The sequence below is a fragment of the Ictidomys tridecemlineatus genome, chromosome 15 (assembly GCF_052094955.1).
Source record: "Ictidomys tridecemlineatus isolate mIctTri1 chromosome 15, mIctTri1.hap1, whole genome shotgun sequence".
Lineage (NCBI taxonomy): Eukaryota > Metazoa > Chordata > Mammalia > Rodentia > Sciuridae > Ictidomys > Ictidomys tridecemlineatus.
This window is the reverse complement of record NC_135491.1, coordinates 31,547,093-31,690,187: the sequence shown is the minus strand read 5'-3', so window position 1 is coordinate 31,690,187 and position 143,095 is coordinate 31,547,093. Positions and strand designations below refer to the sequence as shown.

The window sequence follows — 143,095 nt, the reverse complement described above, 5'->3', positions numbered from 1 at the left end:
CTTGTCCCGCAATGGAAACTAGGTGTGACATTCTATTTAATAATCCCAGGCCAGAGATGTTGGATGTAGGCAAGGGGACCTTGTGCCCAGGTGACTTTTGTTGAATTTTCATAACTCTGTAAATATTTGTTTCTGTGTTTGTTTTGGGAGGAAAAACACCTGTGAGTGGTTGGAAATGACTCTGTTTGTTTTGGAAGAGCTGAGAGAGGGGAGTCTGAATGTTCTTTGTCTCCCACTAACCTGTCCAGGCCCTGAATTTGTCGCAAAAATCTAATTTCTTTAAAGAAAAGCCTGTTCTTTCTTCTCTGAGCTGTTTTGGAGGGTTGGGCACCCATACTGTGGTCTGCTGCTATATTTTCAAACTACCCTGTCAGCACAGAAGAAAAATGCCCCCTCAACCATCATGTTCCTTTAGGGTGACAATGTTTTGGAGAAGGCAGATTTGTCTCTATAACGTGTTCACTTTCTCTAGTTAACACTTGAGTGTCATAGCTGGGCCTGTGTCTTGTCTGCCCCCCCCCCGCCCCGCCCTTCTTTTCTTTCTACATTTCTATTTTTTTTTCATAAAAACATGACTTATTACCCAGTTGAGAAGTAGCACTTTTAAGTGTTACTTTTTCTCTTCATTTGGCGACAGTGCGTTTTAGCCTCCCTCCTGATCATGAGATGGACTTCTCTCAGCTGGATCTACTGTTCTAATTATCATTATTTCTTTCATAGATAAAGGGCCCAGAGAGTTAAGTGATTTTTACATTGTATCTCCCATGAAAAAAGAAAACTCTCAAGGCGCTGGGGATATAGCTCAGTTGGTAGAGTGCTTGCCTTGCGTGCATAAGGCCCTGGGTTCAATGCCCAGCACCACACACACACACACAAAAAAAAAAAAAAAAAAAGAAAGAAAACTCTTATTCGCCTGGATAGAGTGTGCTTCCTCTTGCTCATAGATGTTGTATCTAAATTGAGAGGCCCACAGTTGGCATGTGGTCACAGCCTAGAGACACAGTTCCAGCTTCTTGCATCAGCCCAGCCAACGGCTTACTATCTCCAGGGACAGTGCCAGAGAAACCTGCTCCCAAACAAGGACTCGGGGGTAGGTTAATGGAGCCCAGATATCAGGTACACAGGCCTACAGCAGTTTCCCACCAAGGGAAACCAGGACAAAGGGCCTCTCTCTTCCTCCTGACCATGGATTCCTGGCACTTGCAGTCTAACCAAATACCACTGCCCTTGGGCTATTCACCTTGGCACTGCAGTGTGTATAGGGCTTCCCCTGTAGCCAACCCAATGACAACGAGTTAAGGGCAAGCATCTCCTTGAAGATGTTCCTCATCAACACCAGGAGGAGACTGAGGATGGGGACAAGGCAGGAAAACAGCTGGTAAATGACATGCCATCAAGCCAGTGGGCAACTGGGGCTCAAACCTGCTGGGGAGCCTCAGGAGCCACTAAAGAGCTTATACCCTAGAGCTAGCTTCTTGAGGTCTGAGGAGCTGGGACATTCACGCAGCACCTCCCATCAATTGCTGATTGAGAGATGCTCCTGAGAAAGTGCGAATTCACTGGAATTTCCACTCTGCTGAACACTGAGCAGGTTCGGAGAGTGAGATGCAGAGTCACCAGCAACTGGAAGTTGGGTCACATCACCACCAATGTTAGTGGCCTAATTGGGTCACTACTTAGCAGGCTGATGTCTGAGACAATCTGAGAGGGCACTGGTGACATCTGTTTGTTATGAAAAATCTCACATGCAACTATTCTTTCTTTTTAGACTATCAGCTCCATAAGGAAAGGGCTGAGCTGCCTATCAGCCTGAGTTCCATAATTCCTACCTGTATAATAATATTTAACAACCAAGAAGCACTGGTCATGGCAAATTATAAGAGTTATCTCTGTCAATGATTACAACAGTTCCACAAAAGTACATACTATTATAATCTCCATCCTACATCCTAAGTTACCTGCTGAAATGGTGACTAAACCTAGGTATTCTGTCACCAGAGCCTGGACCATCTTTTATATATTCTGACTTGAATCTGAGTCTGAAGCTCTAGAGACACCTCTCTCTCCCCCCCCTCCCCCTCTGTCTCTTTGGTATCAAGGATTGAACTCAAGGGCACTTACCACTGAGCCACATCCCCAGCCCTATTTTGTATTTTATTTAGTGACAGGGTCTCACTGAGTTGCTTAGTGCCTCGCTTTTGCTGAGGCTGGCTTTGAACTCGCGATCCTCCTGTCTTAGCCTCCCGAGCTGCTGGGATTGCAGGCATGAGCCACTGCATCCAGCTTAGAGCCATCTCTTGGTGACTACTTCTCGTGTGACATGTGCTGGGGTAAGTACTTCACATTCATTATTTGGTCTTAGTTTTCATTTTCTCATTAAGGCTGAGCAGTATGTGTTATTATCTCCATTTTGAAGACAAGCAAGGTTCAGAGAGATTAAACCTCACAGCTCATGAGTGGCTCTCTCCAAACCCTGGCTCCTGCTAACATCAGCCACCAAAGCCAGGACTTCAAGTTGCTCCGTTTTCTACCTGGTCCTCTGCACCAGGGAATGGGCAAGTAATGAAGAAAATGAAGAAAGTTGTGTCCCTGACTCATTCCAGAGAAAGCGGTTGGACCAAGTATGGGTCAACACATGGGGGTCATTAGGGACATCACAGATCCAACCCCCCACTTCCTTTCACAAACCTGACACAATCAGGTAAGATGTTTGCTATTTTTTTTCCCCAACAGTGCTTTTGATAATATCCAAAGAGCTTTACAATCTACTTCCCCTTTACCTGGAGCGGTAGCAGGATGAAGCCAGTCCCGTCAGCCTATAGGAAGCCACTCCCCCAACTCTCTTTGGAAACCCTGACCCCTGTGTCCCCAAGACTAACAATAGAGCACCACAACATCCTGAAAGTTGGGGTTTTGGAGATGAGGGGCTGCATGCATGCTGCTCCATGCATGGGGGCAGCAGTCAAATCCAGGGTGCACTACCATCACTGGGGACGCTGGAGCAGGCAGAGAAAGGGGCACCTACCTGTGTCCCTCAGGAAGGCGGCTGGGCACTCACTCGGTGGAGCCCACTGGGGATCTTTCTCTCTCTTCTCCTTTTCCCTTCTTCTTCCTTTCCTTTTGTCTCTTGCTTCTTCCATTCCTTTGTAGAGAAGGAAGCCCCGGGAGGTAGAACAGGCCCTGCTTAGGAAACTAGAAGACCTCACTGTAGCCAGCAAAGGATGATGAATGCGGCCCTGGAGCTAGATGGCACCAGCTCTGGGCTTCAGTGGCTGGCCAGCCAGACAGGCAGCCTTCCTCCGCTCTCTGGATTTCAGCACCAGATCTGCAACACGGGGCAAATGATCAGGATTAGAACTTGTCCTAAACAGTATTTATAATTATTTTTGAACCTATATTTTTAAAACAGTAGATTTTATAGTTTAAGAAACCCAAGATCAATGACATTCCTTGAAAAGTCAGATCTGGCTGCCCTGGACTCAGACTGGTGAGTGCCAATTTCTTGCAGCTCCTTCCAGGAGAGGCCCACAGTCTCCATTCAAGGCCCACCCTTGCTTTGTTCTGCACTCTTCTTGTTTTGGTATTGGTAAGAGGTTGGAGAGAGGTACAACTCCAAGGGGACCTCAGAAGCTCCTAAAAAATGCATATGGTTAGAGAATTTACATGTCTATGCTTTTCCTGCATAAGAAAGACCAACAACAAAAGGTTGGGAGGCTGAGATAGGAGGATCGAAAGTTCAAAGCCAGCCTCAGCAACTAAGTGAGGCCTTAAGCAACTTAGCAAGACCCTTTCTCAAAATAAAAAATACAAAGGGTGGGGGATGTGGCTCAGTGGTTTAAGTACCCCTGGGTTCATTTCTGGTACTAAAAAAATAAAAATGAAAGGTCAGTAATAATGTGGGATTGGGACTGACTTTATAGAATGGCACTAATGATCGCCCTGCATGTGTGCACGTGTGAGATGCCTTCACAGGAAGGATCTCACTGGAACCTCCAACCCCAAGAGATATGGCGGCTGAGACCTACTTTTCTCATTGCAAAGTAAGAAGCCTGCATGCTGAGAGGTGACGTGACCTACCCAAAGTCACAGAGCTACTGACTGTGGAAACCCAAATTCAAACTCAGATTTGCTTCCTCCTGGCCCAGTGACCCTTCTCCTCTAGCAGGAAATCTCTCCACCTCAAAGTGAATTCTGCCTCATGCTTTCCCACTGTCTTTTCCACCTGGTCAAGTTCACAGGGCAGCTGTCACTCAACACACTTAAATAGCTGGGAAAACTGAGGCATCGAGGTCACCGATATCAAAATTATGTTTGTGGCATAATTTGAGTAAAAATGGGAGCACGTTCTCTCTCTTGACTGGACTGGGGGACGGATGGGGACTCAACACCCTCCTTCCTTCTGTTTTAAGGGAGAGAAAGGGACATCAAAGAACACCGGACACTAATCTCGTTCACTTTGCAAATTTGGAAACATCTACTCTAAATTTTTTCTCTCTTCCTTTTCTTTCTTCTTTTCTTTTTACTATGAAAACAAAGAATCAACTAATAGTTTTTCAGATTTTCAAAATCCTATATCAACTTTACCAAAACAGGTAAAAGATAGTGAACCATGAGTTGTATCTCCTACAGCAGGAACTTGGAATCAGTGATGGAACTCATAAGCCCACTTTCAGTGGCTTAGAATCAGGTCATGTGAGGTTTCAGTGTGAGCTAAGCTAAGTCTCTAAGGAGAAGAACTCTTTGGTTTGGGGAGCTCCTATAAAGCGCCATGTACCTGGTGAGTATTTTATATAGAAATTCTCAGAAGCACACAAAATACTCTGGCCACGCCTGCCCAAAATGCTGCCCAAGGTCATTCCACAAACTAGGGGATGACCCTGCCCACCTTCTCTCTACCACACTGATTCTACAATAGAAAATAAAAGACCCCCAATTCCCCCACCCCACTGTAAAAAAAATCCTGTGAATTGGGGAATTTCCTTAATCCATTTTTCCTCAGTGACCCTTCTTGGGGATTTAGGGGTTTCCTATTGAACCCCTGGGATGGCCTGAAGGTTAGATCTTGTTTGGGTGATGTTGCCATCAAAGAAGCTCCAACAATAGGAAAGGAAAGACAGACTGCTACATATTGGCAGATGGCACAGTAGAATCAGCTCTTGGTTCTTCATGAGCTAAGGACTGTCACTTTTAATGTTCCCCTGGAAGAGAGTAAAGCTGGTGTGAACTCTGTTAAGGAACATTCAGGAAACGAAACACTCAGGCCACACCCTTGACATGGTGTGCTAGGGAGGAGGAGTAAATATTAACCAGAAGGCAAATACGGAAACATCACAGAGGTGGTGCACGGAACAAAAAGCAGGTGAAGCTGGATATCAGGAGCTAACCATGGACTTGGGAGACTGCCAAGGCTTGGGTTCAAATCCCCTCTGACACTTACTAGCTGCATGGGATTAGGTATATTGCTTAATTTCTTAGCTTTAATGTTCTCTGTAAATCTGGGATGATCACACATTCCTTTGAGGCTTGTTATACAGATTAAACGATATAATGTACAGAACATGTTCTGCAGAGGGACTGGCATTGTTTATGGGCTCAATCAATGATGGCTCTTACATACCCAATTCATCTCCAGTTAACTGATTTTCAGTTTCTTTTCTCAAATTTCCCTGCTGTGCTCATATTTCAAGAGGAAAAATTAAAAAAAAAAAGTCACACCTGGGTTTTTATTATATTATTCTTTTAAAATTTCTAGAGCATGTTCTGTGGCCATTACAGATTCAGGTTAAAGCCCATTCAGTGTAAATCTACCAGCCCCAGCAATAAGAATGGCTTCTTTATGATGAGCAGGTGAGACCACGCAGTCCTGGAAGAAAAATAGTGATGGGTTCACTGGACTCCACGGATTGAAAAGAAGGTGGGCAGGGAGCCAATGGGTATTCAGACATTTTTGCAGAACAGGCTTAACCTCCTTCAGTGCGAGTGGCAGTCCTGAGCAGGGGCGTCCTGGTCAACTGATGTCCTGCAGACATGGGAAATGGTCGAGGTGGAAAAACGGCAGCCACAAGAACGGAGAGAAAAATAAGATCCTGGTTCATAAGAGGCAGAGTGAAAACTGACACCCGTCTTTCCTGAAAAGAGAAAACGAGGGTATCCAGTAGACAGTGTGTGGTATCAGCAATGAATGCGGTGATTCTGGCTGGGTACAAAAGTCTACTGTGCCATTTTGGGTACCTTATTATGAAAAGGATATTGTGTCATTAGTGAGACCCAGTGCAACACGGCCAAAGTGAAGGCAAAAAGATACGTGGATATTTTAAAAGGGAAATGAAACAAGGCTGGTATTTTCCAGGAGATGACGAGGAGGGGATTCACAGGGGTGACACAGCATTCTCAAGTGAAAGCAGAGAATAAAAGCTTGAGAAAGGCCATTTGAGTTCATCAGTCTTTCATTCTCTCTCCTCCCTCTTCTGTTTCCCCAGAGCAAGAGTGTCCAAAAAAAAAAAAAAATTATATAAAGAAAAGGATTTTTTTTTTTTTTTAAAATGTAAGGGCTTTTGAAAAAAGACTTAAAAATTGACCTGGAGACTGAACAGGGGAAAGTAAGAAAAAAAGAATGAGACTTTACATAATTAAGATAAGGAGTGCCTTCAGGAAACATTTCATGGATTTTGGAACAACATCAAATAACTGCAGAAAAGGACAGAAGAAATCAAGAAGCATTGAGCAATTGCTAATGTTCCAGAAAGGTCTTTGAAGCCAAACACACGAGTTCAAAAGCCCACCTATGGGCTATGTGACTTGGGCAAGTCCCTTTACTGCCCTGAATCTCAGGATTCACTGCAATTTTTCATGAAGATTAAAAATACTAAAAAAGCATGGGGGCTGAGGTTGTGGCTCAGAAGTAGAGCGCTCACCTAGCATGTGTGAGACACTGGGTTCAATCCTCAGCACCACATACAAATAAAATATTGTTTCTACCTAGAACTAAAAGATAACTATATTTTTTTAAAAAGTACTAAAAAGCATATAAAATGCCTAGAATTGGGCTTGCCACAGAATGGGCATCCACAAAGTGGCAACTACGGTTATAGTAGTATTATTAGTGTCGGTGCACATAGCATCCACGCAAAAGTGTTCAGGCTTTACACATGAGGAAACAGAGGCACCAAGACTCGGAGAAGTTACATTATTTTCAGAAGATCACATGGGCACTGAAATGTTGGAACTGGAATTTGACCCTAGATGTCTCACACATTCATACCCCGTCCTATTTCAAGGCAGGTGATTAAATGGAAAACAAAATCCTACATAATTGCTGTGCTTAATCCAGGCTCCTTCTTAGCTATACGTTTTTCTTGGAACCTAAATCGTAAGAGTCTATTTAGATGAATTTTATACCTATGAGGACTCTTCACTCTTCAGAAAAACTTCACTTATATTTAGAGATCATAGGGAAATGAATACACTCAGAAGACCAAATCAGAAGGACACAGTAACTGCATGTGTTACCACTGAATAAAAACAGCATCCCATGGTTCCCCATATGACCCAGCTATCCCACTCATTGGTATTTATCCAGAAGAACTAAAATCAGCACACTACAGATAACACGTACCAATTGTTTGTAGCAGCACAATTCTCATGACACAAGTTAGGGGACCATCCTAGGTGCCCCTTAATAGATGAATGGATAAAGAAAAATGTGATATTCAGTGAATTTCACCATCATGTACATCCACAAGACTAGAATTCTAATTAGAATAAGATATACTCCATGTTTGTACAAATATGTCAAAATGGACTCTACTGGTGATATATAACTAAAAATAATAAATATATTTTTAAAAAGAAAATGTGGTATATATAACATAATGGAGTTTTACTCAACCATAAAGAAGAATAAAATTTGTCATTTGCTGGTAAATAGATGGAACTGGTGACTATCATGCTAAGGGAAATAAGCCAGACTCTGTAAGTCAGGGGTCAAATATTTTCTCTCATAAGCAAAAGCTACAGTGAAATAAGGATTTTTTTTTTTAAAGGGATCTCATGAAAATAGAAAGGAGTAGAAAGTATGGAGTAGATGGAAGGAGATTAACCAGGAGGAATGAAAGTGACCAAATTATGCTATGTGCGTGTATGACTGTATCACAATGAATTCCACTTTTACGTATAACAATAATAATGCATCAATCAAAACATTAATAAACAGAAGAAAGATCAATAGAGTAGAGGAAGGGAATCCGGGGGAGGGTGGAAGGGAGGGAAGGAAGAAGTACTAGAGGTCGAAATGGAGCCAATTATTTATATGCATATATGAACGTGTCAAAATGAACACCACAATTATATATAATGATAATGCCCTAAAAAAATTGAACAACAACAACAACAACAACCCCAGCATTCCACACAACATTATGAAGAGGAAGTCTTCAGTGACTCATCAAAGATCATGGAGGATTGCTGAAAATTCACAAAGCTTCTATTTGTACAGACATGTCCCTACCCTCAGCAGGTTTATTGTCCCAGAGAGGCATCTGTGTTCATACGCCGGTCTTCCTCCTGTTGACGGTGTTAGGAAAGGTGTGGCTATTCCTTCTTCTTCCTTGCTCATAGTTCAGAGCCTGAATTTTGTTCATGACACTCTAGTCCCAACAGTGGCTCATGCTTGGCCTAAAGCACTCTTGCCAACCCATTCTCCTTTGCCAGGGATAGGTCAGGGATGGCCATGTGACCTAGTTCTAATGAGTCAAGCGCAAGGAAATAGCTGCAGGAAGCTTTTGAGTTCTCTTTCTCTGGCAAGAAGGATATATCACAAGAATATGTCTCCCATGCCTGTTTTGTTCCTGCTTATGGAAGGATGTGTGACTTGGAGCCATGGCAGCCGTCTTTCAACCATGAGGAGGAATATTGCTAATACACTGAGAATGGCCAGATCAGGAAGACAGAGCCTAGATTCTCAGTAACATCATTGAACGGCGGTGCTAATCCTGGAACCACTTACTTCCGTATACCTTGCTGTGTGAGTTAACCAATTATGTTTACCACTTTAACTACAGTTACTTGGAGTTTTTGTTACCAGATCAAAGAGACTATCTTGGAATAGGACCTTGGTATGAATGTCTAAAATACTCCCAAAACATCCTTTCTACATCATGAAAACCCTGAGAACTACGAGAAGTGTTAGAACTATTCAGAAGAGAAAGAAAGACTACTTTCTAGGTGGGATATCAGTAAAAAAAAAACAAAAAACAAAAAACATCTTGGAGAAGGTGGCATTTGGTTTGCACTGAGTGGGATGGGTAGATTCTGGACCTGTGCAGGTCAAGAGAATGGTATAGCAATGAAGACAGCCCTGAAAAGAAGAGAATGTATGTAGAGAAGAAGAGCAAGTAGCTCAACTTCACTGGAAAACAGAATGGAAAATGTAGGTCGAAAAAGAAAAACTAATTTGGGGGTAGATCGGGTGTTGGGTGATGGTTTGATACTATGCTAAGGACTTGATGCCTGGGCCAGAGGCTATAGGTGATGCAAGAGAAGTTTAAGACTCAGCCTGTACTACTGAGATGCTTCCAAAGTAATTAAGAAGACAATAAGTATTCATGGAAACTCTCAGGGACATAAATAAGCCAAAATACGTACTTAGGGTATAGGTATGGCACCTAAACAAACAGCCTCCCAGAGTCAGGAGAGAAGAGTGTTGGATAGGATCATGGAATTGTGGGATGTTAAAAGTGAAAGACACCTGCCCAGTCCAGTATCTAACTGTCCAAATGAGAGGGGAATTCCATCTCTGGTGCTCTTGGGAAATGAGCCACTGAAATCCAACCTCTTCTGGGACAAGATTTCATCAGTTTACATCCATCCTTGAACAGTTCCAATGATCATTCAGTTTTTGATTACACTATACCCAAACCTATCTTCCTTCAGCTTTAGACCACTGACTCTAGTTTTATCCTATTAGCCTGGGGTAGGATAAATTTAATTATTGATTCCACAACTTTGTCATAAGAATATATACAATTCCCTTTCCCTGGCCTCGTGGTGGGCAAAGTCTACTTCCCAGCCTCCTGACTTGGAGATGGCTTGGGTTGGGCAACGCAGTGGTGGCGGATGTGAGACCAGCAGAGACTTTTCATGTATGTGCCCTATTGTGTTTCTCACATTACTATCAGAAAATATTCCCAGGGAGCACCTTCTGGTTCCCAAAGAAAAAAAGAAACACATGGAGCAAACCTGAACACAAACCGTCCACTGGAGTGAAGTGCAGCCCAGCCTCCACTAGATCACACAACCACCAGCTCACCTACAGATGCATGGGAGATAAACAGATGCTGCTATAGGCCGACACAGTATTAATGTGTGATAGCTGACTAAAACACAGAGCAAAAGGACATGTTTACTCCCTTTTACACCTGAATGCTTGACAAATAGACAGAGGCCACTATTATTCCTGTAAAATATTATCATTTTGTTCTCATTTGTCCCCAGTGCTGATAACCATTCCTTGTGTGACATGCATCTGAAATGCCTCCTGCATCTAATTGCTCACTCTTTCACCCAGAACTGAACACATAGTGCTCCCGGTATAGTATGCCTCTCACCGAATCTATTAGGATTATTGCTGCTCTTCATCTGAAAATAAGACTTTTATTACTACAGCCTAAAATTGCTTTAAAAAAATAAGCAGTTTTGTGGTTGGATCCTATTGAGCTTGGGTTAATTAAAACTCCCATGTTTTCTGACTCAATTTCTGTCAACCCAGCTTCCAAATCCTGTTCTGACACAATTGACTTTTTTGATGTTAAATACAGATTCTGTTACTCTTAAGGATGATATTGAATTGGTTTTACCTGACATGCAGGCTTATCAATACAAGTTGAATCCTAATTCTCCCAATCTACCTTTCTTTCCTTCCTCCCTCCCTCCCTCCCTCCCTCCCTCCCTCCCTCCCTCTCTCTCTGTCTGTCTGTCTGTCTCTCTCTCTCTCTCTCTCTCTCTCTCTCTCTCTCTCTCTCTCTCTTTCTTTCTTTCTTTTTTCTTCCTGCCAACCATTCTTTCTCCATTTATGTCATCCGTAAATTTGGTGAGTTTGGCTGCAACGTCTTCTCCAAAATCATCAAAGTATTTGAGGGGCAGAAACCAGAACTCCGTGCCATATCTCTGTAGATGTGAGTGTGATTGTTTGAAAACAACAACAAAACTCTTTTTTTTTACTGGGTAGTCATCCTACCCAAGTTTTTGGCCTGTTGTCCACAAGAACATCATCAGTGACATGGCCAGAAGCCTTGCTTGGATCAGCGATCACCAGGGCAGTGACTTGATTGAAATGGAAACTGATTGGTATAACCTGATCTACTTCCAAAGACCTTCCAAAGAATCTCTTCTTTTTTTTTTTTTTTAATGAAACTGCCAGGTGTGGTGGCGCATACACAGGGGCTCAGGAGGCTGAAGCAGATGGATCTCCTTCAAAGCTAGTCTCAGCAACTTAGTGAGGCCCTAAGTAACTCAGCAAGACCCTGTTTCTAAAGACAAAAGAAGGGCTGGAGATGTGGCTCAGTGTTTGAGCATCTCTGGGTTCAATCTCCAATATGAATTTTTTTAAAAATGAAACTTATCATTAATGAAGTACCATAATGTGGTACTGTACTCTGGGATGATGGACATTATCAGGACACTCCACTTGGTCTTGGGTCAGACTCTCTGAATGCCTTCTGGACCAGTTTAATGAGTGCATCAGCCCAGATCCACCCTTCCTTCCAGGAAGCCTGGTTACTACAGCTTCTGCCAGTGTGGTGATGGGAGGGCTCAGGGGGGCAGCCGTTTCCTCACTCCTGGGCAACTGGGCCCCTCTTCTCCTCTCTCCCCCACTAGGCACTTCTCACCTCCTGCCCAAGGACTTTCCTGTTGCCACTGGGGTATAAGAAACCTTGTCACCCACGAGGCACCTTCACCTTTGCAACCCAGAAGAGCACAGGAGCTGAATTCCCTGGTGTGGGCATGAGCTGGTTTCCCGTGGCCTCTCCCAGAAGACACCCAGTAAGACTAAGCAGTCAACTTGTCATCAAGCAGTGCACTGCCCTGTCTGGCTGGCTCTCCTTCCCTGCTCATAAGCTCACAAGCTCCCTCGGCTCTCGCTTCCTCCACACACTGAAAATCGAGCTCTTAAGCCATGTAAAGAACGAGGTGTCATAAGAGGGGAAGGTGCATGCTGATATCTAGGTTGTTCAACTTGAAAGCAAGGTCAGGATGGATTTGGGGTAATGCATAAATCCAACCTGGCCCACAGGGCTGTGAGGGAACCCAGATCAAGACCAGGTGGAGTGTCCTGATAATTCACAGCATCCTGGGGTCCACTATACCGCTCACGAAGGTCCCATTGAGTCTGCGCTCCAGTGGTAACTCATGAACACACCTTTTCCTTTCCTTCTTATCTCTCTCTTTCCCACTCCGGTTTGGGTGCTTTCTGGGACCACCTCGCAAATAAATTACTTCCACTATTTTTTGTTTAACTCTAGAACTGCTTCTTTGAGACCCCAACCTTTGGCCGTAGGGAACGTGAGACTTTTTTCCACCTCCTCATGGACATCTTCCCTTTGCCAACATGTTTTTTTTTTTCCTACAATTTGAATAAGTAATACCTGCAAACATTGTAAGAATATATGCAAAAGGAAAAAAATTGAAAATCGAGTCTTTCCCCACTACCCTAAGTCTGCCAATCTGTCACTCGCTTCTTAAGTCCCTTTCCAGAAATATTCTCCATTTGCAATCACACATACGTGTGCATGAACACACATACCAATCTTTCCTTTTTATTGAACAGTAGAACCAGGCTCTACAGACTGACCTGGATGTTGTGTTCTTACTGAGAGATAATCTTGGTGATCTTTTTATGTCAATAAACAGATTCGTCTTATTCTTTTAACGCACAGTTCTCCATTGTACAGACTGATTTTGTATTGAGGACTATTTAGGTAATTTCACTTCGTTAACATAATATAAGCCTTAACATAATCTAAACTGGAAAACAACAATTGTTTTATTAAGCTCACAGTTCTTCAATATGAATTTGGCACAGTTGGGCAATTTTCCTGATTATTATTATTATTATTATTATTATTATTATTATTTTGAACTAGAGATTGAACCCAGAGATGCTTAACCTCAAAGCTACATCTCCAGCTCTTTTTTAATTTTTTATTTTTGAGACAGGGTCTCACTAAGTTGCTTAGGGCCTCACTAAGTTGCAGAGGCTGGTTTTAAACTTGGATCCTCCTGCCTTAGCCTTCTAAGCCTCTGGGATTGCAGGCATGAGGCACCACACACCCAGCAATTCTGATCTTGAGAGGGGTTACTCTGATGGATGTTTTCCACCAGCAGGTAGGGACCGTGCTCAGCTGGGACACGGGGTGTCTGGGACTCCGACTCCATGTAGTCTGGGGGTCTTGGTCTTTCCCCAGGGCTTCTCTATGTGGCCTCTCTAGAAAAGGCTGAACTTCTTGTGCAATAGCTCAGGGCTCTGGAATTCCTGTCTGCTGCATTCTGTTACTGAATCAGACTACAGGTCCAGCCCAGATTCTAGAAGGAACTTCACAGGTGTGTGAACACAAGGAAATATCGGAGGCACTGACCTCATAGACTAGTACAGGGGCTTCAGGCAAGGCAGTGTCAGGGCTCCCACCAGAAGTACATCCCTTATCAGTTTTATTTGTGATGGTTTGTTTGAAAAAGATAATGACACTTTTTAACTAATGGTTGGAGATCACTGATTTACATCATGAGGTTAGAAAAAGACTTATAAAGGCCATATAACCTTTCCCTTCCATGTATTCCATGTGGGACCTATAAATCTATAAAAAGGTCATTGGTCAAAAGAATCACCGCAGTCCCTGAGCTTCTAGTCTCAGGGTCAACACTGCCAATCCTTCTCTCTTCTCCTCCCCTCTCCTGCTTCTCACTGACTTCCCATCTGTGGGCTTCAACCCATTCCGTTCTTGGTTAAACAAACACTTACTGAGCACCTGCTAGGCTTCAGGCATGGTTCCAGGAGGCCATAATTCCAGTAATTTAGTCATTCTAGCCTCAGAGACAGCAGTGGTGTGCTAGATCTGGCTTGGACCGTCTCGAGAGACCTGATGATATGCACCTCTCTCCAACTCCAAGCTCAGCAACAGCATGTTGGGAGCTTGAAATCAGTTATGGCGGGAATATTCACATCAAAAAAAAATTGGCAAACACTGCAAATCAGGACTCTTACTTCTGCACAAAGATGTGGTTGTTAAACATTTACCAGCGCACTCTGGACCTAGACTTGAACCACATTCTCTGTCCGGCTGAGATGGCCCCTTTACCTCGGTCCCTGCCCACTCCTGGGCCCTAACTTTTCATTCATTTATTCCATCTTTCAGTAAACGTGTATTGATAACTACCATATTATTTATATCACCCTTAAAGGTCCAACTCTACTCCTTTCTCCTCTTTTCAGGCAAGAGTGTTGCTAGATCGGATTTTTTTTTTTTTAATGAAAAGAGAAGTCGGTAATTTGGCTTTTATGTAGAATGGCCCCAATGATTGAAAGTGAACAACAAATTTAAAATTTTTTCAACTATTGCCAAAGTAAACACAGCTTGAAGTTCCATTTGGTAAAGGGGCCACCCGTTGGTCATTTTTATTCCAGTCCCTAACAAAAGCGTATTTGTAATGTCTAGGAGTTATCCTTTCCACTCTCCATTTCCATAACTCTTGTTGCAATGAAAGCACCCAAATCCAGGCACACAGCTGGTGTTTCGCCCTCTTCCATACATCTATGTATGTTTAAAATACTGTCCTTGAGTCTAGGAATATAGCTCAGTGGTGAATGTGTAAGGCTGTAGGTTCAATCCCCAACACGCAGACAGACAGACAGACAGACAGACACACACACACACACACACACACACACACACACACACACACACACACTCCTATCCATAACAGCTTCTTTGGGCTCCCTAGTAAAACTCACTTCTCAGTCCCCCTGAGAAGTTGCATTGACCTTCTTTTAATTTAAGGGATGTGCCACCCAGGCTCCTTCTGCCATAGGGCCTTTGCACTTTCCATTCTCTCTTTCTGTAACACTGCGGTGTTATCTCATGCACTCAAAACGAAGATCATTTTCTCAGAGACTCTCCATTCTTCGAAACCAGATCAAGTCACTCTAATCTATCCTGTTTGGACTGTGTTTGGCTCCTTGGTAGCTTGTGACATGGAAATGGTCTTAGATCTTGTACTGAGGGGTCTCTGATTTACCAACAGCCCTAGCTGCTGTCTTCTGAAACTCTGCTGGGGCCCTACTTCCCAAGGCGGCTACCAGCCCGTGGCTGAACGCCATAGGAATACCAAGGCACATCTGTCCTTGAGAACAGTCCACCTTTTGGATGGTCACTGTAGCCTTTTCAGAGGCTGGCAGGATTGATTTGGATCTGGTAGGAGTGGATTAGTTCCCGAGAGCAGATTGTCATAAAAAGTGTGAGCTTGGCCCCTCCCTAGTCTATTGCCTCCTTGTTCACACCTGTGCCCCTTCTGCGTGTGGCTGTTTCCCTTTCTGTTTCCCTGCCATGATAATTCACACAGCCAGAGAGCCCTTACCAGGAATCTAGCACCATACCGTTTAGACCCTTGAGTCTTTGAATCAGGAGCCAAACCCCTTTTCTTTATAAGTTTCTCAGCCTCAGGTATTTTATTATAGACATACAAAATGGACTTAGTCAAGTATCCATCTTTCCTTCCTTCCCTCCTTGTCTCCTTCACAGAACTGCTTCACCCTCCAAGGCTCTCCCAGATCACTCCCTCTGCTCACTCACAGACATTTCCCCCATAAATCTCTCTCATGTGCAGTCCTGTCTTAGCATGTTTCTTGGAGGACCTAAACCAACACAAGCTTCTATGATGTTGATAAATTTATACATACAATTTTTTTTGCACACACCTATCTCCCTGATGAGACTAGAAGAGCAGAGACCAGGTTAGGGATTGGTTGTCTTTAGCTTACTGTTAAATCCCAGGACCTCCCACCGGGTCCGGTGCCCTGTAGAGGCTCATGGATACATATTATTTAACAGATGAATGGCACAACTAAAAGTACAATTTAATATGAAAATGGAAAGTACAGTTAAATGTAATGAGTGTCTGTCTTACCTATAGGCTGTATTAATTGCAGTATGAGAAATGAACTTGGGGCATGTTTCTGGAGAATAAGGTAAATAAACAGAAGACAAATTCAGTCGGTCCTAGTAGTCTACATGGTCATCTAGGGACTTAGATGAAATTACACTTCATTGTACTTCCGGGAGGAAACCCTGGTTTCTTCTTCCCTAAGCCATGATGGTTTGGGGATAGAGAACAACACTACATAGAGTCAACCCGACTTCTGTCCCAGATGGACAACCTCAGGAGCAGTAGGCCTTCAAAGAAGTTGGCAGAGGAATTTTGAGACCTGACTTGTTCAAAATCTTGGGCAAGTTGCTTTTCCTCATCAGATTTTGATATCTGCATCGGTACCACGAGAGGAGCGGCCGGAGGACTTCAAGGCACTTGTAGCCTTGGATTCTAAGAGGATGGAGAGAGAGGTCAGGGTGAGTGTGACCTCTGTCTTGCTCCTCACTATCTTTCCAGTACCTAACTCCATGATCAGCACTTAGGTAGGTACTCAAAAAATCTTGAATGAATGAATGAAAACATGAATGGAGAATCCCTCCTCTTTTGCCTGGGTACACTCTGTGTCAGGGCCCCAATCTGGGCCAGCAGGGAAGGCAGGAAGTAGCTATTTACCTTGGAGGGAGCGGCTGGGTGATCTGCTTGTGCAAACAGCCATTTACCCAGGTGTCAAGAGGAGCAACCGAGAGAGAACACACATTTATTCCTTTCCTCATGGTAATGATCCAGAAATCCCAGCCTGTCTCTCTGCATTTTTCCAGGCACTGCTGGAGTGGGAGCCCACTGACCCTGCCAAGGGCCAAGCAAGACTCCCACCCTTACTCTTCAACTCTTACTCCAAGTCAATCCCTCTCTGGTCCAGCTCCAGTGGAAATATCAGGGTCTGGAGTTATGCTACTATTGAATGTTTTTGCCTACATGCTGTCTGTACCCTTCTGCATCTGGGGAGTAAATAGTTTGTGTGGTTCAATGCCCTGTGCCCACAACTGGAAGAGTGTCTTGCCTGGTGGCGCTGCTCAGTAAGTGGAAATTGATTGATGGATGACGGGTCAGGTTTGCTCCAAGCCTGCTCTAAGGCAGTCACCGGCTTCAAGCGGGCCTGATGTTCCCACCATTGAAAACGTCTCTTTGGGTTAAGCCCAAATCTCAGCCTATCACTTTTTTTTTTTTGCCACATTTCTTGCTCTTATATAATATACTTATTTAATTCAGCTCTCCTCCTTAATTTAAATAAATCTACTAAAAATTCTAATTGTAGTGCATGACTGTAAATAGACACCAATATTGCTTTCCCTAAATAGAGAGTAACCATGAAAAGAAATACCATGATCACCAACCTTAGTGTCAAGGCAATGGCGGATGGAACGCTGGTTCAGCGTATTTTTCCTTTTAGGTATTTTATTGTATGTATTTTAAAAAGTTATTTTGATATAAGGCTCATAGATTATACCAGACACCCAAATGAGCCAGACAGAGTCACCTTCCTGTTAAGAAGGTGGAGATACCAAGATACCATCTATCAATGGTCCAAGCATGAGGATTGTTTTTTCTTTGTTAAAAAAGGAAAATCAAATAGTGTTGGGAGAGTGTGAAAGACACATTAGCACTAAGCTGCGACTTCCTCCATGACCTAATCAGAAGGACTAAAAGTGAACAGAAAAGACAATCAGTATCTCCATGTACTTGAGTACCTGTGGGCCACGTTAAATCATTTTAGGTACCTTGGATTGTGGTAGGGTCTTCAGAAATCCTAGTTGAATGATGCATAAATTATTTAGGGGAAAATTGCAAATATCCTAGTACTGTAATTTTGGAATAATAGCTAGGTGTTATGGTTTGGATGTGAGGTGTCCCCCAAAAGCTCATGTGTGAGACAATCCAAGAAGGTTTAGAAGAGAAATGATTGGGTTAGGAGAGCTTTCAAGTAATCTGTGAATTAATCCTCTGATAGGGCTTAACTGAGTTGTAACCGAGGGCAGGTAGAAAGAATATGGCCCAAGGAAGTGAGCATGGGGGTGTGGCCTTTGGGGTATATATTTTGTGTCTGGCTAGTGGAGTCGCTCTCTGCTTTCAGATCATTATTTCCTCCGTCACACTCTTCCGCCATGATGTTCTGCCTCACCTCCAGCCCGTCAGCTGTCTATGGACTGAGATCCAAATCAACTTTTCCTCCTCTAATTGTTCCTGTCAGGTCTTTTGGTCACAGCCGTGAAATGGCTGTCTAAATCACTAAATACTTATTGAGGGACTATATGTACGAAGCTCATGTGCAAAGCCTATGTACTAAGTAGACCCCAACCTACGATGGCACACAACCGATAGGCACCCAACAAAAACTATTTTGAAGTTTGAATTTCAATTTTTCTCAGGCTACCTATATACAATGAGATGTTTTCTCAGGATTTGGGTCATTAGCAATGAGCCACAGCTCCAAGATGGCCACACAATCACTAGGGTAAACAACTAGAGTACACTGAGTTACCAGTGTTTGGTATCGAATAAGTTACACGCTGTGATCAACACTTCATTATAAAATCCGTTTTGTGTGAGATAATTTTGTCCAACTGAAGGCTAATGTCAGCGTTCTGAGCACGCTCAAAGTAGGCTAGGCTAAGCTCTGATGTTTGGCAGGCAAGGTGTATTAAATTGAAATTATGATATTTTCAATTTACAATGGGCTTATTGGGATGTAACTCCATGGTAAGTTGAGGACCATCTATTTCTCTTGAGGATGGAACTGGGGTGAAAATGTTCATATGATCATGATTACTTTAAAGTGCATGGCTAATAAAGAAGAGTGAAATTATGGCATTTGCCAATAAATGGATGGAACTGCAAAATATAAGTGAAATAAGCCAATCCCCAAAAAAAACAAAGGCAGAATGTTCTCTCTCATCTGTGGATGCTAACCCAAAACAAGGGAGCTTGGGGAGGGGAATAATTGAAATCCATTAGAAATTAGACAAAGGAAAATGAAGGGAAGGGAGTGGGGAGGGAAACAGGAAAGACAGAAGAATTAATTGGACATAACTTTCCTAGCCTTGTATACATGACCAGGGCAACTCCACATCATGCATGACCACAAGAATGAGGACCTGATTAGAATAAGTTATACTTTATGTGCGTATATTATGCCAAAATACATTCTACTGTCATGTATAATTAAAAATAAAAAAAATAATAAATAAAGTGCATGGCTAGTGACTTCAATGTCTAGACACCCTGGAGATATTTCCCTATCATTTATATCTTCAGTTATTTGGTCTTGTCTTCTGAAATGCCAGACACAAATAAATATAAAATTAAGAAAATTTGAGAGTCTGAGTAATTTTATCTTCTTACAGAAAAGATTTCTTTTATTCTTAGGAAACTGGGTAGAGGTAGTAGATCGCCTGATTCAATCAGAGATTGAGCTTACTCTACTGTGGACTACATTCTTTCCAAGGGTGGGTCTGCTTTTAGTTTATTCCTCCTTCTAGAGCACAGTGCTTAGTGGATGTTAACTGAAAACCTGGGATGCTTGTCATGACCCCTTTTCCTTTATCAGATTCCATCTTAGTCTGTTTTGTGTTGCTATAACCAAATACTTCAGACTGAATCATTTATAGGAACAAAAATGATTTCTCGTAGTTCTGAAGGCTGGGAAGTTCAATATCAAAGTGTTGGAATCTGGTGAGAGCCTTTGTGCTACATCATCCCATGGGGGAAGATGGAAGGGCAAGAGAGCATACGAGAGCAAGAGGGGGTATGACTCATTTTGATAACAACCCACTCTTCGCCTGGTGTGGTGCCACACCTGTAATCACCATGGCTCGGGAGGCTGAGGCAGGAGGATCATGAATTCAAATCCAACTTCATTGAAAGCAAGGCACTAAGCAACTCCGTGAGACCTGTCTCTACATAAAATACAAAATAGGGTTGGGGATGGGGCTCAGTGGTTGAGTGCCCCTGAGTTCAATTCTCCGTACCAAAACAAACAAACAAAAAAACAACCAAAAACCAAAACAACCTACTCTTGCAACAATGAACTCATTCTGCTGATCACGACATTAAATTCACTCACGGGGGCAAGAGCCCTCATGAACTAATCATGTTGCATTGGAGATTGAGTTTGTAACACATGAACTTTAGGAGACATAGTCAAGCCATAGCAGGTTCTGAGTTTTCATTTTTCTCTTTAGTATGGACAGACCACCAGAAGCATAGCTCAGCTTTTCTGCTCTTGGCCATTGCTAGTGAATCAAAGTTCCCAAGAGGAGAGGGAGAGCGAATGTGGAGCCCACTTCTTTCTCTTTGTACCTACCGTTTTTTTCTTAGCCTCTTGAGTCCTCGCCACATTGGTAGCTTCCTGATACCCTCAAATGAAGTCATTCAAATATGTCATCTTATTTTTCTAGTCCTTATTGATACATTAATCTACAACAAACAAATCTATTACAGGCTGATGGATACATTGTTACAAGGGAAAAGCAAATTACAAAAGAATATGTCTAATGTGATCTTTATTACAACAAAAAGATCAACAATTTGTTAGAACATGTGCAGGAATATAACTGGAAAGAGGAGTCACCTAACCCTTTACATTGACTATTATACCATTAGGCAGTATTTCATTTTCTATGTTATATAATTTTGTAATGTTTGGGCTTCAGTTTTTAAGGATGATATTTCATATAAATGTAGAAAATAATATGATGATTCTAAAAACATAAAGAAATTAAAATGGCATAACAAAATAACTAGAAGGTGATCTTGTCTTTATCTCTGTTTTCTATTTTGGGAAAAATAAGCTGACAGAATATCCAGCTATATAAGGAATGATAGAGTCTCGTGCTTAGACTCAAGCAGCAGGTCACAGTAGCTTATCATTAAGTACAGTATAGAGGGGCCTCTTCCCTCAGGGATTTTTCAGGTTAGTGAGTTACCTGTAGGGACCCAAATTATTTAATGGGTCTGGTTATCAACTTAATCTGCAAATAAAGGGAAACCAAAATGATCAGAATCTTCCACATCTAAAAAGAAATGTATATAGCCAAACTAACTTTAGCACACTATGAATTTAAAAAGGACTTTCTTCTCAAAAAAAGAGGCACATACCCAACAAGCACTATAATTTATAGAAGGGCTCAATTTGCAAACTCCGTTTCATTATTTTGCAAGTAAATACTGACATCCAAATTGGGATGTTAATACTTATCTGTGCTTTCAGGTTTTTTTTTTTTCCTGCCTAGATTTCTAGCCCTGTAAGATGATTTTGAGCCTGAATTTTGTTTCCAACTATGTTAACTAATGCTGCCTTCATCGATGAAGAATTCAGTATGGATGTCTTCTATTTGCTAATCTATTGATTAAAATACTAGAAAAAATTTTTAAAATTCGGAATCCAGGGCAGAATAAGACTAAGACTCTTCTCCTGGTTGTCAATAATAAATCAATACCTGTGTGTACAATTGTTCAATATGTCTTGAATCCACTTGACCATTGGATAAACTTCATCAACATTTCCCTTGTCCTCTAGAGCTACCAAGTATTGTATCCCCATTCAAATCTTCTTGGTGAACTCACTTAGCTATTGACGGCAAGAGCCAGCTGTCTATACCTCCTGACCCATCTTCCTGGCCGCAGGGGGTTGGACCAAAGGTGAATTTTTGATGCAAACTTGGCCAACCCGATTCTCTATCCCAAGAATTTGACAAAGAGGCACAGAGCCTGATTCTATTCACTACAGGGAGCCACATGTGAAGGTCATGTGACATAGGGGCTGAGGCCACCATCACATGATGAGCCTTAAACAAAAAAAAAAAAAAAAAAAGGAGGCAACTTATTTGTGGAGAGAGAGAACAGAGGCACCCCTGGTGAGAGAGAGCAATCTGAGACCAGAGAGAGGAAAAAAGATGAAGAATCAGTGGTCAGTGCCTATTGGCTTCTTAAGTTCCCATGAATTCTGACTTTATAACTTGTACTTTGGTTCTGTGAGATTCTTTTCTATGGTTTTAAAATAGAACCCCTTCTGGCTTAAGCCTGTTCTATGAGCTGAACTGTGTCTCCCCCAAATTTGTATGCTGAAGCCCTGATCCCCAGTACTTTAGAATGTGACCATTTTTTGTACATAGAGCCTTTAAAGAGGTGATTAAGTGAAAATGAGGCACTCAGTGTGGGCCCTCATTCAATCTGATCAGTGTTCTTACTTAAAAAAGAAAACTGGCTGGGTGCAGTGGCACACAGTTGTAATCTCAGCAAAACGGGAGACTGAGGTAGGAGGATCACAAGTCAGAGGCCAAAGCCTCAGGAATTTAACAAGGCTCTCAGCAACTTAGTGAAACCCTGTCTCCAAATTTAAAAAAATAAAAAGGTCTGGGGATGTGGCTCAGTGGTTAAGCACTCCTGGGTTAAATCCCCAGTACCAAAAAAAAAAAGGCGGGGGGGGGGGCGGTGTGGTATTAGAACACACAGACACCAGGAACATGTGTGCTGAGAGAAAAAGCCATATTTGATCAGGGATGTCAATCCTACAGAAGTGGAAGAAAACAAAGTTCTGCTGTAAAAGTCACCCGGTCTGTGGTATTTTGGTATAGCTCCCCAACAGACAAATACTGTGAGTTTCAGTGGGTGTCAATGCTTACAGTAGTATGTAACGGAAAATAGACTGTACTTCTTATAACTAGAAATTAGGACAAAAAGAGACCCAGGATTGGTTCATCAGTGACACAGGACGTAGGCAAGGATCTCTGTTCTTTCCATGTTTCTGCTCCACCATCTGCATCTCAGCATCTCAGCCGTGACCTTGGGCTCCGTCCCTTCATGTTTACACTGTGGTTGCAACATTTTGAGACATGACATTGTCCAGAGGAGAATTTGTTATATTTGTTAATGTTTCTTTCTAGAAGCAAAAATAATTCTTCTTAGAAACCCTCTTGCACTCCTCTGAACATTCCTTACTGACCAGAAATGCATCCCAGCTAATGGCTAATGGCTGGCGATGCAGAGAGCCACAGTGGAGGATCTACTCTGGATGAAGGTGATCCCATGGAGAAGAGCAGGACCTAAATAACATGGGGGCAGAATTAAGAAGAAAGAAGAGGGGATGAATCTGGAGGATGTAGCCAACAGTATCTCCTTGGTTCCTTTTACAAATGCTCTTGACAGATCAAGTTCATGGGAGGTTTTGATAAATGTTACTGAAATAGAGATATCTTTAATATCACTCCTCTGATCTGTCAACCTAGTTTATATATAAACAAAAACAAGTACAAAATGAGTAATGGATTTCTATCTTTTTGTAACCCTGAATAATTAAAAAATTCTGTTTGTGTTCTCTCATTTGCTACAGATAATAATTTTACAAAATGTGAAAGTCATCTGTGAGAAGCTCACAGGCCTGAAATAATTTGCTCAAGAACACATAAGGTTTGCCACTGAACAGTGAAAAAAATGACTAGGGGCACATGTCACTGAGTAGTGATAGATTAGATTAGAATAGAGAAATAAAGAAGTAGAATCATCGGAGTATAGGTAAGGTTATGAGGACCAAAAGAAACTGATTAAATATACAGTAAAATCTTCATCTAAGGGGTGATTAGTGAAATATTTCAGGAAGATTGATCAAACTCGGTTTTCCATAAACAGTTTATAGATGGCTTAATTATATAGCACACAGATTTCATTTGAAATTGGTTCATTTTCCTTGAAGCGCTATTTGTTGAGCATATACTATGTGAAATACCTGGTATTTGGCAGTAAGAAAATGGGACTGAGTAAGACATATTTGGTTACTTTTCCTATATCAGTCAAAGGATAGGCTGGACTGTGCTACTGTGATAAGGAAATGCTGACCTCTCATAGCTCAAAACCATCAAGATGTGTTTTTGCTCATGTAAATTGGAGGCACAAGTGAGTGGCCTTGTACCATCTCTGTACCTATGTCATCTGGAACACTGGGCCTCCAAGGACACCAAAGTAGGACAAGAGACCTAAGGAGGATGCTTCCTGACTTTTAATTGTCTCATTCTACAAGCTATTTCTACTCGAAGTCTATTGGCCAGAACTTGTTACATGGCCCCTCACCCAACAGCAAGAAAGGCCAGAAATACAGTGGGCAACTCTTGAACATTTAGTGAGCAGTAACTGTCTCTGCTGTGAGCTTTTATGATAAGTACCACGCACAAAGTTGTGTTGCTTCTTTATTCATTTATAAAGTTTTCCTGTGTAAGGAATCACTATGTAAACATCATTTTAATGACAGCTTCTGCTTGAGGAGAAAAAGCATCACATTACCTTGCTTTCAGACCTTGGGTATAAGAAGATAAAGAAAAACAAGTCAGTACTAAAGAAAGGTGACATTTTTATTTCTTTGCCCTACAGTGATGTAATAGAAGGAAAAGAGCTCAATTTGCATCACTGATCTCCTGCATACTACTTTTGGGTGTTTAAGCAAGTCATCTGGCCTCTGTGGGACCCCTTCTTCAACATAAAAAAAGTGAATGATACTTGTATCTACCAAGAGAGGTGTCGTGAGGATTAGAATTGAAATGCATATGTGTGTGCGTGTATGTGTCCGATTGCTATATGTTCACATAGCACCACTACTGCTACACCATATTAATTCTTTGGATGCTAAATAAGTCGGCTGCATACAGGTCAACGCAAATTGGAGATCAGAGTTCCTAGCTGCGATGTTCACGTTGTGGTTCATGTAACCTCCTGCTTGGAGCGTAACTCAGCTGCCTGGCCTTCAAAGCTCCATTATGTATCCCTTCTCGTCATGGCTTCTCCCCCGTGACTTCTCAGCATCTTACCTCACCAGGCTCTTTCCTTCAACACTCACTCACTGCTTCGACTAGACAATTTTACTTACCGTCTGAGAATCTGGAGAAGTCTCTCAAGACCACTTTCCATGTCACTGATCGCATTGTTGCAAAAGAACGGGGCTCCCTTCCTACCAAACCAGTCCCTCCAAGAAGATCATGCTTTCTGCCTTGCTGACACCAGGCTTGGCCCCCTTGACCCACTTTGACCAGTAAAAAGGGAGTGGAAGTGATGTGAGCAGAAACTTTGAGAACTGCAGCTTCTCTCTATTCTCTCTCTCTCTCCCCCTGCTACAAAGACCAACAACATGACCCAGATAGAAGTGTCGCCTTCAATTTTGGAGCTAAAATGCAAATGTACAAAAGAACAGTCACTGATGTATGGTGGACAGGAATGTGGCTGAGAAATGGTCCTGAGTGGGATAGCCCATGAAGATATTATGGGTTAATTTGTGTGGAAGCATAATCTATTCCAAAAGTTGATGCAACACTTAATTCCCACCACACGTATAATTTCTTCATAACTGTTGAAAATCTCCTTCCCTTAAGACATTTTTTTTTCTCCATTACCTCCCTAAGATACTGTCTATCAAATGCCTTATCCAGGAAGCTTCCTCTAATTACACTGATCCCAAATTATCTCTCCTTTCTATAAGCAGCCCCTCACATGTTATTTGTAACAATAACTGAAGGCTTCTCCAATGGCACTGATTGGGATGTGATATTTCATTATCATAATACTTTCGCTGGTTCTTATAATATTTTGTGTAGACAAGGGTCATGCTTTTTTCATTTCTGGAAACTTTGAGTGTGTTAGTCAGCTTTTCATAACTGTGACCAAAATACCCGACAAGAACAATTTAGAAGAGGAAACGTTTATTTTGGCTCAGAGTTTCAAGAGATTCAGTCCGTGCATGGCTGGAGGTGAAGCAGAACATCATGACAGTGGGTGTGGAGAAAGAAAATTGCTCAATTCTTGGCAGCCAGTAAGGAGAGAGACAGAAAGAGGGAAAGAGGGAGAGAGGGGGAGGGGCGGGGGACGGGGGGGGGGCAGCCAGGGAGACAAAAATCCAGTCCCAAGGTCCCAAGGGCAGGTCTCCAGTGATCCACCTCCTCCAACCACTCTGACCAGCCTACTGCAGTAGAACACAGTACAGTATTCCTTTCCAATTATTAGTCCACATATGGATTAATCCATTGATTAGGTTTCAGTTCTCATAATCTAACCATTTCACTTCTTAAGAGTCCTGTGTTAACATAGGAGATTTGGTGGGACACCTCATATCCAAACCACAACACTGAGTAACACATACTTAGAAAGGCACGTAGAAAAATAAATGCCATGGATTTTGGTTCTGGATAAGATGGGAGGGAGTATTTGCACTCTACCCTGTCTTTTGCATTGAACATATAAAACTTACTACTTCAAGTCCACAGCAGGAATTCAGTTGGTGATGTTTGCAAATTAGGGAACTCAGCAACAGCAGACCTGTAGTTTGGACGGCTGAATAGGTTTCTCTAGATCTGTTAAATGCAAAAACTCCCTTCACCTCCTTTCTCTGGGTTTGAGAATTGGCCAGTTTCACATAGGTTGACCAGAAATATGAATCTTCCATAATTTTATTGTTTCCACTGCTGTGAGAGACTAATAAGGTGGGTAGTGATCTTACCAGATTTGTGACTATAGCATCCCCAGGAAGGTGTGGGGAGACGCACATAACAAAGTGCCATCCTCCCCAGGGATGACCAGAAAGAAAAGAAAAGGTGATGAAGGATGGTTTCAATCCTCCGGGTGACTTTTATATGACCATCTGCATACCTTGCAGAATTGGCCTTATTTTACAATGAAGGAAATATTCGGAGAAATAGTAGAGACTCTTTCTTTTAAAAATACTTATTTCATCCCAGGAAGAAATCAAACAAAGACATGGTAGTACTGGTCAGATAAGTCAATACACAAGGAATTTGGATGGGGAAAAAAAATCAAATATGGATTTTTTAAATTAAGATCTAAAAGAATCCAGGGAACTCATGGAATTGGTTGCTGGTGAACAAGGGAGGGGACCAAAAGGAGGCAGAGGAGCCAATAGGTAGTAACAGAGGCCCATCTGAGGCTCAGCCACATGAGATTTGAGGGTGTTGGTTTCCATTAGCTATTCCACCTCAAGATATTCAAACCAAGCACCAGTTCTGAAAAACCTTCAGAACCTCATTGTGATCTTCCTTCCCTTCCTGTCCTGGGCTTCTAGGGATATATTGGGTAAGTGGAAGAAAGGAAAATTGTGGTGCTATTTCTCTGCACAACTCTAGGGGGCAGCACCCTCGCTGATCCATGTAACAGAAGGAAGGTGTGTTTTCCTAGCCTACCAGCAGCCTCAAAAGAGAGGAAAGATGGTGTTTTCCCTGAATCACTTACCAAGACCACCCTTCTATTAGATTTCTATTACATGTTCTTCATTATATATTATACATTCTTTCATTCCCAGAGCCCTTGTTTGGAATTTTAAAGTATTTTCCTTTTCTTCAACATGTTGTTGACACAGGACAGAGTGAGTGGATAAAGCTAAATGATTTTACCTGCTCTCTTTGAAAAGAAAAGCTCTTGTGCTAACTAGCCTCATTTCTTTAAACATGCTTTTTTTTATATATATATGTGCAAATCCTCTAATCTAACTTGTAAAACGTTTAATATTTTGGACATACGATTTTAATGACCATCTGAAAGTCACAGTGGCTGGACAATGGGAGCTGCTGGACTATTGTGCATTGGCTACAAAGCCATGAGGTGGCTCTTTCTCTCGGGTCAGGAGGTCAAGCTCCACAGCATTAATTTTGCTGAGTTTCTTTGTTATAAATAACAAACAAGGTCATTTATTTTCATTTTCTTGTTTCTAATTGCATGCATCGACTCCCGAGGATGAACTCCATAAACAGGTGGCTGGAATGCTGGGGAGAAAACTTGAAACTGTTCCAGAAAAAGAGGGCATGTCCCACTCTGGCGAAACAGTTTGATGAGGTAGAGATTTAGTCACTGCAGGATGCGCACCTGCACTATTACTCGAAAAGCAAACACTCATCTGTTTGGCACGCACAGATCTATGTAAATTAGGGGAGATTATTTTGCTGCTAGTTCTTGGCTGTTCTGTGATCAAATGCAATTGTTTTCTCTTTCTTAAGAAACACAATCTTTATTAGTCTCAGTTCTGGGTTACTTTTTTTTTTTTTTTTTTTTTTACAATTTTACTGTTAACAACTGCTGGGTTATTAAAAATAACATACCATATAAATTAAGCCAAGATACAAACTATGAAAGATATTTATGTGCAATGCTATGTAGATCTGTCAGGGAAGGGTTTAATGAATATTTGCCTGAAGGTTTTCTTGCTTAATGCTCCTATAGCTCTCCCTTAGTGAAAAATAAAATATGGACTGACTGACCCCCACCCATTTGCTAAGAAAGTACTGGATCTTCAGCTCCCATTGTTCAGCCACTGGTCTTTGTGGGCTGCACTGCGGGGGCCCCTCCTGCTGTAAACCCTCTGGGCTTCCTGATTTTCACTCTGTATAAACCTCCTCCCCCTTCACTACCTTTTGTCTCTTTGGGGGGAAAAATCTTTTTCACTTGAGCAAAATAAAAACTACCCAGTATTTGTTTCTGGAGTGTAATTATAAACTTCATTGTACATTCTTCCTGGCTTTGATGCTTATCTTGAAGAGTTCAGTGAAAATAAATTGTTTTTATGAAAGCAGAGAAACCATTTGATAAACACACTGTCTCTGAAAATTGTTCCTGCAAAAGAGGTCATTCTTTCACTTTAGAAGAAATAGAATATATTTCAGAAAACAGGCAGGACAGCAGTTGAGGATTTCTACCAATACGGATCCTTTTTATTTTTATTTTTTTGAAGATAGGGTGTAAATACACTGAAAATTGCACACCTCCTGATTGTGTTGGGTGTATTGGTTTCTAAAACAGCTTTATTAAAGAGTTACTCAGGTCACGAGCAAATACTTGCTGCATTTCATATTTCTGAGAATGAATTCTTGGTTAGTTACTCTTTTGCTACTAGGGTTTTGGGGTTACTGTTCCATAATTACTATATATCTGTCAGAACCTATGGGTGTATCTATTCTTAGTAAAAGTATGGTACACAGGGAAAATGATTGGTTTTTCAAAGTTCTTCTTGTGCCTTGTGGCACAGAGGCCAACCTGACCAAAACTGGGTATATATATACACAGAAAGAAAGAGCAAAACTGAATATATATTTATTATCTTGGAGGAGGAAAAGTTTATTACCACCCCCGCCATTTGCCTATGCTACTGTATTTTTTAACTAAAGTAAAAATATCAAAACAGCTCGCATTTCCAGACCAGAAAAGTTTAGATCCATTGAAAATCGAAACTAAAAATGATATGTGGGGTTTTTTTTTTTTTTTTAAACACTATAATTCCTGTGTGGAACACTCTCCTGGTGATTAGTTTTAGATCCTGCATTAGAGACACATAATGAGGGTCCCAAGGTCAGAATTCTTCCTCTATACCATGTATGTGTATGTTCACTATTGTGAAAACCTTTGTAGGTCTTGATTTTATCTGCATGTCATCTAGACTGTGAATGTGAAGTGTTGATTCTTTGACATGAAACTCTATTAAATTCCATGGAGTTGAGTTTTATGCACATATTAAGAATCCAGGCTGGATAGGAAAGCTATGCTTTATGACATGAAGTCAAATTCAGATATAAAACCAACTATCAGACATTTTACCAATATAATACATTAGCTGTTACTATGGGAATACAAGAGGAGAAACTTGAGGAGCTCTGGCCTTGTTAATTTCCATTTGGAGCTGCTGTTAATTTGGCTACATTACATATTGCAAACAAGGATCATAATATTTGGATAGAACTTTTCATCACCCAAACTCAAGAGAATTAAACTATATATAATGTTTAATAGTATCCTCATCTCATCTGGGCAAGCAGAACCCAGAGGGGTTAAATTACTTTCACAGATTCTGAAAAGTGGGAGTCTCAGTACAATTTCTGGTTATAAAACTCAGCAGGTTTAGGTTTAATACAGTCCTCTTGGGGACCTCTTTGCTTAATTTGGAGGCAGGTAAAGTAGAGAAGTGAAGTTTTCTGGGTTCTGTCACAGTGTAATTTCCCTATTATGTTAAAGTTTATGTATTTTCCCTAGCTTGTTTTATGGATTCTTGGGTGATGTCAGTTATTCAATTAGAAACATCAATATAATAAAACTGTTTTGACCCAAATCATATAAGAACCTTAAAGAAGTTTTCTTATATTTGGAAAGTGTATTTTGGCTGCACAAGGGATTCTTCTGTCCTCTTTAATCAATAACTGTTAGCAGTGTTCAGCATAAATTCAAAGCATATTTAAGATGCATTCTTGGAGAAGTTTCTTCAAATTCAAGGCTAACCTAGTATGAAGGAAACCTTTGTCTATGGTATTTCAGGAAACAAGACTGCTTACAGACTGAAAAAAGGTGACACCCTTGAGGTAACAAATAGCATGACAGTTAGAATTGCTTTACAATTTTTAGAGCATCATTCAAAAACTTTTAATGGAAGGGCTTCAAATCCCCAGGAACTCTTAAAATTAATTGGCATTTCAAATGCAACCAAGAGTTGAATCAGATCAGTTCTAAATGAAGCAACACATGATCTTAATTTTAAAGTATACAAAGCTTCTAAAATAGCAGGGCATAAAAGGCCCTACCCTTCTCCTCCCAAGGTAGATTGTTCTTAACCAAACCAAGAGGTCCTGGATACACTCTTCTCAAATCCTTCCTTCACCAGATTCCTGCAAATAATCTTCCACTATTAAAACATTCTTTCTCTCTCCTCTTTGTTCCTTCCTTTCTTCTCACCTTATTTCCTTCCGAACTGGCCTTTGAATTGCTTGTTTATTGCAAACACACCATGTATGGAGCTTGGCCCTGTGTCCTTGGGATCCTGCAGTGATCTGGTGGTGTGTCCTGTCTCCGCTTTCCTGTCTTCTCTTACACCTTTCATGGAGGCCTTGAGTCTGGCCTCTTTCACACTATGTGTGCATTTGTTTATCAGATTGCTTCTCTCAATATCAATGATAGATGTGGCATGAGAAGATCTCCAGGTGACTGGATGGGACAGGGCTTGTGTGCATGTATGCATGAAAAGGTGGGTAAATGTGTATGTAATCCACTTCAGAGTTAGTTCTTTTTAAGGACTTCCCGTGTCATGTTGAGATTCTTTCTTATTCACAAGTGCCTAAAATAGTGCCTCCTACATTTTAGGTACTCCAAAATAGTTTCTGAATGCATGGAGACTGGATAAAATCAAGGGACAGCCTTCCCAAATGACCAGTGATTTTTTTTTTCTTTCTAAAGGCTCTATAGACACATCTTAAGTCTCATTTATTTTTTTCCCCTCTAATCAAAATCTATACTCATAACTTTGTTTACCTTCTAGTCTAAACTGTAATAATAAAATGCAGACCAATGAGTACTGTCCTCCTCTGTTTGCATCCTACAGTGAAAGAAACTCTAAAGCAGAGACTTCCAAAACAGCAGGCAAAGATGTTCTGGGGTGTGGCTGGGCATTCCTAAGCCCTAAGAATCTCTTGGGGCAAGATTCTCACACTTCAGTTTCTCCAGAGTTTTAGTGCTGCACATCAGCCCAGGTTCAATGCCTGCTCTGACAGCCTGCAGGTTTTCACTTCGAAGAATATTAGTATGCCTGATTCTGGAGGTCTGATTACAACTTCAGGTTTACTCTGTCTGGAACTTTGATTATACTTTCCTTCATTCTCTGTAATCAAGCTCAGATTGCTCCAGATGAACGGCAGAATGAGCAGAAGGTGAGGCATTTACAAAGAAAAACTCAGCTTCCCAGCCTTTTGGGCTCCTTTTAAGAGCTATCTGGGGGGGAAAAAATTCTTTTCTGGTACCCCAGGTCAGCAGGCTGCTCCTCTCTTGTGGCCAGACTCTGCACTCTACACCATTGTTAAATACTCATAGTGAAACTTAAAAGATGCTCTCTTTCGCGACAACAGGTGGCCACTGCAACCTCCAGCTCTGATTGGTGGAAAGGCCACAGGCGCCCAGTGGCCCAGAGAAAGGGCCTCCACTTTTGCGTTTCAAGAACTTACTCAATGGGGTGTTGTCCTGATAATATCTCAGCGCACTGCCAATTTGTGCAACCTGCTGGGCCATTAGGGAGCGCCGCTGGGTTGTCAACGTTAAAAGGAGACTCGGGATCGGAGTCAACCCAGGGACAATGTGAGCAGTTGTTCCTTTCCTGAATACACACGGCTTTTTCGCAGTCTCCCAACCCAGGTTTCTGCTAAGAGAAGAGCAAATACACACACTTTCACCTAATTGAAGTTTATTTTCCCTGCTTGGTTCCAGAAAGATAATATTGAGTGAAGGTACACATACAGGTGTCACAAGCCCGAGTGCCTACTTTGGAGAGAGAGAAAAAAATAAGAAACCCGTGTAATGCTTGTCTGAAAAAGTTCAGGCCCAGGGCCAGCAAAGTATGATCGAGGGACGACAATGTTTGCGCGTATCTGATGAAATATTTTGAAAATTCTCTACTTTTAAAGTAGCTCACAAGATAACTGAGCCGGGGACCGGGAGCAGATCCCACAGACTCTCTAACATTTTCTTCCGCCAAGGCTGAAGGCCAAACTCTCAAATTAACTCACAGCAATAAAGCCGAGGACAGGAAAAAAAAAAAAGTAGCTTAAAGAAAGAGAAAGAAATAAAGAGGGGGTGGGGGTGAGTGCAGTATGGGGAAGTTAATCACCCAGAACCTTTTAGGAAAATAGGGACATTTTCTCTCTGAGAGCAGTGAATGATCCGCCTAGATCCAGTTACTCAAATGCCTTTCGAATACAAACAAGAGCAAAGAAAATAAGAAGAGAACCGACACGAGGCTTAACCCGGGAAGCTTCAAGTCTGCCTACCTGTGAAAGGTCAGGCCCCAACACCCCTTCTGAAAAATACCACAGGTGTACACGGGGTCCCGGGTCCCGGCTACCGGGAGCCACGCGTGCAGGTTGGCTGCTGGGATAGGTGTGCCCACGCAAGGGACCTTCGGGACACAGGGCCGGGAGGGTGGAGGGGTCGAGGGACAGACCCCCACGGGGAAGCATGGGGACCTGAGGAAAGCGATGGAAGGAGGGGCGGGTCGGGAGCGGACCGCGTGGGGATGCTGGGGCCGAGGCGCGCGGGGATCCGAAAGGAGGAGGGTGGGACGCCGGGGCCACGGACTTGGCGGCGGCGGGGACGGCCGAAGCGGCCGAGGAGAGGAGGGGAGCGAGGAGCGCTGCGAGGCAGCGGGGACAAAGAGGACCGGAGAGGGAAGGGGGGCGAGGTGGGAAGAAGAGGGGCCCGGGAGAGGGGCGCCCGCCGCGCGGGCGACAGGGAAGGCGAGGGCTGCTCCAGGCGCGGGGTGAGCGGCTGGGCCCGCGCGGGGCAGGGGCCGGGCGGGGTCGCGCGCGCGGAGGCGGGCCGGGCCGGGGAGCGCACCGGCGGGGCGGGCGGCGCGCCAGCTGCCCGCGGTGGGAGGGGCGGAGCGGCGGCGGCGCGGGGAGGGGACCGGCGGCGGAGGCAGGAGGGGGAGAAGGAGGGGAGGGGCCGGGCCCCTTGTCTCCGCGGCTCCTCTCCTCAGTCCGCCCGGGGAGGAGGAGGAGGAGCGGGGCCAGCCGCCGCCGCCGCCGCCGCCGTCCCAGCCTCGCCCAGCGCACCTGAACTCGCCGCGCCGCCCCGGGCCCCCGCGCTGTGCCCCGCGACCTGGGCGCCTGGCCCGCGCGCAGGCTATCTCGGTGCCCCGGCGGGGCGCGTCCCCCGGGCCGCCTCCGGCTCTCCCGCGGCTCGCGTGGCCGCGCCTTTGTGTGCGGCGATCGCGGCTCCCGGGCTCCTTGGGCTCGGGTCGCGACGCCCCTCCAGCCCGGAGTCCCGCGCGCCGACCCCGGGCGCCCCCAGTCGGGCGCCCCCGACGGTGGATCTAGCGGTTGCGAGGAGGCGGGCACCGGCCCCGGCGAGCCCCAGTCCCGGCCCTCGGCCCCGGGCCAGGCTCCGGCATGGATGTGAGGTTCTACCCCGCGGCGGCCGGGGACCCCGCCGGCCTGGACTTCGCGCAGTGCCTGGGGTACTACGGCTACAGCAAGGTGACCGGGCCGGGCCGGGCCAGGGGGGTGGGGGGCAGGGGCCACCTCCCCATCCCGGGCGCGCCCCGCGCTCCGGCTCACCGCTTGCTGCACTTTTCTTTCCCCTCTGTCTCCCTTAACCACTCCTTTCCCTTTGCGCCTTCATCTCTGTCCAACTATCCTTTCTGCCCCTTTCCACCACCCCCCTTTTTTGTCCTTCTGCGGGCGCTCTGCGCGGCCCCTCCGCCTCTCCTCCCACCTCCCCCCCGACTCTCCATGCTGCCCCAAAGCAGAGCGAAGAGCAGCCGAGGACTGAAAGACGGGACTCGCGTGTGATTCTTTGTTGCTGTTATTAGTAAACACGATCGCAGCCCCCCTAACTGCGGGGGGGTGGTGTGGGTTGGGCAACCCTGGGGTCCCTGATCTCGTGGTCGGATGATCTCGCCCCCCTCGGCTCAGTCCATCTTACCTCCCCCACCCGCTCGAGAGCTGGCCCCGGGGCCGCGAAGAACAAACTTTTGAATGTTGCCCTGCCTGGACCTGAGATAGGGGGGTGGGAGAGTGGTTGGGATCCCTGCAGGTGGGCTGCGCTACCTTCCCGCTGGGGCGCTCTGGACCTAGAACGGAACTGCCCGCCCCTCCCGGGTCATCGCAAGTGGCTTCTCATCTTTCATTTTTGGGGGCGGGGGTTAAGTTTGGCATTTCGGGGAGATCAGAGTTGCAGACCTCCACACCACGCCTTGGGGTCACCCTACGCTCCAGCACCCCCCCCCCCCCTCGCCAACTTTGAGAACCCAGTGTTTCAGGCGGCTGAAGGTGGATCGAAGGAGGGCTGGCGGCGCAGCGTGTCGGTGCCGGGCAGTAGCCCGGGTGCCAGAGCCGCGCGTGCTCCGGTTCTCTGTTCTCCCTTAAGCCTCCAGGGCCGAGCTTTGGAGAAAACATCACCCCGAGGGCGACATTCAGAGAAAGACCCGTGCTCTGTATGGCCTGTGGTTTTCTTTCCCCTCCCCCCCTGCTCCCCCCTTTCTTTCAAATACTAGTTTGTTTATGATTGCTTGGATAACAGAAGAGGAAATAAGGAGGCTGCTGAAAGAAAGGTGCTATACAAAACTAATGAATAAATAACAGGAAGAGGAGGAATTGTATCTAGAATGAGGGACAGTTTGCTGTGCCCGGTGGCTGATGGAGGCTCGTGTTCCTTCCTATTTGTTTGTACTTCCTTCCCAACTCCAGTGCTGAAGTTTGTAAAGACCATTAGGATCGCTCTTGTTCTCCCCTGTGCCATCGTGGGCCAGCTCCGCGTCTGGCACACGGGGCCCTCCCAATAAGCCCAGAACGAAGGAACTTAGTGTTTTTAACCCCTTAATGGTAGTGTTTGGGGCGGGGGGGGGGCGCATTCATGCTCTCGGAATTCCAAGAGTAATACATTAAGCACTGGAAAAGGAGCAAGAAAAGGCCGATGGATGTTGCCAGAGTTAAGGATTGGTTTTTGTCCTCTGATTTTGGATTTACTCAGGTTATTAAATGCTTTAAAAAGTCCCCCATGTATGCTCAGTCAGGGACTTAGGCAGCCTAATTAAGTATGTAGTGTTTCTGAGAATCCACCTAATTGTTCCAGTGGGGTATTATTTATCTCCTTACAACTTAGCCTATGTGTGCCAGCCTTGTATAAACCGGGCATGCTCTTATTTTGGGAAGCTATTACCTTGTCTAATGTAACTACTTCTTTCTCTGATTTAAGATCAGCCACACTCGAATGACACCAAAATAGAAACCTATTGTACTAATCCAGTCACTGCAATGCGAGGCAAATCTCTGTTCACTAGGATCCCAAGGTACTTCAAGGGTCCAGAGGAAATTGTGGATGTTTTTTTGTGTGTCTCTTTTTATTTTCTGAGAAAGACTATTTTGAGTCAATTTAAACTCAGAATACTTACTTCAGGGAGGGCACATAAAGCTTGAAAACAGACATTATTTTTTAGGATGCTTGTTGAACTTCAGAGTGTGGTAGCAAGCTGGTTTGCTGTCATCTTAATCAAGCTATATTTCTGAAATAACCTGCTATCTTAGTAATCAGTAATCTGATCATGGTAAGTGCTGTAGTACCCAACTTGTGAAAGTTAGGTACAGCACTCAATATTGGGAGGAATCTAATTGTACTTATTCTAAGGGGCATTTCAATTTCTTACAGGTAAAAATATATTATAGTCCTTGAAATAAAGCATTCCTTAAGTTGAGCCACAATAGTATGTTTTCCTACTCTTGATTTTCTGTCTCCCAGTTTTATTCACCGTAATTTTTCTTTGAATGTAGTAGAAGAGGAAATGTTAACTTTATATAAAACAGCAAGTGCTGATTAAAGGTTTATAGCATTTTGTTTCACAGCTTACTTGTGTGTCTGAAGTGGTGCTGTTTAGTGAGGTTTATATTAAAAATGTAAAACCTAGCACATAAAGACATGCATTTATTTTATATTAAAATACCTGTAATTATTAATCTCTTCAAACTTTACATGACTTGCATTATCTTTCTGGATGGGAAATGATGAATTTCAAAAAAAATAAAAAAAGTATGTTTTTGCCCTTTCTTGTTTTAATGACCATCTGGGAAACTTTGGAAGGAACACGGAGCTCTCGGCTCCAGGCGTAACAAGTGAAAAGTTAGCGCTTATCTTTAAATTTATTTACAAACCGTGAATAATAGGGTTTCATTCATTTCTCTCTTTAACAAATGACCAGAGTCCTTTGTATAAATTATATGTGAGTGTATTATCTTTACATTCGGAGTATATGGATCCTTTTTAAATGTCAGAGCTCATGAAAGTGTACTCTGTCTATGGAGAATGGATGAAAGAGTTTTGAGGGTTCAAAAGTCATTGCAAGTAGGAGAATAACTTCAAATAAAATATAGCCAGGATCATTAAAATCAGTTAATAATTCATGAACCAGCCACTGATGTATAAACTTAAAGTCATCTCTATTTTCTAAGGGCTAATTTCCATTTTAATTTCAAGTGGAAAATCTACTGTTTGAACATTTCTTTCTGTGATGTGGCTAACAAATTAAACTAAAGTCTATATGTTTAAAAAAATTCTTTATTATATGATTCAAGTGAATTGGTGACCCACTGACAATATATATGGAATTTCTTTCCCTGGGTTCAATTAATTTTCTCACCAGTAAGAAAATAATATGTAAAGTATCAATTAGCATACAGTTGTTGGAAGTCTGCCACCCCAAAATAAGATTTGTGTTTTGAATGTGGGTGTAGGTGAGGTAGAACTATATAGTAGGTTAATGATAAACTTGGATTAAATTCTACTAGCTTTTTCCTTCATATTTTGGGGGGTTTTCTTTTCCTTTCCAAATATGGCTATTGTTTTCTTATCCTTAATGATGATTAGTCCTTTGTTGTTTTTTACTCAGCCCCAAATCTTCCTTTAATATTATTATATGTATTATTTATTGATCATTCTACTTAATTAAGACATTCCAGTGTTGGAGCTTTGACTCCACCTTATAGGGGCTCTACCTTGGTTAGCTGAAAGAGTAAGAGAAACTGAAAGGTAATTTGTCATTTGTCTATTTTCCTGGGGATCATGGTTCAAAGTGAGAATACATTGAGAGGAATTTGATGGAACCTCTTCTTAGACTGATATCTTAAACTAGCATAAGAATTAATTGCTTCATTTCTGGAGGTGTTGAATTTTGAGAATAGGTTGAGATATTTCCATATCTTTCCATACAAGATATTGAAGCCATGTTGTGGAAGAGAAATAAGGTTTCTCTAAAGACCTTAGACCAGGGGTCTTGCACTTAAATGTCTGTAGGGACAGCCAGTTAAACTATAAGGATAGAGTTTGTGGCCGAGTGGAGAACATGCCCCACTTAAAGGGGTGGCCTTGTTTTATCATTAGTAGATTGTTGCCAACATCTGGGCCCAGTATCTCCACATTTTCTAGTTTGTCTTTTCAAGAGAATGACAATCTGAATTTTTATATGAAATATTCCAGATTCTAAATGTTGGCAGTAAATTAACAAATAATTAAAATCCTTACATGGAACCCTCAAAACATGCTTTTTTGTGTTACTTCTTTGAAACTCTTGTCTTACAAATTTATATGCAGATGAGAATTCAAAGATGAATTTTTATAAGTCATTTGTGGTTTATGTTCAACATGTGGGCAGTTCTGCATTCAACTCTGTGGACACATGAATGGGTGGAGTAGAAATTTGTGATAGCTCTAAAGACGACTAGACTTATGGCAGAGTGGTTGGATTCAGGTTAGTACTTGGGTTCTTCTAGAACTTTGGCAGGACCTAAGCACTATGGATCTGGGTTCCCCTCCACATTTGTGTCAAATATTGAAATACACCTGTATCCTCCATTTAACATGATATGACATGACCCCATACCTGAGTTGGTCAGCTGACTTATGTCAGTGTGTGGACACTTGATTTTGTATTTATTCGTTTTCATTTTATGGTTCTTTGGTTCTGCTTGCCTCATTCATTTTCTTCTTCACATTTTACACATTTTTGTAGGCCCTCGAGAAGCTTGCAGTTTGGTCAATTGTGACTGATAGATAAAATGGCCCTGTTGCCACTAACTAGAGATCTACAAACACCCCAGTTGGCTCTTCCAAAGAGGGACATGGTGATGAAAAATGCCGAGTCTGGTAGAGACAAGCATATGGTTAGCCATAGAAAATTAATTTTTAGTCATGTTAGATGGAGGCAATGAGTGTATGTGGTCACCATGTTCAAAGTGTGTGTTCATATTTGAAGAACCAGCTCCTTCAGGACACAGTCTCAACTGGATGCTGGATCTGCTTGATGACTTGTTTCATTTTATTTTTAAGTATATATTTTTTTAATCCCAATTAGTTGTCTGTGTCTAAAAAATCTTTGTATGTAAGTCTGGATTCCAGCTTTTTTTTTTTTTTTTTTTTTTTTTTTTTTTTTTTAGAATTAATCATAAAATTGGCAATAGTGAACCTGCATCCCTGGGTGGCGACATCTGCCGGGGGCCCTTCAGATGGGCATGCAGACTGCTGTAGTTCACCATGATCTCTACTTTCTCTTCTCCTGCTCAGCCCTCTGTGTGCCTCTCAGGTCTTGGGAGCCATTGAGTTTGAAAACTTTGATTAAAAGAGATGAAAGTAAGCTAGTAACAAATGATGCTGAAACCTAGTGAAAGGAGGTTACTGTCACTGGAGAAATTACAGTCCAAGTGCACTTTGTAGGTAGTACCATGTGATCATTTTATAGAAGTCACTTCTCAAACTTCGTCATCCACAAGAACCACCTGGAGAGCTTATTATAATGCATACGTTTGGACTTTACTCCTAGAGATTCTGATTCATAGGTCTGGGGTGGGGCTCCCAGGAGATGCTGCAGGTGTGGGACTGGAGCCTATGTTCTGAGGAGCACAGGGCAGAAGGCCTTCCACGGTAAGGTACACTTTGCTTTTTGTGTGTTCCTAGGTTAGAATGGCTTGGGTTGAAGATAACAGAGAACCCAACAGAGCGATGTAAACTACAGACATTTGTTTACTTACAAAGAAGTCTCTAGGTAGGCAGTCTCAGGTTTTTTGCATGGTTCAATCAGGCCTTGAAAGAGGCCTCTGATCTCTTTATTCTCCCAACCTTGGAGTTTCAGCACTGTCCTGAAGCCAGTCACAAGTTGGCTACTGCAGCTCCTGGCATCACATGCTCACCTAATAGTGCACAAATCAGGAACAGGACAGTGGTGGTAGGGGCGGTGGTAGCATCGCTTGTCAAGAAGCAACAGCTTTCCCATTAGATTCTCTCTTTTATGTTATTGATCAGAAGAGGGTCGTGTGACCACCCTAGGACACTCATATTGGTAAAGGGGAAGGAGATTTCTGTGATGGGTTTAGACCAATCCCACATCATTCCCTGGGGTTGAGCCTTGCCACATGAGCATAATTAGTGTCATGTTCTATTGGCAAGAAGAAGGCTGTTGGAAAGACAACCAGCAGTGCCCATTGCTTTATGTGTTTGAAGAATTGTTGATGGGCCCGTGGTTTGGGTGTAAGTTGTCCTTTGTAAAGATGGATCAGTATAGAGCCCCACCAGAGCTAGGGAGACTACCTAGGAGGTCATTACCCCACCAGGTAAAGTCTGAGAAGGATTTGAACAGGAAGGTGTGAATGTGGCTACCAGGGAGAGGAAGGTGGTCGATGGGACATCTCTGTGCCTTGGGAAGAGAGAAGGGAGATGGAGATGATTAGGGTGTTCCAACTTGGGCCCTAGATGAATGGTAAGACCTTGAGCAGAAACAAAGAGATTAGACAAGAAGCTAGTTTGGAGAGATAAAGCTGACTTTGGATATTTTGGTGGAATATTCCCAGAGAGACATGTACCAGGTTATTCTCGAGAGAGATCAGAGATGAGGAATCAAAGTTGGTCTTCTTGTATGCAGTCAAGTGATGAAAATGGACTTTCATCCTTTTAGATTAAGGAAACGGGAGTTCAAGGACATATACTTGGTCTTGAGGATTGGTATAATTTTGGAGATAATATGTGGAACTCAGATTATTTGGAAAACCTACTGCACTGTTAAAATAATGGTATAAACTATATAATTCTTAACAGTTATTTGGAAGAAACATTTTTTTTTTTGCTGGGCTGGGAATTGAACCCAGGACATTATGTGTGGTAGGCAGGTAATCACAGAGCTATATCCCTAGCCCAGGAAGCATTCTTAAATGATAATTTTAAATGGGAATGATGCAGAATTTGCAATAATATAATTTAAAACAGTCATAGACATTTATGAATGAAAATATTTAATATTTTTCTTTATGTAAGAGGTAAATTTTAAATTGGATTTTGTGAGATGTTATTTATGCCCTCAGTATCTTAGAGAATCTGTTTCAAGTGTGGTTAATAAGGAGGGACAGAACTGAGGTTCTGGCTCAGTGGTAGAATGCTCACCTGGCACATGTGAGGCCCTGTATTCAATTCTCAGCACCACATAAAAATAAATAAAATTAAAGGTAATTGTGTCCAACTTTAACTAAAAAATAAATATTAAAAAAAAAAACTAAGGAGGGACAGGATTTTTGCTAAAGTATGCTTGTAAATTTAAATATGTTTTGAATGTAGTTTCAGGACACTTAGAACCTTGTTCAAAATATAGGAAGTAGAGGCAATTTATCAAGGTCTGCAGGAGCTTCTGACAGGTTTTATCTTCTCCTGTTGAGGCAGATCATTTCATTTTCTTTGTTTTCTGGGTTTGTGTTCTTAATCTTCCTTAGGGATGCCATGTTCTCTTAAATATGTTCCAGGCTTATGTGAAGCCTTTCAGTCATTTGAAAATGGTCCTTCTTGTACGACTAGCATTCTCTTTCATCTTAATTTTGGTTTGTTTATAAAAGAATAATTTGGATGTCTTGATAATCTATAAGTCAAACAAATTGGCCATTATCAGGATGCATTTGGATTTTACTCTAAACACATTTTTTGAGTGATGTAGACTCCTTCACTTGGAGGTGCTGGATTTTAAGCTTGGCCCTTCAATTCCACATGTGGCATGTTTAATGTGACCTTATCTACAGTGACCAAATTGTTTATATAGAAGGATTGTGTTAAAAGGTAATGATGATGGAGGTGAGTTTTCAAATCCAAATTGCCAACCTGACTTGAAAACTTTAGTGAAATATGTATGCTTGGTTGGAAGTTGATTTTTCTTGAAAAAAGGATGAGTTATATCTTGGAAGTATTATAGTAGTTAAAAAATACAGTAGATTTGTTTAAGAGTTCCTTGATGTCTTTAACAAGCACCTCAGCATTTAATAATTGGTTTATTTAAAACATTATAGCGAGAAAGCTTAATGGAGAAGTGGTTAAAATAGTTGTATAGTTAAAATTGCTTTTGGTTGCAAATGAGAAGATGTCGTCCAACTGAGTTAAATACAACAGGGATTGTAAGTTTTGTTTCAAGCATAGCTGGATCCAGAGTCTCAGTGGCTGTTAAGAGACTTCCTGTATCACCTCTGCTTGCTTCTCTTTGGCTTCTTCATCAGCGAGACTGACCTCAGGTGGTGGGAAGATGTCCAGCAGCTGCTCCCGGTCACATTCACACAGCTCAGCTCCCCAAGGAGAACTCTTTCTTGCTTGTTTCAACAACTTCTCTACATCAAGTTCCATTGGATAAACTTGGTCCCATGTCCTGCCATCTCAGGAGGGGGTTGATAATGTCATCCCTAGGAAGCCACGTGGGCTTCAAATAGGGAACCTTCAGTCATAATGATGAAAGTAGGTACAGAGTAGGAAAAAAAGTCCAATTAAACTACAAACTTCAACTGAAGCTTGATTTTTTTCTTTTTTTTCTTTTTGGTACTGGGGATTGAACCCACTGGTGCTGAGCTACATCCCCAGTTCTTGTTATTTTTTATTTCGAGACAGGGTCTCACTAAGTGTCTCACTAAGTTGCTGAGGCTGGTCTTGAACTTGTGATCTTCCTGCCTCACCCTCCCAAGTCTCTGGGATTATAGGTGTGCGCCGTCATATCCGGCTGAAGCTTGATGCTTTTGAAGATATCTGAGGATTTGCATGATGCACGCATATTATGTTAGGAAAGAACTTCCTTTGGGGGCAGAGATTAGATGTGGTCTGTCTTCAAGAGACCTCTAACTTGACTTGGGAGCAGATATATATGTATGTGTTCATGAACTATGTGTGCGTGTGTGTGGATGTGTATATAACAGAGAAGTTGATTGCCTGAAGCTAATGATGGTGTAAGTAAAAGTCCCCCATGAGCGGGTGGGATGAGGAAGAAGGCCATGCAGGGATGTTCTGGTCATGAAAGTTTAGAGGAGAGAGCGAGAAAAGGAATTCGGGACAGGATTTGCTGTGAGCATAACATCTGAGCAGAAGTCCCGTTAGAGGCCTGGGCAGGATGGTCCTATGGAATAATCTCTGGAGGTGAATTTTTGTCTTCCCATGGCAAGAGGTACGGTTGGTGAGATCAAAATGTGGAGACACTAGAATGTCTGGCCAAAGAGCCAAGCTTTTCCTCAGTAGGTGCTAGTAAAGTGTATGAAGACTGTAAATAAAAGGGAGTTAACCTTTCATTGATGGCCGGAAAACCCTTCTTTGAGATAATAGGGAAGAAAGGAGATCGCTGAAGATTTATGAATATATATGTGAAGTACACACATCCTATAATATTTATACAGAAAAGATGCCGGGGAAGGAGTGGGAGGAGGGCTGGAGAGGGGAATGAGTACAAATGGTTGTGGACATTGATTGACAAGCCCAAGATCTATCCCACTCTCTGCTCCCGTCTCATTTCTTAGCGCTGCTCCCTCCATTCTTGTCTTGTGTGCCTTAACCTCTCCACCCTTTATCCAGTTGTTTTGCACTTACTGGTCACCCCTGTCTGAATCCTTTTCTCCCAAGATCTTCACTTGGCTGGTGGCTCCTCAGCAGTAAGGTCTCAGCCAAATGTCTCCTTCAAGTTTGGCCTCACCATTTAAAAATATTTCAGTCTCTACAATATCCTTTTCCCCTCCCTCCAGTTACTACTTCTCTACCCACATCATTTTATTCATGGCATGTGTCCCCAGTTCAATATTTTGTTTGTTCATTTATGTGCTTCTGCTTTATCTCTTTGCACTGGAGCATATACTTCATGAGGGTGGGACTGGATCTACTTTAATGACCAAGGCCCAGATATCCAGGGCAGTGCTGGGTACACAGAAGAAAACGTGATAAAGAGTGAAAAGGAGATGAATAAAAACATCATTGAATCAACGTGTGGGACCTAACCATGTGTCAGACACCTCTAGGCGATGCACAGGAAGGGAGCTGTGAAAAGTCACTTGTCCTACTTTTCAGGGTCCATTTTCAAGGCTTTTAAGTTAGAATTTTATTTTTAATTTTCATAACAGTATTTCATGTGTTGGTGGCAGGAATAGAGTCATGGGTGTGAAGATGGCTTCAGGGTAGGTCTTGCCTGCAGGGGAGTGAGAGAAGAACAGGAGAGAAATGAGTAAAGAAGTTTTCAAAGTGACTGAGTTTAATCCAAGTATCTGGGTTGGTGAGGAAATAGTCAAGGAAAGGGAGGCCAAAAAACCCAGACTGGAATAGCCATGGCCTCAATGTTGTGGACGTCCGAAGTCTAGAGGGAAGTGATCCAGGGCTGCTAGGAGGGTCCCTGAGGGATTGGGGGCCCACACTGCTGCTAGCTACCTTGTGATTGTTGTCCTCATGGTTCAGGACTGGGCTCCAGTTGTTTGTGGTCCAGCCAGCAAAAAGGAGGGAGGTGGTCTACGTTAAATGGAAGGTTCTAGAAGGTGCCACATGATTCTTTGCTAATATCTCACTGGCCAGAGTGAGTCACAGAGCCACATCTGTGACTGCTGGGCTCCCAGGAAATGCAGTCTGTGGTGCCCCTGGCCATGTGCCCATTTTACATACGCCATTCCTGTGGAAGGAGTGAGTGATAGGAATGGACCCTTCCTGGGTTATCTACAAGTTTGTGATTTTTGTGTACAAACAGCAGTGGTCTATTTTTTTCCCCCTAAAGTTTAATGTTTTTTACTTTCAATTTGCTTCTTGGAAAAAATCCTTCTTTGGTGAGAAAGATACACTGTAATAAGTCTGATATCTTTTTAGTCCTTTCTTCAGTTTGGGGATTTTATTTTGGGCATGCTTAAAATACCCAGTGATTTATGTTCTTTGTAGAAACTGCAAATCATTATGCCCTAATTTTAATTGAATACCTATATTTGAGGCCCACATTTCTCTTCTTTTCAAAACTCATCTTGAATTTTTATAGCGCTGTTTCTCAAGTCTTTAACTATTGGGGACAAAGTTTGAGAAATTTTTTTTTTTAAATTAGATATTTATTTTGAAAAATTTTGATCAAACCCAATTTACCCCTGACTCCTCACGTCCACATGTCCATTGAGAGAATCTTCTTCACTACAAAACCCCCAGTCCCCTGTGTCCCTTTGCCTCATGCAGTCTACTGGCCCTTTCGGTTAGCCCTTGATTCTTCCTGCAGCCTTCACTATGAGAAGATGTCGGCTGCCCTGGCCTCTACCCAACCTCCTCTCACTGCCTTCCTCTTGCTCTGTATTTTGTAGCCTTCAGGGAAATTCTTGGTTCTCCACTTGAGGGCAGCTGAACTTGTTGCTGTCTGCCCTGGGCCCTGGCTGCCCTGATTTATTCGTTCATTATCTCGGACATTCTCCACAATGGCTAGTTCAAGTCCCCACTGTCTTTACTTCCCAGGCCAACCAGCCCTCCCCTTGTTCCTCCGCGGAGCTCTGGAGGAATTTAATATTATCTGCCATGAATCTCATTGGTCATTCTCCCTTGTCCAGAGCTCTTTTGTCCAGACCCATGGGAAGGACAGCTCTAATCTTTGGAATAAATCCTTCCAACAATGTTGTCTATTCTTTCCTGACTCTCCCATGTTCTTGGTTCCCCTGACAGTACCCACCTCTCCTGGCTCGTGCTTTTCTACTTTCAATGTTCCTGTTGCTTAACTGGTACAGTGGTGTTTGCCTGTAATTCCAGCAACTCAGGAGGCTGAGGCAGGAGGATTGCAAGTTTGAGGCCAGTCTCAGCAATTTAGTGAGACCCTGTCAAAATAACAAAGGGTGGGGATGTAGCTCAGTGGTAAAGCATCCCTGGATTCAACCCCCCAGTGTGTGTGTGTGTGTGTGTTTATATATATATATATATATAAAAGTTCCTGTCTGCTGTTTTCTGACCTCCACTATAGATTTTTGCCCTCAGAATGCTACCTCACCCGTCCCGATTTTTGCTCTTTCCTCACTCTGTTCTCATAAAATGTTCATTTATTTCAGTTTTTCCCTTAAATGAATGCAAAATTAATTACCACAAATGGAAAATCCCATGGCTTTTCACGTACAGGGGGAAAAAAAAATCCTAAAGATAAACACAGGGGAGTAAACAAAGTTTTTGAAATCTCACTGGAGACCTTGCTTGCCCAAGGCTCTGCTCTGTGTTTGTTGAAAGGGGAGATTTGCAAGTGTTAGGAGGCGCTGAAGATGTGTTAGCACTAAACTGAGACTTGGTCTTTGATTTTATCTGGCCTTGAAAAGGAATTTAGAACAGAATGGCTTTTTCCAGATGTGGTGAAAGGTGCTTCCTTCCCTTCTCTTCCCTTACCTCCTAGAGCAGAGTGCTTCTCAGACTCCAGTGTGTTTACCAGTCACCTGAGGACCTGGAAAACATGCACATAGTAGGTACCATGCACATAGTAGGGAGCCTGAGAGTGGGGATTACTAACAGGTCCTCAGGGAGCTGATGTGGCCACATATGTAGCAAGAGAGCCCTAAAGAAAGGACCATCCGTGCTGACACTTGCCAAACTCTGTGGACCCCTCTTTCACATGGTCTCTCTGTGTCTTTCCCACCCAGGCCCCCTTTACACCCTATGGACCCCTTCTCTTCCTCCTAGTGTTGCTGGAACTGACTCCTAGCTCCTTGCCACACCAACCTCACCCACTCTTGCAGGAATGTGGAGTGCCTGTTCTAGGCCAGGTGCTGTTCTCAGCCCTGGGTTCAACCTTTTCTGATGACTCCGAAATTTCCATTCCTAGCTGGTCCCTAGGTGTCCCCCTGTGCCCATGATCTTGTTCCCTAATGTCCATCTGCATGCTTCTGGTGGCTTTTGCTGTGCCATCTTCTCTGCTGCATTCCCTCTTCTTCCAGGAACTTAAGTTCTCCTTCTAGAGCTTGACCCTCTTGCTCTTTTTACCTCTGCTTCCCCCCCGCCCCTTTTTTCATTTGTTTTGTGCCTTTAGCCATTCCCTTTCTGATGTTTGTAGTCGTTGTCTATGGCTATGTAATAAATCACCTCTGAATTTTGTGACTTAAAACATTTTGCTTATCATTGTGCAAGTCAGCAGTTTCGGCAGCATGCAGTGGACCAGTGATTTGCCTGTGCACTTTCTGGGTGTGTGCAGCCAGCTACAGGGTGGCCAGGAGGGTGGAGGCTGCTGGAGGCTGCTGGCTGTCAGGTGCCTTCATTTTTCCAGCCTCACCTCTGGCACTCTGTCCTGGGCGTGTTCTCCTGGTGGTGGTAGCATTTTGAGAGGGTGTGGATGTATCCAGGGCCTTGGATCTTAGAGACCCAGAAATGTCATCCTTTTCCTTCTACCACATTCTCTTGGCCAAAGCAAGCCACCAGGCCAGCCCAGATTCAAGGGGAGAGGAAACTCCTTCTATTTTGTGTTGGAAGGAGAGGCCAAATGACCTTACATCAGGGCATGGCTACAGAAAGGCAGGGAGCATGGTGGTCCTTTTCCAATTTTGGAGGTCCCAGGGCCTCAGAAATCCTCATCTCTTACATTTCTCCTGCACAGCGCCTCTACAGGCCGCCCCCACTGCTGGGACTGTCTTCAGTTCAAATCCAGCACAAGCCATATGTCAACCCACATGCCTCCCACCCCAGACTCCCCTTCAGGTGTACAGGTGCCACCCTCAATTAAAGGTGCAGAATCTTAAAATTAATACTGTTTTCTTGGCTTCTTTTGTTTCCTGGGAGCAGGGAGTCTTCATGTCTTCCTCATTTTCCCTTCAAATGCTCTCTCTTCTGCCTTGTTCCTGCTTCCATGATTCTCGTCCAGGCCGCAGGTTCCTCACTGCCTTTCCCTACTTGGAGTTTTTCTCGACTCCAGTTGCATCCTGCTTCCACTTTTGGTTCTCCTCCTAGAATCACCTCCACAGCTCATCGTTGTTTGTCGCAGAGCTTTCTCAGACCTGCCACCTCCGTGTTTTCACCCTCTCTTCCTATCACTGATATTGTTTATTCACAATTTTTTTCATATTGATCCACTTTCAAATTTATATTCCTATTGCATATGGCAGCCCTGTATTGCTTCGGTGTACAAAAATCACCCGTAAAATAAATGCACAACTATTTAAATTTTAAAAAAGGTTTATTTATATACCACTTCATTGAGTCTGGTATGCACGACAGATCTCGGGATCCCTGGCCCACCAGGTAAGTTGCCGTGTCTTCAGCTTGACGCTGCAGACCCTTCATATCTGGTGTCAAACTTGCTACATTAAGCAAAAACAAAATTCCTTAGTGAACATCTGGCGAATTTTCTTAAATGCTTGAGTTCTGCTCTGTGTCACAGTTGATGGCCATATAGATCAGCACCACATACTAGGATTTGCGCAAGAATCTTCCAGACCTCTCCCATCTGTTGTACGCTTCTTATCTTCTGCTGTCACTCTCCTACCTTTATTTTTTTGTATCTGTTCTTAAACATACTCATTGTTTTTTGAAAATATTAATTAGTTTTTTTCCCTTCTGCTTCCAAGGTTCATTGTTCATAAAAAAATAGCTTTTCTTGGCATAATATCCTTGCTCTATCTACATTATTTTATTTTTTGCAGCACTGGGGATTAAACCCAATGGTATTCTACCACTGAGCTACATTGTCAGTCCATTTTATTTATTTATTTTTTTCAGACAGGGTCTCGCAGAGTTGATGAGGCTGGACTGGAACTTGTGATCCTCCTGCCTCAGCCTCCTGAGTTACTGGGATTCCAGGCATGCGCTAGCCACTGTGTTGGGCTGGCTGCATTAATAATTTTTAAAATATTTTCTTTAATCCTGGTATTGTCATAACAGGTTTCTAATTGTCAAAGGAGTACAATCATTTGTTACGTCTTCATTTTTTTTTTTTTTTATGGCTTGTCTCAGTCCTAGATTCCTAGAAAACATTGGAGTCAGGACTATATAGCTTTGATCATTGTAGTCAGGACTATATAGCTTTAATCATAGTTTAGACACTTTGAAAATGCATTTTGAAGCAGGTGCAAGATGGCAGGTGGCAGATTTGCATTTCCCTTCTTCTGTTTCTCAAGCCTGCATGCTTGCTTGGAAAGGTGGGATTTGTGGATGATCCAAGTAGAAACCAAGTAGACGAAAACCAAGTCAAGTTGAAGGAATTCTACTGGGCTAATAAAAGTAAGGATAGTGATAACAGAAGTCAAAGTGAGAATGATGCGTGGGAGGGATCTAGAAGAATCTTCTATAAGGAAGAGGGACAAAATCCAGCATCCAGTTGTAAAGAAGCAAAATAGAAGGTTATGATTTTAAACACAAGGCCAATTTAACCTTAATGGATCCATCTGACAACAGATAACATCTCTTTGCTTGATGATAGTCACTAAGCAAAATGCACCATTGTAGCACGACCCATACATTAGCATTCAGCTTTCTGGGAAATTTATTTGCTGATGATAAATTTTGCCATCATCTGTAATTGTCGACACAGAATTTTTGTCAGAAATAATGGAAATAATGATCTTGAAGTTTCTGCTGCCCATCTTGCATTTTAAAAATCGGTTGCAAGAAAGAATGTTATTTCTGGTGAATGGCCTGAAGAAGATGCAGAGCACCCATTCAGCCGGATAACCTAATTTAATGAGAAGGTGCTGCCAGACCGAGAGCTGAATGCTCCTGGTGACATCTTGTACACCCAGCTCTACAGTTGCTTTTGCAGGATCTCTTTCCTTTATTGAATTGCACACCCAACAGAACTCACTTGGCATCTGGAGGAATCCTGAGTCGCCGCTTCATGTTTGTTTGTTGTGCTTAGAATGTAGCCCATCTCATCTCAAAATGTCCTTTTTAAAGGATGATTTTCCCGAGAATCTTCTTAGAAGACTGTAAGAAAAGAAAAGAATTCTGAAAAGAATCCACTTCATCTTATCTTGTGGGTATTATTAGTCTTGTCATTCTCATTTCTTCTTTTGCATTGGCTGCCAAGAAATTGGATTCAAACATGAAACCCATTTAGTAGCTGTCCAGGATGGTAGGATATGCACTCCTCTTTGTGGGTCATCTAGATTTCATTATTTTCTTTATTTTACATTCTTCTTGCCTTGATTCTTGCATTATCTACTCCTCTTTTAAAAAAATAAATATGCTTTTAAAAGTCACCTCAATCTTTCTGTGGAGATAGGCTATGAATAAATACTTGAAGTACTTATGAGTATAATGAATATGTTTGTGTAATGTCAAGGATACTTATATCTTTCTAAAAGGGAAATTTTCACATTAAAAAAAAAAAGAACTTAGTCTACTGTGTCAATATTGTAAAACTGAAAAACAAACTCTTATCCCTTCCTCTTCTAGTCTTTTTTTATAATTGGGATACAATTCTCAATTTATAGCACCTGCTGGAAGTTGTTTCTTACATTTCCCTCCAAAATTATAGAATCTATTAAAAGGGTAAAAATAGGGAAGTTGGTGCATTCTTCAAGTCTTTTAAGTTAACGTTTGAACTCTTGCCAGTCAAGAACTATTAGTTCTCGAAAGTAAATCTCATGACATAATTAGCCTCCATCTTAATTTACCTGAAGACTGTGCTAAGATGACCCTGACATTAGGAGCCCACACGTAAATTCCATGAACCATGAGTTGGCTCCCTAGTGATCCGAAAGAGTTTCATAACTCACTCAAAGAGTTTGTCCATTCAGGAAGTGCTACCATCTTGTCTTCAGGAAGTCTGCCTGGTGCTGTATGAGCCCTGCTCAAATTGAGACAAGCAGCTTTAATCTCTTATGAAACCAGCCACCCTCTTAGATTGCAGTAAAGTGACTCATGACAATGTAAATGTACTTTGCCGTTGACTTGGGGGTGGTCACTTTTTGTTTCTTTAACTTTCTGAATATTGGAAAACTTGACCTCAGTAATTTTGTAAAGCAGCCTAACTCATTCCTCCTTCGCTTGTTGTTGGTTCTGCTTATCTAAGGTTAGGCCTGGGTGATCCAATGCGTTTCAGTGACTCCAAATATTGAGCATTTGGCAGGCTGACAGGGTGTGAAGCAGAGGCCTTGGAACCAGGGTTCTACCACTTAGTGGCTCTGTGATCTCTAGCATGTTCTGGAGCCTCTTAGCGTCTTAGATTTTGCTCTGCGGTGCTGGAGAGACAAGACCAAACAAAACAGATCAAGTCGTGCCTCATAGCACTTACTGCCTACGGATTATTGATATACCTACTCCACGGGCTTATTGTGTATAATAAACAAGCTTACCTTCTTGAGAATTATAATAGTATTTCCAGCATAGAGTTTCTGTAAATATTGACATTAACTCTGCCAACTAAGCACTTCACTGATGTTAGGTTTTAGCACTAATATTATTCCAGTATATTAATTGTCATCCTAAGATTAGGTCAGTATCTTAACATATGGATAGATGGCTGTCCACAGACTATGGGAAAATCATCTTGCCTTAGAATACCCCAATATTTTACTAGAACTTGAAGGACTGAATTTGGAGGACTTTCACCTTGAGCACTGATAGGTGGAAACTCTGTTCTTTGTTTAATGTATGACTTGAGCAGGGTTTTTCACCCTTGACATTTTTGACACTTGGGGACAAATAATTCTTGGTTGTGGTAGGCTGTCTTGTGCATGGATGTTCAGCAGCATCCCTGGCCTGTACCCACTCGATGCCAGTATCACCACTTATGCCAGCAACACCACTTATGACAACCAAAAATGTCTATAGACATTGCCAGATGTCCTCTGGTTGAGAACCACCTTGCTAGAGGAGTATTTTCGAAAATTTTCTGATTTTGTCATTTAGAAAGGGCTAACCGCGATGAGTTATTCCTTTGTTACAAAGGGCACTTAACTAAATATAGGGCAGTTATTTCTCTAGGGCTTAAAGATGCTAAAAGGAGCCTCCATCACTATGTTCCTCAGAATAGCAAAGAAAGCCAGTGTTCATTCTAGGGAGTAGATGATCACCAAGGAAAGAGGTTCTTAGAAAGTTAAAATAATCCACACGTGTCTTGGCTATTTATTTATGTATTTAAATTTACAGAGCTGTATGATACACACTGGTTCATTAAAGGAAATAGTTGTTCATCAACTGACTCAATTAGAGTTCACTTATGTCCCTGGGTGCTTGAACTAACTCACAAAGCCATTTGGGATGAATTTTTACAACACCAACAATGACTGGTTCTATGTATTGATTATATTAGAATAAAAATAGGACTTAGATGACCAGGATTTGAATTTCTTGTCCTATTCTGACATTGGGGCTATACACTCAAGATGATGGATTTATGTGTTTGGTGGTTCCCGATGTTTTTGTTAGTTAATTTAAATTATTTATTGAAGTCTTAAGTCACATGAACCCCAACCTCCGATGTCATTCATTCTTTAAATAGTCACAAAGTGGCTGCTATGATTCTGTGCTATGGGGTGGAGGGCACTGAAATATTTTTTAAAAAATATTTTTAAATGTTGATGGACCTTTATTTTATTCATTTATTTCTATGTGGTGCTGAGAATCGAACCCAGTGCCACACACAGGCTAGGTAAGTGCTCTACCCCTGAGCCACAACCACAGCCCCAAGGCCTCTGAAATTGAACAGGCACTTTGGCCCCTTCACACTTTTGACTTCCAGGGGACAGTGAGCACATCTGCCTCATTTGCTGCCATGTCTCCAATCCCCAGAACTGTGCCTAGCATGCAGGTAAACCACAGTTACATAACTAGTTGCAAGATTTTATGCTAATATTTAGGGTTCTTTACTTATAAATTTCATAAGCTGATTCCATAGTTTGGGGACAATTGGCAGGTTGTCTTAAGCCCGCAGCAAAACCTTTAAAAGAACAAATCCCAAGCAAACGCACTGTGGGGGTCCAGTGTTTCCCCACAAGTTAATTGCAAAGCCTACCTGGTAGATTCCTCCCTTCCCTGCGGTTGGCACTGTGACGCTCTCTGTTGACTGCGCCTGGAATTCCCGGAGGAAAGGGAGATGCCGAAGACAACAGTGTCTCTCTGGCTCTGATCAGGGTTTTATTGTCAGGAAATCCCCCCTTTCAGGGACCTCATTGTCTGTATCCTCTAAACAACCCTCCCCCACCCCCCTTGCCCTGCCAGCCAATGATTTCAAGGCTTTATAGAAATGGAAAGTTGCTCTTCTTCTTAAAAAAAAAAAAAAGATCGGGGAGATAAAGTGATTAACACTTATTTTGTTCAGGAATCCATCTGAGCTACCATCCTTGAACACTCATTTGGCTTGTTGGAAGGGTAATCTCTTTCAGAAACATTGGACAGAATTGACCAATTCATTATGTATGTAAGTCTGCTTAAGAATGTTTGATTCACTGCACCCTCATCTCCTGGCTTCCTAATCTCCTGCCTTGGCTCTTCTGTTCTCTTTGAGTTTCTGCAACTCATTTCTACCCTGATTATTGAAGCTTTCCCTGGACATTCCAGGCCTGGTCGAATCTTGATGAATAGATTTATGGGGGGGGGGGGGAGAAATGCCATCCTCCTTTAGTTAGTTATTGATGGCCAAATTGTTCTGGGGTAATTAAACTCAGAGAACTACAGATTTAGGCAGAAAAGTATGAAATTACTTAAGCCAGTGGGAATGTTGAAGGATGTCTTAGAGGCAGTGGGGAATTCTTAGAAAAAAATAGCCACTTTGGACAATGTGGGCAGTTCCTGAACAGCTAATTATGAAAGATATATATTTAAAAAAAAATCCATTGAGTTCATCATGCGCATACCATTATGTGTACTGTTTAAAAACAGGAACAAATAATTGTAGGCATCTTTCAAGGGAATGTATCGTACTTTCTTTTTGTTTCAATTGCTCCTCCTCTTGGGTTCACCAGGCAGATTTCTAGTAAAGTATTATTGCCATCACCTGTCACAGGGAATGGAGGAAGTGGGCAAAATATAAAAATATTAGAAAATGTTGGAGGGAGTCTGCATGCATGCTTGTGTATGAGACAGTGCTCCTGTGGAGTTCCAAATGGCATAGAAGAGCAGCGGTGGAAGAAGAGCCCCTCTCTTAAATTATTGCCTTGGTATTTCTTGCCTCTAATGCAGTGAGACAAATTCGCAAATTTAGTAGCCATTCATAGGAAGTTAGTGTTTTCCCCCCCGGGTGCAGGAGGTGAAGTTACCGATGGTAGAATGCACACCTTGTAGCAGGTGGTCAGGTGCCTGTGGTAGAATATGATTGTATTATTTTATTATCTAAATGATAGGTAGGAACTGTGGACTCCAGATAAGTTTTCTTTTATTTCCTTTCTAGTAGGAGAGTTTTAGGGGGGAAAAAAAAAGGTCAAGGAAAGGAAAAAGGAAGAAAACAGAAAAATCTTCACAAACTAAGTAGATCTTTACTTACTAAAGGAACATGGATAACTATCTGCCCCCCAAAGTTATCATCCACTTTTGTGTTCGTCAGAAAGAATCTCAAGTCATTTTATTCACTGTGCCTGATTAGGTGCAGTGTAATGAACTAGAATTCTCAGGTCCTGAAAACATTTATTTATTTATTTACCCTAGTGGGGACTGAACCCAGGACTCTACATACTAGGCAAGTGCTCTAACACTTAGTAGCTACATCCCCAGCCTTTTTTCTTTTTTTTTCCCTCCATAAATGGTCTCCCTCAGTTGCCCAGGCTGGCCTCAAACTTGCCATCCTCTTGCCTCAGCCTCCCAAGTAACTGAGATATGGGAATATATCAATTACCATGCCCCGCCAGATTTATGATTTTAATGAATAAAACGAGTATTCTCCCCCACCGCCCTTCAGATGTCTTACCTTTCATATTTTTGAAAGGAAAATAGAATAAAGTAGGATTGTTTTTTTAAATTATTGCTCCAGCTGAGGACACTTTCTGGGAATTTTTACTGTCACTGGAAATCAGGGTGAATGGGCCAGGAAAAGGAACCAGCATCAGGAGTCAAGAAAAGATAGCCAATTGGGCTTCTCAGGAGACACAGAGAAGAGGGCTGAGCTCAGCTTTTGCCTGCCAAGATGCAGAAGTGAGGTCTTTTAAAAAAGAGCTAAAGCTCCGGTGTGCTTCAGCGTGCTGCTCAGATATTTCTCTTTTGGAAGGTGGCTGGAGCTGGGGTGAAGGACAGACTGGGTTAAGGCAAAGAAGGAGGAATGGTCACGTGCTTGGAACAAGAGTGAGTCCTTCTCAGCCCTCTGCGGGAAGGAGGACATAGATGTGTTCATTTCCTTTTATGTCTTGTTCAGTGAATGCCCAAATCTTCCCAATTCTCATTAAGAGACTTTGTGATTGTGTACACGTACCCGTGGTGATTGGAAATCATTTGCATTTACTGCTCCACACATGTAAATCATAGTAATTTGGGGAAGAAAGAATTGCAAACATCTAAAAAATTCATTTGAATGCATTTTCTCAAATTCCATTTTTAATATATCCATTTCTTTCAGGCAGTCTCTAATGTCTTATCAGAATTATTTTTTAAAACTGAAATAGACCACTTTTAGGCCCTATTGGATTCAGCGAGTTATTAAATTTCACATCTTCCAGGGTTTATTTTTTTTCTGATGCCATAGTTCAAGATAATGTTTTTTTAATACTACATGCAAAATTCCAGAGATTCATAATAGCTTATGACATCTTAATGTCCACAGTGACATTCCACTGGTCATATCCAACTGTGATAAACAGCTCTGTACTCTATAAAAGACGACAGTCACTAAGTAAATGCAGGAAAATGCAAACAGTCTCTCGATCTTATGAATGATGTTACAGATCCTGAATGTTAATTTTGAAGAAAACACATGCTTAAATTTAAAGTTTATGCTTTCAATTCATAGTCCTTTTATTCTTCCAGGAAAAAAAAAATATCAAGCAGCTATACTTTAAATGAATTTAATGAACTGCAAAGACTGACATTTTCACTATAAAAGTCACACTTCATTTAATGAGTAGTTAAATATTGATGCTATATTAAAATACAGGCAGAATAAAAATGGTGCAGTGGATTTCAAAATAGGAATTCAGGGTTCTTTTATGTTGAAAATTTCATGAACTGAAAAAAAAAGTACCATTTATCAAAATGTGTTCATAAACACAAATATTCCAGTGAAAATCAAATAGTAGCCTGCAGGATATACATCTCTGTAGATAAACTGAGGTTTTTCTTTTCACGGTTTTGATTCTGTCTGTCTTTGCTGCAAAGGGTCCCAGTGATGTTAAATGTGGTTCTGGTTTCCTTGGAACTAACCTACTTTGCATGAAAATTAAAAACAATGAGATGCTGATGTTTACTTTAGAAAAATAAGTGAACAAGGTCCTGTTCAATAAGAGTGAAAGCCACGGTGGCCACATTATCTCCTTGACCTCATCTAGGCCTGGCTCAGTCCTCTTGCCATGTACCTACCTCCCCTCTGTTACTTGGAAACTCCAAGCACACTCTGACCCAAGGCCTTGGGTTTCTTTCCCTTTGCCCCAGATCCCATTTTTCCCCCCTGTATTTCTTGTGACTTCTTCAGGTCTTTCCTTCAGCATCTTTTTATCAGAGATGCCTTCAAGACCACCCTTCTCCAAGAGTGTCTTCTTTCCCTGATACTCTGTCTTCGCGCTTCTCCTTCTCTAAGCACTTAGCATCACCAAGCGTAGTGTTCCATTTCATTTATCGCCTCTCTCCTCCATGATAGAACATGACTTCACAAGGGCAGGGAATTTTAGTTTAAAAAAATATTTTTTTGGTCTGTTTTGATCCTTGTTTTTATCCCTAGAGCCAAAGACTGTGCCTGCTCTGGAAGAGACATTCAAGAAGTATTTGTGCCCTGCATGTATACATGAAGTGGGTCTTAATGAATGAATAAAAGTGAGTTTTAAGGCCAAAGTTGGATTTGCAAAGGGAATGTGCCCTCTGGTAGCTGTAAACAGAGATGAGACCGTCAGGAGGTACTGGATTGTGGATATGGAGCCATCTGCACAGAAGGCAGGACCAGCTTGTTGCAGGTTATCTGGGACTCTCCTGGTTTCAGCACCAAAGATCTGCATTCTAGCAAACTGGGATGACTGGTCCCCCCCGGCACAGAGAACATATTTGAAGCCCTTAGGGATTATAGGAGTACAGGGATCACAGAGAGGTGTCACAGGTGGCAGAAGGATGCTACATGGCTACAGCTGACATGGCCTGTGTGTATGTCTGAGGGTCATGCTTATAGGAGAACCCCCTGAAGGAGGTGTCTGATGTAGTAGCTCTACTACAGCCGACCAGCTCTAGGGAATTGCAGGCCAGTTTTGTCCAAACTCCTAATTTTTCAAGGGAAAACAGAAATTTGGGTTTCTATGATATTTTTAATTTCTTAAATGCTAGCACTGATTTGAAACTGTGTAAGTATTACCTATGGTCTGTGGGCTGCCTTTGGCCACCTCTGCTGAATTTGACCCAGGCTTCCTAATTCATTAGGAGACAAGGCCTATGGACCTGGATTTTGGACACTGAAAGAGAAATGTAGCTATTGAGCATTTGTATTCTTTGGAGAAAAGAAATATCATGAGTAGCTTTAATAATAGGTTTTGGGTAGCTTACATGGCATACTATTAATATTTAGGGAGTATTTCCAGGAACTCTTAATTTCAAACTCAACAAGTCTAGAAGGTAAGTACTATGAATGTCTCAATTAACACATGAGGAAATGGAGGCAACTGAGATTAAATAAATTGTCCCAAGTCATAGGCTAGAAAATAGGTCTTTGATTCAAACATAGCAGGCTGGTTCCCGAGATTGTGTTCCAGTCTTCTCAAACTTCAGTGTGTATCAGAATTACCCAGGGGGATTATTAAACCTCACGTTGCTGGGCCCCACATTCCGAGTTTTAGCAGTTCTGGGTGGGACCCAAGAATTTGCATTTCTGGTAAGTTCCCAGGTGATGCTGATTTTGCTGTTCTAAATTGCAATTTGAGTACCACTGCTCGGAACCATCTGAAGGGACCAGGGATCCCTGGAGAAATGCCACTTGTATCCACCAGAGTTGTATATTCACAGTTGATCTCAATAGTCATACCTGCATATTTTGCGGATAACATTGTCCTGGGCACAGGTAGCCATAGACAAAGGCAAAGCATGAATGGGCATTGCCTTAGTCCATTTTCCATTGCTATAACAGAATACCTGATACTGGGTCATTTATGAAGAAAAGAGATTTATTTTGGCTTGTGGTTCTGGTGGCTAGATTTAGCAACTGCTTCTAGCAAGGGCCACATGCTGACTTCAGCTCATGGTGGAATGTAGAAGGGAGGCGAGTTTGTGTGGAAGAAAAGCATGAAAGTGAGAGGTGCCAGGCTCACTTTATAACAACCTGCTTTTTTGCAAGAACTAATCTATTCCTGTGAGAACAAATGCACTCTTGAAGAGAGCTAACTGCATCTCTCAAGAAAGACATTAATCCATTCACAAGAGTGCCCATGACCTAGTCCCCTCTCAGAGGCCCTACCTCCCAACACCTTTATGTTGACAATCAGATTCCAACATGAGTTTTGGCAGGGACAAACCGCAGAGGCATAAAAAGGGTTTTTACATAAAATGCAGCACTTCCTGCACCCCTGTGGTCCTATAGTTTTTTTTTTTTTTTTTTTTTTCAGATGAATACTGAAGACCTCTGTGTGTTTCCAAATATCTGGCAGAGAAAGCAGGGTTGGGGTGAGCTTGTGAAGGACTGGGGGAACCTAGGTGGTGCTGGCTTCTACCAGTAGTTGGATGTGGTTTGATTTTTAGCTCCAAAGATGTGTTTTCCAACCATATTGAATTACATAGAAAGCATTTTCATTCCATTTCTCGTTCAGTCTCTTAGTGCATCAGTGAGAAGAATCTCAAGTTTGGTGCCAATATGTCTTTAACAATACTCGCTAATCTCCCTTTTTAACAGAGAGATTGAGAGACGGAGGGATAGAGGTTGGGGGAGAATCTGCAGGACTCAGTTACAGACCCTCCTGTAGCTAAAAATTTGCTAGAATGAAATAGATCATTTTACTCTGACTGTATTTCTTTTGATAGTTATGTTCTATTTGTAGCAAGAAATACTAGTTTTCTACTTTTGATGTATACTTTCCTTTCATTAATGAAAATATGCACTTATGTTTATTCAAACGGCTGAATTGAAGAGAAATGTTGACAGTACTTTATCCATAATTCCAATATTCTAAATACTTTGACAGAGTTTTTCTTTTTTTTTTTTTTTTTTAAGTAAGTTTACAGTGTATTTGTAGCAAACCTCACCTGAAGTCATGTTAGGTCATATTTGTTCAGTTTTTATCTCCCTTTGTGTGAATATTCAGACAATTTTGCTGCAGAGATATCTGCCAGGGGTATTGTTCAATAGGTGGGTTCTGTATTACTTTTTATAAATCTTTAAAACTCTTAAATGCAAACCATTTCCATCCCCAAGATTTTGGATAAGAAGGAGTGTGGATGTACTTTAAATGACCAAATATGTGCAGGTGGTATATAAATAACTGAAATTGGCAGACACTGATTTAGAAGCAAGAGCTGTTATTTGAGATGAGTATATTAATGTGAGCAGAACAAACATAATGTCTAATAGGATTTTTCAGCTTTTGCTTGCATTAAGCCCCTGGTAATGGTTGCATCTGTATTTAGGGGGCAATGTACTATATTTTACATATGATAAGGTGCTAGCCCTGCTGCCAAGCCTGGTTTTTTAAAATCAAAATTTCTCAGAAAAAAATAATAATGTAGTACATTGCTCTGTTTTGTTGGAAAACCAAAGACATTCAATCAAGAACTAGTCTTCCAGGATTTATTTTTATCGCAGTAATTACGGCTCTACCTTTTATGTATTTTCATTGCATACAAGGCATGGGATGTCTCCATCCAGGGTCCCGTTTCCATTGCTCATTGGTGTCTTGTATTTGTGCCAATGACTGTTTTACCACTTTTGGTAAGAAGTCATGTCTGAGTCCTAAGACAATCTTCTCAGTGTGAAAAATGGCTAGTTGTCCAAATATCATGTCCCTTTCATCTTTTTCTCAGCTAGGATTCACTTCCCATCCCCATCTCCAGCAGAGCAACAGAAGAGATGGAGATGGTAGAGAATACTCAGATGCTCATAGAAGATTTAGTTTGGGGACTGGGGGCAGCCTCACTCAGGGAGCCAGGCACACTGGTGAGAGCTTTGTTACAACTGCCTATCTGAGAGTAAGACTTAATCCTTTGGTAAGGCTGGCTAATGCATCTTGGTGGGCAAATGACAGTGTATTTTATCAGTTTGATGAATGAACTAGCCCTTTACATTTCTAGCTTAAATAAGATGAAAGTGGTTGGGAATAACGAGGCGTCAATTTGAATGTAACATCGTGAGCTAATGTAGGTTTCACAAGCTTTAAACAATTTGCAGCCTCCAAAATATTTGTAGATAACAGAAGACAATTTGGCCCATCCATCTGTCCAGGACACTGAGTGCTCAAGGAGTTTGGTTTTACATAACTTGAGTGATGCTGGTCCTCTTTGATCTTCTTGGCAATAGTGGCCCTATAATTCATCCTCACTAGGAGGAAGGATTTTCTGATGACTGACATTTTGCCCTTCTGTCCCTTCTTCCAGCTTCTAAATCTAAACTCATCAGTCATTGTCCTTTGTGTTTTCATGCACATGTAAATTCTGGTAGAAAAAAAAAAATTAAAAATGATTTTTTCCCAACCATAGACTATTAATGATCATTAAAATCAGATTCAAAATCAGAAACAGATCCTGCCAGATGAGAGGATGTTTGAGAAAGCAGTTCATGAATCCTCATGTTTGTGTTCTGTGAGCAATAATATATCAAGCGAAGTAGTTGCTCTGTGTATTTATACTATTCAGATGAACATTGGGCTCCCAATTCAAAATTTCTATGAGATAGTCTTCATTTCGGTCCCATAAAGTATTGCATTTTATCAAAATAAATGTAGATATTTAAGAAACATGTTGCTGACAATTCTGGTAAATATTAGAATTCTGAATGAGACTATTGATATGAAAGCTGTATTAGGACTGATACCATTAGCAGCAATATAGAGAAGATGTTTTATTAAATACTAATTTCATATGTTATTTAACAAGTAGCTGGCTTTGAACACATTAATCTCTCTTTTTAATTCAAGGTTGATGGTCTGGGTCTTACATATTGTATCCCTGAATAGGCCATTCAATAACTATGCAAAATATCTATTTCTCCCATGGGTATTTGTGCTTTGATATATTCTGATCCTTATTAAATTTAAACAGGATCAAATTTATACAGCTCTGGCAGAGATTTATTAAAATACACTGAATGGACAGCTTGTGGGAGCGCAGTGTACTGTAATAACATATGCCTTTTACCAGAGAATAGTAATTATTGAGAATCAAATAAATCTGTAGGAGGTTAAGTATATATGGAAAAGATATCAATTGCAGTTCTTCAAAACTAGCCTAAAATATTTGAAGATGTGTTACTGTGCAAAATAACGAATCTCATCTTTTTAGACTCCAAATATTTAGCAATATTTGAAAATGTAGTTTTTTTGGGATGTTTTAAATTCCAAAGAGGAGGGTGACTCAAAATTATCAGAAGTGTTACATGTGTTTAGCATACTCCATCTGTAGAGGCACCTGTTTTTTTTTTTTTATTTTAACTTTGCCCTACTTTTTATTAAATAAGTTTGAAAGCACATGCATTATCTTATTTGTGAAAAACTTTTATTTTATTTCTACTTTTTGAAAACAGACATCCATGTCTCTCTTGGTTGGAGATTTGGGAGAAGGGTTACAAAACAAGACTAAAACAAAGAAGTTCTCAATACTCTTAAACTAATTTATGTTTTTTAAAATATTGTTTTGGTCTTAATTTAGTGTTTATCTACATACTTTCCCAGTGGTCTTAGGATGTTGAATCTGATCAGGTCGCAGACTTTTCATGTCTTTTATTTTCTTGGTGGGGTGGAACCTTGGAGGATAGTTAGGATTTTCAATGCTGATTCTATCAGGATGATACATATGATCTGTTTTTTCAGAGCTCTTGTGACTCTAATATTTTATCCTCCATACATTATTTAATTATGTTACAATTGTCATTATTAGAGGTTTTCCCTTCACCCTATTTATTGACACCCTTGGGGCAGGATGGAAAAAGGACCTTTCTGTGTGGCTAAAGGAGACTATATTGGCACAAAACCATCTTGGCTTGCCAGTGCATTCTTCTTCTTCTAGTATGGAAATCTCTGCCTAATTTCTTCTAGTATAGAGAAGTAACCTCCTTCTTATAGTAACCTCCTTCTTTCCTGGTAAAAATAATGAGTGTCAAGTGAAGCCAGGCTGAGGTGTCTGGGAACCAAGGTGGTCTCCAGAGGAAGTGAGGTAAGCCTACTCCCTGCCAACTCCCCTAACTCTAACCTAAATTAGACCAAGCATGTATGTGATAGTTATAGCAGGGGTGGAAAATCTGTTCTCTGTCCTGCATTCAAGGTCTTAACTGGAGTTTTGTACTGCCTAACCTATTGAGTGCGCACATATGTGTGTGTGTGTGAAAATTTATAGGAGAATCACTGGTTGTGTATACTTTAAAGTATGATGTTGGGTTGGGATTCATATTTGGGTGTTCATGATGTGGTCAGTAGGTATTCCATAGACATTATTCTTAGGTAATGAGGTACATCAGAGGTTTTTTTTTTTTCTTTTTTGCAGGGGGTGGGCAGATATATTGAGATATAATTTAACTACAGAAATTTTGCCTATTTTAAGTGTGCATTTTGGTAAGTTTTTACAAGTATGTGATAAATACAGAGCATTTCCACCAGCACAAAATTTCCTGTAGCTGCTTTGCCGGCAGTCTGCTACCTCTGACTTGCCCTCTGATGATATGTTTATGATATGCATTCTTCATAAGTTCATTAAGTTGCACCAATATGCATGTGAATGTTCTTGTTTACCCATATTGTTAAGTAAGTATATGGATACTTAGTTTTTTTAAAAAAATCTTTCACTGCATTTTGGTGATGTTGCATCATTATTGGTAGAATTTTCCAAAATTTGGGGATTAAGTAAAGAAAATTGTATTAATTACAATGAAAAAGATTTTTAAATGCCTTAGATTATTTGTACTTAGGAAATAAGTATACTTGGCTCTACTCCCAAATTTTCTCCTTCATTGTTGTCGAATTTAAAGATTTAAAGACGGGGCTGGGGATGTGGCTCAAGCGGTAGCACGCTTGCCTGGCATGCGTGCGGCCCGGGTTCGATCCTCAGCACCACATACCAACAAAGATGTTGTGTCCGCCGAGAACTAAAAATAAATATTAAAAATTCTCTCTCTCTCTCTCTCTCTCTCTCTCTCTCCTCTATCGCTCTCTCTTTAAAAAAAAAAAGATTTAAAGAAATACATTTCAGTGGTGAAGTCAGTTCCCATTCCTTTGCAAGTTTTCATTTATATATCTATTTATGGATGGGGAAAACATGATTATTTGTGTTGCAATGCTAGCTGGAGCTACAGGACTATATAGATCTAGTTTGAGAAATTTGAAAATTGAATAAAAATATTAAATGAAAAGGTTTTTAATCAAATCATCTTAATGTTAACATTTGGCTGATGTTCCCAGGCATTATATCCACCATTGGGTTGGGTATCTGTGAAATTTGGAACTTATTTTGCCTTTGAAGTTATCTGCAATACCCAGACTTTAGACCCCATGAACTACGAAATGCACCTTCACTTCTGAAGCATATGATAGATTCTTTGAAGGTTCTCTTATTGTTTTCAAATGCATGTATGTGCATGTTTGAATTCTATGCCTGTGAATGTGTGTGTGTCTACAGATTGACACACAAAAATCTTTTTCACATTAGTTTTTAAATGAGAAAAAAAGAGGGAAAAACCCGAAGTGATGGTGCTATTGGTATTTTGGAGTCAGTGGTTCAAAAGATTGTAACTATACTAAACATTTTAGCTATTGCTTAATGCAGATGGAAACAATGAAGAAAATATCAAGCCAGTGTTTTCAACAGGTATCCTCAATACCAAAACACAAAGGAAGTCAAAAGGCAAAGCTGAACAGCTTAAGCGATTCTTCTTGAAGTTTACCGGCTTCAAGTTTAGAGAGTAACATGATCACTCAGCTCCATAAATGCAAAAGCTCCTAACAAGGGCATGTTTTAGTGTTGTCAGAACTTTTGTTTGCACCTGGTGTTACACTTGATCACTGAATAATTGAGTGATAATGACTGTTATTTTTAAACTAAAGCATAACATCAGGGGAGGATGAGAAGCACAAAACACCCAACTTCCCAAAGTGAGGTAGGGAACATATTTGTAAATGTCAAGCACGATAGAAATTTTGAAAAGTACAAGAATTCAGCTATCCAAACTCAATATATTAAGTCATGGTATAATTTGTTCTACAGTTCAAAAAAACCAGATTAAAAAATCGGATTATTTGAAAGAAGAAACACTCAAGAGGAGTTTGGACAGGATTAGGAAACTCCAGCTAACCAGACACTGTTATTCAGGACCAAGGACAAGGGCATAGACCCGCTTCTCCCCATTTAAAAATTTGTAACAAACTCACAGCTGCATTTTTCAGTTACTTGGTTGGTTTTATTGATTCATTCAGAACTTTCCTAATAAGTATCAGATAATGTGAGGAAGCATGACACATTAGAGCTCTGCCTCCCTGAACCTTGGATTCAAGGGTGCTTTTTAAAGCCCCTCTTCCAAGTCCTACCGCCCATATAAATACCTCTCCTTAGATTCTCAATCTGCTGGTCTTGTTCCAACATGCTCTTTCTCACACTGTCTTCACAAGCCTTCTGTTGCTGGCTCTATTGAACCCACAGGAACATTTTTTAGCATTTTCCACCATATTGAGAAAACAATACAGGCACCCATTTCCCTTGTTTCATAAATGGTTCCTGCAATGATGAATACAGTGTGCTATGCAAATGGTTTGGTGGTTAAGGACCAGTTGGCTTCTTGCTAAAACCAACCATGTGGAGTTAGATGTAGAGGCACTGACTCCTGATTCATGGTTGAAGTGATACCCAAAATGCAAGGGAGGAAGTGCAGTGTTTAATTCAACAGGTGTCCATTTAGGCCTCAATGATTTGGAATTTGTTAAACTTGTATATTTGGGTGACAATATGATAGAGTGGAGGAGCATGGATTTGGAGTTTGATAACCCCAGGTTTGACTTTTCAATTGCCATTTATTAGCTTTGTGTCTTTGTTTACATTATTTAATGTTTCTAAATCATGATTTCTTCAGATATAAGGATAGTAAAATTGACCTCATGTCCATTATAAGATTTGATGTATGTAAAACATAGATAGCCTTTTTTTTTTGCAATGGTAAATGATTTTTATTAAACAAAACTTCGATTTTTCCTAAGAAAATATTTAGAGTTTAACTTCTCCAAGCCAGGGTTCTCGGGGAAATGGATATACTTTTAATGTGCCCAAAACATCTTGGATGGTGGATTAATGTTGAGAAACTTGTAGGTGAATAGTTTAATGTAATTTATACTTCTTATTGAAGAATAACATGTAAAGTGCATAAACCATAAATGTACAGCTTTAAAAATTTTCACAAAATCTCTTACGTATGTTAATGAACTAGAAGTTAATAAACTTCCTCTCATTTAAAAATTTTAGATTTTTTCAGTTCCATCGTCATTCTGAGTCACTGTTTTTACTTAGTAAAGTTTCAGTTTTAGAACTTTGGTGAAGCAAGACAGAAGAGTCATGTCACTTTTATTTTGGAAAGGAAACTCACATTGACTGAGCCTGTGTAGGATTGAAGGTACATACTGTTAGGAGCTTTGCATATATTATCCCGTTTTAACTATAAGAGACTTCAGGTTCCAGTGTATTTTCAATTTCCATCTCATCTGAGTTTCTGTAAATTTAACTTATGCCATTACCCTTGCAACACTTCCAATTGCATGCATATTTGGAGAGAGTGGACCTTGTGCTGGGGATTTCTGTATATTGACCATATAAAGAGGAAAGTGCCCACATATTTGTGGGGAAGGTACTGTACATCTCCAGTTCTCATAACACAAGATGCTTTTACAACACAGAGCTAACGAATTACCTACCTGTTGCTTAGAAGATGGTCTGACAGCTCTTAGAGAGCATGAATGCAAGCCAAGAACCAGTGACCTTTCCCGTGGCCTGTGTCCTTAGTATTGTTCTTTGGGAAGGTCACCATTCAAACAGCATTTTGTGTTGGGTCTCACCTCTCTTTTTTTGGAAAGCCCCCTAAAGAATCAGTTGCTGTCTGTTCACACCTTCCTTGTGACGAACTGCCATGGCACACAAAGCATTATTATGTTATATTATATATTTTAGCATTGGACAAAGAAAATCAACTTTTGGATGTGAAGAATGGTACTATTTATTTATTTTCATTTTGTTCACCTTGCTCAGACCATGCCCCTTCCTTTCTCTCCACGTGCAACACCTTAACATGCTCAGGCTTCCTCCAGCCTCCCTCCCTCTCTCCCTCCCTCCCTCCCTCCCTCCCTGTCAGGCACCTCCCCACTTTGGGGCTTTTCCACTTTCTCTTCTGCTGGGAATGCTCTCCCCCATTCTTTGGAAGGCCAGCTTCTTATCATTTATGTCTCAGCTCAAAAAATGTCATCTCCACTGGAAAGCCTTTTTTGTTCACCCGTGACAAGTATCCTAGCTACCAGGTCACTTTAGGTCACGATCTTATTTTATTTTCTCCATCTGAAATTTTTATTTACTATCATCTACCTTGGACTGTTCCTAATCATCAGGACATGGACCAGGGCTTCTTTCATTGTTAAGCACATGGGGCTAGGACCTGGTATGTAATGTAAGGCATTTGTGGCATGAATAGATGCACTGAACAGCCATGATGCACGTGGTAAACAAAATCACAGGCACATCTTGGTTGGAACGTTCCTGGGGTAAAGTTCTGAGTCATAGAGCATTATGGATTGGACTTGTTTTGAGCGGGTTGAACACTCCACCCATTAGCTTCCTAGCTTTTCCTTTAGAAACTTCCTGACACTTGGACAACTGTATCTGGGAAAATTTTTTACCCCTTCAATTCAGCTGAAACAAAATCAACTTGAGCCAGTTTTTATGTATCTTATCTAGATACCTAGAAGGTGTTCTGTAGGGTATGGTAATGACAAATGTCTTGCTTTTTTGGCGGGGTGGTGGGTGCTGGGAATTGAAACCAGGACCTTATGCATGCAGGACAAGCCCTCTACCAGCTGAGCTATATCCCCAGCGCTCTTGCTCTTTTCATAGTCAAGATGTCTTAAAGATAAACCACTATTTAGCCAAATGAATACAAGTTGCAGGGACTTGGAGGAACCCGGGAGGAAACAGGAACAGGGATTATCAATTTTAAAATTGGGGAACTGGCAAAATACGACTTGCACCTGGAAATCTGACTCTAAGTTCACTTCTCCATTGTGTGGAAGGACCTCCTGCAGGAGTCCTGAATTTATCCAGTCAAGCATTAGTTATATTGCTTTCTTTTCAATATTCTTTGAAATTTATAAAGACCATCATGCTTTAACACTGAAGTTTTTTTTCCCCCCAACTCATAGAGTTTGGATTAATAGTTCTAAACTTCTTGACACCTAAAGACTCACTCTCAATTATGTTTTCTTACTTCTCTGACCATATTTGGGTTAGAGTTCTCTATTCATTATTTCCTATTGACAACAAAATGCACCCAAGTACTTCATAAAGAAGCACATGCTTAACTGGAGAAACGGAACATTATCTTCTGTATTCACTCTTCCTTTGTTTTACAAATGCTTTTTTTCTTTTGCATCCATTGCTGTTTCTATTTGAGCTTCTTAGACTCAGCTTTTTGCAGGAGGAGAGTTCATCTTCTCACCTTGGTGCCCAGATGGTTCCCATGTGACCTCTGGCTGGGAGTGGGGAGACCCTCTGAACTCCCTGTTTGATCTTGGTGGCATTACCTCCAGGCTTTCCTGAGAGTACTTTTGCTTTCTGAGAACCACAAGGAGTTCCAGTTGATCCTGATTTCTCTCCAGACACATGGAATCAGCTATTTTTCTCAGGAATTCTCCAATTCCTTTCAGTAGAGAATAGGATTAGAGTCTAGAATTTGAAGTGATAGGAATGGTATTAAACGTTTTCATTCAAGGGCTTCTGGAAGGAAGAAATGCCTTTCCTGGTAGGCCATGCCAAGGAAAGAGCTAGAAAAGATATTGATTTTTGGTCATCCATTCAAATAGCTATTTCCAATTTAAATCTAGCATTACTAAATCCATTTTTATTTTGTTCTAGTGTACTATATATGTATATGTATATATCTATCTATCTCATATGCACATACATGTATATGTATATTTCTGTTCAACATACTTAGATTTTTAAGATTTCAACCCTAAGTGTTTTATTTCTGTTTCTTCTTTAATCTTTATCTCATCCATCATTTTATTATATTCACCTTGTTGACATGGATATTTTGAGATTACCCATGCTTGCCGCAGAGAAAGGGAGAAAAACAAATAGAACGCCTGGTCCTTTCCTCTGTAAGCAGCATCATTTCTACCCAAGCTTATTATATCTTTGCACTGTCCCTTGGAAATACGACACATATTGGTTGAGGTACAAGGGAAGGGGCAGGTTTCCAGGGATTGGAGGAACATGGTGGGGTTCCTACCCTGGCAAATAGCAAATGGATCTGATTTCTGGGAGGAGTAGGACTGGGCTCCCTTTTCAGCTCATCTCTCAGACATCATGAGTCGCCATTACTACACTGGTTTGAGAACCATTGGTATGGATCTTAGACTTTGGATGGCTCATTCCAATCTAGAGGTTAACTACATTAGCACGACTGCTAATATCAGTGATGATGTTCCATTATATACAATATAAGATGAGGTGGTATGATGGAAGTCTGTTTGTTTTAACCAATACCCAGCAGTTGATGTGTTGATACACATTTAGACATTGTGCGTGTTTGTGTGAGCACACCTACACACACACACACACACACACACACACACACACACACACACACTAGGCAACCTTGCATCATCTGGAGGAATTGTGAGTGGGCGTGTGTGATTGGCAAGTGTGAAATTGAATTTAATATGCGATCCTGTGTCTTAGGTAAAATATTTAAGAGAATGTTGATAGTGAAAAGCTGTCTAGCTTTGGGAGAAAAAAAAATGGTTTATGTGTTTTGGGAGCAAGAGGTCTGAATGTTAAAATTTCAGTTAAATGGCAAAACACTTTTAGAACTCTACTGAAGAATTTAGTTTTAGTGGGAAAACTTTAATTTGCCTGTAACATGAAGTACAAGTTATTAATTGCACCAAAGATAACATGCTAATTAAAAGGTTCGTGTATAGTTGTCAGAGGTTAACAGTGCATACTGACAGACTTGGAATAGAAACTAATTATATTATGTTCTCTAAAAGGAGTATTTTTACCCACGAATGTAAGATACCTTATTATAGTTCTGTGTTTTTTTTTTTTCTTAGCTTGGAAAAAAAATCGTTTAGATGTTCTTTGTAATGAAGCTACACGATAAGTGTTCAAACCAATGATATATAAATAGCTTTACTTGCAACATTAGCTTCCTGCATAGTTACAGAGATAATTCCAAATAAACATTTATTCATATTTGCAGCTTAGAAGAAATATACCCAAAGTAAAAGCTTCTTAAACTTTATTATCCTGGGTTGGAAGACTATTACAACCACCATGATTTCTAGAAATACTCTTATATTCCTTTTTGAAACACTGTGTCAGTAACAATTATCTTTCGAATGTTAGGGTGCCAGAGAATTGGGCTCATGTGTTATTTCATTTCATTTTATACCTCTGTAACTATACCTGCAAATTTAAATTATGAAATTTATTTTGCATACAAGAGTATAATTAATAAGTATTTTTAAAGAAGAATAAAATGATCACCTATTTGCCCAACACTCAGCTTAACTGAGTGACCAATAATTTAGAATATTTTTGTGTGCTATTTTCAGAGGTAGTTATTTCCCTGGATTTTATGTGTATCATTCCCCCCCTTTTCTTTATAGTTTTTACCATGTATTTATTTATCCTTTAATGATTTATTATTTAGCTTTGTATGTATCTGATCTCTTTTTAAGTGGAATAATATTGAACATTTTCTTTTTTATCCCCTTTAATATTATTTTTGTCCTGTTCATGTAAGTGGATGCATGTGTCTGCATTTCTTTTAACAGTGCTCTATAGTATTCCGTTGTATAACTGTACTGCTTTTGTTGGTGAACATGTGAGTTGTTGCCAATGTTTGTCTATTGTGGATAGAATCCTGCAAACAGCCTTGTATATGTACCCAGATGCACAAGTGCAAGGAGTCCCTCCCTTGTCTTAAGTTAGGAGTGGAATGCACAGGTTCTAGGGCAAGCGCTTGACTAGGGATTGTTGAATTGTTTTCCAGAGTGGTTGTACTAATTTGCACTTCCACCCAGAGCGTATCAATATTATAGATTGCCTCCAAACCAGCTTTCATAAGAATGTCTCCAGGTATTTGTATGATTAATTAATTTTCTAAGTCAAAGAAAACATTTTCTTATACAATGGAAGCTTCATAGGAGTTCTCCTATGATAGCATATTTCTTTGCTTATAATACTTAGTCCCAAGTGCTCAGTATTTTTGATCCAATATTAAGCATGCTCACTACACACCTGAAGCTCAGTCACATCATCTTTGTAGCTATGCAGACTTCACAGCTTAATCATGAGGGTTTTCAGCCATCTGATTTACTTACACATCTTCCTGGATATTCTTCACGTAACATGATTTGAAGCTATTATTCATCTTCAAATAATATAATCTGGAAATACCAAAATAGAAAAATTAAAGAATATTAATTCTAGTAAAATGTAATTAAGATCATGGACACCCTGTAAAAATGACTTGATGTGTTTCAGTTCCCAGTATGTAACCTCCAGGCTAACTGGTATCTTGGGCTATTGTTCATAGTACTCCTTTGCTCCATTAATATGAAAATAATGAATAGATATCATTTTCCTTAATCATTTAAAAAATAATATTGCACACGTGTGGCTTATCTTGCCTACTGAAACACGGGCCTGCAGTGGAGCATATATGTTGATATGAAGACTTCAGTGTCCCCTTTAAGGTCCACCTTCCAAAACTTCATCAGAGAAGCACCCTCCCTGATTGCTACAAAGGTGGAAAACTCGTATTTTTCAAAAACTCCTAGCCTGATGCAGTTTTTTTCAGGCCTTTATTTTTATTGCAGACTTTTTTGTTTTATTACATGGCATCTCCATATTTGCTGTGATTCAAAAATCATGGCTCCATTTTCTCCATTCTTTGAGTAAAAAGAATAATCTGGAAAACTCTTATGTTCATTTTGTAACTCTGGAGACTTCCTAAAATCTAAGTCTTAGGTACACATGTGCCCCAGTTGGAAAAGTGGGGAACCACACATTATCACTTTAAATGTGAACTGGCCAGGTCTTGTCACTTTAAGGGTGAATGACCGCTTTGTGGAAGCTTTGAGTGGTTGGAGAGGAATTCACCGCCTTTGCGGGTGACTCTGATCAGCATTTCCAGCTATTTAAAGCCATCAGTCTCCATGATAACCTCCTTTGAGCATTTGACACAAACTACTACATTATCAACGCTGGCACTTCTTAGAAGAAGTGGATTTAGCAGGACACTCTAAGGAGAGTCAGGGTTCTACCGAAAAGAAAGCTAATATGTGAGTTAATCACGATCATTAATCTTTGAAGTGATTGGAGGTGATAGCTCATCATTGGAGGCTTCCCCAGTAATTCCCCCATCACCCCAGCACAAGAGTCCTCTTACCCCTTACCTGTAGACTATGGTGGGCAGCTTAAGGGGCTGCTCTTCTACCATATGGTTTTATCATTGTTTAGAAACTTTTTCTTTAAAGGAAGAGACCCTTGCCAATACTTATATAATGTCTCCAATCCACCTATAGTCCATTTTGATCCTTAAGTTGGGATGGGTTGAGATGAGGACATGGACCGACTGGGTTTTGATTTCTCACCTGTGATATGTTGATTATCTTCGTGTTCCATATTCTTTCTTCACTTTGGACTTCATTTTTGTCTTTTGGTAGCTAGACCTTGGTATGCCTGAGTAATGGAGCTTGGACATTTTGCTATTTCAGACATACACCTGGTGAGACTTGAGAGCAAGAGTCACATTGTGCATTGTTTAGTGTGAGAAGAGTTTTAATTGCACGGCTTCCAAAAATTTTTGAGATGTATATAGAATAACTTTTGAGTTGAACTAGGAAGTTCTTCTCTTGCAATGATTGTAATTTTGTAGGAGTTGAACTCAGGGCTAAGTTAATAAAATGAGGCTTCAGGTAGGTTTAAATAAAAATTGAGACTGTGCTAGAGATTCTTTTTCTCATTGTGTATAGAATTATTGTGTAGTTAAAGGTGGTTTTGACTGTTTTGTAGTCTCTTAGAAAGAACTTGGGGCTCATCCAGGAGACTATTCTTTAGAAACCAAAGTAGTTAGTGATTTTTGTGGCAAAATCCTGTCTCCAGTTTCAAGAAAACCCAATCTAGTTATATTTATCTCGCATAATCTATAATTATTTCTGTGCTTCCAGATTGTCAATCAATTTGTTTAGTGCTTAGTTGAGAGGCTGGCATTCAGTTTATTATAGCTGAAGAAACAAGAAAACACATAATCCAGCCGAAGAAATGGATCAACCAGATGATTATATTTTTATTGGAATGAGAGGTTAATAAAATCAGAACTATGGGTGGCATAAATTAATCACTCAATAATTCCATTTGATAGCTCTGGTTCTTTTTTTTTTAAGAGAGAGAGAAAGAATTTTTTAATATTTATTTTTTAGTTTTCGATGGACACAACATCTTTATTTTATTTTTATGTGGTGCTGAGGATCGAACCCAGCGCCCCGTGCATGCCAGGCGAGCGTGCTATGTATGGCTTGAGCCACATCCCCAGCCCAACTTTGGTTCTTAAACAAATCATTGGTTAAAGAGGAGTGGAATAGGAAGGTATAGGGGTTTCTGGACAGGCCTTTTCTTTTGTTTTTTTTCATTGTTCTGCATGACAGTAGAATGCATTTTGACATATCATGCATACATGGAGTATAACTTCCCATTCTTGTGGTTGAACGTGATGTGGAGTTATATTGATTGTGTGTTCACATAGGAACATAGGAAAGTGATGTCTGATTCATTCTGCTGTCTTTCCCATTCCCTTCTTTCCTACCTCCATTCCCTTCTTTCCTTTTTGTTTAATCCAAAGAACTCTTTTCCTTCTTCCCCCACCTCATTGTGTGTTAGCATCGACATATCAGAGAGAACATTAGCCTTTTGTTCTTTGGGATTGACTCATTTCACTTAGCGTGACAATATCCAGTTCCATCCATTTACCAGCAGATCAGGCCCTTTCCTTCCTACATAGTTCTTTCCTTAATGGATCTTCCTATCTTGTTTTCTTAAAAGTTCCTCTCCTTTGGGGCTGTGGTTGTAGCTTAGTGGTTGAGCACTTACCAAGCACCTGTGAAGCACTGGGTTCGATCCTCAGCACCCAGTGTTTCACATAAAACAATAAACAAACAAACAAATAAAGGTATTATGTCCATAAAAAAAACCTTTCTCTCATTTTACTACATCTCCAGGGACTGCCGCTCTGCTGGACCGACTTCATGTCCACTGCCAATCTTGGCTCCCCCACCTTGCCTTCCTGTCTCTCACTGATCCCTCCCTTGTTCATGCTCTGGGTCCCTAGGAGCCTCCTGTAAACTCATCAGTGAAACCAACCACATTTCTTCCATCCCTGAAATCCCACGTCTGCTTTGAAATGTTGTCGTGGGATCAGGAGCAAGTGTAGACATGACTCTGCACTCCAGCCCCTGCCCATATGTGGAGCCATGTGTGCGCATCGACGTCTCGCTTCTCTTCATTTTTAGAGTGTGAACCTCTTATGGGAAGATACGGAGCCTTTTCATCCTCTCCCAACAACAAAAACTGTTGCACAACCAGGGCTGGTTGGCATATGCTGCCCTCATGTTCCATTTTGCTAAAAGAAACGACTTAATCCCTGGATTATCATGACCTGTTATTTATTAAATATCTCATCTCAGGCTGTCGCGAATATGGAAGTGAAGAGACTGTTGGGGAATAAATACCTGCATATGACTACTTGAGGTTTTAAAGACATTGAAAAGGCAGATCTTGGCACGATGTCTATAGTATATGGAGTGACGTATTTTTTGAATGTATGTGTTTCATGGATCTGTCATGATGTACTGATTCCATTGCATGACACATTTGCTTTTGGAGTACTGTTTTGTAGTATTAGAACTGGTTAATTTACAGAGTGTGTTGTTCCCATAACCACATCTTTGGGTTCAAAGGATGTCAGCTCTTTTTTTTAATTTACTTTTTGTTCCTTATAATTTGTCACAAAAAAATTATATGAAATTTTTCTCTAGAAAACCTATTAATATTATTTAAATATTCGGTATTTCTTTCTGTTGCCTTTCTCTTGTAGAGCCTTAGAAGATTCAGGTTGTTTCTTAGTTTGGAAACTAAGGCAGAGTTTTGCTATTTCCCCTTCTCCTTCATTTGCTTATTTGATGTGAGTGTCCACTGGGGCCAGCATTGTGCTCAGTATTTATAATATCATCAGTGACAGGCTAGAAGGAGTTGATAGTAATAGTTGTGGTCAGGTGAGTGGAGGATAGGGTCATTCATGACTGTGTAGCATCACATAGCAGCACTATGTGATGATTTATTTGTTTGGTCCTCTCAATGAGTGACCCAAGGAGATCTGGACTATTATCCTCTTGATTCTACGAGGAAACTGATATTCAGAGATGGTAGGTTACTTGCCCAGAGTCGCACAGCCATTCTGCAATTCAGACCTGTTTGACTTCGTAGACCAAGGCTGGCTTTTTGTTCTGCACTTATATACTTTTCAAATTTCTTTAATGAATAAATGTAACTTGCATGGTAGAAAGACCCTAATAAAAAATAGATACACTTCATAATTTAAACCAGGGTCATCAGACTAGCCCATGGATGGTTACTTGTTTCTGTAAATAAACTTAACTGGAAAATTGCCACAATCATTCATTCATGCACTGTCCTTTCTTCTGCAGTGGATTTAGTACTAGGGTTTCAGTAATCGAAACAAAACCTGGGTGGTCCACAGAGCCTAAAATATTTACTATTTGGTCCTTTCAGAAATATTTGCTGACCTCTGATTTAAAGTAGTGTGTGAAAGTGCATTGTTATTAGCAGCCTTAGGATTATACCTACAAGCCAAAATTACACTTCATGCAAGAAGTAATATTATTTGACAGCATTTAAAAATTCCCAGACACTGAGTTCTGAAGTAGTCTTCATTCGGCTATCACCAAATTCTTATGTTGGTCTTTAAAAACAAATAATAATCTGTAATATTGATAAATATTTCCTCTACTCTTAGTTTCTTAAAAGGTATATTTGAAAGAACTTGGAATTCATTCTGACCACAACATAATTAGCTGGTTGAACTTCAATGTTAAAGATTTTCTTAAAAACTTTCCTTCTTTTTTAAAGACATGGCAGCCTGGATCAATGGTAATTCTCTTTCTTTGCTATTGAAATATTTTCTCAATCTGTGCTTTCTTGTTGAGAACGGACTTTTACATTTTGATCAGAAACACTTTCCTCTTCTTGAAGGCCCGTTTTTATAGGTTTGACCTGCATAATCTGTATTGCTACGTTGTTTGCTGGAAACTGCTTTTCTGGCTAACATAAAAGGAAAGATATTTTAGAAAGGGAAATTAAACGGAAGCATGGAAGGGCATGGATTTTTTTTTTCCCTACTCTTGTTGGATTTGCCTCCTTTGTTTTTCTTTGAAATCTGGTTCCTAAATGGTAATAGCTCTTATTTTTTTTGTTCCTGGTGCTGCATGCCTGGCCAGTAGTAGGTGCTCAGGAAATGTGTACTTGTCCTATTGTGGGCTTGGAAGAAACTTTTAGAAAAAAATGGAGTTGCAAGCCAGGTATGGTGGTGCATGCCTGTAATCCCAGTGGCTCCGGAGGGTGAGGCAGGAGGTTTGTGAGTTCAAAGCCAGCTTCTGCAAAAACAGTGAGGCGCTGAGCAACTCAATGAGACCCTGTCTCTAAAGAAAATACAAAATAGAGCTGGGGATGTGGCTCAGTGGTCAAGTGCCCTTGAATTCAATCTCTGGGATCAAAAAAAAAAAAAAATGGAGTTGTACCTGTATCAGGTAACTTGCTGAGCCACCTGGGAAGATGCGGCTGCTTTCTCCTTTACTGACATGGGTCAAGGTCAAGTGCTAATTGGTGGTGTTGAAATTACAGAAAACTTTGAATCTTCCTCCCTTTTCTGTTGCTTCTTTCCATCAGGTAAATAGTTGCAGTTCATATATTGCTACTCCAGGAAGGATGGCAGAGGGAGTCTTGATTGGCAACATAGTTGTCCCTTTGATCACTCTAGATAGGAATAGTTGTTAAAAGGAACTTGTGTAAGTCAGTGATCCTGTATAGGCCACAGAGCTCAGGGGGTAAACATTAGGGTTGGAGAAGAGAATATTAATAACTCTGTGTTTTCTGTCATCCGTTTTTAAAAAAATATATTTATTTTTTAGTTGTAGGTGTACACAATACCTTTATTTTATTTTTTAACTTGGTGCTGAGGATCGAACCCAGGGTCCCACACATGCTAGGCGAGTGCTCTGTCACTGGGCTACAGCGCCAGCCGCTCTGTCATCCTTTTCTTTTCTCATTTTTGGTGTGCTTTGAAAAGTGCATAGTATGTCAGGATGGTGGTAACTATGTACATGATTTGTAAATAAATAAGCCTGTGTGTGTTGGAGATGGAGACTCATGGTTCTAGGAAGACAGTTCAGCCATTCAGAGTTGGTAAACTCAGGAGTTTCTGCATTACCATGTGGCCTGGGCCAGGGTCCTGAGCTTGTCCCCTGTGGAATGGGTGAAATGATCGTAGCTCTCACATTGGTTGCTTTGAAGAAGTAGTGACAAGGGAAGGTGCTTTGCTCATGGTTAAGTGATATTCAAGTGCTCACTGTTACTATTTATAAGAAAACCTTTAGTAGGGAGATATAATAAAAATAATTGGAGAGTACTTTAAGGAAGACTTAAGGATTCAGAATCAAACAGTTCTTAGTTTGAGTCCAGACTTTCTTGTTGGTGATTGTGGACAAGTTCCTTAACCTCTCGGAGCACTCCTTGCTTAGCTGTCAATGGGAATGTAATAAGAGTTATATTAATAGCACGTGGACTAAGGCACATCTCTGTTCACATGTTCATTTATAGTTAGGTTGTATCTTACAGTCAATAGTGTTTTAGATTTTCTGAAAAATGATAGTTTCTACCTCCTAAGGTTCTGAAGAATAAGAGACATGATTAATGGGAAGTGATTAGCATAATGCTTAGCATATAGAAGGTGCTCAGTAAATACTAACCTGTCATTATTAAGATGTATTGGCATATGTGTTATTCTGAAAGGGAAGGGGGAGGAGCAAACTGCATTGATAGTAGTGGAGGGTTTTGGAGATCAGCCCTTTAAATCATGATAGATTTCTACATTCACCACTCTTGGAAATACCCCTGTGGTACCCAGCTTGAGAAGCATGTTCTCCAAAATCTTGGCGAAACATCGTTGTGCGATGTTATCAGTTCATATGATCACATGCTGATGAAATAGTACCAGTACTCATCAATTAGCAGAGCATTTGTTACACCTTGTTCTGAGGGGCTGATGTAAGATATACCTGTTTTATTCACATCCTCATTGGTTTCTGTTCAACTCATAGTACCACCTCCTCTATTAATAGAAAATGTATAAGCACAAAGAGGAAAATATACAGATAGATATAGGGCAAAGTAGCACGCTATCTGACTTCCTTTGCCAAGTAAACATTAGTAAACTTTGTTTTTTAATCTGTTACCTCTGGCATAATCTCTTTTATTTGGAGAAGAAAACTAGGGTCACCAATCCCTTTTTCAGTACTTGAACACCCTGTCTCTGGAGGGATAGAAAACTTGGGCAACACAAATGGCTTGCTTTTTACATTGGGTTGTAGGAAATTCATAGCTGTTACTTTGAAGCCAGTGGCTCTTGGGCTCAGGACAAAGATTGATGCTTGTCATGGTTTTTGCTTAGCTCTGATTGGACACTCAGAACCCGAGGGAGAACTGTCTTGGGAAGAGCTGTTGTCAAAGGCTTGCCTCCTCTCCTTGTACCTAAGGGCAATGGCAGTAGAGTTGATCTACAGTGTCTTTACTCACCTTCTACCTGTCCAGGGCAGGTGTATATTTAAAACCATGGGGAGGACATGTTTTCAGGTTGGTAGAACCTCGGAGTCAGCTGTGTGCTTTTCTGCCAGCTCAGAGCATTCCGAGGTGGTGGGCATAGATCCTTCCAGACTAGAGGACTAGGGAGGAGAAATAATCACAATAAGGTTTAGCATCCTTGTTATATGGAGTGAGAGTGACGGTGGTCCTTTGTCCAGAATCCTCAGTTCATTTTACCCATTGTGGATTTTTTAGCCTCAGTTCTGGTCCTAAAAATCAGATTCCAGAAGTGAGATGCTTCATACTTTTCCCTCGCATCAGGTCGTTTATGGTTTTGCTTTGGAATCAGAAAGTCTTATGTGAATCCTTGCACTTGAACACTGCCTTGGTTAACGTTATGGGTATCTGGAACACAGACCATGAAGAAAAACAAAAGGAGAACCTCTCCAGTAATTTGCAAGGACTGGCTCTTGCAGGTCGTTTTGTGGGAAGTGCTGCCTGGTTTCATTTGAGCAGCTGTCTGCATCGCTGAGACTGGTGTGGCGCACCTAATTCCCTTCTGTTGCTTACCGGCTTTCTAATTTTTCCCCTGTGATCATAGTTATAAAACCTAATTTCCAGGGGGTCTTGTGAATCATATTAGTATCTTTGTGTTATAATAGCAATTTTATATTGCATTGGTATTCATTTTCACTATTACGAAATAATCAAATCAGCACCTCTCTTATTATGCCGTTGAAATAGAAAATAATGGGACTGTAATGTAAAACTGCTAATGTGATGAAACTCGCTCATTGTGTTAGGGTAAGAATGTCCTCCTTTCTTGTTCCAGCTCACTTGAAACTGTGATTGAGGAAGGAAATGGAAAGCATTTCTACATCTGTGATAAGGCCCCCGCGTACATCCTTCATTTGAATACGTAATTGTCTTTTGATGGCTCAGGGGTGCTTGTTCGCACACTTGGAGGTCTTCCCTGCCACGGTGGCGATGCAATGGCAGGAGGGATGCTCCGTGGACCAGATTTATCCTGTGGTTTCCCTTTTCATCATGAGTAACATTTAATGTCTCTACTTCCAGACATTGCACCCTTTCCTGCTCATCAAGATCTTCATCCTGGTTTGTTTTTGTTTTTTTTTTCCTAACATGAAGAATACATTTAGGCTACATGGTTACAAAGTATCACCCCCCCCCCCCACACACACACCCCAAGGTTCTGATTTGACAGGGATGTTGGGAGGCAGGTCAAGTGACTGCCTAATGAAGATGAATGAAGAAAATTGCTGGTACCAGGATCACGCAGGGGCTCCCAGCCCAGGTTGTTGGAAGTGTGATGGAATCTCATCGCTTCATTTATCAGTGTCATATTTGGGCTAAAAGTGAGCAGTATTGTTCTCATTTCTCCCAGATGGATAGGTCAACTTTAATATTTATTGCTCTTGTAGAACATTTGTTTGATGTATTTCCATTAGCTAGGCAATAATAGAAAAGCAGTGGAGAGAAACATAAAACAGTTCCCTTCCTATTCAGTTGAAATACAGCGTGTACTAATGTGTAACTATGGCTTGAAGTGCCATTGATTTCCCCCCCCCCCCTTTTGGTTGATGACATGATTGTATATATTAAAGATTCCCATGAAAATAATGGGAAGCAGCGTGAATATAATATATATTGAGAGCAGCTGGTGGGGTATAAATTGTGTTGTCTTTTGATTTTCATGATTTGGTCCTATAATTGGTGAATTTCTCTTGGCTGTATATTAAATCCTTAGCCCAATAGCATATTTTAGAATGGGGAATAACGTGTAGTCCATCGCCTCATCCTCTGGGTTCTACCGTGCATCTCAATAAAGCTAGAATTTTCTTCACTTTACAAAGCAAATTGTTTTCAGTTGCTGAATAATGTTGATTTTTTTTCCTTCGTATATTTGCAAGGAAAAAAATACCTTGTTATAAAAAGTATTTCCCCATATGTTTTGAATAGATTAAAGATAATACCCTAAACGTTCAGAAAGACGGGCTTTGCAAGGACAGCGAGCTCCCGATTTATTAACCGATGTTCACATTTTGCAGTAAATCTGAACGTTGGGATATTATTTTATACCGTGGAACAAACCTAGCTCTTTGTGAGGTAGGTGTTGTCTTAAGTGCAAAGCAAACATCCTAGCCATATGTTTCTATAATTTAAATTAATTTGGTACAGTCATACTGTTAATCTTTAGTGACTTGTTGATTGGCATTTTGCAGACATATTTCTGGAAGGCTCCCAATACCATTTTCTGCAGCCTTTCTGGCAGTAGCAAAGAGCAACATTTCCACAAATTGGAATCTTGTACAGCACTGGGAAGCGAGCCAAGATTTAAATTAGACAATAACCTCTGCTCTGTATATAGCTTCTATTCTTCAGCTGTAGGCAGAGTGATTTGTTTAATACAGTCAGCCCTGTAGCATATAATAGACTGATATATGAGTCACTCCTTGGCAATGTGTGTTTCTTAAATTTATATAGATTGAACAACTGGTTGGTAATGTACTTAGTTACAGTTGTACAAACAATAACTATTAGCAGGAGTGAAACGGGCCTGGAAGGGCCTATACTGGGCTGGTGTTTGTGAGGATCCTGAAGTATTGCTGATTTTCAGAATAATTCTCCTTTTGAGGCTCAGGGAGCCTCCATTTCATAAACATGAGTGTGCTTTTTTAGCAAAGTAGCCATAAAAGTTTTATGTGATAGTTTTCTGTTTCTCATTTTCTATTTGTTTAAAATTGAATTGGGGGAACCTAATTTGCTTCAAAAATTAAACTTAACATCAGTCTGCATTTAGGGCAGTGTGATTTGGTTGTAGGGTATGTGTGTGTGTTTTGTTAAACATTTGCTCTTTCTTTCCAAAGAACATTGGTATAGATACACATTTCCCATTCCTTTCCAGGTTAGACTGTGTTGTTGGCATGCGCTGTTCCTAGGTTGAAAGAGATCTTTCTGAACAACAAAGATCTTTTCTTAAGGGAAAAGCTTATGCTCCAAGTTCAGTTCATGTTTATTTAAAAGATTAAAATCATTAGACCAGATCTCACTTTTTTTTTTTTGTCCAAAAGAAAATTGATTTTGCTTCCCATAAAAGTGGGATCTGAAAGAGGATATTCAGGAATACTCAAATAGCGGCGATGGAGAAATCTGTTTGTGCAGCTGAACAAAGCAATTCTGTTTTTACGCCGAACGTTTACTTAGCCTTGGTGTGAAAATTTCTGAACAGAATTGTCACCTGTCTTCAGAAAGTCCTTCTTTTGTAAAGCAAAGGGGATCATTGTGATCTGAAATGTTTTAAGCCTTTTTTTTTATACCTCTGCCAACTGGAGCATTGATAAAATAACATACCCTGTAAATATTGAACAATACAAAGACATCTTTCATAACAGTTTATAGTGTGTTGCGTGTGCTCAGTGGAAGCCAAGCAGTAGTTAGTGGCAAATGATATGCCAATCAAAAATTATTATTGTGAGTGTAACCTGTATAATGCAGTATCTTATCTGGAAGTGTCAACTTGATATAAGCCAAGTCTTTGTCTTTTAAAGTTAAGCTCTTGTTTGCCCTCAGTTAATTCTGTCTCCCAAAGGCTCATTTGAATTGCATAAAGGATAATCTGCTTGACAGTTTTATACATTTAAACAATCTTGATTATATGGTATTTTACATGTATTTTTAAGCTCCCAGTTACTATTTTATGTAGGTTTTTTAAGTCTTTAGTTAGAAGAGAATGAAAGAAACTGATAGGTAGAATTCGATACTCATGTGAACAGCATTTTAGTAAAACTGGATGGAGCATCTCTTTTCATTGCCCCCATGGCTCATGAGGGTCGTATGTGATCATTGATGGTGGAATAGAGGGGCTTTTTGGAATTGCTTGTGACAAAACTCTAGGGAGAAGAAATGAAAGAAAATGTAATACTCAAGTCTCACCCTACTGAGATATATATAGGCAATCTTCTGCCCCACCCCCCATGACTCAATTTGGATAATTTCTAAATGAATTTTGATTCAGGATCAAATGCCCTGCTGCAAGAATTTGGAGAGCATCTATGTGTTAGCTCTGGAAGGGCACGGGTGTGTATTCACACTGTGGGTAGTTAAGAGCTCACCATCTGGCATCAAGACAGACTGGCTTCAAAAATCCTGCATTCACTACTTGTGTTTGTGCTCTGTGGTTTCTGAACAAGATACTAAACCTCTCTGAGAATCTGCACCTGTGAACAGAGGGGAAAATAATACATCTCCCATAGGGTCATCATCAAGGTGAAATGCACTCTGAAATGCCTATAAGTGTTACTACTGTCATGGTTGATCTGTTCCCGGCCTTAGGGCTAGTGAGATCTGGAGAAGCTGGACCAGAGTCACAACTTCAGTTCTTCTTTTCCTTTGGCTAGCAAATGACTTGACAATCACTCACAGAAAGTCACACGGCTGTCCTCCATATCCTTGGAAGATAAGAATTTTGAAGTGAAAATAAGGCATCAGGGAATGGTATCCTGAGGAGATAGAAAGCTCTTCTCTGTTTCTTCCAAGTGGCATGATGATACTGTGAAGGTGAAAGGGGTCTCCTCCCACTTTGTCACCAGTTGGGGGGACCACAGTCTGCAAGCTCAGCAGCAGTATTATTCCATTTTATGGTTGAGGAAACAGGAGTTTAGATAGTTTCAGAAATTTATAAAGATCAATATTAACCCAGGGTTGAGGTGGGATTTGAACCCTTGTCCCTGGTAGACTGCGTACCCATTCCCCTTTCAGCCATGGCAGGCTGTACCCCTGTTTAGGGGAATAGCATCTTCATGGAAGATCTCTTAATCTCCATTACCTGTAGGGTACTGAGGATGGTGTTATAAATGAGTCAACTCAATTATGCTATTTCACATAAACTCTTGTACCCACTGGCACAAGATCCAGGTGGATGGTTTGTCATAACAAAGCAAATGACTGAGAAAGGCCGGGAGAAACCCACCCTCCAGTATCCTTTAATCAAGTTAATGGAAGGACTTTGCATCAGACATAAGAGCGTTGAATAAATATTGATTGAGTGAGTGATGTCACCAAATGCAAGCAGTATAATATAAACAATATGTAAGTGTTGGGAAGAGGACGGTTTTCCAGTGGAAATTTTTATTAAAGAGATGCACTTGGTCAGGAAGTGGAAGAACACAGAATGATTTAAGCAGCACGCAACTATTGAGATGGCCTTAAAAAAAAAATCTGATAAGTAGAAGTGAGTTCCCGGGAAGGAGTGGCTCAGAGCAGCCAAGCAGCTATAACAAATGGACCCACAATGGAAAATGGGGTCCCCAGGAGGGAGGTGGAATTCTTTCTCACTTGTGTGGTTCAGGGTTGTTCCAGTTGGGAGTGGAGGAGCGACAGAGACTGACGGAAGCTGTGCCATCTTTTCTTAAGTGCCACCCAGCTGGAGTGGAAGTAGGGAAGAGAAGGTAGAAAAGCCACACCTTCTTTGCAATGGCTTGAGTCCCAAAGTGAGCCTCAACCTTCCTGCTCCCATCTCAGCTAGTTGCATGGCCCCACCCATTTCATACCATGGAAAAAGGGAGCATGACTTTTAGAAAATCATTAGCTGGAACTGCCATCAATGACAAGCAGATTTTTTTTTTTTCCAGTCCTAGAGGGTTTTTTGGAGAGTTGGAAAAAGTGATGATAAAATTATTCTTACCATTGTGGGTGAAAGGGTTAGAGGGGAGTTTTGGATTATCAGTGAGAAAATATCTGTTCTCCTCAGATATAAAACTCAAAGCCTTTCAATATTGGTGAAGATAAATGTTTAAAGAGCATGTGCCCACAGGGAGAATTATAAACAGTGAAGAAACGTCTCACATATTGACATTGAATGTAAGGAGTGTGGCAGTGTCTGAGGAGCTGCCTGGGTAATTATGGGCTTAAACAGATCGGAGTTTGGGAAATAATTACCACCTTGCTTCCAGATCAAGGGGGGGAGACTTTGCAGGAGAGGTGGGGTTTTGAGAGGTGGAGGCAAAGACTTGATGAGATGCTCTCTAAGGCAAAGACTGTTTCTAGGAAAATTCTTGGATGGACGAGACTGAAAATAAAGAAGGCATTGAGGAAATTTTCTTGTGTCGGTTAGGGAGGACAAAGAAGAGTATTTAGACTTGTCAAATATTTATGACCAATGGTCTCTCTTTATTCTTGCCAGTAGGTAATTCTCTTCAGATGATACTCGGTATAAAATGTGTTTTATTGCTTTTCATCATCCTATAGTTTATTTATCCATTTATTTTTTTCACCTCTCCTGGGAACTCACTATTACTACTTTCATTTTATGGCCCAATTTATAGATATGCTGAAACTTGAATAAAAACTGTAGCTTTCACTTTTCCAAGAGCTGATGTCCAAGAGGAAGAGGGTCAGTGTGTTCATGGGCTTAGGAGTGTGTGCGGGGGAGTGTGGATAGGTATATATCTAGACGCAAGTCCAAGGTTAAGTATCTCTATACATTACATCTGTGTCTCACTCACATTTTATTCTGCCCAAGTTGTTGGAAATACTGCTCCTGAGATCCTGTCCCGGTGCCCCAGTTGTAAGTTACTGGCTCCAGACAACTCTTCCTTTTTCAGAACTGGAGTTTCATCCTATGTGTGAGTATTGACTGAGCAGAAGGAAGCTCCATTTTGTCCACTTATTCTGTGTTCAGCAAAAGTACAAAGTACATGTTTGTTTCACTTGTGAGTTAAAAGGTGGGGAAAACCCACCTGTTTTGCCTTCAGAAAAATTCTTTTGATCTGTCTGCTCTCAGAACAAAAGCTGGGGTGAATTTTTTTTTTTTTTTTTGTATTTTTCAATTGGGTCGTCTGATCTATCTTGTGCCTCTCATGAAGACAAAATTGGGAGTTGAAAGAGTTTTGTTAAGGGAAAAAAATGAAGATGCTTTTCATCATCCTGGAAATCAGAAGCAAAGAGAGGGCCTTTCATTTTTTCTCGTCATATCTGATAACACCTGGTAACATTTGGAACCCTGACTCTGTTGGAAAGGGAAAGAGTGACTTCATTTTGATCGGTCATCTGTCTTGGTTCCCAGCTATAGCATAGATAAAATTTAGTTTCTCACAAACATTGTGCATGTAAGGGAAAATTACGGGGTGTCTTTGTTTGTAATTTTGAAAGTGACTGATAATATAGGGACATGAAAAAGCTTCCCAGATATTACAAAGTCATTTGATACCAAATTCATTGTACACACTCATTTGGAGAGATTTAATTTATTAGGCCGGGAACTACTGAGGGAGTCATGTTTCAAAGTCAGCCTTTCAGATCTGAGTCCTTCAAAAGCCAATTGCTTCCTATTGCTCCCAGTAGCCTGTGTAGCCCTGACACGACTTGGCATGTGGCCACAGGTACCTTCTTTCATGAGAAGCTAGAAACCCTTAGAAAAATTATAATGGGGTGGTGAAACATACTGACTTGTCACTTTCTGGTCTTCATGAAATCCCAACCAAAAAAAAAAAAAAAAAAATTCCACTTTCCCCTCTCCAGGAATGGAAAGAACTCTGTTTGTAACCTCGTTGTGTCAGTTCTTCATTTATGCAGGAGATATTTATTTAGCTCCTGTGATGTCCCATACAGTGTGTCCAATACTGAGGACACAAGAGTAAGCAAAGAGGGTTGTCATTCCTGTGTGACATTTACAGTCAGTGGGAGCTGCAAATCAGTCAAATAGTTACCCAAATAATGTAAAATTGCAGTTCTGAAGATGAAACAAGATGATACGTACTGATATATCCTTAGCCCTCAGTCAATGTGAGCTCTTATTTTAAGTATTATACAGACACCATGTCCATTATGAACTTTGAGAGGCTGCCATGAGTCTGTAGCTGTGCAGTGTGGGGGCATGTGCACTTCAGGGGACTCTCATCCTGATTAAGGAGAAAAATAAAGAAGTCAACCCTCTTCCAGTGTGGAGGAGTCTTAGATATGATGACAGCAAGTTGTAGGAAGGAGATCTTCCCACTGGATGGTCAGAAGAGAGTGGAGGTCATGAGGGTCACAGTGGAAGAGAGGAACAGAGGCTGGATAGATAAGGTGGTGTTGATTTGCCAGTGAGCTTTTTCCCCAACGCGGAAAGGAATTTGTAACCAGTAGGCTGTGGGTTACCACTGAAGGATCTTCAGCCTGACAGGGACATGGACAATCAGGTTTCCATTTTGTGCACCCCAGTGGCTCAGGAGGCTGGGGCAGGAGGATCAGGGGTTCAAAGCCAGCCTCAGCAAAAGCAAGGTGCTAAGCAACTCAGCGAGACCCTGTCTCTAAATAAAATGCAAAATAGGGCTGGGGATGTGGCTCAGTGATCGAGTGCCCCTGATTCAAACCCCAGTACAAAAAAAAAAAAAAAAAAATCAGGGGTGACTAGGAGAACAGATGGGAAGACATTAAGCCAAAATATTGAATGGTCATGTTGGGGATGGGGTAAGAAAGGCTTTTTATATTAGCATTCAAGCTTTTCAGTACTTCCCATTATCTATCTTACAATGTAATAGAAATGTTACAGGACAAATTGAAAGAAAGACAACTCCAGTTGCACTGTGTCATATAAATAGAAGAAGAGAAACTGGACTCGGAGAACAGGTTAGGTTAGGATTGGTCGCGCCATTAGAAGGCAATGAAGTGATAAGAAAAAAATGTTTGTGTAGTTGGAAAATTTTAATGACTTTCTGTGCAGAATGAGCCAGAGGATTAAATGTGGTTTGGGATGGGAAACTGAATAGATAGTAATGGGTTATTTGAGGGGAACACGTTTGAGATTGGTAAAGATAAGCTTTGCATGAGATTGAATGAATTTAAGTTCTTGCTCAGACTTCTGTGGTGATATTCAATTGTTGGGAATTTGTAAGCAAATACGATGAAAGTTGTTTAGATTGGCAAGTGGTGGAGCGGTAGATGTGATGAATTAGCAGAGATGAGCATGTGTTAAGAAGAAACTGAGAAACTTCCAAGGGGATAAGAACACTGACTTGGAGTGACTATTTCCAAATGAAAATAAAATATTATTATTATTATTATTATTATTATTATTATTATTTTCTCAGAGAGGGAATGATTGGAAGAGCCAGGAAGAAAAGTGATCATTTGAGACAGAGATACTAGGGGGAAAGTGCCCATGGGATTTGGTAATTAGGAGTTCACAGTGGACTTCACGGTAGCAACTCATTAAATAGAGGAAGACAGATTGTAGAAGCTTAAGCAGTGAAGTAAAGATTAAGATGTGGAGATGGAAGGGGGTTAGTGGGGCTGGGAGAGGAGAGGTGAATTTGAGATGGGCTCCGTGAATTTTAATGCCCTACACTGTAAGGATGAATGTGATCTGAGCATCCCGATAAGTCGAAGGGAAGACATAGTGGAGAGGGAAGAGTTGGAGAATCAAATGAGAGGTGAATTGATGGATTCAAATCTAGATGGGGTGAGATTTGGAATGCAGGTGGGAGATCCGTTTTTCTTAGCAAATGAAGGAAAGGGAGGATTTAAGATTTGAGGTGACAGGTGAAGAACAGGACTGATGGCCTCTGATTTCTCAGTGAGGGCTGTTCTTTAGTGGAGGAGTGGATGAGCATTGAGGCGGGAAGCTTGAGGGTAGGGTGAAAGTTCAGGGGAGCTGCAAAGAGCCTGGGACAGAGGAGAGTTACAGGAGAGGGCTGAGGGCTTGGGATGGCTCTGCTGGGGCCAGAGGCCTAATAATAAGACCCTGCCTAAAAGGAGATACATATTTGGTGCCATGGCTTTAAATATGTGGACTGTTTTTGTGTGTATATATGTCACTCTGTGTTTATATTCCATAATGTGGGCTCAGTATACATTTGTCGAGCAAATAAGCCAATTATAGATTTCATATTATACATTTCACATATATACATAATACATTATATAGAAATATATAATTGATATTTGTATATAATATATTTATATATTATTAAATATAAGATATGTTTATATATATAATTTATATATTTTATATATATATATATATTTTGTCTACTTCCTGGAACCTAAATAATATAATTTCAAGTATTGAATCCTTTTTTCTTATTTTGCTTTACTTTGTAAGACCTTTGTGTCTTTTTCCAAAGTTTGTGTTTCCTCTTCCACTAAAAAAAAATAAAATAAATAAAACAAAGAAGAAAGTTGATGTAAGAATGAAACGTTAAATCCAAATACTTATTATGACCCTTTTATGGCTCAAACATTGTATGTGGTTAGTCTTGCAAGAATCATGAGGGCAACCTGGTTCCTTGTTCTTAAGAAGTTCCCAGTGTAGGGCCTGGGGGTGGAGCATAGGAAGAGTGACAGGTATTAGAAAGATGGAAAGGAAGAGCTTTGGAGATTCCAAAGAGGGGGACGGTCCTTCTGGTGGCCTGCAGTGAAGGATGTGTGCAGTACTAGGTGTGGCGAAGGCATGCAGGAGGCCCCTGGCTGGAGCAGAGGTGTACTGGGGAGAACAGCCTTTCAGGTGGTGGAGGTGGCCTGACACTGGGGAAGTGTGGGGTGTGTTCAAGAAGTAAATACCAGGATACATGTGCAGACATACCCATCTGTAGAAAGTCCTGCCACTCACTTGCTAGTTGTCAGGTTTGAGCCCTTGGGAGTTTACCTTTTGCTCTTTCGAGAGCTGCCAAGGACCCTGTGGGTGTGTGTGGAATTTGGACTACACACAGAATCTGATTTATACAAAGCAGAGTCTGGGGGCAAAATTTTTTTTCCCTATTAATCATTCAATCTTTGATTCCAAAAATTACAGACTTGTAGGAATTCACATTTTTCCCACAGGGGGGGAAAAAAACAAGAAAACAAAACAAAACAAAACAGCTGTCAGCTTAAAAGTGCCCCAGCATCAACATTTATCAAAACCAAATTGCTTAGTGAGAAATGGTTTCAATTTTTATTAGGAAAATTTTCAAATTTTCAGTTAATACTCTATGTGTTAACTTTAACTGCAAAACTCCAATCTCATTCTCTTGTTTTTAGACCCACTATGGAGAAGATTCGGGACGGTGACAATCTCAGGTTTACACGTTTGTCCTGGCGGATGAAGCTAGCCTTTAATCCTGTTTCTTTTAGTAGATCTTCTTTTCTTATAAACACATCCTGACAGTTTCTCATACTTCAAAGGATATGTATGTATAAAGTTGACGGCAGGCGGTGTGTTTAATTTTGGACAATTCTTGTTTTAGAACGACGAAGTCTTGAGCTGAAGTCCATCCCAGTTACCTTATGAAGTAGAACATTCCCAAGTAGAGCCAGGTATTGGAGGAGCCTACCTTTCTTCCTGTGGCCACCATTCATGACCAAGTGGATACCTGTTGTTTTCTCTTTTTCTTTTTTTTTTGTCATCTGTGACTCACCTGCTTTGGGGACTCTTGATCTATTTACTTATCATGGAGAGGGATGTGGTTTAGAGTAGCAGGCTGGGAGATGCTCTGTGGTTGGCCCAACCAAGGTTTCTAGGAGGCATGGCTGCTGTCCTCTCTCATTGGTAATCTCCAAAGAGGCATCTTCTGCTTTATTATAAGCAAATTGATGCTGTCCATTTATTCTAAGAGATTTTCCTTTATAGGCATTTTTGGACTCTGTTTATCTGTTGAGGGATAATTTACATGCTAAGGGTATAGTGGCATATTCTTTTTCTCATAACAAGTCAAGATCACATGATGGTTGTTCACCATATTTTCTTTGCATACAAAACTCTTCCTTCTTTGAAAAAGCTCCAGTTTTCTCACTAGAGTTGAGTATTGATTGGCCTTCCTTTTGGATAGGGTTCCGTGTAGGTGATGTGTGTCTGTCTTGTCTTCACAATTCCCTAAGGGCAGAGCCTACTGTCGTCCCTCTTGTGTTTCTGCTTGGTGCTCTTGGTACATGGCCAAGTATCTTTGGTGTCATTAAATCCAGCAGGTGTATTCAGCATCATTGCTCACTCTCCTTACTGAAGTCTTCTTTTGATGTCAGGAAAACCCCCCTTTCTAGGCTTCCCTTCTATATCTCTGGTCACTCTCCCAAGCTCTTTTGCTGGATCAACATCCTGGTCATTTTTTTTTTAAATTTTTTTTTTTAAAGAGAGAGAGAGAGAGAGAGAGAGAGAGAGAGAGAGAGAGAGAGAGAGAGAGAAGAGAGAGAGAGAATTTTTAATATTTATTTTTTAGTTGTTGGTGGACACAACATCTTTGTGTGGTGCTGAGGATCGAACCCGGGCCGCACGCATGCCAGGCGAGCGCGCTACCGCCTGAGCCACATTCCCAGCCCCAACATCCTGGTCATTAAATACTGGAGTTTCTAGAAGTTCTTCCCAAGGCTTTTTGGTAGAAGTCCTCAATTCCTGATCTTATTCACATCCATGGCTTCAATGAACACCTGTCCCCATGGTTCTCCCAAAGAGTCACACACAAAAGCCGCCCTGTTCCACATTTCCCATCTCTTGACACCTCAGTCCTAACACATTCAAAGTGTACCCATGATTCGGCCATCCCCAGCGGCTGATTCTGCTCCGAGTCCCCTATTGCGATGAGTGGCGTTATCTAGTTATGCCAGCCCTCCTCCTCCACGTCTTCCTCCACAGTCCCTTCTCTCCCTCCCTCTCCGCCTCATCAAGTCCGGGGGATTGCTCCTATGGAAATCCCTGGCATTTCCCCACCCACCTCTAAGCTCCACCCTCTTCATTCCTTTTCTGCCTGATTCTGTCCCAGCTCATTCTGGGCTCTCTCTCATCTGTACCTTTTCCTAACTGGTCTGCTGGTGCCCACTCTGTTCCTCTCCACCACAGGTCAGGTTCCACAGTCACTCATTGTGTGTATGATTTCATCACTGTCTTCTTTTCCTGCACTGAGCTAGATGCCCCATCAGGGTTCATGTCTATTCTTACAACTTCAGCAAACTTCCGAACACCTGGTGGTAACCAGAATATATGTTAGGGGTAGTAAAATCTAATTATTGCTCTTACTTTCAGGATTTGTATTTACTTATGTGCTTTATGCTGATAGACATTGAGGAAATTCTTCTTGAGCGGTTCCATTGGGAATATATGTTTTCCTGATGAAAGAACTGGTAGGTGCTAATTTTAGAAAGCATAGGAAAGCAAAAGAAGAAAAAAAAAATCCTATCACAATACCTGGTTTTGAGTTGTGGTTTTTGTTTTCCTGTGTCATTCAAACCACTTCAATCTTTTAAAATAAAATTGACATAGAGAAGACATAATATAGCCTTTCTAGAATGTTCAACTTTAATCCAAGAAAACTCGAGGAAAGACCTTGTTAAAGAAATTCTCTACAGTATTGGCGTCCATAAGGTTTGGTAAACTTTAGGCCCCATTGAAAATATACTACATTTTGTTTGGTTGTCAAAAATGTTTTCTGCTTCAGTAACTGCTGCTGTTTTGTAAAATGCCGTGTTGTTACCTGGACCTCGCATCGGTTTTCTCAAGGCCAGCGTGAGGGTTCCTGGGTCAATATTTGTCACAAAGCAATACTTTCGTAGTTCCCGATGACCACAGACCACAGTAACTTCAGGTTCTACCCCTGGGGAATTGAATCTCATCTCTTTGTGAAGTTGCTTTTCTTGTACTAAAAACTGTGGAGGAAGCAACTTTAACATTTGCCTGATGGTGGACAGGTAGGCCCATGAGGGTTTTATTTCTGCTTTTGAAATCCAAAAACACATGAGGAGAAATGAAAATTGTACAGTGCTGGAAAGAGGTCACCTCAGCCCTCGGCTCTTCTCTCCTAGTCACTGCAAGAGTTGGGAACTCTGACTTACTATGTAACACAACTTTTGTCCTGTTAACACTGGAGTTTTGGTTTTCCCATGGAGAATTCTGGTCTTTTACGTTGAAAGATTCCCTTTTATAGGTACCTATTTGGTGATGGTTGGTTGTTTAACATTTTATTTAAGTTGTACATGAGGATATTCTGCTTCACCTCTTTGTAATCTTATTAAAGTCATGAAAGTAAAACATGAAAGTAAAACGCCGTGAACACCATGCATCGGAAGGTGTAGTTTGTCAGCAAGAGCATATTTTTGGAATGGAGTGGAGAAGGGAGCAACTTATGGCTAGTGCCAGATGGACGTCCCTCATGGAATCTGCTCCTAATCCCAGGGGCCTTATTATATGGGGTTTATTTTCAATATTAATCTTGATATGAAGGCAGCTGCGGCTCTTAAAAAAATCATGCTTTTGCTTATTTTTATTATGGCTAAAGAAATTTATGGGTCAGCTTTATAGATGGATTCTACTTTCCCCCCTCAGTTATTAACCAGCACTGTGGAAGGTGCAGTAATTTTTCCTATGTGCCATATAGATTCTTCTACCAGTAGCAATGAAAAAAAGAATTCTTCTTGTTAGGAGTAAATGGACTCAGTCTATGTGGGTAATATGTGTATTTTTCATAGGAGTCACTGTAAATAAGGTGCTCACATTTTACTTAAGGGCCAAGGTGTTGCATTGTTGTTGTTGTCGTTGTTTCTAGACATTTCCATTGTAACCATGGCATGTAAAGAGCGTCAATAACTTTTCTGGTGGTATTCTTACAATTTTGAGCCGAAAATACCACCTCGCTGTGATGGTTTTAAGATCTTTACTTTTGTTTTACCTCCCTTTCCGTCACTTGTCACTTTGCATTGAAAAACTTGCTGTAATTTGCCTAAATCCAGTTGAGTCACTGTTCTGGAATAGAATTTTTTTTTTTTTTTTTTGCTGAAGTGAGTAAAATTTGATATATGATTTAAGAAGAGCTGCTTACAAATCGCTGTATAATCACATCTTTTTAAATTCATGTAAGGAAATGTTAAGGTAATCTTGAATGTATTAGTATACAACGACTGGGATCCCAAGAATCCAATGCCTCCCTTCTTCAGGAAGACTTACATTCATGGTTATTTATGTAAAATGCTAAAATAAATTTGAGCTGTACACCAGATTAACATTGACATCTTGACTGAATTCCATTATTTGTCTTCCAGATGAAAGCCAGCCACCTCTGCTTTGAAGGGATTTTATTTTCTGGTTATGTTTAAGAAATCATTAGCCTCATATTCAAACTAATTAAAATATATAGGTTTAGGAAAAGAAACCCTGCTTTGAAAATAAATATAAGATACAAAATCTTAAGTGACGGATTTTGGAATAGATGGTGGTGAGGACTGTGATTTCCCTCCCTCCTTCCCGGGAACCTCATCAGAAGTGAATTCAAAGCCTCACATGAGCCTTTTCCAAAGAGTGAGAGATTTTAGATAAACAAACACCACTGGTCAAATACAGAGAAGGAATGAAAGCTATACAATCGGCCAACTGGTCTGATTGGTAAAAAGCTGTCCCTGTAGAATTCAAGTAATGATAAAATCACAGTAAAATGTATGTGATCAAGATGTGTTGGCAGTGTCTTGTCCCTGTTCTAAAATACTAGCCCTGTGCTTCGGTAGCCAGACCAGGACCTGTGGTGCCCTGGATTCTTGTAATTTTTTTTTTTATCAAGTGTCTGAAACTTGCTCTTAAAAATGATAGATGTGAATTAATAGATATGAGTAGGCCTCATCTGTAATCCTGATTGGTTTAAATGATTATATATCATTCTGTATTATATATGCTTATTAACTTTTTATTGATGACTTTTGAGTTAAGTAGGCTTTAGGATCTTTGGTTTATCAAATATGATTAAGACTGGAAATAAACACACTGAGTCACTTATAATACTTCAGGAAGAATTTATAGACATATTGATTTCTTTTTTTAATGTTAGCTTTAGAAGAACATGTTAAAAACTATTTCTATTTCTTGACTTAGTCTCAGCAGGAAAAAAAAAGCAAGTCGGTATTTTTATACATGGAAAGCTTCACAGAGGACAACCAACTTGTTGATATGTATTTAACACATTCAAAGATAAACCTTGATTGCAGCCAATAATCTTATAAGTAGATCTATTTAAAATCAGTACGGTGCCCAGTGGAAGAAGGACCACTGTGTGTGCATAGTGTAGAAGCAGTAATTCTATAATATTTATTTTAAAATACTTTAAATTTAATCTTGTATTTATGATTAATATATGGATTGATCTCAAGGTCTCAGACTCTTGACATTTTGGACAGGGTAATTCTTTGATGTGTGGAGTGGGGGCTTCCCTGTGCCTTTGCCTGCTGGATACAAGAAGCACTCTCAAATCATGATAATAAAACCTCTCTTTACATAATCAGACCTCCTCTGAGGAACATAATTGTCCCAGTTGAGGATCACTAATCTATATACCTGTATATTTGTATCTGTATATCTATGGTTTATCTTGATTTCTGTTATCATATTTGCATTAAGTACCTGAATGTGATTATGGTGTAAGAACATTAACTCTTATACTGTAGAGATCAAAGAATGGCAGACAGTATAGGAAGTCATTGATGTTTTGATGGAATTCATACTAATCATAATTAGAGGGACTGACTGATTGAAATTGGAGAACATTTAATTTTACCATTGGTTAGCGGAGTTTGGTGACTGGCTGTACTAAAGAAATTTTCTAATTAGTTAAAAGGTTTTATTTAAAAATACTGTGGAACATTTTTACTTAATTTGTGGTTTCTTTTTGTATCTGAAATTTCATATTGTGCAAATAATACCTGGGAGACTTACTAAGAGTATTCGGTATAAATATGTCATTAGAGACCTTAGTTTGTTTTCAGCAAAAGTCTCTTAGGTCCTTAATCATTTGATTGCAGCAAGAACTACAAAGTCTGGCAGTACAAGGAAAATAACTCAGATTTTATCTTCTGTGACTTTTCATTTCTATTTTGTTTAAGGTTCTGGCAGTCCTTTGGCAAACCAAAATAGGAATGGTTCCTCTGACTTTGATGTGGACTAAGTCAAATGCATAATTTAAGGAAAGGTGAAAATAATAAATGGCTTCATAACAAGAAAAAGAAGTGGTTTAGTCACACATCTTTAACCACACTGAAGCTGCCAATCGCAGGTAACCCTGGGGTTGATCCTGAGGTCCACCATTGTCAGTTAGGTACTTACTGTGCCAGATCCCGGGGCTCCAGTGGCCAGTGAGTCCCAGCCTCTGGCCCTCAAGGAGTCCAGTAGGGAGACAGACACTGAAATAGATCATTTTAACACAGTATGGAATGATACACAGGTTGCCTTGGAGCTTGGAGGAGGACCGTGGAAGGCTTTTCCAAGGAGCTGTTTTCTAAGCATCCCTGAAAATGGTTCCTACTGAGTGCATTAGTGGAACTACTTATTATAAACTGATTCATATTAAAATGCCCATGGCAGATGAGAGCTAAGTTGTTATTCCTGCCAGCAGATTTATATCATAGGTCACAGCCCTTTCTAAATCCAAGGGATGTTCTGTTGGTAATAGAAATTTGCATGTAAATGTCAGCTCTTTGGCGCCACAGAGAAGGTGTCTTTCTGGTTCTTCTAGCAGCATCAAAGAAAGTAGCCCCCTATTCCAGTTGGACTAATGGCCACTTTTAGCTGTCATTTCAATGGTTCTCACAAAACTCAAAGCAGGCTGAGCACATTTCTTTTGTAAGATGTTGTCGTCTTTGAGAGGTATCTACTAATTTGCCAAAATACTATGGAAGATACACAGAATAGGCAGCACTTTCATCTTCTGGAAATGCTACTCCGCTTGTCTTCTGCTGTTGTGGGCTACTCTTCTTTAAACATGGACACGTTTCCTTTCATCCACATACATGTTCAAGCTAAACTTCCTCAAAATGTAGTCTATCTTTAGGGGCCCCCATAGGAATAATGTTTGTGCTCTGTTGAAAATGTGTGCATGTCCATTTCTTGGTCTGCCAGGCCTATTTTTATGATAGTGGACTTTTGCCTAAGTAGTTTTCTCTCTCAAAGGGCTCTTATCTCTCAAAGGCAAACTTCTAACATCCTTCAAGACCCCCCCTGAATTAATTCCTCTAATTTGAAACCTGCTGACTTTACTGGGAGAGTACATTGCATGTTCCTAGTCTAGCACTTGTCATATCTGTTTTCTTCGATTAGAGTTCTTCTTGGGTAGAAAATGGATCTATTCACATTTTTAATCCAATATCTAACTACCACTGTGTCTTTTTTTTTTTTTTTTGGTTGGGGGGGGAGCAGTACGGAAGATTGAATTCAGGGTCAGTCAACCATCCAGCCCTATTTTGAATTTTTTTTAGGGACAGCATGTCACTGAGTGGCTTAGCACTTCACTTGCTGAGATTGGCCTTGAACATGATCCTCCTGTCTCAGCCTCCTGAGTCACTGGAATTACAGGTCTGAGCCACTGTGCCTGGCCCCACTCTGTCTTTTATATAGGGAACTCCTAATAACCCATTATTTTCCCCAGATTGTTGAATTCTTTTCTTCCCTGGCTTCTTGCCCTCAACTTTCTGACATTTATCATTTGCCTCTCCTGTATGAGACCTTTGGCTGGAGGTTTCCTAGTGCCTTACTTCTTACACAATCCATTCCCACAAAGCATTTCTGATTTAGAAATGAGGAAACAGGTTCAGAGAGGTAGCAGGACACAACTTACCTGATGACACACAGCTGGAAATGATGGAGTTGGGATTTGAACTGGGATCTTTCTGGCTCACTCATTCACTCATGCATTCAGCAGATTGGGCCCACTATCTAAGACCAGGGGAAACAGCACTGAACCAAAGGAATCCCTTGTCATCAGGGACTTAACATTCTAGTGGGGTGGGGAGGGAGAGAGGGTAAACAAACAGATGGATAAATGTAGTGAAACCAGCAACTTGTATGGGATTTTATATCTCCAGTGAGGTGGAGGGCTGGGGAATGGGAAAGAGACTGGGGATGGGGGTGTGTGTTTGTGTTTCTGTTAAGCTGATCTGGGGAGGCCTCTCTGAGGAGCAGACATTGAACAGGACCTTATGCAGTAAAGATAGAGGGTCAAGGGGTCCAGGCAAGAATAGCTGGTGTGGTGACCCAGAGAAGGGACTGAGGGGTAGTCAGAGCCATATGCCTAGAGCCTGGTGAGCCAGAGTAGCCCTCTTAGGAGGGGGTTTGGGGGAGCCAGTGGCCTGATTATGTAGGGACTTACTGCCCATGGAAAGGGGTTTCATTTTCCCTTAATGTCACTGGATGGCACTTAAGGTCTTTAAGTAGTAAAACTCTCCTGCATGATCACATAAGCTATAGCAGTTTGTAAAACAGATGTGCTTTGGTTTCTGCAAAGCTCATTGGAACATCACCTTGGCTATTAATACAGATAGAAAAGATGGCTTTCTTTGCAAGAGCACATTTCATCCTCAGGGTTTCTGAATGAGGCAAATACTACTCTTATAGGTAGAGGAACTGAAGTGCACTGAGGCTAAGTAACTTGTGCACGATTACACAGGTGGCAGGTAGCTCACCTGGGATCTTGAACTTGCCTTTAAGACAAGTTAGGCAACATGCCAGCCATCCCACAACTAGGTGATTGGGTTTGGAATTCAAGCCAGCATCTGAGGTGTGGTGAACTGATCCTTGTATTCCATTCATCCTACTGTCCTTTCTGCCCAGTGTAGACACCTGCAACCTCATACCAGCCTCAGAGGGTTAACTGGTCTTTTTGCTCCAATGTGAATTTTGTCCTCTTCAGACTATTGATGTATTCATGTTTGGATTTTATATATCTCTCTGCCTCCTCCCTCCAATAAAGACCTTAATACACCGTTCTGTTGGGTACATTTCAGAAGAGCAGGGTTGGTTTTCAAGGCGTGGGCCTTGAGGCTGGCTTCGTATCTTATCTCCCAGCTCACTTCCACTGTTCCTGTGGCCAACATAGCTCTGCTTTGTATCGTGAGCAGATCCTGTTCATGCTTCTGTGGTCAGCTTTGCTCACCCCATGCTCTTTTCCTGGGACTGTCCCTCCTCCAGGCTTGTTCCTCTGGAGGCCATTTCTTTTTGATTCCTTCTCCTAAATTTGAAGACTGTTTGTCACCAGTTGGTTCTTACATTGATCCTTTCTTTTATCCTGTCACCACAACCAGGTTGACATCCCTTCAAAGCAGCAATCACATCTTCTACTTCTCTGCATTTACAAAGAAGTAGATACATTTCCCCAAATATATCCAACTGATGAGCATCTATTGGGTACTGTCTTGAAAGAAAAGCTTTTAGGAGGAAGTAGAGGAGATAAGCCAAATTTATGTGAAAGACGTGCCACACAGCAGAGGTGTTACCATTGGCTTTTATTGTTGGTGTGTGTTTAAAGAAAACTGGACCTTTTCCTACTCTGTATATATTGGTAAGGATTCATTGGCCAGTCCCAAAGATTGCTCTTTTTTGGTTATTTAAAACACCACCAACAACCCCCCCCCCCCGCCTTGATTCTGCAAATTTAGTATCCTTTCCTCTACTTACATTTTTATAAGTGTAGTTGAGTTTGAGAGGGTGTTTTTTTTTCTTGCCACTTTTAACTCATCCAGATGGTTATGTGATTCACAGACTCAAATGTGTCCAGATCATGAAAATCCAAAGGCCCTGTGTTTGAGTTGGGTCCATATGTTTAGGCATTGTCACTACTTATGTGGGTCCACAGAACTTGTTAAAAATCTAACAGTGGAACTTGCATTCTCTACTTGATCCAATTTTGGATGTTCCCGGCCTTCCACCAGTGATGAGGGCAAGAAAGGGGGTGGGGGGATCACCTCGAGAATGATTGCATTTTCCTGAGAGCAGGAAGGGGAGAAGAGAGACGGTAAATACTTGAGCTAAGCCTTTGTCACCTTAAACAAAACAGCTTGTGTTGCATCGGCATTTCTGCAAGATCACCCTTAGCTGTTTAGAAAAGTTTATTTTAAAAAAAGAAATTTCTACTATGTTAGTCCAAAATGAACTTGGTCTAGTACTTCTCAAATATTAGTGGGGTGTAGAGTTCCTGAGAAACTTATTTTTAAAATGTAGATATTAGGGTCCCACTCACTGCCTTGAGATTCTGATATAGTGAGGCTCAGGTAATTTTCAGTTTTTTTTTTTTTCTTGTTGCCAAGGATTGGACCCAGACAGGCTTAACCACAGAGCCACATCCCCAGCCCTCTCTATATTTTATTTAGAGACAGGGTCTTGCTGAGTTGCATAGGGCCTGGCTAAGTTGCTGAGGCTGGCTTTGAACTTGCATCCTTCTGCCTCAGCCTCCTGAGCCACTGGGATTACAGGCATGCACCACCACACCTGGCTGTAATTTGCATTTTTTATTTGCACCTGTTTATTCTCTGGTTCTTGGCACAACATGTGAAGAAACAGTGATTTAGATTATTTTATCATGAAAATACCAAATTTAGTATTTGAATCCTCACCCCTTAGACATCAGGCTATTGATACCCTTTTCACTGGGGTTTTTCCTCCAGGCCAGAGTCTGTGTTATTCATTGCAGTTTATATTTAACCACCTGAATCATCCATCCCTAAAAGCCCACTCCTATCCTTTTATTATCAAAAGCTTAGTGCAAAAAAAAAAAAATTAGTGCATTTTATTTTACTTTTAACATTTTTATTTTTACTTGATGCATAGTAACCATATGTATTTATGGAGTAATTGACACATTTCAATACATGTATATACTGTGGAATGATCGGATCAGGGTAATTGGCATATATATGACTTTCTTGTATCAGAAACATTCAAAGTACTTTCTACTAGATATTTTTGAGATAAAACTGTTGTCAACCCTCATTATCCTACTGTGCTATAGAACATTATGCATTATTTCCCAATTTAACTGCAAAGAGCATTTTCCAGAATAAAACTTTTTCCTAACTAGAAATCTCCAGAGTTTAAAATATTTCTTTTATTAGAATATATGTCTTCCTACGACCAGTTTTTTTGCCTGTAGATGTGGCTTGGGGAACAACAGTGGTGGTGGCCCCTGGGCTTCTAGCTTTCACTTGAATTGCAAGAGCGTCAGCTGTGTCCTGATGGATTCGGAAAGCAGTACCAAGTACCAGCACTTCACACCCAGGAGTTCACTTGTTCATTCATTCAGTAGAGATTTTCACCAAATACGCTTCCTGGCACTGGGGCATCAGGTCAACAATAACAAATTATTTTCCTCCTAATTGAATTTGTATTCTAGTGGGGGCAGGGGAGAAAGAAAATAACTGTATATTATATGATATTGAAAGTGTTAATGGTAAACATAGAGTAGGGGACAAGCCTGAACATGCCGGGGTGCAGCACAGAAATTTGGTAGTGTAGTCGCAAGCAGGTGACATTTGAGAAAAGGTTCCAAAGGAAAGGGTGAGTGAGCCTTGGGGACATTTGGAGAGAGGATGATTCAGGGAGAAGAAACCTCTGGTGCAAAGGCCCTGAGATGGGCGGATGCCTGGGGCATTGAAGGATCAGCAAGGAGACAGCAGGGTAAAGTATTGTGAGCAGAGAAGAACGCTAGCAAAGGGGTCAGAGAAGAAACCTGCCATTGTAAGGCCGTGTGCATCTTCCCCAAGCCAGTGGGAAGCCAGTGGAAAGTTCAGAGCAGAGGAATGGCACCGTCTGACTTAGATTCTTCAGAGGCCTGGAGAGTTTGGTGAAGTCAGAGGCACCCGCTAAGAGGCTACTGCAGTGGTCAGGGAGGAAATAGATGGCTCAGGTATGGGCAGGTCCAGTGGAGGGAGAGACAGGTGGTCCGCTCTGGGTATAATTGGAAGGCTGAGCCAGCAGAGTTCTGAAGAAAGAAGAGTTGGGGGAAAGAAAAGAAAGACTAGGATTCAAAAATGATTTGGCCCCAGTCATTGAAACTGAGTCCGTTCCCCCTCAAGGGAGATGGGGAAGATTGTGGATGGCCAGGCTTGGGGGAGAGGGTGAGAGGTTCCGTTTGGGACATATGTTTAAGATTCCTGTTGATATCCAAGTGGAAGTGCTGTAGGCAGATGGGTGTGTGAGTCCTATGCTTAGGAGACCGTCACCTGCCAGATGTTTTAGCATGTAGAATGGCAAGTGTGCATGTGTGTATAATTATGCACGTATGTAATTCTCTGCATGTATAGATATAGCTATAATTGCATATACATAATTAGCAGCAAATGTGTGTGTAAGTTACAGATGCTTCTTGACTTAACGATGGATAGGGTCATGAACCCATCCTAAATTGAAAATACCACAATTTTAAATTCTACAAGTTGAGAACGTCCTAAGTTGGAAACTAATTCAATACACCTAACCTACCGAACATGACGGCTGATCCTTGCCTACCGTAGAAGTGCTGGGAACACATGCATTAACTTACAACAGTTAAGCAAAACGTTTAATACAAAGCCTATTTTACAATGGTATGTTGAATGTGTTGTGTACACACAGGCGGGCATTTTGTAGGCATGATGAGATGAAAAAATAGAAAACTGTATCCAAAATAGTGCTGACGACACAGTGCCACGTAGAGCATCGGATGTTCCCCTCTTGATCGAGGGGCTGATGGGGAGCTGTGGTGCAATGCCATTGCCCAGTGTCTCAGGGAAGCATCCCACTGCATATCACTAGCTGGGAAAAGATCAAAATTCAAAAAAGTGTCGTTTCTAGGGAATGCATAGCAGATCATCTTAAGTTGGGAACTAAATGTGTTGGTGTACACACGGATTGCCCTGTAGTTATACCTCACGGTATAACTGCAGTTTTTCTTTCCAGACTATTGTAGGATGCCTAACCTTTGGTGTAGAGGGTCATTGTTATTGGGTCCTTCTCTGTTCCTACTATGGTGCTCCAGATCCCCATGATGATTGTTATCTTTAACCATCTTGGCTTGTTTTGCTCCTTTGGGCTTTAGATCTTGAATGGAATGACTGCCGCTCAAACTGGTCATAACTTGATTATCCTGGGTCAGTTCTTTTCCAGGGGGCAAAGCCTCTGGGAATAGGTGGACCTCAGGGTGCCGACTTCCCATCATGTGGCAGGGCCTGGCACACTCGATCTGTCATGGCACAGTTCATTTGTGTGAGCAACTTGACAGATGTCCGTAGTGAGGCATCAAATTGGATGGTGTCTGCTAACAAATCTGATGGGAAAACAGAAAAGAGAATTCAAAGGATTATTATTATTATTTTTTTTTTTTAGGCTTTAATTTGCCATTGAGCTGTTTGAGCCTCTGTCATTAAGGCTGCTTTATTAGAAGTCTACACAATTCTTCACATGGGTGTCAAAATAATTTCAGTGAAAATGAGGTTGGGTGGACTCATCAAGCTGAAGTATTCGTCTTGTGATTACAGATGGGTTTTTGTTTCTGCTCTTCTACTTCCTTCCAAGCCTTTTGCTGGATGAGCTGGACTTAACAATCTGCATTAATTTACTTTGGCACTTCACACGGTCAGACGGGCCACGAACGCCATGGTCTCTAATACATTTCTAAAAAATCCTGCGGATGCTCCTTTTTAATTGATGTCCTTCATAAATTGTGTTTGCTGAAGCTATAATTACTCGTCAAGCAGAGAAAGCAAATCTACCTCCAAGTACAATGAAGATGTTCTTTTTATAAGATTATTAAGATACAGAAGTTTGGCATGCAGAGTAATTTAGTTCTGCTTTATAATGATATCTTCAGGGACTGTATCTTTGGGGATCACATCCATTAGAGCCTAGCAAAGTGGAAAAGGACCTATCACTACTGCGCTCCTCATAAATGTCAGATGCCCCCGCCTTGCAGTGACCATTGCCCCGTGTATGTGCTTGTTATAAAACACTTGGAACGGGCTGATTTTTTTTTTTTTGATAATGTTTTTGTATGCCCTTCAGAGTAATTAACTGCTTCGCTGGACGTTCATTTAGCTTATTTGGAGTATTTTAATCTGACTCTTGAATTTGCTTGAAAGATTCCTACATGATTGAACCGGGGATCTTTGAAGGAACATCAGCAGAGGGTTATCACCTCAAAAATTTGGAAATAGCTCCAATTAAACAGATACAAGATGGATCACTTAGAAATTCTTATTTAACTGATTTACAAAATGCATAAGTTTTGCCTTGGTATTAAATGAGGATATTAGTTTGTTTTTGTTTTTTAAAGAGGGATTTAGGGAAAGTGAAAGAAGAAGATGGCAAGGTTTTCTAAAGGGTGAGGGTATTTGTGGGAGAAATAAAAGGAGGTGTCCCAAAGATCTTATTTTATTTTTTGTCTCCCACTTAAAAATGTCAGCTATATGCAAAGCTATATGCATCTTTTTCACTACTCTGTCTCCAGCGTCTAGCACAGTGCCTAGACACAGCTGTCATGTAAATAGGGGACTTCTCAGAACCCAGAGCCTCATGGGGCATTGTGACACATCAAGCATCCTTTTCCAAACTCGATGGACTATGGAACCCTTTTCTCAAGAAACATTAGAATGGGGTCTCTTCAAATACCCCCTCGGAATTCTAGCTTTGAGTAAAATAATAGCAATAAAATATTAAAACTGAATTGATCAAGAAGTGAAATGTTGACTTTTTTTGTGGAGACTGGAACACAAGGGATAGAGAGCATGAGGTCGGAGGGATGTCAGACTTCCATGTTCGAACCCATCATCTAGAGCAAGTTGCTTGACCTCGGGCAGCCTCTGTCTATCGATCTTTAAAGTAGGGATCATAATTATATTTACCTTGCTGGTTGTTAGGAAAATAGATTACATTTAGTCCCACTTTGGAAAATTAAATGAAATAATGTATGTAGAGGGCTTCCCTGGGCTAACTATTTATTCTTCTTTTCATTATTATTGTTGTTCTTGTTAAGAAGTAAGTGATAAATGACCCCAGTTAAAAGGGGGGTGATGAGGAGGCACTCAAGATTAAATGGAGTCAGCCTTCCTCCCGATTCTCAACAAATATGGGAGTGCTTCTCATATGCCAGGCATTGTTTATTCTGGGGGTGACAGTGTCGAACCCAGTTAAAGCCCCTCCCTGTGGACCTGGAGGGGTTTTGTAGCATAATGTGTTTATGGCTGTCACCGTCCCCTAGAACATAAAGTAAATTTAATTGTACATAATTCACTTAAAGTTAATTGTCCTGAGGTCATTATACTAGTGATCTGCCCCAAAGCAGCACTTTTTCTCTCAGAATCCGATCTGTTCTTAACACCAAATAAGTAAATCAGGATTCAGAGGTCATGTTTTGAAATGAAATAAATAAAATGAAGCTGGCGTTAAGAAATAAGCTCATCAAATGGAACACGCCCTTTTATTCCAATTAGTCTATCCACCACAGTGGGTGGTTAGGCAACACCCAGTTAAATCTGGATCTCAGATAAAGAATACTTATTTTTTTTTAAGTATAAGTATATCCCAAGTAGTACATGGGATATACTTATCCTGGAGAGGGTGGGGGAGAAGCTGTATATTTGAAATTCCAATTTAAATGGCTGCCTTGTGTTTTACCTGCTCTGAACTAGGAGAGTGACCACTGTGGGCTGCAAGTCTTTAGGCCAGGAGGCATCTCCCTCAAAACAGAGTAGAAGCCTTTACATCTCTTTGAAATGATTTAGAACTGTTCCCCCCTGATCACTGAGTGTTTCCAAATTAAAAGCCATTAATTAAGGCCTTCTGCAGATACAAGAGATAGGCAAGGAGTGCTTTGTAATGCCAGCTCAGTACTTCAGGTGAGAGCTTTTCAAATTACGTGGACCAGTAGAGCCACCTGCTTGGCTCAACGCTGTGGCCTGCGTGGGGCTCGTCAGCGCTCTGCGGTGCCAGGGTTGTTACTGATTTTTCTCATTTCTCCAGGGCAAATACTAATTAATGGATACAATTCACAGCTGATTAGCTGTAGTTTCTTCAGTAATTACATTCGCATACTAACTGTTCAGAAGAGGATTTCTAACCCAGTTCTTATTTCATTCTAAGCTTAATTTGTTTTTTGAATTGTTTAGGCCCTTAGTTTAATAGCCATTTTATTTTTCTTTGTTGTTTTAGGTGCTATTAGATAATAAGTGAGTTTAATCTTAAAAAAAAAACCTCTCTGATAATGAGCTGTTTGCCTTAAATGGATTTCTAATTCCCCAACAAAACCTACATTTAAATAACGTTAAAGTTGTGATACGGGCTGTCGGTGGTTATTTTTTTTGGGGGGGGGCAGGATTGGAACATGGAATATACCGGAGTCTCTTCTATATTCCCCCCCCCCCAAAACTTGATTACAGGCCTGAGCTTTTAATTCTGGCATCATTCATACATCAAAAGCTTCATGACAGAAACCTTTACTGGTTTTTTTTTTTTTTTTTGCATGTATTTGGCATAGTGGAATAATGAGGAAAATGTGTGTGTGTGTGTGTGTGTGTGTGTGTGTGTGTGTGTGTGTGTGTGTGTGTGTTGAGGTGTCATTCTACAGGGGAGAATTTGCCACTCTGGATGGTAACAGCACTTTGGAACCATTAGTCTTTCCTATAAATCCTGTTTAGTTCTTGGATCCCTGACATGATCAAGTGTAGCATGTCAATCCCCTATCTGTAGGTTCAGAGTCAGGCTGAGAGCACCCCCCCCCCCATAAGTGTTTATCAGTCTATGGAGAGGAGGATTATGTGGGTCTTCCATATCCATATATTGGCATCTGTGTTCTGTTTATTCTCTATATCTTTATATCTGTGTATCTGTATATCTGTCAATGTACCTACCTATTTCTCTATCCACCTATCCATTTTTTCCATCCTTCTATCTCTTGGGGGTAAATTCCACCTTTTACTTTAAATTATTAACTTTATTTAGATGAAAGAATAGCTATATACATTTCACCCTTTGGACACCAAACCTTTGTTTTATTTGATGCATTACATAATTTGATGCATTAAATAATTAAATAATTTGATGCATAAATAATGTGCTTTATAAATAGTCCATTCTTATACCATTTAAAAATCATGAAAATAATACAGCTCTAGATAATTATGCCTTTCCATATTGCCAGACTGATAACAGAATGTTTAAGGCAACAAAATGTGCCTATTTATACCATTTGAACCCGAAAATACATTTCTGCCCAAAACCAAAATCAAAATACATTTTGATAACAGGTCCCTAGAAGTAAAGAGCTTAAGTCTGAAATGCTGATACAGTCTTATTTGTGATGATATGAATGGGCTATTGTGTTAGGGAATGAAATAAAAAATTGCTGTGTTCATAGGATCCTGCTTATTTTTTAAACCTCTTTGCATTTAATGTTACATTGAGAGATTAAATATCACTGTTTTCAGCAGCTCTGATGGATATAGATATGGCTTCTTTAAATTCTGGCGATTTAAAATTTTTTTTTCTTTAGTCTTATTTATTTCTATTCGTGCCACACCTCATTCACTTAGAAAATAGAATTTGAGTCCTGGGAATTGAATTTTATTCCCTTTAATTCACATTTTAACCTACCCACACTTGTGACATCTGTTCTTGAAAAGTAAGCTCTAAAATCCCAACATGCTTTAAAACGTGTCAAGGTGATTCTCTTGGAAACTCTTCTCCTACCCTCTGACAAGTGCCAGTTCGGTAAACAACACGGTGGTGATAGGTTGGCCTGGTGTTTGTAATTGTCTCCCTTCACCATTAGTCTTGATGAGAAACAAAACTATTTCCTAGAATTATTGAGTTAGCTTAACTCCAGGCTTTATTTTCCAAGGGAACTAGCTGTCAGCGGGGCTGCGCTTTGACATCTTTCCTGTTTTGAATTTGATCTCGGTGAGACCCCCCATCCCTGACCCCATTCTCCTTACACGGACATTCTTTCTCAATGGCACCTGAGCTGTCCTAACCAGGATTCTTATTAAGCCCCACATTAACATAAAACCATCTCTTTGTTTTTCTTTCAGTTTGGAAATAATAATAACTACATGAGCATGGCAGAAGCCAACAACACATTCTTTGCTGCCAGCGAGGTAGGTGTCTGTCGCGATGGTGTCCCTTCGCGTGTTGCGTACTATTTAGGTAATTGGATAGGCTCGGGAGTCACAGAAGAGAGTGAGATAAATTTGATAGTTTGTGTTCCCTCATGTGGCCCAATGTAATGACTCTGAAGGAGAAATAAGGAAAACCTACCCGAAAAGAAAATAACCAGTCAAATGTTTATCACTTATCCATTGCTTCTGTTGCTTCTGTGCCTAATTTTGTGCAAATAAATAAATAAATAAATAAATAAATAAACAAATAAATTGTTGAAAAAATATACATGAAAACAAAAATAAATTATGTTAATACATATATACACAGAAACTATATTGGTATCTAAGTAGATAAGTAACTGTTTTGGAAATGAGACTAGAAGTGAATTTTAATAGAAGATATTTGAACTTCACATTTCTCTAGGGGTAATTTCATTAAGTTGCCATGATTTGGGAAACTGTGGCAGAGCAGTATTGTAGTCTTTTGGAGGGTTGATGGGGCAATGCAAAATGAGGGTTTTAGCCTCACAGCTTAGCACAGTCCTTGGCTGTATGTAGTAGGTACTCAATAAAAATTTATTGACTAAATGTATGGGTGTGTTCCAAGACCTGGTTGTAGCTGGGAAAGCTGGGTGGTGGAATCTGAATGTAGCATCACATGGGCTCTGGGTTCGTAATCCAGTTATGAGAGTACACATGGAACAAACATTGATATATATATTTTAACCACATTCCTATTATTGACTTAGAACTGTTATTTGGTCTTACTGGTCTACTTTCTACAAAAACCTGGATGTTAATTACACCAAAGAAAGGGTTCCCTAATAATGGTAGCCTGTGTGAGATTTAAGATTTTCAAATAAGAACAAACAGAAGTGTGAAATTGGTCCAAATGGAACATTTCCTCTAGCGGCTTATGTAATAAAAAGTCTTCATTTTCCAAATACATTCAAATATAGGAAACTGAACTGGTTTGACCCCAGAGGATGAAAATAATAATGGCTTTGTAAATGATCTTGGTACCGGGAAGCAAGTGATATGAAAGAAATTAACGCTGAGAAATTATTAGAATAAATGGGGAATCAAGAATGGAGGGTCTTCGTGGATGAATCGTTTTTTACAGTGACCGTCATCCCTAACCAGGAAGACAGCTTAGGTAGCGAATATTGTTTGGCGCTGGCTGCTGTGTTGTTTGTGATAATGAACACAAACCCCATCTGTAAGGACAACATGATGTTTCATTCTGTAGGATTTTTTTCCCTACATTTGAATCAAACATTGATGAAAGCTCTACTGCCAGCAGCTGTTCAGAGACAATTTGATTCCAGCTGTGATAATTCACCGTGTCAGACATTGGCTGTTATATGTTGATACAACAGTTCTCCAGATTTGCATTTTTATCAAAAGGAACAAATGTTTTGAACATTTCAGTACAGATGGTATTTAACCATGTACATTCTACTTTAACATGTTCAAGGTAAACATGGAGAAGTCGGTATCTGCAAAAATAATCACATAAACTCCAAATGATTAGTCTGATATTGGTCATCTGGCGGAGCTACAGAAGTCAGTGTCTTTTATTGTTGATGTCACACATGGTTCTTTTTTTATCATCTCTCAGCCAGCGTTTTGGAAATAGAATGCTTAACTTTAATATTTTGCATCTCTTTTTTTTCCTTTTCCCTGCAGAATACTTCACTGTATATTTAATATTTTACCTCTCTTTAAAGAGGCTTTAAGATTTTAGCATTTCCTTGGTTATAAGTGATTGTGTTATTTTATCGTTTCATTAGGCTCCCATATAGCAATACACGAAGTTCTAACTTAAAATTAATTTGTCTTTTGAAAAATGATACCATGGGGACCTATGATATATAAGACATCTCTCTATTCCTTAACAAAAGTAAAAAATGGAAACCTCTTTAATTTCGACTGCCTGGCATAAGACATGCTTTACGGCAGTGTTTAAGAGGTAATCTTATGTAATGTTTTCACTGTATATCTCTCAATCAAAACATAAGGCCCAAGTAAATGTTAACGTATCACCACATTATAGCCTGTGCCTAATTTCCCAATCACTGCATTAAAAGTAAATTTATTTGGTATTTTAACATTCTAATGAGTGCAAACTAATTCAGGAGGACTGTAGGTTTGCATGCTGTAAAGTCTAAATTGTGCCTGAAACCAGTTCCCTTCACATCAATATTGTCCTGAAGATAACACTACAGGGACTCCGATACTCTTAAGTTTGAAATTCACACATTAGCTTTATGTTTTCTATCTGTGTCATGATTACCCTGACCATTTTTAAAGTACTTTAAATATTTATTGAAATAATATTTCAAGTGTTAATTACAGTGGTAATGAAAACAGCCAAATGCCACATATCAAGAATGAGTGTTTATCCGTATTGTTAATGTGATATGTTAGATTTCATTAAGCAGTAATGGGGTAGCAAATGAGTCACAAATTACAGTTGCATCTGTTACTAGACCACATTAGTGCCAAAATAACGGCAAACGCAGCCATAGGGTTACGTTCATTAGCCAACCACGTTTGTGGCCAATTCATCCCTTTGTTGCTGAGGACTCGGGGTAACGCAGTAAGAAATTGACATCTTTCGGGGTCATTGTAAGAATGCATACGTTGGAAAAAATCTAATATTTCATTCTGGCTTTCAGATGTGTTCTTATGAGTCTGTGTTTTGCATTTATTGACTCTGCTAAGAACCTCAAGGTGATTAGTTGTCCCACCACAGATCCCCACAGCTGTGATCTCTTTATTTCCAGGGAGATGGAAATAGTATCTGACAGGTTCTATGTGTAAGAAGTGTTTTTCGTTGCTTTTTTCTCCCCTAGAGTTTGTTTCTCTTTTTTTTTTTTCCCAATGCTTATTATATGATATCATCCTTGATAGTTTGAAGAATGATGCTTTTTAACTCTTAATTAGTTCTCATGGCCTATAATAGCAGACTCCAATTAACTTGCACAAGTTCATGCTTTCAAATATTATTAATAATAAACGAAGTATAACTTTGACCCTCTGAGCTAGGAATAAAAAATATTGGGTGGCTCACTATATATATATGCATATATGTATATATATACACACACACAAGTCATAAATATATAAAAATATACATACCTGTTATATATAATATATACATTATATAATATATGTTATATATAATAACATGCATATATATGTTATAAAATATAAGGAACAGAATATGAGGGTATCTATATTTATATCTTTTAGCAGACATTCCATATGCCATATATGTTTTATATATGCATGTTATTATATATATAATATATATTTATTCATTTTTCTTTCTGTACCTTGATTTCCCCTCTTCCCCAAACATCCAATTATTTTCTAAGAAAGATGGTTCCTATGGTTGAGTGAGGCAGCCCTGATTTACGTAAAAGAACCTACCGTAAAACACAGAATCTCCGTAGCAGGGAAGAAAAACAATTCATGAAGATGTACTTAAGTTTTGAGATGTCACACTTGTCTAAGCAAGTGAGCAACATCGATGTCATTAGTATGTCTATATCAATATAGCTCTGTGCTCTCTAGGTAGTCTTTAAAAGTTGAAGACTGTTAGAAAATGTTTCGATAAACACATATTAAAATGTTCACATAAAAGAAAATAACCCTCCTTCTAGTTTAAATGTAAGCATGGTGCCTTTTAATAGGAGCTCTGATAATCCTTATATAAAGCGTTGCATGACACACAATTTCCATGGAAGCCTTCATTGCACTTGGGAATATACCAATAAGGAAATTAAAAACCAAACCGCAAATTTAATATTACTTGTTTTATAGATTGTGGCAGAAAGCAAATATGTGTAATGTTCACTTCTGGATTAATGCTGTGTATGTGTGCACCACAAAATCGTCAGCATTTTATGAAGCATGTGGATCTCGTAAGCGGTTTGAGCTGTTTCACTAACATATCAATAAAGTGGCAATTTGTTATATAGCCAAATCTAATGTCGCTGATGCTCCAACTAACAACAAAGACAGATGTTGCTAATTAAGTACGCATTAAAAAACTGTTAATACTGATACTCCATTAAAACCATATGATAATGAGACTTAAATCTTTAATCAGAATGATCAGCAAAACTTTATATATGGAAATCTGTGTTTAAGATGTTTTCATTTGAGAAATAAATATTTGGCCTACATATGTAGTGTTTTCATGAAAAGTCTTTCTTCTTCCCTCCAAGGAGGAATAAAAAAATATAAGGAACAGAATGTGAGGATATCTATATTTTGTTTCCTTTTAGCAGACATTCCATACGCCAAGCCTGGGGGACGAGGAGTTTGAAATCCCACCCATCACGCCTCCTCCAGAGTCCGACCCCGCCCTGGGCATGCCTGATGTACTGCTACCCTTTCAAGCTCTCAGTGATCCACTGCCTTCCCAGGGAAGCGAATTCACACCCCAGTTTCCTCCTCAAAGCCTGGATCTTCCTTCTATTACGATCTCAAGAAATCTTGTGGAACAAGATGGTGTGCTTCATAGCAGTGGGTTACATATGGTAGGCACCACATTTATTGCTTGAAAGTCTTGTTATCTTTTGCACTATCATGATAAAGATCTGAGTGTTCATTCTGGAGTATGTTCCTGCATGTCCACTGTGGACATGTAGACTGTTATACCTGCTACCATTCAAACGTGGGCACAGTCCTGGATCAGTACCTGGTATTGGGTTGATTGACAGTTGTAGAAAAGAGGATGACCAAGGAGATCCTTCTAATATCACCAATTTTTAAGAGGTCTGATTCATGGGTTTGGAAGTAGCCAGTCTTCCTTTGCCTCTGGTTGAATACAGAGGTGTGCTTGATTTGAAAGTTTACCCAGGTGAGATTTTAGAAATGGAAACCTTTATCAGGTGTGCCTGGGTCTTTTGAACTTGTTGGATTACAAGGTAAAATTGATGATACATGATTTGCTCCTGCCTCAAATGAAATATCAAACTGTGATTCAGAGAAAAGAAAAAAAATAATAATTGCTTATAACCAGCAGAGGAAAATATAGAATGGGTTATTGTGTGAAATGCATCTAATGATGTTATTTATTGTCATAAACATCAAATAAGGCACTCTGGAGAGTCAAGATTACTAATGCAATAATTTTGATTCTATTTTTCTTGGTGTGCAATTACAGTCAGCAATCACCAGAGTAAATCTGCTTAAGTATTTTAAACTCTTCTGCTGAGATTGTCAGGTTTTTTTCCACCATAGTATGTAATGCATTTGTGTCTGTCTAGGTGAGGTACTAAGCAGATATTTTAAAACAAGATTAATAGTTTATAGGGCTTTAAAAAAAAAAAACTCTGATAAAATGAAACAGATGTGTTGGTATAACAAAAAACAAATCCTATTTCTTGTTTACATATTTCTCTGCACATTAGGACCATGCCAGTGATGTTTATTGGTTTCATTGTTAATTCCCCAGATAACAGCATATGATTGCAAAATATGTAGTGGATTAGCCGTGCAAAGATTCAGTGTGCTCTCTGAAATACAAGATTACTTTCCCAAATAGGATTGCTGCAACATAATTTTCTTTGCCTGTGATCTTTTGTGTTTAAGCTGAACATGAGGGTTTTTATTTTTAATTTTTTTTTTTTTAAGTCAGAAAAAGAATGCAGTGAGCAGTCGGGAAATGGTCATTAAGTATTCATCAACGTTACTCGACATCACAAATAATTGTTTCCTGTGGACTTTCCTACGTTCTTGTCCCTTTGACACTAGGAAGGAGGGTTCCGTCCCTTTCCGATACAGGCAGGCTTGTAACATTGTGCCTGGAAAATAATAACAATAAAAAAGGGTGTTTAGTCGCCAACCAGGTTTGCCAGGACTGTGCCATTTATTCATAGAGGCTCAGCCAGGCTCATTTAAGTTGCAGAAATAGTTAAGAGACCATATAATGTATGCTAAAATGTGTACTTTATTAAATTGGTAAATATTTATTAATAATATAAGAATCTGCCTTTAAATTAAACATCTGATGAATTACCTTGCCTTAAAGCTATAAAACTGTTATTGCTGCTATAAAAAAGTGTAAAGGAGGCATTTTGACTATGAAATTTCATTTCATGGTCAATTGAATTTACTATATTGGAAAGAACTAAAGATGGAATCATAAAATAATTATGATATTCACATACACTTAAAGAACAATGCTTTCAGGGACTGGTGTTGGGGGAGAGAACTCAATTTTTAATGCTTCTTTTGTAATGTATGGGCTAATCACTAAAGCAGTTGAATTATTTCATTGATTTTTAAAAGTATAGGTACTTCAGCTAAGTGCAGGCTGTTGTCATGGTATTTACATGGACCTCATCACATTTATTGGTGCCTTTTTGAAGTTTGGCTGAACCTGAATGCCATTTATTTGGGCTGGAAACAAACTAATCTTGTTGAAAATTCTAGTAGAATTTCACCTTGAAGAAATGTCATGGGATTTTAAATCACAAATGTTGGAAAAAATAAAATGTACTGGGACAGAATTATGATGAATACAATGTGTCGTTGGCTTTGTTCTGTGGACTACCTGACATGTTCACCTATAAACTTGAATTCAGAATCGCCAGAGGCATGGTTAAAAATAGGTTATGTCAAGGTTCTTCTATATCTCCCTCCGGGTACCGAGTTGGCTGGCTACATCATAATACTCCACAGAAGCCTCCTCAGAGATTTCCCTGAGGAAGGTCACCAGAAAAATAATAAATAATACTTTCTACCTCATGCATTCAGCTTCCCAGTGCACGTTGGATATTTCCTACCTTATGCAAGGCAGAAGTTTTATTATCCAAATGAATATGGCAGTCTGTTAAGGATTACTATGGTGCGTTAAGACTATCATATAAGAAGAAAAGCCAGCTTGTTTATATGTTGCATTGAACCAGCTTTTCTTCAGAGCCTCATCGGTTTTCCTTTAGAATGAGTGACAGTTTTGTCACATTACTGATTAGCTGCATTATTGTTGACAACAAGCACAACACGTTTATCTTCCTTAAATTTATGCCATTATATTTAAAAACAGAAAGCAGGAACATAAAAAAGGGGGATTAAAAAGAGCCCAATGATTAGCATTCACATTTCAAAATATGCAAATAATGCCCTAGTATTCAAAAGTGAATTGCTGAAAAATTGAATGTCGAAGCATTTGTGGCTTCAAAGAACAACCTTGATTTGCTTGTCGTGGATACGTATGTTTTGAAACAGGATGTGGTTGGCAAGTCAAAATCAACTGTAGATTTTGTTTAAAAATTCGTTCCCCTTAAGCATTATTGTCAGTTCAGATGATCATCTGGAAATTATTTTAATCTACAAAAGATCGCAATTCTAAAAATCTACAATGTGCGCTCCAAAGGATTTTTTTTAACACCTCTCTATAATCTGCCCAGCCCGCTGAGTAGCATTGACATCAGTAGTACATCAATTTCAGAAAGTGGATTATTTTTACTAGACAGCTATTGTGACATATTGGGTCAGTCATAAATGAAAGATATTCATGCAAGCATGCAATACTTGTAATGAAGTCTCACTCTGACCTTCTGTATGATTGATTCTGTAATTTAGTTTTCTCAGGCAGTGCCTGAAATGAAATGAAATCATGTTGAACAAGTTTTGAATACCCACAGTGCACCAGGAGAAGAAAAATCTGCAGCCCCAGAGGCTTGAGAGAGAGCAGATGAACGATTTATCTCTATGCTATTATAGCCTATGCCAGCATTCAACATTTCTTCTTCTTCTCCTTTTTTTTTTTTTTTTCTTATTTGGCTTAAGTACTTAATTCTGCAGGTAGCTGTAAATGGGAAAATAAAATGCTGTTCTGATTTAAAATGACAGGACAGGAGTATGTGCGAGGGACTGATAAAATATCTTCAATAGAACTGACCTTTCATGTAGCTGAAAGTTACTGGGGGATTCATCCTCATAATTACCATATAGATTATTTTTATTTCTTTCCTGCAATGAAACATTTCAGAGAGCAGTAGTGCTGATTGAATGAAAATTGAACTTGTTAACATTCTTTTCAGCTTAGCCTGTTGTACATAACAGAAGGTTAGCTTTGATGAATTTCAAAATTCTCTTTGATATCGAAGAAACAGACAGTAAAATAATTGTCTCTAGTCTGATATTTTGTATTGCCCCCCAAAAGAGAATTTATAAAACACACTGATAATTCACACACTTCCCCCCATGCCTACATTATATTCCACGTGTAGAGGACTGGCGTTTTCTGTTTGATTTTGCTTTGGATTTAATTGTGATAGCGCATGTGCCTAGAAAATGCTACAGTGGAGCACAAAATAATAACCAATGTAATATTAGGAAATTGAAAAAGATGGAAGTACAGGAAGAGTCTGAAAGTATCTGTACCTGTTAAGGCACTAGGAAAAAAAAGTCCTATAGAAGATACTCGTGCAGAGAAGAAAATGATAAGCTCTTAAAATATTCATAAGACTCTTAAATCATAAATTACCAGGCTCGTTTTACAAGTTTTTATTTTTCCTAAAACTGTTGGCATGACTCTAATTTTGAAGTTGAATTATTTTCATCTTTACAAAATGACTTTCCTGCCGTTTCATACTTTTGAAAAAATCATACATTAAGAGACATAGCAGACTTTCAATTAATACATTGTTTTTAGCAATGTTGCTTAATGTGTTACAGATAAAACAGTTATTTCATGGGTCATTAATGTGTTTAATGCGTGGAACGTTCTATTAAAACAAGCTCTTATTATTATTATGAACATGTTCATTGCCATTGTCAATAGAGGCTGCACAGCTAAATTCCACAGGATGATTACCATTTAGCCATTTGCGGGGAGGGCACCAATTCTTCATATCAATTGAACAGTTACTTCACTTGTGTTTATTTGGGGTGAAGTTATTGTCAAAAGGTATTTTTGTTGTATGTTAACAATAGAAAAGGCACAACTTACATAAGCAAAAAATTCACTTCAAGTGGAAAAGGACCTAATTATACAAAACCTAAGTAATAAAATGAAAACCATATTAACTTACAGCAAGTATTTATTGAGCACCTACTAAGCGCCACATATTAGGGATTTTTGTTGTTGTTGTTTTGGTACTGGGGATTGAATCCAGGAACACTTAACAACTGAGCAACATCCCTAACCCTTTTTATTTTTCACTTTGAAACAAGATATTGCTAAGTTGCTTAGGGCCTCACTAAATTGCTGAGGCTGGCCTTGAATTTGAGATCCTCCTGCCTCATCCTCCCCAGTTGTTGGGATTATAGGCACACACCACCATATCTAGCTTATGCATTGTTCTTATTCATTAGAAAGTGATTATACTATGTATGAAATTGTTCTTTTTTATTATCAATTCCTCTGTGTAAAACAAAAACTCAGAATCTGAATATAGAATGGTGCTTATTATCAAAATCGACTTTAATTGGCTTTAATTGACAGTTGTCTGCCCAAACTGCCCAAGCTATAGGCACTTCTACTTCTTTCTTGGGGGGTATAAATAGCCTTGTACCATTCAGAGCTTAAAATAAGTATTCTTTGTTCTCACTGACCCTGATCATGCAAGTGCCGTCTTTAAGGTTAAATTCAGGGTTATCTATTAAAGTGGGAATGTGTTCCAAACTTCTGCTAGCCCCAGTTAGCTGTCAGCGCAGTGTGATATGTGACTGCTTGCTTGATTTATAACATTTACAGGAAAGCGTTGTTGCAAAGTTATGCTATGGTTTATTTCTCTCTATTTTCTTTTTTAGCATGGATCTTTATAGTTGAGTATTATGGGAACCTAGTCATGATATAGGACCCGTCCAAACACCATTGACATTCAGATTGCCAAATAAAACTGACACCGTGGTTCAGATGTTTTTAGAGGGACAAAAGTTACTCTTTACATCATTACCCCAGTTTCTTTTATTTGGGGGCATTGGCCATTCTTTAAAATGGTCTCCTTGGCTTGTTCACCCCCACCTGCTCTCCACCAGAGTACAGACTCTAGGAGGGCAGGAATCTGGCCTCTTTTGCTACTTGTTGTCATCTTAGGGCCTACCATAGCCACTAGGCTGGCACACACCAGGCCCTCGGACTGTACTTTATTGGTTCAATGTATGAATAAATGAAAGGACAGTGAAAGAGTATTCATCTGTTGTTAAGAATGTACCTTGACTCTGCTGGAGGGAAGGGAACTTCAAGTATCAACAGCTGGAAAGGTAGAATTCCTCTTTATGATTTCAGTTAGAACTGAATCATAAAAAAAAAAAATCTCTGGAGTGGATTCCTTAGGAAAACAAAGGAGTTAGAGGATACATGAGTGAATTACCATTAAGAGTGATAATAAGCTCATGAAAATTTTATTTTGCTAAGAAACTATTAATTAACTCTTGGGAAGACTGTTTTCCATGAAAACTTTCTTATGGAGGTATGTTTGATTATAACCCTGAGAGTACTTATTAAGGAAAAATCATTACTGCAGTGAAGATACTTTAATGAATATCAAGTTGGTGGTATGTGGGTTTGTAATTACATTGGTACCGTAGGTATGCATTGGGCTTAGCTGTGTGTATGTGTCTCAGGGTCTTCTGGGGTTAGAAATATACTACCTAGCTAAATGGAACCATTTGATTTGGAAATAAAATTTTAACACTGCTATAGGACATAACTAAATAATTGGGCATAAAATTACTGGCTTGAATGTTATACTTGTAATTTTGATATTTATTAATACAAAGTAATTTTGACTACAGATAATTGTTTAATTACTCCATTTCTCAAGAAATGTTCATTAAAAAACTGGCACAGTGAAAAATATATTTAGTCACACTCTCAAACATATTGGAGTTATTTGCTTCTTAATTGGATGTTATCCTCTATTATGAAAACCTGATATTGGATTGTTATGGAGAATATTTATTTGTAAGTGTAAGTAAAAGGTACATTAAGTGCATTTGCCTATTAGATTTTAAAAAAATCTTTTATGTTGAAATCAGTCTGGGTGGAAAGAAGCACCATTGTAATGACCAAGAATGGTTAAAATCAGAATAAAATACTTTCAATGTAACATTTAAAGTAAAAAAAATTTTTTTGAAAGCAAATATATTTGCAAAAAAAAAAAAGAAGAAAGAAAGAAAAAGAAAGAAAAAAGGAAGAAAGAAAGAAAAAATCCACACTACCCAGAAAACAATATTAGAGAGGTGTAATTTATACAGTCTTAAGTGTGAACACAGGTTGAATACCTCTTTGCTCTGGGCCTGAGTGAAACAGAGAAGATGATTTAAATAGGTAGAAGAAGTAGTTTTTCTTGACTCAGCAAATAGAAGCAAACTGTACCCATTCCTTTTCCCCTGTGCTTCCCAAGACATATCTTTGACGTCCACACTGGCTAAAGCAATAAGTGATTTATACAGAAAGCCCATCCTTCATCTTTCAGTTCATTCAGTCTTGGTTAAGTTTTGTGCTGGGGATTGAACCCAGGGGTGCTTAACCACTGAGACAATCTCAGGTACTTTTTATTTATTTTTTCTTTTTACTTTGAAATGGGATCTTGCTAGGTTGCTGAGGGTCTTGCTAAGTTACTGAGGCTGGCTTTGAACTCATGATCCTTCTGCCTCAGCCTCCCTAGTTTCTGGGATAACAAGTGGGTGTCGCCATGCCTAGCCACACCTCTCTTTTGTCTTCCTTGAATAAGAGAAACCACAAGTTAGGCCCAGAGCCTTAGACCTAAGGCCCCATATTTATCCTAAACAGTTTTCCTCTCTTCTCTTGGTATTTATTTGGCATGCCATTTGTCAGGAGCGAATCTAGTTTTTCGTTTGTGTTTTGTGATTGAAGGTTTCCTTTTCAATATAGAAAAATCTAGATTTTTTTTAACAGTTCACTTAAATAATTGACGTTCAATCATTGACGGTTTTTCAGGCAATTTAAGAAAACAAGGACTGCTTCCAGAAATATCCACTCATTGGCTTCCCATTGAAAAGACAGAGAGGCCCCTCATCAGGTAGAGACCAGCGCTGGGTTGCTGTCCACACTGGGCATCCCATGCATGAGTTGTGCCTTTAGGGTCAAGAGGACCAGAACCTGCCCACTCTGAATGCCTTGTGATGGCAAAAATTAACACTTGTTTTCTCTTCAAAACATAGTTTGAGGGATTAGGCTGCACATTTCTATTTGAACTAAACCAAAATGCCCACAGGTGGTTTAAACGGGTTGCCCATGAAGAGGGTCAGTTACTGGAATGGATGGGCCCCTCGATGGAGAGACGCCAGCCCTTAAACACGCCAAAGCTTCCTTCTACTCTGGGAACACAATCCAGACTGCCTAAAATGGACCATAAAGCCTGTCACTTTATGGCCACTGCCTTCCAGTCTCATGGCGGCCTTGCTTGTCCTGGCCCCGCGATTCTAGCCTCTGCGTCCTTCCCTGTGCATGCGTCCTTCCCTGTGCATGCGTCCTCATGCAGGGCCTTGGCTCGTGTTCCTGTCTGCTTGGGATGCAATGCCCTCTTTTCCAGCTCAGTTAGCTTCCGCCTCCCTTTGTGCCCTGTCTCTTCTGGTCCCCTCCTCTGGGGGGCATCCTGTGTCACTCGCCTACTTTGCATCATCTGGCCCCTTCCATCTCTCTGGTCCCACTGCATTTCCTCTCCACCTTGCCCAGCCTGCTTCTGGCTCCACTGTTTTTTCCACCTTGCGAGTCGGCCAGAGTTGATCCCTGCTCACTTTGCACCTGCTGTTCCCTCTGCCTGGAGCTCGCTTCCCGCCCATCTCTGGCTCTTCCTTGCTCCTCTCTATCTGCTCCTGTGTCATCTTTTTAACAGAACTTCCTTGCTAGCCTAATGAATGCAACCATCCTCCCCAATAACTTTTTTTTTTCTTCATGGTATTTGTCACAATTTGAATCTTCTTTGTCCTCATGCTTTCTATTTTTAGGGACAAAGCATAAGCTTTAGCTACTCACCCCCACCATCCCTGCCACCCCAAGTAAATGATGTCCTCGATGTTTGTCCAATAGGGAGATTTTTGACATTTGTCAGATCGTGCTTGTCAAAGCCTAATAGAAGGGAGCTGCTGGCATCTTGAGCGTAGAACCAGAGAAGATGCCAGACACTCAACAATATAGAGGCAGCCCTTCCCCCCAACAGAATTTTCCAGACAAAAGGTCAATATTGAAATTGAGAACTCTTTGTCTAATATCATCCAATAGAGGACAAAGTTTTTCCAAGTGCTGGACTAGGAAGTCATACAAATGAATACTCCATATTAACTTGGTCACAGAGTGCTTGCCTAGTGTGCTGGAGGCCCTGGGTTTGATCCTCAGTAACATAAAAAAATAAAACGAGTTGGCCAAGCTTCCAGCATCCAGAGCTTATTTCCGGTTATGATAGTGACCATCTCTTGCAATGCACCAGTTAGTTGCCTTGCTTTTAAGTAATCATTGGTAAATCTTTCAGGACCCACTTTTAGCAAGTGAGAGGTAATGATTTATAAAAACACATTTAATTTCTTTAGGCTGTATGCATGGTTATATATTTCCTTACTAATATATTACTACTATATAAGAATCGTGAGCTATCTCTTGGAGGAGTCTATATAAATTTCTCTGGCTTACCTTTTGATATACTAAACCTTTTGGTCCATTCCAATTTTTGTTTAGAATAATGTTTAAAAGACATGGTAATTTTGTTTTCAAAGATGTGAGCGTTGATATGTTGGCTTCACCTGCCTGGCATATAATAGGTGCTCAATAAACACTTTTGAACTGAACTGACAGCTTCCTCTTTTTTAAGTGGGAATCCTAAGATCAAAGGAAGTGTCTTCTAAAGGTTACATTTTTTTTTCTTTTTTTTTGGTATGGAAAATGATTGGCGCCTTTGGGGAATCAAGTTCCCTTAAGCGGTTGTTAATAATTGGTGACCCTAAAGGAGCTTGAATTTCTAAAGAGACACTTTGACCATTAATCTTCTTATACTATAATCCTCAAGCATGGGAAGTTATTAGTGGATGACTGTGAGCCGTGGTAAATGCAAGCACATTTTGATGCGTTGATGATGTGAGGCAGAGGTTACTTGAAAATATTCTAGAGCGTCCTGCCCTGTGGAAAATGAGGATGCGGCCAGCATCTTTGGTGGTGGAGATCCCAAGGGCCATTCCTTTCTCTGCAGGTACCTTCTACCTTTCGGGCACTGCAGCTCCTCTGGAGAATAGTGTTTCCAAGAAGCAAGTGTCACTGCTACCTTGGTGACATAGGGAATCACTCTTACCAAAGAACTGGTAGAGTAATAGTATCAAGACTTTCTAAAGGATTAAATTAGAAAATAGATGGCAAGTTTAGCAGAACCTCTGGCACAGAGCCAACACCTAGTAATGTTCCTTATTAGTCCATTGAACCACAGCTGCCCATCGGCTGGGGTTTCCAAGCAGCCCGCTTGTTTACAGGCATATATGGCCGGTGGAATTCAGGGAGAGTTGGCAGGCCAGGAAGAACATGTTTTTGGTCTTCTGTTCCATTAGGAGATCTGTCTAAAATGCTGTAGTAGTGGGTGAGTACATGCAGCATCTCTCTGTGCTGATTTCCACAGGCATTGGAGCGAAGAGGGCAAAGTAACTCCTCTGTTAATGAAAAAGCTGCATAAATCTGATTAGCATAGTTCATGGTCATGCTAGTTAACTAATTTATTATTATACAGTCAGAATTAAAACAATTTAAATGTACTCTGGACATTGCTTGTTGATTTAAAAGCATCCAGATTTCAGTAAGTCTGAAAAGACTTTGAAAATATTCTATTTAAGTCTGTATGGGAGTAAATTTAAGGGTAAGATAGGTAACTTAATTGCCTGTTATTGGGGGGTGGAATTGAATAATAAGTGAATAATAATTAAACCTCAAAAAAAAAACATGGAAGACTGGACAGAAAGCTCAAAGCTTAGAAGAAATGGGTTTATTTTTTTGGTCAGAACGCCAATCAAATAAGTAAATAAATAAATAAATGAGATAAAGTGTTTACATCAAATCCACTTTTAGGACAGAAACCTGCAGAAGGTCACCTACCAATGGAATGTCATATTTTAGGATCAATGGAAGAGAATGTTGTGAGAGAGGAAAGAGTGGGGTCGATGGGTTACGTGTGACATTTTCTTCAGGATCAGACTAATTTTAATAATTCTGCAATTATTAGGAGATTGAAAATTTATATATTTAATATTAAACTAACAATTTGCTAGACCATTTTAACCACTCGTGTTATCTTCTGTTTAGCTTTTCGTGACTCAAGTATTTTAGCGTTTCTTTGTTTCGTTTTGTGTTTTGGTGACAAGTTTGTCAAAACAGTGTACGCAGGTGGAGAGGGAAAGTTGAGTCTCTCCTCTTCATTCCCCCAAGTCCTACCCTGGAATGTGACCTAATGTAACTGTTGTAACTTCCTCTTTCTTCTTTATTTGTTTGTTTATTTTTGGTACCAGGTATTAAACCCCCCTGAGATACATCCCTGGCCCTTTTTATTTATTTATTTTTAAATTTTGAGACAGTGTCTCACTAAGTTGCCTAGGGCTTCCCTTAGTTGCTGAGGCTGGCTTTGAATTTGGCATCCTCCTGCCTCAGCCTCCCGAGCTGCTTGGATTACAGGCGTGAACTGCCACGTTTGGCCTTTCTCTGTTTGTTTTTGTTTAACAAAAATAGGGACTGTATTCTACAATTTTTTTTTTACAACTTGTCCTTTTGTTTGGACATCTTGGATGTCACTCTAGGTCAGTGGTTTGTCAACTGGGAATGATTTTCGCTTCCCAGAAGGCAATGTCTAGAGATGCTTACTATCATACATGAGTGGGGAAGGAGGTTTCTCTGAGCATCTAGAGGGTAGAGGCTGAGGATACTGCTGAAGCACCCAACGCACAGCACGAGCCCCACAACAAAAATTAAAATTATCTGATCCAATATGTGAATGGAGCTAAGACTGAGAAAGTCTGCCCTAGGTCAATATGCATAAATCTAATTCATTATTTTTAAAAGCTTCATAACACTTTGTAGTACAGTAGAACATAATTCAAGTAGCCCTTTGATACTGCTTCTTATTTAGTAGCATTTGTATGTTTAACATGAAGAAATTTAGTTTTTAACAATTTATTCTGCTTCTTTAAAGAGCAAAAATAAGCCTTCTCAGAAGGACTCGAAAGAGGGACCGTTAAGAATTCATAGGCTTGTGTATAAAATTAGATTCTGGGTCACCGAGAGTCAAGAAAATTTGGTTTCAGTAAAATCACAGACTCACTCTAAATGACAAGTCTTGAAGTCATTCGAAAAGCATGTCTTCATTTTTTGATTCTTTGGAATTAAAAAAGACAAGAGAGAAAAAGAAGCAATAATAATTCTAAAGTCTTTTGTACAACTCCCCAGAACAGAGAAGGCTACTTTTTAAGTCACCGACACCACTTTCAGAGAAAACTAAATTCTGATGATCTCTACCTTCTCTTTCCACATTAAAAAAAAAAAAAAAATCCATTAGTACGTTAAATCATGGTGGCATTGAACAAAAGAAAACAAAGTAGGTTTAAGTGAAAAAAAAAAAAAAACTGGTATCTGATCCGAAAGACATGAAATGACTTCCAGATGCCATTGACATGTACCTAGCATCGGAATGCCCCTTTGGCTCACCGAGGGGGTTGCAAAGACAGGATGCCCTGCAGCAGACACGTGTTGTTCTGTGAAAGCAAAGCTCTGTGTTTCCTCTCAGTGTGTCCCTGTGTTCCTTGAAGGACTGACTCTCCTTGACTCACAGAGCTGAGTGGAGGGAAATGGAACCAACTGCGCTGTGTGCACCAGTTGGTGAGCCCAGAAGGGCTGGGTCCCTGTTTCTGCCTTTCCCTCCTTGACCAGCAAGAATTTCATCTTTCCTTTTACTGATAGTCTTTAAAAAAAAAAAAAAAAAAAGTCATCCCAAGACAGTGTGCAGTCAAACAGCCTGCACTGGATATTTGGGTTATTTGGGTTTTGTGCTCCTGAGCTTACGATGACCTGGCAGGAGTCTTTCTATTTACTTAATTCATACAGAATATCATCCTGCAATCATCCAACCTGCAAAATTGCAACAGGTTGGATCTAAGAAGCTGATAACTTTATGCGTTTGTGGATATTTGGGGAAACTAAAAGTCTTTTTCTGCCCTTGCCATTGCTGTTGTAGGATCAGAGCCACACACAAGTCTCTCAGTACCGCCAGGACCCCTCCCTGATCATGAGGTCCATCGTCCACATGACGGATGCTGCGCGATCGGGGATCATGCCTCCTGCCCAGCTCACCACCATCAACCAGTCCCAGCTCAGTGCCCAGCTGGGCTTGAATTTGGGAGGAGCCAGCATGCCCCATACATCTCCTTCACCTCCAGCAAGCAAATCGGCCACGCCCTCGCCTTCCAGCTCCATCAACGAGGAGGATGCGGAAGAGGCCAGCAGAGTAAGTTAGAGCTGTCACTCCCCAGAGAATGCGCCTTGCCCCCTACCTCTGGCTGTGAATTCATTCCTGGTCTAACCCTTGTTTCCTCATGGATTTGGAGTCACATTTAAGTTTATGCTAGTTAAATATTTTTTCCCCCTCTTATTTATTTTCACTAGAAAGGGTATGAACTGAAAATTGGGAGATGTGGTTTCTCTGAGTTGTAAGCCATGGGACAAGTTCATTTAACCCTTGTAAACTTAATTTTCATAATCTGCAAAAGGGAGGGTCTGTACTCCTTTTCCAGAAACTTCTAGAAATTCTAGACTTTGCAAAAATGGGAACTGCTCTGGTTTTCACTGAATGTTCCAAGGGACAAGTTTAAGTTTCATCCAGTTCTTTGGCTGTGCCTCTGCCACTTTTTGACAGCTTTGCATCTTCAGTGATGTTTATCTCTTAGTAAATTCTGATCATTCACATCTTTATTTTTATCATGGGAAGCATATTTTTTAAATACATAGATTGATTGCCCTTATGACTTTTTAAAATGCCTGGAATGAATACTTTTTTTTTTTTTTTGGTACTGGGGATTGAACCCAGGTGCATTTTACCACTGAGCTACAACACCAGTCCTGAATTTTATTTTGAGACAGGGTCTCATTAATTTGCTGAGGGTCTTGGTAAGTTGACAAGGCTGGCCTCTTAACACGTGTTCTTCCTGCCTCAGCCTCTTGAGTCGCTGGAATTACAGGAATGTACTCCCTACCACACCTGGCTGGTATGAATAGCTTCAATGTAAAGAATACTGTAATAAAACACAGCTACTCTTTACTTTTTTTATGAATTCTGGGTTGTACACCTACTCTGTACTTGACATTTTACCTGGTTCATTTTACTTGATAAAAAGATTTATAAGAGAATTACTGCCCAAGGGACGCCCCACTGAGGAGGAATAGCAATGTTTAAAACTAACTCTAGATGCGATTAAGGGTATAATTGATGTATCTGGTGTGCTGGGATTATAATCGATTCTGCTTGGGAGAGTGATTTGAGGAAGCCTTTATTGAGAAGGTTGTATTTGAATGAAATCTAAGAGGATGCATAAAAGTTTGTGAGGCAGAAGAAAGAGGCCAGCATTCTGGTAGCAGGAACAGTGAGAAGCAAAGGAAAGTACATGTGAATTTATTAGTATCATGAACTTTGATATGGGGGAGGGGAGAAACAGAAGAAAGAAGTGGCGTAAATGTGGTGGCTGAGAGCTGATTAATTATTTGCACAGAGGAATGGCCTAAGCAAATTGATGCTTTAAGAGGGCAATTTTTGGCTACAGATAGAATGCATTACAAAGGGAGGAATCAGAGAAAAGAAAATCCATTAGAAGATTTTTGTTGGTTTGTTTTCTTTCATCAAAGAGCAGATTGGGCAGAAGGTGCCCAATTAATGAGACATTTAACAGAGATTCATTAAGATACAGTGATTCCTCTAGAATTTGAAGAAGAGATGAATTGAGTTTTAGTTTGAGAGACCGCATGACTACCTGTAAATGATAGGATCCACCTAGAAAGAGAAGTGTCCCCACCCCCAGGGGCAGGATGAGTTTGGCATGTAATGGTTGAATTTAGGTGCTTATATGTGAGTCTAGAGCTCACTTCATTGGATCTGGAACTGTAGATTGGGGAACCATCAGCCCATAGATGTGAGGACATGGAAGTAATCGGGATTTCTTAGAAAGGGTAAGGAGCAAGTCAAGGCCAGAACTTTGAAAGCATCATTTATTTTAAGTAGTAAATGGAAGGAAAAGAGCTGAAGAAGATTGAGATGGATGTCGAGGACTGGAGATGTGGCTTAGTGGTACAGTGCTTGACTGGCACATGGGTGGCCCTGGGTTTGACCCCCAGCACTGCAAGAGAGAAGAGAGGGAGGGAGAGAGAGAGAGAGAGAGAGAGAGAGAGAGAGAGGGAGGGAGAGAGAGAGAGAGAGAGAGAGAGGCGCAGAAACCAAAGGGACTTCAAGATGAAGGGTTTGGTTTCAAATTAGCTCTGCATTGAGTTCAGGGTTGGCAGATGCAGAGTTGGTAACACTCACATTCACAAGGACTTCACTGTGGTGAAGTGGGAAATAAAGAAACTCAAGGGACGTAAGACAGCTTGGTGACAGCTGGTCATTACACATCAAGGTGGAGTCCTTGCACTGAATGCCCATGTCCACTGACCAGACTTACCTTTGTACCAAACTGAAGTCATCACATCTAAGGAGAACCTTCCACCTCACTCCTATCTTGCTCCATTTTAAGTAAGGGACTCAGTTTTATGTGAAAGTATCTGGGTTTCCAATTTGTTCCCTTTTAAATAACAATTGAGAAAGGAGGATTCAATGGTGGTTAATTATGTCTCTTTGGGGGTAAAACCATTTTTTCTCAGGCTTCCCAGCCCTTTAAATTCAACTACACAAAAGTTTCTCCAGGAAAATTAATTCTGAAAGTTTATTTAAACAGTGGGACTATTTCATTTCTGGTTTATTCTTAAAAAGGTACTAATAGCTAAGGCCAGTTACAGTTTTACAAGAGAAGCATCAGAGGTTGTCGACATTTATACCTTGTTTTAAAGAGAATAAAATTGAACTTCTCTCGTTTGGGAAAAAAAATCAAAACAAAACAGAAAACTGCACTATAAATTGTCTCATTGGTCAGGGTACTTACTTTTGGCACAAACGGTACCAAATTTTCTTCCAGAAAAAGAATATAGTTGTTTGACTCAATTAGAAAAATATGAGCGGATCTATATTTTGTTTTTCTTGTTGCTACAGTAATGTTTTCATTGAAGGAGAACTTGGCTCCAGTTCAAGCTCTAGTTGAAGGATATGGGTTCCTTTGAGTGGAATTAAACAAGTCTCACTCACTCTTGAGATTTTAGAAAAAAAGACAATGAATGGGGTCTACAGATTTATTGAATTGTGTGAGTTATGAAAAATGGCATCTTGAAGGGGAGGTGAGATAAGATTTAACACCCTCTGATGCATTGTAACTACCTGTCAACTGGGGTGGGTGTTATTACTCCAATGGCACAAATCTAGAAGGTGGCCAGTGGTTTCTTAACTTTCGAAGGTTCAGAGCTTTCAAAAAATCTACTTATCAGTTTCCTCTCTAAGAATTTTAGTAATTGGATTAAGTTTCAAATGACCCTCATTCAGAAAGTAATAATACTCTAGGAATATTTGAATTAGGATTCAAGGCCATTAAAAGCCAATCTGTTAGTAACTTGAATCTATCTCAGCTGATCTTGCCCAAGGCTGGCTTTTAAAACAGAATTTGTCAAACACTTCAGGATTCTTGATGAAATTAACTGAAAATTGTTTTCAACATAATTGTACTGTAATCGAGGGGAGGGGGAAAAAACAAGGTTGATAAATCATTTCCTTTGCTTCTCTGATAAATATCTCATACGATCAATAAAAATAGATGGTAAGAAGTGAATATGAAGCTTAGTAGTTTGTAAATTGTGGGGAGAGGGAGGTGGAATCTATGGATCTATACTGTATCATTTCCATGGTCTTAATTTCAGAATTCATAATGTGAATCAATACCTGTGAGTCTTTATGGCAATTTACTTGTGGATCAAGTTACTTACCACATATAATAAATATCTTCTTATTAGTCCTCTAGTTAGTCTTGGTGATTTTAAGCATCAACTGTGGTTCTTTTACAGGTTTTTAATTTTATGGAGAATATTAATTTATTTTTTATCTATCTCCAGTTAAAGTGGTTTTGACATTTTTACATTTCTTGTTATCCTGTCTTTTAGAAAGTTATTGTTATTTTAGAAAATAAAGATGACCTTTCCTTTAGTGTGCCAGTGTAGTGATTACAGCTTCTTTCTCTTTTGAGTTTCCAGAGACTCATTAGCAAAGTAACATTCTGGAAAAAATTAAAAAAAAAAAAAAATCAGGCTTAAAAAAAATCAATTAAGACCGATCATACATATGGCATATGATTGTGGCAAGGGACCTCGTTTAAAATACCTGAATGTGATCGACATCCAGGATGTTGTTAGGTTTTACTGCTAAAATCCCGGAAAGTGTAAAATATTTTGCTTGTGTGTGCATAAGCACACACCTATAGAATTGCTTGGAATAGTGTTCTGTTTTTCATTGCTCATAATTGCTATTTAGAGCATATGCTGTGGATGTATTGAAGATACTTCTGGGTCTCATTAATCAGTGTTCTAAATGCTAATCTCTGCTGTCCAGTTAACTCTAAGCAAATTCGCCCCTCCCCCGCTTTTGGTGGTGATTCATCTGTTGATGATGCTTAACAAAACCTTCAAAGAACAATTGTGGATCTGAGCAAGTCTCGCTGTATTCTCTGCAAGTACATTCTAGGCAGTGAATTTTCTTCCCGCTTTGCAGGCCATTGGAGAGAAAAGAGCCGCTCCAGATTCTGGCAAGAAGCCCAAGACTCCAAAGAAAAAGAAAAAGAAAGATCCCAATGAGCCGCAGAAGCCAGTATCAGCATATGCCCTGTTTTTCAGAGACACACAGGCTGCAATTAAAGGTCAAAACCCCAATGCAACCTTCGGAGAGGTCTCAAAAATCGTCGCATCTATGTGGGACAGTCTTGGAGAAGAGCAGAAGCAGGTGAGGCAAAGATCTGAAGTTACCAGAATATTCCTCATGTATTTTCTGAGTGCATCCATTCCATTAATATGATTGCTTCTTATGAAAGCCTTTCTAAGCTATGGCATTAAAACACATGCATATAAATCCAAGCAACTCTCTAGTTACATCGATTTCTCAGTCAGTTTAAGGGTGCATGTTCAGAATCCGGTCACAGGAGGGTTGGAAGAAATCCAGGCAGTAGCCTGCAAGCATCAACTTTTGATGATAATCTTTTCATTTTAAATAATGTGGAATTTTTTTTTCCCTCTTTGTTCAAAAAGGGCCCTACAAAGGGATTAGGTCCATCCTGCTTGCTTTCCCATTGATCATCTTTCTGAACCCTTGTGCTATCCTGGTGGGTTTCCAAACTTTGAAGCTGCCTCTGCGTGTCTCATTATTGTCACTGGGCATTTGAAATTTTATTCCAAGTTCATTTTAAAGCTAGGCAATGTGAGAGGTATTCAGAGATTAGCCATGCTGGTGGGAGATACTTCCTTAGGGGCCTAGCCTCCTCTCCTTCCCCTCAAAACGACTCCACACGAAGGAAGAGAAGAATGGATTCCTTGGGGGCTGGTCCTCCCAATTACCATTAACAGGAGTCAACTTTTATATGGTCACAGAAGAATAGACACTTATTAATGATAAAATAGAATATTTGTTTCAGGAATAAAGAGTGGAAAACTTGGGATTTTTTTTTTTTTTTTTAAGGAATCATGAACTCATTTCCGGTGGCTGGTTCATTGAGAGGGTGCAAGTATTGAAATTCCCTGTTTGTTTGACATGAGCTTATCACCTGTACAGAGGACTGATTTTCTGTCCCCTAAGTGGAGTTCTAAGGAACTGGCAAACCGAACTTTCATGCTCTGGAGAGAAAAATAGTTGCGTTTTGGTCTCCCACCTAGCCATCAGGCAATTTCAGAAAAGGAAGCCCAAATGATACTTAATATACCCGGATTTAATTATGTAATTTGTTGATCTCACTAATGGAAATCTCCCACCTTTTATTATTTCTGGCTTAATTTTTTGTTGTTGTTTTTCCTCTCAAAGAAACACGGATAGAGAAGCTCATTATTTACTAGAATTTAAGCTCTTTGTGGCAAAGCTGGTTATTTGCTGCCTTAGCATGAGGCCCTCAGCTCTGAAGACATCTCTCTGTGGCAACCCCAGATCTTTTCCCTCATTCTTAGAATAAACATCCCAGTCGTGCTGCAGTGCTGAGGACAGGGTTCGATGTGTTTTTAATATCCACGTGCTTGTGGGTAACATTTAAAAATCAAAGGGCGAGGAGACCAAACTTTGTAGGTGAGCGATGTTTATGGGACCTAATTTGTGCGGCTGTTATTCTAATAGCTGAGAGTTTATAAGCTAAAGGCAGTGCTAACTGTTGTCTTTTAATAGGTATATAAAAGGAAAACAGAAGCTGCCAAAAAGGAATACCTGAAGGCCCTGGCTGCATACAGGGCCAGCCTCGTTTCTAAGGTAAGCCTGTGTTCAGGGTGGGAAGCAGCCCTCTGGCCTCAGAAACTCAGGTATGACTCCCAGGAGAGCTGCTGAAAAGTATCTGAGCATCTTAACCTTGATCCCATCAGAGATCAGCTGAATGAGGACGGGAGCAGTAGGACTTCATGTAGGCTTCTGAGTCGGAAGTGTTGCTAGAAGGTTCACAGATCGGTATACAGATGTACGTGGCCACACAAATGCAAATCTTCAAGAGCCTTTTACTCTTTCCTTGAGTCGGAGATTGGAATCTGTCTTAATGTCCTCGATTTAAAACTGGGAGGTGATTTTGTCAGGCATTTTGGAAGACCATATCATAAATTTTTCAGTAGTTACATTATCCTCTTAGGCAATGATGCTTTTTTTTTTTTTTTTTTTTTTTTTTGTGGTGCTGGGGATGAAACCTAGGGCCTTGTGCATGTGAGGGAAGCACTCTACCAACTGAGCTATATCCCCAGCCCACAATGGTGCATTTTTAATATTTTTTTATTTGTTCTTTTTAGCTATGCATGACAGTAGGATGTATTTTCACATATCATATGTACATGGAATGTAACTTCCCATTCTTGTGTTGTACATGATGTGCAGTTAAACTGGTCCTGTATTCATATGTGAACATAGAAAAATTATGTCCGATTCATTCTACTATCTTTCTCGTTTCCATCCCCCTCTCCCATCCCCCCACTTTGCCTTGCCCAATCCCATGAACCCCCACCTCCACCCCACCTATTTTGAGTTAGCATCTGCATATGGGAGAAAACATTTGACCTTTGGTTTTTGGGGTTGGCTTATTTTATTTAGCATGGTAACTCTCCAGTTCCATCCATTTACCAGCAGATGCCATAATTTCATTCGTCTTTATGGCTGAGTAATATTCCATTGTGTATATGTACCACATTTTCTTTATCCATCTGTCTGTTAAAGGGCATCTATGGAACAACCATCCTAGATGGTTGGCTATTGTGAATTGAGCTGCTATAGACATTGATGTGGCTGTGTCACTGTAGTATGCTGATTTTAAGTCCTTTGGATATATACTGAGGAGTGGGATAACTGGGTCAAATGGTGGTTTCATTCCAAGTCTTGAGGAATTTTCATACTGCTTTCCAGAGTGGTTGCACCACTTTGCAGTCCCATCAACAATGTATGAGTATAAAATGGTCTACTTTTGACAAAACTGTTCCAAATGATATAAACAAATAAACCTCATGATTATTAAAATAAATAAAAAATTAATGTTCCAAGTACTAAGACAAAGCCTGTGTATTATACTTAGACTATATAAATGGACCCTGATGTATTACACAATTCCAAGGCAAATGCCACTCTAGTTGATTGTTACCTTGATCCAAAAGGAATGTGAGCTATGTTGTTTGTTTATTTATTATTTTGCCATGCTGGGGATTGAACCCAGGACCTCATACATGCTAAATAAATGCTCTTACCACTGAGCTATGCCCCCAGCCCTGAGCTGTTTGTGTCATTTTAATATTTAATTACGTTGTCTTTGCCTAGAATTTAGATGGGCTTTGGAGAGGATAATTTGAACTAATGTTTTTGCTGTGGATATAATTCTTCTGGGAAGTCAAGATGCCATTTCATTGTCAGTGTTGTCTCAGATACAACAGAGGACTTTGGAGCCAATGTGAAAGGGTTTACTGCCTTTCTCTCTTTTTCACCTGAGTTTTTTTCTTTACACTGAGATTTCCCGGGCGGGAGCAGGGGTAAGGGGTGAGCAAGGGCTGTGGAGTGTGATGGACATCATTATCCAAAGTACATGTATGAAGATACAGATGGGTGTGAACATACTTTATATACAACCAGAGATATGAAAAAGTGTGCTTTACATGTGTAATAATTGTGATGTATTCTTCTGTCATTTATTTTTTTAAAAAAATCAATTAAAATTAAAAACAAATAAATAAAATTAAAATTCCCAGGGTTGGGGGGAGATTTGCCGGGCTGGGGTTGTAGTTCAGTGGTGGAGCGCTTGCCTTGAATGTGTGAGCCACTGGGTTCCCTCCTCAGCACCACATAACATAATAAATAAGTAAATCAATCAATAAATAAAGTCCATCTACAACTAAAAATATATTTAAAAAAAAAGATTTGCCCCTGGCAGCTGCTCAGAATCGGATCCACAGGGGTCCTCCTGCTCTCAGGACACTTCCCACTTTGTTAGAAAGAGGAAAACATTTATTGAGTCAATAGCAAAACCCTTTTCGGAGACTCTGGAAGACACATGCTGGGAAATATACTGATTCTGTACTCAGATTTGCACACTGCTAGAAAACTCTGTGAGCGACAGGTGTTCACACTGGAGGTAGAGGTGGTTAATGAGATGGGAGTGCAGGGAAGAGCCGTACTTCTTCAATAGATCATTTATTCATTCATTTACCCAGAAGCAGGTACAAGTGATCTTTGTGCATTAAAGCATGAATAATGGACCATACAAGGATTGAAGCCAAGAACCAGTTTCTCAGATAGCAACAACCATGGCCGGGCTCATCAAGTCTGTGACTAACTTAGAAGGCATAACTTAAAAGTGATACATTGTAGCATGCTGCTATCATGTATAACTAATTAGAACAAATTTTTTAAAAAGTGATAATTGGATTAAGATCAGGATCCAGAGGTGTTTCCTGATGGATTTCAATGACCCCCAGAAACCCAATGGGACAGAATTTTTAGAAGAGTAAACCTTAAAGTACTGTTTCATTTTTTAACTTAGTAGATATTGTTTGGGAGGATCCTAATTCTATACTCAGAGACCTAAAGTAGTCCTTGAGGTATAAGCTTGAATAATTTCCTCCTGAACCCAAAGTGTGAAATAGCTGCCAATACCGTGATCTCAGAGGAGGCAGCTTCTAATTGCACAGAGTGATGATCAGATCATCAGCAGAACTGGCTGATTTGGAACCCATAATTTAAAGAGATGGGGACCCATTGCAGGCTGTTCAGCATGTTGCCTCCATGCTGGTGAAGACTGAAAATCAAATCCTAATAGAATAATTACAAGAATCAGGAGACAAGAAATTGGACACATATGATTTTAGTTCTCAAATATAAGATCCACAGTGTAAGGGGAGCTAATTGAGATTTCCATGTCTTAGACAGACTACTCATCCAAGGGGTTAAATAACCCAGAGTAAGATCTCATCCTCATGGTTACAGATAACATAGCGGGTGCATCCATATTCCCATTTACTGGACACCTCTGTGCAAGAGCCTAGGATTTTCTTCCTTAAGTAGTGACCCCACCGTCACTTTTCATCTTCCAGAAAATTAAGAGAAGCTTACTATTAAACCATAGGAGGATAAACATGGCAAGACAGGAACTCTACAGTCACCCACCCAGCTCCACTTACTATCAAGATGGCCCCTGTTAAAAGCATAATGATGCAATTGCCCATGTAGACTTTCCTGTGGTTTCTTCCTTGAGACTACCTTGGTGATTTTCCAACATTAGAGTATATATGATCTATATATACATATTTATATGTACTTTGTGGGTCATATCATGAGGTTTTTTTTTTAAGACAATTTTGAATATTTATAGCCATTATCTTACCCTAAGTCTTCAAAATGGGACCCTCTCGTAGCAGGTAGTCAATTCTGGGTTTTCATAAGGCAGAGAGTTGTTCACAGAGAGATGGTACTTTACAGTGACAATTTTGTGTTCAATCAGAAACCTTCAGAATTGACTTTGTCTACTTGGGGGACTCCTTGTAAGGTGACTCAGGTTTCTTCTAATAGCAGGGTTTTATAATTGGTGTCATAAAATCTATAAGTACTTTAAATCATGAAAGATACTAGAAGGCCACTTGATGTCTCCAAAGTGCCCCCTGCTCCTTCCTTCTCAAAAGACACCTCTAATTTTGCGGAACAAAAGAAGAAAGAAAATAGTCTTTAAGATGAAGTATTCCAATCACCATTGCATTTGTAAAATAATTCACCCTTGTGGAAGTAATTAGTGTATTTTTAGCACAGAATAGGTTTCCATGTTGGACCACAGATTTTTCATGTGTCATTAAGAGATTGTTCAGGCATGTGAAGGCTGAACATTCTTCTCTTATCCTTTGATAAATTCTGGAGATCTTCACCATGGCTAGTCAGGCATGGTGGCACATGTCTGTAATCCCAGCAGCTCAGGAGACTGAAGCAGGAATTCAGAGCCAGCCTCAGCAACTTGGCAAGGATGTAAGCAACTTAGCAAGATCTGTCTCAAAACAAAATTGAAAAACGTTGGGGATGTGGTTCAGTGTCGAAGCACACTTGGGTTCAATCCCCAGTACCCAAAAAAATCACAGTGGTAAACCGAAAACATTTCTAAAGTTGTAAAGGACTTCAGTTTAGTGTCTCAGAGTAAACTAATTATGTTTTTTTATAGTCAAGTGAGCACTGGCATAAATAATTATGAAAACACAGGGTTTTGAAGTTTTCTAGTAGTGGTGGTTTTCTGGTGGTAGTAGTTGTTAATTGATGAAAATACATAACATTTATCAAGTGCTTCTCAAGGGCCACGCACTGTTCTCAATGCTTAACACATGAGCTCATTTAATTCGCATAAACTCTGTATAAGGTCAATGCCCTATAATTCCATTTAAGGAAACTCAAGAATAGGTGGATGAATTAAATGGCCCAAAGATACAAAATTGTTCAGTAGCAGAGCTGGATTTGAACTCAGGCAGTCTGCGCTTCATTGTTTTTCAATGTGTGGTACCTCAGTGGTGAGGTTAGTATGGACTTAAATGCTGAAGAGTCAGTATTTTTAAAAGCCTGTACCAGTCATCTTTTGTTACGCAGTAGTGTTGTGTAACTACCAACCACAAAGCACAGTGACTTATAAAGAAGCACTTATCTCTGAGCAAGCCAGTTAGCTGGTTGGTTCTTCCCGCTCCTCTATCTGGGGTCAGCTCACAGGTTGTTGGGGAGGTGGCTGGAGTCACTTGCATGCCTTGGCTGGCTGGCAGTGAGTGGGCTCTTGAGGGGTCCATTTGGGACATGTGTCTGGCCTGCATGTGGTGCTAATAGGTTGCCAGAGAGTGAGTGGAAGGGTGCACGGTCTTGAGCCTTAGTGTGGATATTGGATAGTGCTTCTTTCATTCCAGTCTAGTGACCAAAGCAAAGACACAAGGGCAGCTTTGACTCAAGAGGGTAGAGAATTTGACTGTGTCCCAGAGGAGCTAAATAGTCACATGACAAAGGCCATGGAGATAGGAAGGCATGAATCCTGGTGGCTGTCATTGAAGTCAATTTATAATGCTTAAAAATATGTAGGTGCTCTACACACTTGTAGATCATAACATTCTGGAATTTTCTTCCCCCAAATTCAGGCTGCCGCTGAGTCAGCAGAAGCCCAGACCATTCGTTCTGTTCAGCAGACCCTGGCGTCGACCAATCTGACTTCCTCCCTCCTTCTCAACACTCCACTGGCTCAACACGGAACGGTACCAGCCTCACCTCAGACTCTCTCACAGTCGCTCCCTAGGTCAATTGCTCCCAAACCCTTAACCATGAGACTCCCCATGAACCAGATTGTCACATCGGTCACCATCGCGGCCAACATGCCCTCGAACATTGGGGCTCCGCTGATAAGCTCCATGGGGACCACCATGGTTGGCTCAGCCACCTCCACCCAAGTGAGCCCTTCGGTGCAAACCCAACAGCATCAGATGCAATTGCAGCAGCAGCAACAGCAGCAGCAGCAGCAACAGATGCAACAGATGCAGCAGCAGCAACTCCAGCAGCACCAAATGCATCAGCAGATCCAGCAGCAGATGCAGCAGCAGCATTTTCAGCACCACATGCAGCAGCACCTGCAGCAGCAGCAGCAGCAGCAGCAGCATCTCCAGCAGCAAATCAACCAACAGCAGCTGCAGCAGCAGCTGCAGCAGCACATCCAGCTGCAGCAGCTGCAACACATGCAGCACCAGTCTCAGCCTTCTCCCCGGCAGCACTCTCCTGTCACCTCTCAGATCACATCCCCCATCCCTGCCATCGGGAGCCCCCAGCCGGCCTCTCAGCAGCACCAGTCGCAAATCCAGTCTCAGACACAGACTCAAGTATTGTCACAGGTCAGTATTTTCTGAAGATGCACGCGGCAGGTGGATTTGCGTGCCGAGGAGAGCCACACAGGAGGGGAAGGCACACGGGGCTGGAACGTGTAAGCTGGTGTTGGTTATGCAGAAATGTGTAACAGATCAAACGGTCCTCTCGAGCGTCTATTAGATAGGCAATAAGAACTACAGTGTAGCTGGGTACCACCTCTTAGCTGACTATCAATCACTTCGTTTTTAAACAAGGAAAGCTGTGCTCTTTTATGTGATGCCTTTTTTTATTTATTCAGGCTATACCTACAATATGTGAATCAAACCGTTTAATGAATCCTGGGACATTACTGATGACTATAAACTGGCCTCTCTGAGTCATAGAAAATGGCCTTATTTCTCCAGAAGTGAGTTAACCACACTTCCAGGCTGTTTGAACTTCCGAAGCCCTAAAAATAAAAAAATAAAAATAAAAAGCACAGTTGTAACTACCTGAAATATGAAGATCCAGTTTCATACAAACATTTGTATGATGTAAATTGTTGATGGCATTTTTTTTGTCATGAAAAAAAAATAATAATAATGTAAATCACAGACTTTTGCCAAAGCTCTTATTTTTTTTTCCTAAATCTCTCCAGAAAAAAAAAATGCAAGTGATTAAATTCAATTATTGACTCATTTCCACTTTTTATCCAGGACTTCTCCAAATCAAGCCACAGTATATGTTGTAACAATATCTATGACCACTGTTAGCCCATCCTATTCATTGCAATTAGAAGAAAAGAAATGTGAATACTATATTCCGTGTTTTGAGTGACAAGTTTCGAAAAATAAAAACACTGTATTTTTAAAAGGGAAATGCACTTAAATGAAAACAGTTATTACAAAAGTTAAGATTTAAAAAGAAAAAAAGCAAGAGTTTTTATTATGATGTAATACCGGTAGAATATTTAAAAGGCACACTACATCTGAATAATCAATGTAAATATTTTCTTTCAAAGTTGTAAGTTTTCATATCATGTGTTGTAAAGTTTTCCTAAATGAGGCTTTAACGTAAACACTGGTGACATAAACCATTCATTGCTACGTTGCTTATTGTGTTTTTATGCTGTTTTATACTTTTTTATGAGTTAACGATAGCAGCGATTAAGTTGTTTGTATTTTGCTTAAACTGAAACAAAATGCTTTTATCTTGCTATAGAATAAACACATTTCAGTAAAAACTGTGGACTGTATTTTGATGCAACAACGAGGAAACTGTTCACTTTTCAAATAAAATGCTATGTCAAATTTCACTTTCGTTTCCTTGAATACATATAAGATGGGGAAATAGGGCACGTGCTCCATTAGTTTCCACCCCAGCTTCGTCGTTTCATTTTCATTTGGAAACGTGATATTCGTGGCTAAGAATTCTGATTGATCAGGCTAAAACCGGAGTCCTTAAAAAGTACTGGAAATATCTTTATAATATTCTTTTTGTTAAGATGCAGGTACAAGGTAAATAGAGAAAAGCAATCATCTTCTCTTTTGAGGCCACAACTATCTGGCATGGTGTGGTTATTGCTATTAAAATGGATGGTGAATGCTAATTTTAAAGCCAAAATAATTATTTCAGTGCCCATTTCTTCCCCCTCTTTTTTGCTCTATGGTGGCTTCTCTTTGAGAGCCGTGTGACCACTATCCCCAGTTGTCTTGCATGATTAATTACAGCATCTGTCCTGTCAGAAGCTATAATGAAGAGGTCTTGATAAAAATTGCAAATTACCACTGGCAACAGTCTTAAACTGCTTATGATAAAATGAAAATTAAAAACAGCAAGTGTCAACCCTGACCAGAATCCTAATCTGGAAAAATGAGGGTGTGTGTGTGTGTGTGTGTGTGTGTGTGTGGTGCTGTCCAGAGATACTGTGTGCAAGACATTCAAAAATAATAGAATATGGATTCCTCAAAGTTGTTGTATTTCAAAGAATATTTACTGTATGTTGTGGGTTATGAATAATGAATTCAGCTTTCAATATTTCATAATCCTTGCGTACTCTGTATTATGTACAAATATTGAACAGCAAGAGATTCTAATTATAAATTTATAGATTTCTTGCCGTAGAAAAATTTATGTCTAAATTGAAGCTTTTCATAAGATGTATTAATTGACAGGTATCCGTGTTCAAACAGTCTTAGGAAGATGCCTAATCACATCTACAAGGGGCATTCTATTCCACAAAGAAATACATCAGACCCATCAGAAGCAGAGCTGATGGTAAAAGATTTTCTGTGAATTGAAACTAACATTACATAACAATAAGAACCATTTTATATTCTGTTGTGAAACCTTTAGACAAATGTCTTCAAAATTAATTGCTAAACTACATGTGACAGTAATTGTGTATTAGTTCTATAATTGTCATTTTGAAAACCCATGAAGTATTGCTTGGAAAAAAATGTCACTAGTGATAAGACTTAATTGCAAGTGAAGTCTGTTTTCAACTGTTTGCAGTTAGAGGCAGGTGTTGTAACATCTATTAAATGATTTTATAAATCTTAGGTTTTATCACATTTGATTAAATGCTGCTAAGCCACTGACGGTCAATTCCAGGGGAAAAAAAGAGAAAAAAATAAATAAACCAATACTTTAATTACTACAGTTTTAAAAATTAATCACCAGGCAAAATTATGTATTTAAAATGTCAAAAGGCTTGAATCATGAAAACAATCTTCCAACATTTTTATCAAATTATTTTTCTCGGATTCACAAAAGCATATTATGAATCAACTAGTATTTTAATTTATTCATGAAACTGGTTTCTATTCCTGAGATTTAAGTAAGTCCTGGTGCACTTTTTTTTTTCTTTTTTCTTTTTCCAGTTACAGATCAGAAATAAATCAGGGTAATGAAACAGAGGCATGAGAAATGTGGTATCTGATTGGTACAGACCTCTTAAGTGGTATGTGGTATATAGACATTAAGGGGTCTCTCCTCTCCCCCGTCACCTCCATCTCATGTCTACCTTGCCTCCCCCTGCAGTGGGGACATTATTTTATTACTCTTGGCTAAACATGTTCTTTTTGCATTAACCTGTACTGCCGTATGATGAAAGAACATAAGGAGTTTTCATTTTTAGCTGACACGGGGTCATTAGTTCCCGACTCAAGGAACAAAAGCTTAAATGCCTTCGTGCAGCATAATTTCTGCAATATATTACCACCTGATGGAGGTTCGAAGGCTTTCTAGACAGATGGATTAATAGCTCAAGTTTAAGTAGGAGTCCTCCGCTGTGTCCATTCAGCGGACTTTAGACATCTGAATGGTTTCTTTCCCATTTCTCACTTCATGGAACATTTTTCAGCACTGGACTTCAATCTAACCTTTCCTCCTCCCCCCCCTCCAACCCCCTTTGTTTGGCTTTTGTTTTGCAACAGCTGTTATTATCGTTTTTGGTCAGCTGTGATTGCTGGAGGCAAAATAGGACCAGATGGTGTTTTGCTATGCATGAATGGAGCGTTAGAGGAGTTGGGATTGAATAGGCCAAGTTTGAATGGTGTCTATGCACCACCTGCCTGCCTTAGCCGTGGTGTACACATCACAGTAGCATGATCCGTCTCAGACCTACTAGAATCGGATGGGAAAGTGGAGAGCTGGGTGGATTTTCCCCATATTTATTGATCCTCCATGCACTAACAGAATAATGCAGCGTACAGTCAATTTGAGTTAATTGGATATGACACAGCATGGACAAGTAATCTATCACTGTAGAATCCTGGTTCACTTTAAGGATTTCACTGCTCCCCAAAACACAAACACACATAATAGCAAAAATTAATGGGCTAAAAGGCACAAGTTAAAAAAAAAATAGCCTGTCTCAAATAGGCTAAGTCCCTGATGTTGAGGTTTGAGGAGGAAGAAGATATTTTTAAATGTTATTTGTTACCAGTCAATAATTCAAGGTAAGAAAACTTGTAATTCTGATATAAATAGAGAATTTTTGATGTTATCCTTCAAATATTGCAAATATCCTTACACTTATAAAAAAAAATGTGCCTTACTAAGAAACCACAGACATACAACCAGACTTGAATTATCTTTGAAAATATTCTTCAGTATATAAATTTTTGTCCCTGGTCTACACAGATGTAGTTAGCTTTACTATCTGAACTGACCACAAGGATTAACGCTTTCCAGAATGTTAAAGCTGGTGAACCTGTTTATCTGGTATCAACTGTGATCCTACAGGTGTGTACGTTGTATGCATCAGTGTGTGTTGCTAAGGAAAAGCTTCCTCATCCCACAGATGTGAAATCAGATATGCAGACAGACAGCTACATTTGCCTAAGGCCCTAATTACTTAATTTTACTTCTGCAACATGCAAAACCTGGTGATCCGTCCCAAAGGAGGAGCAAAAATAAACAGGACCTTCTGTTTACTTTGTATATGCTTGAAATTTTCCATAATAAAAGTTTACCAAAAAAAAAAAATTAAAGATAACAAAGCTATCCTTCACCTGAGGAGTTTCCATTTTTTATTGGGGTAGGGAAGATACCCACTGGACAGAATGATCAATGTACCCACAAGGGACACAAAACAAATTTGTGTGTGGGGTGGGGTCAGTTTGTTGAATCTGAGAAAATGAGCATTCATTTAGGAAGGGGAGAGATTGCAATTGGTTAGGGGTATTAGAGAAAGCTGCATGAAATTATTGGCATTTGAGAAGTGCCTTGAAGACTGGGGTAAGATTTCATTTAGTAGGCCAAAATGGAAGTCCTATCCTGGTAGGATTAGCCAACCTGAGGGTTGGAGGAAAGCTGTTCATGTTGAAAGCATAGGTACCTCCGAGCCACAGTAGAGAATCCAGCAAAACTGGACACAGTGCTTTTGCAGAGGTGAGCTGGAGAAAGTTCTGGAAAGGAAGTTTGAAGTCAGATTGTGGAAGGTCTGCTGGGGAATCATAAAAATCACTGAAGACCTCCTAGTAAGGAAGGTTATGATCAGCGTTGACTGAATGCATGAAGAGTTTTATCTTATGTTTTTACAAGTGAGTACTCAGCTGGCACTGAAAGCAGAAAGAAAAATGGAACAAGATTCCCCCCGCCCCTTGAAAATGTACCTTAGTATTTGATTATTCACATGCATAAGTAAAGCCAGGGCTTCACGTTCTCCCACACACCTCTTCCATCTTCCTGGTGCAAGAATTCCATCGAGAAAGGCAAATCCAGGCATTTTGGGTGGCAATGGTAGAATAAGCCTTATTCTGACATTAGCATCAAGAGAGACATCATTTTCTGCATTTCTGCTGTGAAAAGAAAGCTATTTTCACCAGTGGTAAAAAGTACCTCTCGGTGCTTGAACTCAAACGTGATGAATGATGAAAAGAAACCCTTGCTTTGTTGCTGAGTAAAACCTCAGGCAGCGCTGGGAGGAATGTTGGTTATGGTCTCAATTTAATTTCAAAGAAGAATCTTCACAGATAGGAAACGTGAATGTGGATGCACACTTCTTAGCAAAGGAATAATGCTCTTTTGTAAAACATCTCATTATCCCCGCCATTTGTATAGCACTCTGTACTTTTCAAAGCCATTTTCTGTGGATTACTTTGTTCGTTTTCTTCTCTAGATGGAGCAGGAGTCAACCTCGTGGAACTAATTAGGAAACTGAGGCACTGAGACTTGTGACTTGTTCCCATGTTTTTGTTTAGAAGAGGCACAATTGAAACTGGAGTGGACATTTTCTTATTCTAGGTCTCCTGTCATTACATTTGCTTTCAAATATTTGTGTATGACATATATTTTTTACATATTTGTATAGAGGATGTGTAACTGTATATGCTCTTGCTTGATAGAAATCCATCGCAGTACTAAACAGAGGCACTAATCCATGTGCCTAGGCAAGCAGTAAACCCAGGTGAGTGCCATCCAACCTGGGTTCCTCAATGGGGCACAATGCCACCTGGCCCTTGTTTGGGCATGAACACTTTCCAGTCTGATTGTTTTTCTTACCACAGTCTCTCTGTCATTATTTTGTATTCAAGCAAACAGCTTTGACTTGCATTCAAGTTTTAGGACTGCAGGTGCCATCCAAGTGCCAAAGCATGATATTGCACTACATGTTTAAAAAACAATAACGAAAAAGTAAGTTTCAAGAGAGACTGAGATGGGTGAGCATCAGGTGGGTGTGTCTCGATATGCATTATGTGCAGGATCCAGTGAACAGATCCAATATGGAGCCTGGGAAAACACAGGGGTCAATCCGTCTCCATCCTGCACACTGCTTTGTGACTTCCCAGTCTTTCTGGGAAGACATGCCCCTTTTTGCTAAGTGGGGTGTATTCTAC

At 40.2% G+C, this 143,095-nt stretch overlaps 1 protein-coding gene across 6 annotated transcripts; it reads left to right on the top strand.

Annotated features, from left to right (window-relative positions):
• The first annotated feature begins 32,881 nt into the window (after nt 1-32,881).
• Nucleotides 32,882-138,066, top strand: Tox3 (TOX high mobility group box family member 3). Of its 6 annotated transcripts, none has more exons than XM_078032306.1 (7): nt 32,882-32,978; nt 107,065-107,130; nt 111,435-111,686; nt 124,323-124,592; nt 128,976-129,203; nt 130,623-130,703; nt 136,058-138,066. In XM_078032306.1, exons 2-7 carry the CDS (start codon nt 107,086-107,088, stop codon nt 136,811-136,813), a joined length of 1,632 nt encoding a protein of 543 aa, XP_077888432.1. In that variant the 5' UTR covers nt 32,882-32,978; nt 107,065-107,085; the 3' UTR covers nt 136,814-138,066. The 6 variants fall into 6 exon arrangements, with proteins under 6 accessions (XP_077888432.1, XP_077888431.1, XP_077888430.1 ...); XM_078032305.1 differs by having other exon boundaries at nt 32,893-32,978; nt 111,432-111,686; XM_078032304.1 differs by lacking the exon at nt 32,882-32,978 and adding an exon at nt 33,200-33,457.
• The last annotated feature ends 5,029 nt before the right edge of the window (nt 138,067-143,095 follow it).

Excerpts from the sequence above, each read along its gene's own strand:
- Tox3 (XM_078032303.1), top strand. The coding sequence starts at position 33,215 with ATGCTGGGGCCGAGGCGCGCGGGGATCCGAAAGGAGGAGGGTGGGACG. Across the intron at positions 33,458-107,064 it reads AGGGCTGCTCCAGGCGCGGG|TTTGGAAATAATAATAACTA; the intron begins GTGAGCGGCTGG and ends TTTTTCTTTCAG. Across the intron at positions 107,131-111,431 it reads CATTCTTTGCTGCCAGCGAG|CAGACATTCCATACGCCAAG; the intron begins GTAGGTGTCTGT and ends GTTTCCTTTTAG.